Raw genomic sequence first — 143,266 nt, 5'->3', positions numbered from 1 at the left:
TATGCATTGATTACATGATAATAAAAAATCATAAAATTAAGATAGTAACACTTTGTGCTGTCAATAGTGTTAATACATAGCGTTATTGTAAACTAGTAATCTCAGCTAACATCAATATTATTGGCATGTGTTAATATTATGTCTTATGTCACCACATTCCTATTAAAAAAAAATCGGCTCAAATGAATGAATTGGAGCATTTTTATTTCAAGTATCTAAGCTACATTTCCAGAAAGACTTGGACATTTTTTCCTTGCAGAAAGGGTGAAGGGCCAGATGTAGAATACAAAAGAAACTTTGTTCAGAATCGATGATCAGGACAGCCCTAAGTAGAAAGTGCTGAAAAATGCAGGAATAACTTAGAGGCCCAAAGTAGGAAGGCAACTGGAGGGGGCTGCAGTGGATTCCATTTGAGGTTTGCAGTAGCCACAGTCCTTCAGACCTACCAGCTCTGCAAATAATTTCTTCCCTGATTTGGAAACTTGGCCAGCCTGAGCCAGAGGTTGAACGGAAAGGAAGAATCAAAGAGGGGAGAAAGAGAAGCAGAAACGTGGCTAGAAGTACTGGAGTGGAAGGAGCAAGAAAGGGAGGAAGAGAAGGGAACAGAGGAATTGTTAGAAAACCTGCTCCAGGCCAGGCATGGTGGCTCACACCTGTAATCCCACTTTGGGAGGCCGAGGCAGGAAGACCGCTTGAGCCCAGGAGTTTGAGACCAGCATAGGCAACATAGTGAGACCCCAACTCTACAAAAAGTAATTTTATTTATTTATTTATTTTTTTGAGACGGAGTCTTGCTCTGTCACCCAGGCTGGAGTGCAGTGGCGCAATCTCGGCTCACTGCAACCTCTGCCTCCTGGGTTTAAGCAATTATTTGTCTCAGTCTCTCGAGTAGCTGGGACTACAGCCATGCACTACCATGCCCAGCTAATTTTTGTATTTTTAGTAGAGACGGGGTTTCACCGTGTTGGCCAGGATGGTCTCAAGCTCTTGACCTTGTGGTCCACCTGCCTCGGCCTCCCAAATTACTGGGATTACAGGTGTGAGCCACCGCACCCAGACAAAAAGTAATTTTTAAAATGAGCCAGGTGTGCTGGTGTGTGCTTATAGTTCTCACTACTTGGGAGGCTGAGGTGAGAGAATTGCTTGACCCCAGAAGGTCAAGGCTGCAGCGAGCCATAATGGTGCCACTATGTTCCAGCCTGAGCAACAGAGCAAGACTCTATAAGAAAGGAGAGAGAGAGAGAGAGAGAGCGAGCAAGCAAGCAGGAAGGGAGGGATGGAGGGAGGGAGGGAGAAAGATGTGTGCTACTCAGGAGGCTGAGGCAGGAGAATCACTTGAACCCGGGAGGTGAAGTGAGCCAAGATCACACCACTGCACTTGAGCCTGGGTGACAGAGCATGACTCCATCTCAAAAAAAGGAAGGAAGGAAGGAAGGAAGGAAGGAGGAAGGAAAGAAAGAAAGAAAGAAAGAAAGAAAGAAAGAAAGAAAGAAAGAAAGAAAGAAAGAGAAAGAAAGAAAGAAAGAGAAAGAAAGAAAGAAAGAAAGAAAGAAAGAAAGAAAGAAAGAAAGAAAGAAAGGGAAGAGACAGAGAAGGAAGGCAGGAAGGCAGGAAGAAAGGAAGGAGAAAGAGAGAAAGAAAGAAAAGAAAGAAGGAAGGAAACCTGCTCATGGTTTAGAGCGTTCTTTCATGACTTGAAAGGGTTCACCTGGGAGACACGTTGGCACCTGCAACACAAGGTACTGGCTGACACAAGGAGGAAGTTGTTGTCATGAGGGCTGGGGCAACTGGCCAGGCTACAGATGCCCTCCCAAGCCAGGCAGCCAGGTGGTTCTATACATAATGTACTTTTAAAGCAAGTCAAACACAGGTGCAATCAAGGACCGATCTGGAAAGCCAGGTATGTGAATGGCCCCGGAAGTGGATTGAAGAAGAGAGAGCAGCAAATGAGATCCTAGGACCCTGGTTTTGGACTATACAAGGCGTCGATCTAGGGTATAGGAACCCTGGAAAAAATGGCCTATCGTCAGGGTGATTCTCAGCTTAAAAGGAGGGAAGTGGGGACTGAGGATGACTGAACAACCTGGCAGAAATGGAGCATGAAGTCTGTCCTTTAGATTTGACCTATCAAGCCATTTAGGACCAAAGTACAATGTCACAACGTGACTTGGACAGTGTGTCCTGGGAGTGCCTGCCTCCTCCGTCCCTTCTCCAATGGGCTCTCAGAAAGGGGAGGTCAGCCATAGAGCTTCAGTAGCGGAGATATCTTTTTTTTTTTTTTTTTTTTTTTCCAATATGGAGTTTTGCTCTTGTCACCCAGGCTGGAGAGCAATGGCGTGATCTTGGCTCACTGCAACCTCTGCCTCCAGGGTTCAAGAGATTCTTCTGCCTCAGCCTCCCAGTTAGCTGGGATTACAGGCGTGTGCCACCATGCTCAGCTAATTTTTGTAGTTTTAGTAGAGACGGTGAAACCATGTTGGCCAGGCTGGTCTCAAACTCCAGACCTCAGGTGATCTGCCCGCCTAGGCCTCCCAAAGTGTTGGGATTACAGGCATGAGCCTCCGCACCTGGCCCAGATGTCATTTTTCTGAGGCCATCAGGAATACGTGTTCCCTACATTCCTACATTCTCTGGAATATCCTGGGTAGTCTTTATGGCTCCCATTTTAATTCCCAGCACATGTCCTTCCTAAACCAAGCTATAGGCTTTCATGGTGGCTCAGAAGCTCTTCTCTGACTCAGAGGTCACTGTGGAAGGGTCAGGGACTTCCTCCACACTGTCTTCTTTCTCTGGGCATCTTTGGAGCTTATGTCTTGGGTTTACTTATCTCTAGAATTCTTGGGCACTCGGCCAGGACAACATCTGGAAATAGAGCCTCTGAATTTAGGCTTTAACTGCCTCCTTGGGTAATTCTGGGTTCAGTTAGGATTCCTATGAGCCTGCGGTTACCTAGAGCAGGGTTTCTTGACCTCAACACTGTTGACATTTGGGGCCGGGTAATTCTTTGGAGGATGTTTAGCAGCAACTCTGGCCCGTCAGCTGCCAGTAGGATCCCCCCACCCTAGTTGCAACCATTAATAATGGCTCCAGAGATTGCCAAAGGCCTTCTTAGGGGTAAAATTGCCTGCACTTGAGTACACTTGGCAAGTTGGGATTCTAGAAGTTCAATGCTTTTTTTTTTTTTTTTTTTTTTTTTTTTGAGACGGAGTCTCGCTATGTCGCCCAGGGTGGAGTGCAGTGGCCGGATCTCAGCTCACTGCAAGCTCCGCCTCCCGGGTTTTTACGCCATTCTCCTGCCTCAGCCTCCCGAGTAGCCGGGACTACAGGCGCCCACCACCTCGCCCGGCTAGTTTTTTTGTATTTTTTAGTAGAGACGGGGTTTCACCGTGTTAGCCAGGATGGTCTCGAACTCCTGACCTCGTGATCCGCCCGTCTCGGCCTCCCAAAGTGCTGGGATTACAGGCTTGAGCCACCGCGCCCGGCCAAGTTCAATGCTTTTTAAAATCCCAAATGACAATAGGGTGGTCATCACATCCTCTCCTCTCCTCCCACCCCCTCTTCTGACTGACAAGACAATTCCTAGCCCCTCTCATGAAACTCCCAGTATGGGCTGACAGCAGACACTTGAGACTCCTGTCCAGGTACTTTAGTATTGACAACTGGTGTCTGCTGGGCTGTACTCTGGGGATCGGAAATAGGGAGTTTGGGCAATAGATTCCCTAAGACCTTAGGACACCAAGGTGAAACTTCTTCAGAAGGGTTGGGGCACAGACACTGGATTTAGGAGTGCAGTGCTGGGGTCCGGCGCCAGGCCAGCCGGCAAGGTCTGCGTGAGTAGGCATGAAAGCTTGCTCTACTCTGAAATGAGGGCAAGTGTCACCTTTCATCGGTTTCGTACACCCTGCGGAGGCACTGTGTGAGTACTGTCCTGGCCTGGGATGCACAGCTTGTTCTGGCTGAGGGTACCCCGGGTGGCTGAATAGTCAGAATCGGATGTTCCAGAAAGGCTAGAGGCTGGACACAGGAGCACTTGGGCCTTCAGAGGCTCAGGAGAGCCAGAGGTGGTTTGAGTCAGTGCTAAGGACACTGCAGGGCTGGGTTTCCAAGGCCTTCGTGTTTGGGGGGGCAGCCCTAGATCTGTTGGAGAATACCATCAAGTCAGGTGTCGGTGTTTCCAGAAACCTTTGTGTTTCCTTGGAATTCCCTAAACCTTGGTTGCAGCTCTGCAATAGCTATCCCTGAGTTGCCTGGAAAAGCATTTCCTTCTGCCTAGGGCTGCCCATCCTCTAGGTGCCCTCGTTGGAGAATGGCCTCGTGCAGCATAGCCAGCCTTCCCAGGAGGGTAGAAAGTTAAGGCAAAGAATCTCTCTGGCAACCGTGCATTACCATCAAAACCCTCCAGCTTCACACCTGGTCACCTGCTTAGTGATCTCACTCCTAGTTTGGTATTTGCTACATTATCTATCCTTCTAGATTATTCTGAGTTCATTTGTTTGAAATGCAAATCTGACCATGTCTTTTTTTTTTTTTTTCTTTGTTTTGGATACGGAGTCTTGCTCTGTCACCCAGGCTAGAGTGGTGCAGTGGTATAATCTCGGCTCACTGCAACCTCCACCTCCTGGGTTCAAACAATTCTCCTGCTTCAGCCTCCCAAGTAGCTGGGACTACAGGCACACGCCACCATGCCTGGCTAATTTTTTTGTATTTTAGTAGAGATGGGGTTTCACCATGTTGCCCAGGCTGGTCTCGAACTCCTGAGCTCAGGCAATCCACCCGCCTCAGCCTCACGAGTGCTAGGATTACAGGCGTGAGCCACCGCACCTGGCTGACCCTGTCTTTCTTATACTTGAAATCTTTCAATGGCTCCCATTGTTGATAGTAGTTAAAATTGTTGGGCCTGAGAATCTGCGTTTCCAATGGACTTCCAGGTGTTGCTGCTCTGCAGCTAGCTGGCCTTGGGACCACACTTGGAGAACCATAGCCCTCCACGATGAAATCTAGCTCCTGAGCATGATATAAAATATACTCCCTGACGTAACTCCCACCTAGCTCCCCATCGTTTTTTGCCTAGAATTTTATGTTCTAAAAGAGTTGTTCTTATCTTTAATGTGTATCAGAATTACCTCATGTGCTCTACCCTCATCCTTCTGTCCCTAAATCACAGTCTTGGCTCCAAATCAGAAGTGCAGGCAGTTGTCCTCAGGAATTTCCATTTCATTCATGAGTGATTCTAATATGGGTGGGCCATATTAGAAACAGCACCCCCAGCCACATAATATATGATTTTACACCTCTATATTTTTCTCAATCTAAAATACACTTTCTACCATTGTTTTCCTGTGCTATTAATCAATTCTTTTTTTTTTTTTTTTTTTTTTTTAATTGAGACAGAGTCTTGCTCTGTCACCCAGGTTGGAGTGCAGTGGAGTGATCTTAGCTCATTGCAACCTCTGCCTCCCAGGTTCAAGCAATTCTTCTGCCTCAGCCTCCTGAGTAGCTGGGACTACAGGTGCGTGTCACCACGCCTGGCTAATTTTTTTTGTATTTTTAGTAGAGATGGGGTTTCACCATGTTGTCCAGGATGGTCTCAATCTCTTGACCTCGTGATCCACCCGCCTCGGTCTCCCAAAGTGCTGGTGGCTCACAGGCATAAACCATCACACCCGGCCTAATCAATTCTTTTTTTTTTTTTTCTTTCGAGATGGAGTCTCACTCTGTTGCCCAGGCTGGAGTGCAGTGGTGCAATCTCTGCCTCTGCATTCAAGCGATTCTCCTGCCTCAGCCTCCTGAGTAGCTGGGACTACAGGCGTGGGCCACCATACCCGGCCAATTTTTTGTATTTTAGTAGAGACGGGGTTTCACCATGTTGGCCAGGCTGAGCTTGAACTCTTGACCTCAGGTGATCCGCCCGCCTCTGCCTCCCAAAGTGCTGGGAATACAGGCGTGAGCCACTGCACCCGGCCAATCAATTCTTAAAAATTCAGCTCAGCTCAAGTATCTGGTCTTCTGTGAAGCCTTCCTCTTGCAAGCACATGCATGCCCACACATACCTGAACTCTATCATGATCCCTACATTGGAAGCATCTCTTTGCACATACATCTCCCCTACTGCTCTGTAATGTCTTGGAGAGCAGGAATCACATCTTCTTCTTTTTTGTATCCCCAGTATATGGCATGTACTAGCAGACAGTCAATAAATGTTTGTTAAATGCCTGGACTGCCAGTTCACTATGCATGACGGGAGGGGACACAGGCACCCTGGGAAGATGTAAGAGGTGGTTGGGAGCTGCATGGGAGTCCTGAGGCCATATCAGAGAAGTTAGCTGCTGTTTCTGTGGTGTGGCTAGGGTGTGGGCCTTTGTCCTGAGTGCAGTCTGGGGGTGATTGGGGTTGGTAGAAGCACTGTGGTCTGCAGCAGATGGGATTCAGAGGGCTGGAGCCAGGGCCTAGCCTTTTCTTTCTTTCTCTCTTTTAATTTTATTATTTTTTTGAGACAGAGTCTTGCTCTGTTACCCAGGCTGGAGTACAGTGGCATGGTGTCGGCTTACTGCAACCTCCATCTCCTAGGTTCAAGTGATTCTCCTGCCTCAGCCTTCCAGGTAGGTGAGAATACAGGTGTGCACCACCACACCCAGCTAAGTTTGGTATTTTTTTTTTAGTAGAGATGGGGTTTTGCCATGTTGGCCAGGATGGTCTTGAACTCCTGACCTCAGGTGATCCACCTGCCTCAGCCTCCCAAAGTGCTGGGATTACAGGCGTGAGCCACCATGCCCAGCCCCAGCCTTTTATTTCTGAATGCTTCTCTAACTTTCCAGAAAATGCCAGGCTCAGAATAGTCTACCAGAGCCACCACTAATTGAGTTTGTGCCATGTGCCCTATACAGTGTTAAGCACTTTACTTACAGTATTCTTATCCTCATGACTGCTTTCAGACCTCAGTATTATTACAGAATTCTCATTTTACAGATTGGAAAACTGAGGCTGGGGTGTAGTGATTCACACCTGTAATCCAGCACTTTGGGAGGCCAAAGTGGGAAGATCGCTTGAGGCCAGGAGTTTGACACTAACCTGGGCAATATAGTGAGACCCCATTTCTACATATGCCTGTAGTCCCAGTTACTTGGGAGGCTGAAGCGGGAGGATCACTTGAGCCTAGGAGTTCAAGGCTGCAGTGAGCCATGATTGCACTACTGTACTCCAGCAAGACCCTGTCTTACAAAACAAAGAGGCTGGGTGGGGTGCCTCACACCTGTAATCCCAGCACTTTTGTAGGCTGAGGCAGGCAGATTGCTTGAGCTCAGAGGTTTGAGGCCAGCCTGGGTGACATGGTGAAACTCCATCTCTACAAAGAATACAAAAATTAGCCAGGTGTGGTGGCGCATGCCTTTAGTCCCAGCTACTTGGGAGGCTGAGATGGAGGTTGCAGTGAGCTGAGATTACACCACTGCCCTCCAGCCTGGGTGATTGGGTGAGACCCTGTCAAAAAAGAAAGAAAAAGAAGGAAGGAAAGAAGAAAGGAAGCAAAGAAAGAAAAGAAAAGGAAACTGAGTTGCAGAGAGGTCCAAAATCTTGCTCAGGCCAGGCACGGTGGCTCATGCCTGTAATCCTAGCACTTTGGGAGGCCGAGGCAGGTGGATCACCTGAGGTCAGGAGTTCGAGACCAGCTTGGCCAACATGGTGAAACCCCATCTCTACTAAAAATACAAAAATTAACCAGGAGTGGCGGTGGGTGCCTGTAATTCCAGCTACTCGGGAGGCTGAGGCAGGAGAATCACTTGAACCCAGGAGGTGGAGGTTGCAGTGAGCTGAAATCGCATCACTGCACTCCAGCCTGGGTGACAGAGTGAGTCTGTATCTAAAAACAAAACAAAACAAAAAAACAAAAACAAAAAACTTGCTCAGTGTCCACTCGGGTGGAAATTGGTAGAATCCAGATTCGAAGCCAGATTAATCTGATTCTATTGCTCTTTCTTTGCTCTTTTTATTATTCCATAGCTAGGGAATCTTGTTGACTGGTTCATTATGTCCCTAGGTTTTCATCAGTGAAATCCCTGGGCCTGAACAGTGCTTGGATCCCAAGGTAAATAGTAGGGACAGCAGCTGTAGTTTTGCAAATCACAGGCACCAATATCTGTCTCCTCAGCTTATCCCAAGAGGATCACACTGCATGGCCCCTGGTGGCTCCGTTCATCTGGGACTCTGGGAGATCAGATTTGGAATATAGATGTTAGCTGGCAAGGGCAGAATTTGATGGTGGAAGGAGGCTGTGAGGCCGCCATTCTGCATCCCGGATGGATGGCAATCACATGCAGAGGCCATTGGCCAGGGCTAGGCAGCTGGGAGAGCAGGAGGCATCTAAAGCACCCAAACAGCCAGCTGGGTCACAAGCTGAGGTCAGGCTGCTATAGTGCCTGGGAGCAGGAGAGTGGGAGCATCCTGGGCCTCCTGAGCCGCACCTGGGGAAAAAGGCTGATGGACAAGCCTTCACCTGTGGCTGCCACTTTCACAGGCCCAGGCTCTTGTCCCAGGCACTGTTGAATGATGACAACCTCATATTTGTCACTTCACTTCTCTCCACTTCATTTTTCCCGTCTGAAAAAGGAGGGGGTTGAGCGCGAAGTCTGTAATTCTTTATGTCTCTTGCCTCCCACCTAGAAGACTGTTTTGCACTTCAGATTTCAGCCTGCGTGAAAAACGGATGCTCTCTACTGTTTCACATTCAGTTTTGCAGCTTCTATCAACTTATTAATAATTTGTCAATAGCAATATTTGAAACATAATTTAATCTGTATTTTAGTTCTACTTTACAAATGAAAAAAAATTAAATTTATAAGGTTAAGCCAGTTGGCCAAGATGATCCAACTAGCAAGTAATGGCATCAGATTAAAAATCCAGGACTGCCAGATGCCAGATTTCTCTCTTCTGTACCTTTGTTTTTTCCTGCTGTATAAAAGAACTAGTGCCAACGAACTGTCAAATAAGAGAGGTTATCAAAGGGAAAATCAGAAATAGAAGAGGAGAAAAAGGACAGGTTTGAAATAATGCCTGTGGCTGCACACCTTAGAGTAGACCTGAAGGAAAGGGCAGGGGAAGCAAACATGATAATGAGACAAATATTCTAGCGTGCAGTTAATCCGGAACCAAAAGAAAGATTAAACATGGAAAAATGATTTTTTTTTTTTTTTTTTTGAGACAGGGTCTCACTCTGTCACCCAGGCTGCAGTGCAGTGGCGTGATCTCGGCTCACTGCAGCCTTGACTTCCCAGGCTCAAGAGATCCTCCTGCCTTGGCCTCCTAAGTAGCTGGGACCACAGGTGCATGCCACAGTACCCTGACAATTTTTTTGTATTTTTTATAGAGATGAGGTTTAGACTGTTGCCCAGGCTGGTCTCGAACTCCTGAGCTCAATGGATCCGCCTGCCTTGGACTCCCAAAGTGCTGGGATTACAGGTGTGAGCCACCGTGCCTGGCTGAAATACTACTTATAATGGTTTAGCTAATGAGAAAGTGAACATGTGAGAAACACAGGATAGCACAGCAGATAAATGGACAAAGTGAGGAGCTGCCAGGCAGAAACAGGCCATCAAATGCAAGGTGGCACAGGCAGGACCAGTGCCTATAAGCAAGGTTTCTAAAGAGGTCATAAATTACCTTGCAAAGCCTTTCAGAGGTTTGCCAGATAACAAAAGGAAAGTCATTAGCACAAAGTGTACTTATCATATGATTCTATTATAGGTGGAACAGTGAAGCAGCAGGCACACCTGTTAATTTTGTGGGAGAGCTCCAGATTCAAAGGTTCTGTACGATTACCATTGATGTTAGGATCACATGTTCAGATTTTGGTTGTGGAGAAAATAAAATCACTATAATTATATCATGCCTTACTAAAAGGAGATATATAGAATCTTAATCCATGTGTCAAAAAAGATAAACTGCAGACTTTCTGTTAAAATAAAACTTAAAGCTACATTTTGGGGAAAATGTGAAGAAACGAAGCAGAGAAATATGTACCCGGCTGGGCACGGTGGCTCCCGCCTGTAATCCCAGCACTTTGGGAGGCCAAGGTGGGCAGATCACCTGAGGTCAGGAGTTCGAGACCAGCCTGGCCAACATGGTAAAACCCCATCTCTACTAAAAGTACAAAAAAATTAGCCAGGCATGGTGGTGCATGCCTGTAGTCCTAGCTCAGGAGGCTGAGGCAGGAGAATTGCTTTAACCTGGGAGGTGAAGGTTGCATTGAGCCAAGATTGCACCACTGCACTCCAGCCTGGGTGACAGAGTAAAACTCCGTCTCAAAAAAAAAAAAAACAAAAAAACAAAAAAAAAAAAAAAGGAAAAAAGAAAGAAAAAGAAAGAAATATGTACCTGAAGATGGGGGGAAGACAAAATAATGCAAATTGATCTTAAATAATTTCAGAGCCCCTCAAAAGCTGGGTAAACAAGCTACTCCGAAAAAGTTTAGGATGAGTTTCTAAGTGAGAATGACCAACTCAGGATGGGGTTATAGGAGTGGAAGGTCCGCAAGGGTCTGGCAGTAGAACGTACATTAGCAGCAAAAAAACTAAATCCAGAGGGAGCACAGAGAAAAGATGGATTGCTCAGAGTCGATTTGGGAAATACACTCTCCAGAAAGGAATGGAGAAAGTATAAATAGTGAACTTAGGTGCTGGGTCTTATGACAGAGGTGGGGAGGTAGTGGGTAAGGGATAGGGGTGAGACTCGGGGAAGTAGGGGAGGGAGTAAAAGGAAATGTAAAAGAAAGTTTGTCTTTGGGATCCTGATCAGGGCCTTGCTCTTCCTGTTTTAATTCTCCTCAAGTGTCAACCGATAGAGACTTGAAGTGATACTGATGTCTCCACATGGGACTCTGAGCACCTCTCTGGGTTTCCTCCTCAATTTGGAAAGCAGTGTAGCAGACAGGTTAGGAGTCCAGCCTCCAGGAGTCAGCCAGCCTCGGGTCAAACTGCAGCTCTGTCACTTAACTAGCTGTGGAGCCTTGTGAGACCACTAACTGGCCTCTCTGTCTTCATTTTCTACGGGTAAAAAATGGAGACAATAATACGAAACCACAGTTCTAAAATCTAAACGGCTTGGAAAACCAAATGATTTTTTACAAATATTTGGTGGCGGCCGGGCGCAGTGCCTCATGCCTGTAATCCCAGTACTTTGGGAGGCCGAGGCAGGTGGATCACCTGAGGTCAGGATCTCGCGACCAGCCTGGCCAACATGGTGAAACTCTGTCTCTACTAAAAATACAAAAAATTAGCCAGGCGTGGTGGCGGATGCCTGTAATCCCAGCTACTCGAGAGGCTGAAGCAGGAGAATCGCTTGAACCTGGGAGGTGGAGATCGCGCCGAGATCCCGCCATTGCACTCCAACCTGGGAAACAAGAGCGAAACTCTGTCTCAAAAAAAAAAAAAAAAAAAAAAAAAAAAAAAAAGCCAAATATTTGGTGGCAAAACCAGACCAGAATTGACGCAAAGCTATTCGTAGTTTTATTTTTTCCACCTAGTGTGAATATTCATATATTTCATTGCAGAAATATTAATGTGCTTGGTTACAGGGTGCTGCTCCGTACCCTAGTTGGGGTGTCAGTAATACATAGTAAATAAATACACACTTATGACCTTTTTAAAATCTGAAAAATTCCGAACTCCAAAACACATTTGGCTCCAAAGGTTTTTGAATCTATGGTTCCTATTTCATAGGGTTACTATAAGTATTCATACAGCGCACTTAGAGTGCCTGCCACATATTAGTAACTCAATAACTGGTGGTTATTATTATTACTATTTCTGTGTCTTTTCTGAAGGCCCACCTTTTAGAAAGCTGTGAGTACAGGAACTGCCAAAATAATGACAGACACAGCAATTTACTTAGGTGAATGTGAGGGTTGTATTCTCCAGGTTGTGGATATGCCTGGAGGATGGTGATGGTGAAAAGAATGTGTGACAGCGTTCTGGAAACTGAGGAGAAAAAGACCTTCGAAACAAACAAACAAACAAAAATGCATCCTACAAAGAGAATGAAGGGACACAATTTGGTTTGAAGACCATGGGCCTGAGTGACAGGAAGGATTCAGAGTATTGCAGGGTATTTCTGACTTAACACCCCAGATGCCCATGGGCCCCTCCGGAGTCCCAGTGGAACTGAAAGAAAAGAGCAAGTGACAGCTGGTCCTGGGGTTGCAGCATCCAGTTGGGAACCTCTGTAGCTCCAGGATCCAGTCCCCACCATGGCTTCGGCTCTGAGAGAGCAGATCCTCTTGCAGCCAATGTGGGGTAGAACTTTTGGCAGGCACTACTAGCAGCACCTCTAGTGGACGTTATCAGCCTTGCCACCCTTTGGGCATCTACAGTGATCAGAGGGAGCCGAAGGAGTTTGGGAAAGAGCAGTGGAGAGGAGAAGCCAGAGAAATATTATTTAGTGAACCATTTTGTGAGTCTATTTTTACTCCTAGATGGTCATGATTTGGGAAATATAAGCTACAGACAGAAAGTAGCAGAATAAATGAAAGAAATGGAAATAAATCGTTGCGAAAAAGAAAATATGATGTTCGAGTTGTAGTTAAGTTGCTCTCAAATAGGTGCTTTCTGAACCAACAAATGCCTTAGCTCGCACGTCCAAGGGCACAGTGGAGCCTCTACTTGTGCAAGGCAGCTAGTGGTCCCTAGGAAGAGACCTTCAAAATAATAAGGCAAGTGTTAGGAAAAGGCATTTTCCAGTTCATACAAGGGCATTTGTGTTCCTCCCAAGTAAAGTAGATGTCATTTTCAAATGTGCTTCCCTTGACCTTATGTTCTTTTCTTAGCATGATTAAGGGTAGATCAACTCAAATTGCAACACAGACACTTTAACGGTAATGCAGGATTATGTTAACACTCTAAGTACTTAATGATGAATGAGTCATATGTCAGGCTGTGACAAAAGGCTGTGCTCCTTAAGCAGGAGAGGCCTAGTTTTGGCACATTAATTTCTGAAGCTTAAGTCCAGAGTAACTGGATTTAGGAAGTTAATCTCTGTTTTACTGTAATTCCTGCTAATAGATTTTGGCCCCTTCTTTCTCTTCCCTACACTTTACATGTTGTCTGATAGACTTAAAAAAACACACACATAAGAGAAAATCCTTCTTACTTTGGCTAATGAGGAGAAGTTTCTGCAAGAAGACTCTCAATCTCAAGATTTTTCTTTTTTTACCGTAACAGAATTCAGGGAAAAGCCAATACTTTCTGCAAATGGGCGTATTGGGGTGATTTAATCAAGGACGTACCCTAGGAACCTGAATCCTGAGGAGCAAGGGAGGTATGGGAGGGCTGAGTGGGGCTGATGGCATGCAGTAGCAAGGACCCGACTTTTGGAGGGCATAGGAGACTATTCAGGTCTGGTCTGAAACTACACAGAGGACTGGGTTAAAAATGAGGTGGTTGCCAGGGCTGTGAGGCTGAAATTTGGACAGGCGTGAGAGCCTGGCTGGTTTCTGGAGGCAAAAATAACTCCAGACTGAAGTTGGCAGCTGAGCACCTGCCTAGGTGTTCCAGAGGCATATGACAGTGAGGATGGAGGAGGCCATGAAGAGCAGGTAGAGGCGGAAGAGCAGGACGTCCATCACGTGACTGAACTGCACCCACAGCTCCACCGAGTGCTGCTTCTAGGCCTCACGTTCCCACTGGGCCCTTGTCCATTCTGAGCCCCCTGTCAACTCTGCCTCCTCAGGGCCTGGCATCTGCCCTGCTGATAATTCTGGCTCCTTCACACTTATAGAAAGACAGAGACTCAGCCACGGGCTGCAAATGTCACCTATACAGGGAGGGAGACAGGGAAGGAGGCAGGAGCAGAGAAGTGGAGGTGGGGGAAGGGGAAGTGTGACTTCCCTCACCAGGCAGGTGGGTGGGGGTGAGACCCAGGCCCTTATTTCCCTTCTGGGGCGCAGTGGGACAGCATCTCCCTGGGCTGGTGCAGTGGAGCAGCAGGGAGTAGAGCCACCGAGGCAGGGGTGGGAGATGGGTGGTGGCCACGTGCAGCAGGTGGGTGATGAAGATGGTGTCCGGCAGGCTGTCTACCGTCAGGGAGAGGCACAGGGCGAAGTAGACACCTGCAGGCAAGGGGGTCTGCAAGAGGGCCAGAGGCACCACCTAGGATTTCTTGTTTCTTTCCCAGAGGATCTTTTTCTGGGATCCCTTTTCACTTCACCTGGTTCTGCCGGTCCCTCTCCCCATTCAACCCACACCTCGCTTTTGCTCTCTTGATGGAAGAGAGGACGTACTGATGAAGTGCCAGTGGCTGGGAGCAAGTCATTCATCATGAGCAAGAAGACGCTGTAGCCCAGCAGAACAGTCGTCTTGAATGGGGCATAGTTCCTACTTTCCAGTGGCAGGTAGAAACTGAGGATGTCGATGGCAACCAGAATGGCACTGGGCACCAGAAAGTTTACCACGTAGGGGCTGGGCCTGTGCCTGCACCTGATGACCACCTGGTAGGGAGGAGAGGGAGGGGCAAGTGAGGAGTAGGATGGGAGGCTATCAAGACAGGTAATAGCAAGAACTGGAATTTGTCCCAGGCCAAACTGTCTAGTAAGGAAATATTGCCTCCCGTCCCTTTCACCATCCGGTCTCTCCATCCAAAGGCATCTCACAAGGTTAGAGTCTTCCACGCTGCTTACTACTGAAATGTATCTCATTCCTTTTGGCCCAAGGTGTCAACTTTCTCCACTTAAATTTTTATTCCTACCGATGTGCTCTTAGCCAGACTGTGGAACCACCGACTTAGGTGTCACGTGCATTTTATCTTTTCATTTCTAATTGCTGTTCTCATCAAGGTCTAATCTCTAGTGACTTTGCAGGAGGACATTTGAGACCAGTGGGAGGGAAAGCAGAGAGTAGCAGATATTTTGGGGTTATCAGGATTTGGAATCATAATATCCCTAAGACAGTGTTTGCTAACTCTTTCTACCATATCTTTTTAAAAATAACAAAAATTCCTGCCTTCCAAAAAGTTCTGACAGCCACTGGGGAAGGGGGAGCTCACCCTCACTGTGAATCACTGGCATAGAGGCTTTGTTTCTTCCTCAAGGGATGCTTTGTTTAGTAACTATTTACTGAGTACCAGGTATTGTTTCAGTACTGAAGGTTTATCAGTGAAAAAAGTGACAAAAGGCTGGGCACAGTGGCTCATGCCTGTAATCCCAGCACTTTGGGAGGCCGAGGCAGGCAGATACCTGAGTTCAGGACTTCGAGACCTGCTGGCGAATGTGGCGAAACCCCATCTCTACTAAAAATACATAAATTAGCTGGGCATGGTGGCGGGTCCCTGTAATCCCAGCTACTCAGGAGGCTGAAGTAGGAGAATCACTTGAACCCGGGAAGTGGAGGTTGCAGTGAGCCGAGATCACGCCATTGCACTCCAGCCTGGGTGACAAGAACAAAACTCTATCTCAAAAAAACAAGAGTGACAAAGGCCAGGCTCTGTGGTTCACGCCCGTAATCCCAGCACTTTGGGAGGCGGAGGCAGGCGGATCACCTGAGGCCAGGAGTTCAAGACCAGCCTGGCTAACATGGTGAAACCTGGTCTCAGCCCCTGAGCTCACATAGAAGATGGCTTGTTCATACTGGTTAGTGGCCATGGTCACTTTTATTGCTCTTTGGTAGATACCCAGCAGTACGCACTCCCTCCTTGCTCTGAATGAGGTTCTGTGATGTATCTGAAAGCTCCTGGACGTCCTTCTCCATGCCCGGGCCCGTGTTCTCCACTGCAAAGCAGGCCCCGATGACTCAGCCTCCCCAAATGCTCCCAAGTCCCTTGCCCAGACTGTTGGATCCCTCACTCCTTAGCATCCAGGCCCTTTTCAGCAAGATTCCCTCACTGTTTCCAGCTTTCTGTCCTCTTCTCAATCAAAGCCCTCTCTCTGCCTCTCAACAGTCTACTTTAGTGAGCCCCACTAACCTGTGGAGGTGAAAGAGTTGAAGGACAGCGTGCAGCTCTGTTCATGGAAGGGGAAATAGAAGGTGTCCAGTTTACAGATGCTGACCACCCCCATTGGCTTATTGTATTTGATGTGACCTTCACTATTGACATACTAGCCATGAGACCTGCAGGTGTCTGATCCACACTGATGCTGTGTGGGAGAAGGACAGAGAGGTAGGTGCTGTGGGTTTCCCCATCAGACTTGACCTTCTTTCTCTCTCAGGTCATCCCATTCTTGAGCTCCAGTCCCACTCAGATGACTTCTTTCTTCTACCTATAATCATATTCTGGGGGTTTGTAAGTTCTTCAATTCAGACCCGGCTCTTTTCTAAGTTGAGTCTTTGTGTGGCCTTATTGGTAACATCATGTCCTTCCCTGTAGATGTGGTTTCCATTTTGCATTTTTGGCCCTGAGACTCACGACTGCTCGATGAAGACATCTGAAAGCCATAGGTTCTCAGTTGCCATGCCGGACTTCTTGATGCCTCTGCATTCATCTGGGTTCCACTGCACAAATTGATTGTGCCCAGGCCAGGCACGGTGGCTCATGCCTGTAATCCCAGCACTTTGGAAGGTTGAGGTGGGTGGATCACCTGAGGTCAGAAGTTCGAGACCAGCCTGGCCAACATGGTGAAACCCCGTCTCCACTAAAAATACAAAAATTAGCTGGGTGTGGTGGCAGGCCCCTGTAATCCCAGATACTCAGGAGGCTGAGACAGGAGGCAGGGAAATCGCTTGAACCCAGGAGGTGGAGGTTGCAGTGGCCTGAGATTGCACCACTGCACACAAGCCTGGGCAACAGAGTGAGACTCTCTTTCAAAAAAAAAAAAAAATTGATTGTGCTAGATCTGTAGGAAACCATGGCATGAGAAAAACACAGGGAGGGAGCTAGTTTTAGTTTTGCTCTGTCTTCTGCACCTTCCCATTCCCTTTTTTCACCCATTTCTTTACTCTCCCACCACCTATCTACTGACAGCCATCACACTAACAAAGCCTTGTTTGTTTACCTCAGTATTCTCAAGACAGAGCTTGAGCTTGGTTCAGGATTCCCTGAGATGGAGCCACATAAGTATTGGCTCCCGTGGCCTTAGTGTATGCCACCTTCCCCCTGTGCCCCTTCTCTGCCCTCCTATACCAGCAGAATAATCAGAAAGTTTTATATTTTCATTATTGGTCTGATCATTTGACCTTGTCTAATTTATGGATATTTTCAGCTTTATCCAATATACTCTGCAAAACTGGACCTAGCAGTGGAAAAAAGGGAGGTACCCTTTTTTCCAGAAGTACCAGAGTACAGGAAAGGGGAAACTGAGTCTGTCATACCATATTTAGCCACAGGAATGATGTCACCAGTTGAAGATGTGAATCCTGGAAAAGCAGCTTTCATCTAGATGATTAACTCCAGGAAGGCAGGTCCCGTGCCACCACCCCCTCCTTGCTCACTTTCAAGTCTGTTCCATGTAGCAATAATGATTTTTGATCTAAGCCATGGAAATATACAGGTCAAAACAATTCAAAGTACATGGAAAATATAACCAAAAAAACCTAGTAAGAAGGTCTATTGGGAAAATGTTTCTTGACAAGTATTCCAAAAAGAACAGATTTTACCTGCAGTAATGTCATTGCAGCATTTCTTATCATGCCTTTCCACTCCCCAGAATACAGCTCTACTTTTTAAAACACTTTTAAGTGTCATTTTTTCTTTTTTTTTTTGAGGCAGAATCTTGATCTGTCTCCCAGGCTGGAGTGCAGTGGTGCCATCTTGGCTCACTGCAAACTCTGCCTCCTGGGTTCAAGCGATTCTCCTGCCTCCTGCCTCCTGCCTCAGCCTCCCGAGCAGCTGGGATTAGAGGCATGTACCACCATGCCCAGGTAACTTTTTGTATTTTTAGTAGAGATGGGGTTTCGCCATGCTGCCCAGGCTAAAAATAATTTTTTCAATATTTTATTGTGATAAAAATATATAACGTAAAATGTACTCTCTTAACCATTTTAAGTGTACAGTTCAGTGGCATTAAACACATTCACATTGTTGTCCAGCCACCACCCTCCATCACCAGAGATCTTTTCTTCTTGCAAAATGGAAACTCTACACCCATTAAACAGTAATTCCCTTTTTCACCCTCTTTCCAATCCCTGGCAACCGCTATTCTACTTTCTGTCTCTATAAAATTAGACATATACACCATTTGTCCTTTTGTGACTGACTTATTTCACTTAGCATAATATCCTCAAGGCTTGCCCACATTGTGGCAAGTGTTAGAATTTTGTTCCACTTGAAGGCTGCATAATATTCCATTGTAAGTACGTGCCACATTTAATCTGTCCATTCATCTATCAATAGACACTTAGACTGCTTCCGAGTTTTAACTATTGTGAGTAATTCTGCTATGAATGTAAGTGTACAAATATCCTGTTTTCACTTTTTTTTGGGTATTTATCCAGAAGCATAACTATTTGGTTGCATGGTAATACTATTTTTAATATTTTGAGAAATAGCCATACTGTTTTTCCACAGTGGCTACACCATTTTACATCCTCACATGCAGTGCACAAGGGTTCCAATTTCTCCACGTCATCACCAACACTTGTTATTTTCTGTTTTTTTGTTTTGTTTTGTTTTTTTGAGACAGAGTCTTGCTCTGTCTCCCAGGCTGGAGTGCAGTGGCACAATCTTGGCTCTCTGCAACCTCCACCTCCTGGGTTCAAGCAATTCTCCTGTCTCAGCCTCCCTAGTAGCTGGGATTACAGGTACCTGCCACCACACCCAGCTAATTTTTGTATTTTTAGTAGAGACAGGGTTTCACCATGTTGGTCGGGTTGGTCTTGAACTCCTGACCTCAGGTGATCCACCCACCTCAGCCTCCCAAAGTGCTGAGATTACAGGCATGTGCCACCTTGCCCGGCTTCTGTTTGTTTTTAATAGTAGCCCTCCTAATGGGTGTTAGATGGTATCTTATTGTAGTTTTGATCCGCATTTTCTTAACTATTAGTAACATTGAACAAACATCTTTTCTTGTGCTTATTGGCTATTTGTATATCTTCTTTGGAGAAATGTCTTTTCAAGTCCCTTGCCCATTTTTGAATTTGGTTGTTTGATTTTTTTGTTGTAACCAATTTTACAAAATCCAATCAGAGGGCCGGGCATGGTGGCTCATGCCTGTAATCCCAGAACTTTGGGAGACCAAGGCAGGAGGATCACCTGAGGTCACGAATTTGAGACCAGCCTGGCCAACATGGTGAAACCCTGTCTCTACTAAAAATACAAAAATTAGCTGGGTGTGGCGGCACATTCCGGAGGCTGAGGCAGGAGAATCGCTTGAAACTGGGAGGCAGAGGTTGCAATGAGCTGAGATTGCACCACTGCACTCCAGCCTGGGTGACAAGAGCGAGACTCCATCTCAAAAAAATAAAAACAAACAAACAAAAAATCCAATCAGAGGGTCCACTGCTCACCACTAGATGACTGCAGTGTTGGGTGAGGACTTACCACTTCCAGATGGCAGACAGGGTGAAGGTGATGTTGACATGAATGGGGATGCTGTAGTTGGTGACTGGACTGACAGCCTTTCTGTCAAACACTGCTTGAAAGGCAGCAGGGTCCACCCCATGCTGGCCAAAGCCTGAGCAATTGATAATTAAAGTGTTGCCCTTTCCTGTAGTGAGCAGAGACTCTGAGAGAGGAGGGCCAGGGCTGGGGGGCCTGGAGAGTGTTTCTGCATGGAGAGAAAACAGGGGGCACTGGGAGAAGCAAGTGAGCTCCTCCTTCCTGGTCAGGAAGGGTGGGCTGGGCTGGTAGGCAAATGGTGGAAGTTGATGAGGTGAGCTGAGTCAGGGATCCATCCTCAGTGCCACTGTTTTATCCCCATGCAAAACCTGTCCAGATGTGTACGCAAACTCAACCCTAACCACCACTTTACAGTGTCCTGCCACGTCCTTAACAATCTCACTGCAACCTCTCCACCTTCCCCCAGGGTCCTTCTTTTGCTTACCTCCAATGTGGAGCCATGCGAGTGATGTCAGTGACAAATTTTGCACTCACAGTTCTCCGCCTCACTGTATTAATATGTCATAGATGCTAATAAATTAATGATAAGGGAGGTAATCAGGTAGGTAGTGTGAGACATATGAGATCTTCAGAAAACAAATCAATTTCAGTTTTTTCAATTTAATGAGTATTTACTGTGTCTTTACTATGTGCTGTGATTGTTCTAACATTTAGTAGTCTTCATCACTGAGATTATCTTAAATAATTCTCAGGCTGGGCTCAGTGGCTCACACCTGTAATCCCAACACTTTGGGAGGCCGAGGTGGGTGGATCACCTGAGGACAGGAGTTCAAGACCAGCCTGGCCAACATGGTGAAACCCCATCTCTACTAAAAATACAAAAATTAGCCGGGCGTGGTGGCGGGTGCCTGTAATCCCAGCGACTCAGGAGGCTGAGGCACGAGATCGTTTGAACCTGGGAAGTGGAGGTTGCAGTGAGCCGAGATGGTGCCACTGCACTCTAGCCTGGGTAATAGACCAAGACTCCATCTCAAAAAAAAAAGAAAAAAAAAAAAAAAAGAAAGAAAGAAAAAAAAGAAAAGAGTCAACTAAATGTTAGGATCCTAGGAAGAGGTACAAAGTTGTCAATGACATGAGCATCATTTTTACCATAATGAACATCCAATCATTGACTATCTAGGAATAACAAATATTAGCCTGTTTTCTCGGCTTCCCAAGAGTTACATGTCTGCTCAGCTCTTACTCTTATGTTATGGTACCTTGCAGCAGCAGGTGGAGGATGAAGCCGAGGAGGAATCCTTTCCCGTGGAACCAGCCTCTTTCCATCTTCCTCTCTTTGGCACTTCTCTGGGTACTTGATGATGATGTTAACCTTAAAAAAACTCAGACCACACCTTGAGCCCTACCTTTGAATAATACATATATGAGCTGGCATTAGCCACCTCTCTAACAAGACCCCTTGGTGACAAGAGAATGTCACAGAGGAATAACTCACCCGGTGCTTTAACTGGGCCTGAATCTAGCCTCCAAAAGTAATATGGCAAATCAGTTTGGAGAAGAGGAAGAAAAATATGTGGTCACTGGAGCAGTGCTAATGGCTTCCTCATACTTTAAAGTCACTCTGGTGCACAGTGCATCACTGAGAAGGCACGTATGACTACCACTGCCTCAAGGTGCCACATGCACTTGTTAGACCCTGCTGCCACCTTTCTCTCTCTTTCTTTTCTTTCTTTCTCTCTCTCTTTCTTTTTCTTTCTTTCTTTCTTTCTTTCTTTCTTTCTTTCTTTCTTTCTTTCTTTCTTTCTTTCTTTCTTTCTTTTTCTTTCTTTCTTTCTTTCTTTCTTTCTTTCTTTCTTTCTTTCTTTCTTTCTTTCTTTCTTTCTTTCTTTCTTTCTTTCTTTCTCTTTCTCTTTCTTTTCCTTCCTTCCTTCCCCTTCCTTCCTTTCTTCTTTCCTTCCTCTCTCTCTCTTCCTTCCCTCCCTCCCTCCCTTCCTTCCTTCCTTTTTTTTTTTAAGATGGAGTCTCGTTTTGTCTCCCACGCTGGAGTGCAATGGTGCGGTCTTGGCTCACTGCAACCTCCACCTCCTGGGTTCAATTGATTCCTGCCTCAGCCTCCCAAGTAGCTGTGATTACAGGCACCTGCCACCATGCCTAGCTAATTTTTTGTATTTTCAGTAGAGATGAGGTTTTACCATGTTGGCCAGGCTGGCCTCAAACTCCTGACCTCAGGTGATCTGCCCACCTTGGCCTCCCAAAGTGCTGTAATTACAAATGTGAGCCACCACGCCCGACCCCCTGCTGCCATCTTTCAAAAAAGAAAAATGTTGGGGGGGTCCCCATTAATATAAGCAACTTCATACATTGAGGCTTTAAACATGACTTCAGTATAGTTAAGACTTTAAAGTATGAGGAAGCCATTAGCACTGCTCCAGTGACAACACGTTTTTGCTTGCTCTTCTCCAAGCTGATTTGCCATGCCTTTTTAGTGTTTCAAAAGCAATCTGGACCCAGGTCTACCCAAAGAAGGGAGTGATTAGTGGATAGGGGGTGGTGGCAGAGGTAATACTTTTTTTTAAATAAAAGCTGACTTATGATTTTTTTTCTTTTAAAACGGAGTTTCTCTCTTATTGCCCAGGCTGCAGTACAATGGTGCGATCTCGGCCCACCGCAACCTCTGCCTCCCAGGTTCAAGCAATTATCCTGCCTCAGCCTCCCGAGTAGCTGGGATTACAGGCATGCACCACAATGCCCAGCTAATTTTTTTTTCATTTTTAAAAATTATACTTTAAGTTCCAGGGTACATGTGCATAACATGCAGGTTTGTTACATATGTATACATGTGCCATGATGGTGTGCTGCACCCATTAACTCGTTATTTACATTAAGTATATCTTCTAATGCTATCCCTCCCAGATCCCCCCACCCCATGAGAGGCCCCAGTGAGTGATGTTCCCCACTCTGTGTCCAAGTGTTCTCATTGTTCAATTCCCACCTATAAGTGAGAACATGCGGTGTTTGGTTTTCTGTCCTTGCAATAGTTTGCTCAGAATGATGGTTTCCAGCTTCATCCATGCCCCTACAAAGGACACAAACTCATCCTTTTTTATGGCTGCGTAGTATTCCATGGTGTATATGTGCCACATTTTCTTAATCCAGTCTATCATTGATGGACATTTGGGTTGGTTCCAAGTCTTTGCTATTGTGAATAGTGCTGCAATAAACATAAGTGTGCATGTGTCTTTATAGCAGCATGATTTAAAATCCTTTGGGTATATACGCAGTAATGGGATGGCTGATGCCCAGCTAATTTGTGTGTGTGTGTGTGTGTGTGTGTTTTTAGTAGAAACAGGGTTTCTCTGTGTTGGTCAGGCTGGTCTCGAACTCCCAACCTTAGATGACCCGCCCACCTCGGCCTCCCAAAGTGCTGGGATTACAGGCGTGAGCCACCGCACCCGCCTGCTGACTTATGATTTTAAAGAAAAGATCATGAGCTATTAGCCTGAAAGTTTATGTTGTTTTTGGCCCTGCTAGTGTTTTTTTTTTTTTTCTTTCTTTCTTTTTTTAAAGTTAGTTGTGTAACACTTAAACATTGAGAGATTTCATATAAAAACTGTTTCTGGCTTCGTTTGAAAAATAAGATCTAGTAACACGAGGCTCACGTTTCTGCTTGACAACAATCTGCCAAAGCTCAGAAGTGGCAAAACCCTTTGGATGGTTCATATTTGCTCTAGATCACCACAGTCTCCATCTCCCCTCCTGTCTCATTCCTGAGCAGCTTTCCTCATTTATGTTACCTCCTTGGCCTCTGTAGATGTTTGACTTTGGCTTCCAATGTTAAGATTTTCTTGTGTGATTCTTTTTTTAACTTTTTTTTTTTTTTTTTTTTTTTGAGACGGAGTCTCACTCTGTAGCCCAGGATGAAGTGCAGTGGATCTCTGCTCACTGCAAGCTCCACCTCCTGGGTTCACGCCATTCTCCTGCCTCAGCCTCCCGAGTAGCTAGGACTACAGGCGCCCGCCACCACACCTACCTAATTTTTTGTATTTTTAGTAGAGATGGGGTTTCACCATGTTAGCCAGGATGGTCTCAATCTCCTGACCTCGTGATCCACCCGCCTCAGCCTCCCAAAGTGCTGGGATTACAGACGTAAGCCACCGTGCCTGGCCTCTTTTTTTAACTTTTAAGTTCAGGGGTACATGTGCAGGTTTGTTATATAGGTAAACTTGTGTCGTGGGGGTTTGTTGTACAGATTATTTCATCACCCAGTTATTAAGCCTAGTACCCATTAGTTATTTTTCCTGATCCTCTCCCTCCTCCCACCCTCCACCGTCTGATAGGCCTCAGTGTGTGTTGTTCCCCTCTATGTGTCCATGTGTTCTCATCATTTAGTTGGTACTTGTAAGTGAGAACATGCAGTACTTGGTTTTCTGTTCCTGTGTTAGTTTGCTAAGGGTAATGGCCCCCAGTTCCATCCATGGTCCTGCAAAGGACATGAACTCATTCCTTTTTATGGCTGCATAGTATTCCATGGTGTGTGTGTACCACATTTTCTTTATCCAGTCTATCATTGATCATGTTCCATGATCTTTGCTATTCTATGTCTTTTCCATTTGCTATTCCAGGTCAGTTTCATGTCTTTGCTATTGTGAATAGTGCTGCAGTGAACATATGTGTGCATGTGTCTTTATAATAGTGATTCTTAAATAGCCTTGGAAAGTAATTTCAAAATACCATTTCATGCCTAGGTAAGCATAGGTCTTATCAGATTAATGTATGTAATTAATCGGTTCATGATGGAAGCCAGACATGATAAGATTAATTGGGCCAAGGTCATCAGTGGTTTAACCTGTTTTATTCTAGAATTGTTTCTGGAAGGGAAGGCTTTAGGGAAAGTAATAAGTGGCTTACAGAGCGAAGAGAGAGCAGTTGCCTCAATGAAGGTTTACAGATTGAGGTAGCACAACGCAGTAAGAAATGTCTAAGACCAAATCCTTTCTACAAGAATCATGTCACTCTCTCTCAGCCTCAGTTTCCTTATCTCTAAAATTGGGAGGGTAAAATCTATCTTGCAAGAGTCTTATGTGGTTTGAGATAATGTATGTATAGTGCCTTGCCCATCTTAAGCAATTAATAGCAGTAAATTGAAGCAGAAATAACAGTAAAAATGGCAGTAACAGTTATCCTGTTGAACCTAAGATTGCCCAGGTTGCTTCAGCTAAATGGACTATTCGGGACTTAAAATGTCTGGGTTGACTGCAGCAACTCCAGTTCCTGTAAGCATAAGGCCCTTCTCTCTTAGCCTCGCTCAGCTGGATACTGATAGGATTCACCCATCTGCTGTCCTCAGCATCACTCTTTATCCTGGAGAATCCCTGACCCTTTGGGAAGTTTGTTGTAGCTGTTTTTTCTTTTTTTAAAAAGTGACATTATTCTTTTTCGCAACAGGTTTGCCGCCAGAACACAAGTGTCGTGAAAACTACTAAGCCAAATGGGAAAAGAAAAGACTCATATCAACATTAGTGTCATTGGACACGTAGATTCAGGCAAGTCCACCACTACTGGCCATCTGATCTACAAACGCGCGTCATCGACAAAAGAACCATTGAAAAATTTAAGAAGGGGGCTGCTGAGATGGGAAAGGGCTCCTTCAAGTATGCCTGGGTCTTGGATAAACTGAAAGCTCAGCGTGAACATGGTATCACCATTGATATCTCTTTTGTGGAAATCTGAGACTAGCAAGTACTATGTGACTATCGTTGATGCCCCAGGACATAGAGACTTCATCAAAAACATGATTACAGGGACATCTCAGGCTGACTGTGCTGTCCTGATTGTTGCTGCTGGTGTTGGTGAATCTGAAGTTTGGGCAGACCTGAGAACATGCCCTTCTGGCTTACACACTGGGTGTGAAACAACTTATTGTTGGTGTTAACAAAATGGTTACACTGAGCTACCCTACAGTCAGAAGAGATACAAAGAAATCATTAAGGAAGCCAGCACTACATTAAGAAAATTGGCTACAACCCCATCACAGTAGCAGTTGTGCCAATTTCTGCTTGGAATGGTGACAACATGCCGGAGCCAAGTGCTAACACACCTTTAGGTTTAAGGGATGGAAAGTCACCAGTAATGATAGCAATGCCAATGGAGCCACACTGCTTGAGGCTCTGGACTGTGTCCTACCACAAACTGGTCCAACTGACAAGCCCTTGTGCCTGCCCCTCCAAAATGTCTACAAAATTGGTGGTATTGGTACTGTTCCTGTTGGCCAAGTGGCAACTGGTGTTCTCAAACCTGGTATGGTGGTCACCTTTGCTCCAGTCAACGTTACAACTGAAGTAAAGTCTGTCAAAATGCACCATGAAGCTTTGAGTGAAGCTCTTCCTGGTGACAATGTGGGCTTCAGTGTCAAGAATGTATTTGTCAAGGATGTTTGTCATGACAATGTTGCTGGTGACAGCAAAAACGACCCACCAATGGAAGCAGCTGGCTTCACTGCTCAGGTGATTATACGGAACCATTCAGGCCAAATCAGCGCTGGCTATGCCCCTGTACTGGATTGCCAAATGGCTCACATTGCATGCAAGTTTGCTGTGCTGAAGGAAAAAAATTGGTCGCCGTTCTGGTAAAAAACTGGAAGATGGCCCTAAATTCTTGAAGTCTGGTGATGCTGCCATCATTAATATGGTTCCTGGCAAGCCCATGTGTGTTGAGAGCTTCTCAGACTATTCACCTGTGGGTCGCTTTGCTGTCCATGATATGAGACAGACAGTTGCTGTGGGTGTCATCAAAGCAGTGGACAAAAAGGCTGCAGAAGCTGGCAAGGTCACCAAGCCTGCCCAGAAAGCTCAGAAGGCTAAATGAATGTTATCCCTAATACCTGCCACCCTGGTCTTCGTAATCAGTGGTGGAAGAACAGTCTCAGAACTATTTGTTTCAATTGACCATTTAAGTTTAATAGTAAAAGACTGGTTAATGATAACAATGCATCGTAAAATATTCAGAAGGAAAGAAGAATGTTTTGTGGACCACTTTGGTTTTATTTTTTTGCGTGTGGCACTTTTAAATTATTAGTTTTAAAAATCAGTACTTTTTAATGGAAACACTTGACCAAAGATCTGTCACAGAATTTTGAGACCCATTAAAACAAAGTTTAAGTGAGAAAAAAAAAAGTGACTATTTTTTTTTTTTTTTTTTTTTTTTTTTTTGAGTCGGAGTCTAGCTCTGTCGCCCAGGCTGGAGTGCAGTGGCCAGATCTCAGCTCACTGCAAGCTCCGCCTCCCGGGTTTACGCCATTCTCCTGGCTCAGCCTCCCGAGTAGCTGGGACTACAGGCGCCTGCCACCTCGCCCGGCTAGTTTTTTGTATTTTTTAGTAGAGACGGGGTTTCACCGTGTTAACCAGGATGGTCTCGATCTGCTGACCTTGTGATCCGCCCGTCTCGGCCTCCCAAAGTGCTAGGATTACAGGCTTGAGCCACCGCGCCCGGCCAAAAAGTGACTATTTTATTTTATCTTTTGAGACGGAGTTTCACTTGTCGCCCAGGCTGGGGTGCAATGGCGCAATCTCGGTTCACTGCAACCTCCACCTCCCGGTTGGTTTCAAGTGATTATCCTGTCTCAGCCTCCTGAGTAGCTGGGATTACAGGCACCCACCACTATGCCTGGCTAATTTTTTGTATTTTTAGTTGCCATGGGGTTTCACCATGTTGGTCAGGCTGGTCTCGAACTCCTGACCTCAGATGATCCACCCACCTAGGCCTCCAAAGTGCTGGGATTACAGGCGTGAGCCACCACACCTGGCCTAAAAAGTGACTTTAGATAAGCATTTGCTAAAGCATTTTCTGTAAAACACTAATTCCAGAGGGTGTTAAATTCTGTTTCTAAAATAATATTTTTGTTATTTCATGTTTGATATGGTTTGGCTGTGTCCCCATCCAAATCTCATCTTAAATTGTAGCTCCCATAATCCCCATGTGTCATGGGAGGGACCTGATGGGAGGTAATTGAATCATGGAGGTGGGTTTTTCCCCTTACTGGTCTCCTGATAGTGAATAAGTCTCATGAGATCTGATGGCTTAAAAAAAGGCAGTTCCCCTGCACATGCTCTCTTGCCTGCCACCATGTAAGACGTGCCTTTGTCCTTACTTTGCCTTCTACCATGATTGTGAGGCCTCCCCAGCCATGCGGAACTGAGTCCATTAACCTCTTTTTTCTTTATAAGTTACCCAGTCTCAGGTATTTCTTCACAGCACTATGAAAATGGACTGATAAAATATTCAAATAAGTCTGAGAAACGCTGAACTAAACAAGACTAACCAGCTTTCATTGTTGCAGGATTTCTCAGAGTATTTAGCTTATATTATAAATATATATTTATATATTATGTATATTTATATTTACGTATTATATAATATATATTTATATTTATATATTTGAAAAATATATTTTACATATATTAATATATAAAACATATTTTATATAAATATATTAAAACGTATAAATATGCAAATATATATTTACTATATATAATTATATATATATTTACTATATACATAATATATATATATATTTAGATATGGAGTCTCATTATGTTGCCCAGGCTGGCCTTAAACTTCTGGGCTCCTAGCAATCCTCCTGCCTCAGCCTCCCAAAATGCTGAAATTACAGGCATGAGCCACTGCACTTGGCCTAGCTAATATATTAATGTAACTTTTGACTATGATATACACAATTTTCCAAACTTAGTTGATTTTGGAAATTCTCTCTTTTTTTCAGAATGTCTTGCAGGGCTAGTATTTCATGGATTATTTTGTGGAAATACTGTTTTAAGTAAATAGGAATGTAGAAAAAAACTTGAAAAAATTGTCTCAAATGTGCTACGGATACAATATAAAATGCAAAAAGCATATATACAAATAAATGAAGAAATTTTTAAAAACTTGATAAGTATTTTAAAACCTAAAGATTGTTGAGAACTATAAGCTGCAAGCAAGTAGAAAGTAAAATAGACATAAATTTTAATCCCTGAATCCTTGAGCAATTTAAACTTAGACCGACTCAAGGAGGAATCTTTTTTCCCCTTTTCCTTTAGATCAATGACCTGACAGCTGCAGGCCACATGCCATCTGCCTAGATTTAATACTAGGATGAAAGTTTAAAAAGATCCTTTGGTATCATGACTTATCAAATACACCTACATGGCAACTTTAGTTGCTGAAAAACAATGTTGATTTTTTCTCACTGGTGGTCTCCTATAATCAATAAAGTATACAATTTCTGTTTTAAGAATACATATGTTTTCCTCAGGGTCTCAACAATTGAATTGTTTTGATTGAAGGAAACTGCAGCCTGCCGGGTGCAGTGGCTCTTGCCTGTCATCCCAGCATTTTGGGAGCCCGAAGTGGGCAGATCACTTGAGCTCAGGAGTTCGAGAGCAGCCTGGCCAATGTGGCAAAATTCCTGTCTCTACTAAAAATACAAAAATTAGCCAGGCTTGGCGGTGCATGCATGTAATCCCAGCTACTCCAGAGGCTGAGGCAGGAGAATCACTTGAACCCAGGAGGCAGAGGTTGCCGTGAACCGAAAGAGAGAAACAGAGGGGGAGAGGGAGCGAGGGAGGGATCACTAGTGATAACAATCTTTACACCAAAGTTGTTTATCTCTTCTTCTGGTCAAAAGTCCATATTTATCAAGCAAAACGCTTAAGAGAAGTATTGCGGAATGACTGGGATTGACCATTCTGTCTGACAATGCCTGTTTTTTGGAGAAGGCTCTGTTTTGTCTGGACTATTGGTCCTGCTTCTCTGGCTTAGAGGGATCCTATTGATTCCCAGGTGCTCAGTCCATTCTTCACAATATGATGTGGGAGAATTCTCCATATACATCTCGTCATGAGATGTCAGACATATTCTACCATTTTATTCCATTGAGTAAGTAAGTATCTAATTGTCATTCTGGGAGGATTAAAATCCCAAGACCTGCCTATGGGCTGTGATGTATTATTTTAGCTGAGTGGATTTAGAAGGGTGTTCTGGGGAGAGGGAACAGCTAGAGTAAGAACATGGAAATTACGTGGACTTCAGGTTTGACTAGGAGAGTGACAGGAGATGAAGCAGTGTTATTATGAGGGCCAGATCACGGAAGACCTTGTATACCCAGCCAAGGTTTGCTTTAATTTTATAACCCAGTGTTTCCATAACTCAAATAAGGCTCAGACCCCTTTTAAGACAAACAATTCTCTCAAACCCCTGATGTTGACTTCTTATTTACATTATAATATTACTTAAATATATCCATTCATAAAGCTGTGTGCAAAGTCATTATGCTTATAGTTCTTATAGCACTATAAAGTTAAAATGAATTTACAAATATTGTTTTGCTAAAATTAGATAATTGCTGTCAATTTCTTTCCTGTTTTTAAAAAGGAGCTAGTTTTTGAACACCTATCTGTTATTGTTGGGCCAATGAAATCGATAGTGCTCAATGTAATAGTACTTTAAAAAATTTTTAAAGCAGGCCGGGCCTGGTGGCTCATTCCTGTAATCCTAGCATTTTGGGAGGCCGAGGGTGGCAGATCACCTGAAGTCAGGAGTTCGAAACCAGCCTGGCCAACATGGTGAAACCCCATCTGTACTAAAAGTACAAAAATTAGCTGGGCGTTGTGGCATCTGCCTGTAATCCCAGCTACTAGGGAGACCGAGGCAGGGGAATCGCTTGAATCTGGGAGGCGGAGGTTGTAGTGAGTCCAGATCACCCCATTGCACTCCAGCCTGGGCAACAAGAGCGAAACTCCGTCTTAAAAAAAAAAAAAATTAAAAAGCAACTCTTCATACTAACTACTACCCATATTGCTAATGAAGTAATGTAACAATGAAATAACAAGGGAAGTTGTTACCACAAAGGAAATGTGCAATGCTTTCCTTTATAATGATGAATGTGCAATTATGACTGATCATAACATGCCTATACTTCTGTGTACTTTAGGAAGACTTGGCTTCTCTATGAAAATATGTGAACCCTTTGGCTGTAGAACATGCTATCATGTCATCTGGCTTTCATCTGGTATTATTTAAAACTTAAATTCTCTTGTTTTCTGATTTGCCTGAGGCCATTAAAGAGGTGCATTATTCTACATTACACTACATGATTTCCATGATGTCAAATATAAAACGTAGGTTGGGCATGGTGGTTCATGCTTGTAACCCCAGCACTTTGGGAGGCCGAGGCCGGCGGATTGCCTGAGGTTAGGAGTTTGAGACCAGCCTGACCAACATGGTCAAACCCCGTCTCTACTAAAACTACAAAAAATTAGCCGGGCATGGTGGTGGGCACCTGTAATCCCAGCTACTCGGGAGGCTGAGGCCAGAGAATCATCTGAACCTGGGAGGCGGAGGTTGCAGTGAGCCGAGACTGTGCCATTGCACTCCAGCCTGAGTCACAAGAACAAAACACAGTCTCAAAAAACAAACAAACAAAACAAAAAACAAATATAAAACTGATTTATTAACTAACTTTAGAAAAGGTCTTATTCCATGAAAATGCCTTTCATTGAAAAATTGAACTGCAAAGGGAGCTTCTGTCTTGATCACTGTTAGAATAATTCAACATGAGTATCAAAGCAGATATAGGGTGATTGTTAGCATTTGACATTGGCTCTAGACAAGCTAGGTAGAGGAGGGTGTCAGGCTATTGCAGTAGAGCGCTTCTGCCAATGAATAAACCACCGTCTATCCAGTTCCACAACCACCTACGTGTTACCCTTGACATTTCTTTCTCATTCCCCTGTACCTAATCCATCCACATGTTCTGTTGATTTCACCTCTTAAATTTCTCTTGAGTTCACCTTTTTCTCTCCATCTTTTCCATCACAACCTTAATCCAAGCCACCATGATCTCTTTCCTAGATAACAACAGTCGCTCCTAGGTGGCCTCTTCTCTCCCATTCTACTGGTCTCAAATTTTTTCTCGTCTGCCAGCCACAGTGCAGTTTCCAAAAGGTACTTTTTTTTTTTTTTTTTTTTTTCTGTTTTTTGTTTGTTTGTTTTTTGAGACCGAGTCTTGCTCTATCACCCAGGCTGGAGTACAGTGGCCAGATCTTGGTTCACTGCAACCTCTGCCTCCTGGGTTCAAGGGATTCTCGTGCCTCAGCCTCTAGAGCAGCTGGGATTACAGGTGTGTGCCACCACGCCCGGCTAATTTTTGTATTTTTAGTACAGATGGGGTTTCACCATGTTGGCCAAGTTGGTCTCGAACTCCCAACCTCTGGTGATCCACCCACCTCAGCCTCCCAAAGTGCTGGGATTACAGGCCATGAGCTGCCACACCCGGCCCCAAAAGGTAAATTTAATTTCTCAACTCCTAACATATTCACCCTTTTAAAACTTTTCAGTGGTTGCCTTTTGCTCCTGAAGACCTGTAACAATATCTACATGTTTGGAGATGCTCCCTTCCTTCTACCACCACCTGGTCTTCATTGTTTCCTCTACTTCAACTGCTCTCTCTGCTACCTACTTCCACTGTCTTCACTTCACAAACTCCTCCTTCCTTCAGATGAAACACACACCTCCTTTCCTTGCACTTACTACAATTATTTAAATTTTGATTAGTGTTTATTTGGGAGTCTAAGCCCCATGAGGGCTGGAAATGTGTTTGTTTTAGCTCCATTGCATCTCCATCAAATACTTAATGAATATGTTTAGTACATTACACAACATAAATATTATTTAGAAATACCCACAATTCTGGCCGGGCGCGGTGGCTCACGCCTATAATCCCAGCACTTTGGGAGGCTGAGGCGGGTGGATCACTTGAGCTCAGGAGTTCGAGACCAGCCTGGCCAATATGGTGAAATCCTGTCTCTATTAAAATTACAAAAATTAGCCGGGTGTGGTGGGACACGCCTGTGATCCCAGCTGCTCCGGAGGCTGAGGCAGGAGAATCAGAATCACTTGAACCCTGGAGGTGGAGGCTGCAGTGAGCCAAGATCTAAAAAAAAAAGAAGACAAGACAAGACATACACACAATTTTACGCTGCAACATAGATTCTCTAGCCCTGTTGCCTGAGGTCCGGGAAATATCGCCCCTCTAAACATTTCACAATACAAACATTTTGAGGGGGTAATTTTGTAAGTATAATTCTTTCACTCAGACTATACTTGGACAGACCAAGACAGTACTACAGTGTATTGAAGCCTGCCACCAGGGCTGTCTGGTGTCCATCTATTCTTTTTCAATAAAAAACAAACTATAATCAACATATAGGAAGTATTTCAGGGGGATTTAGAAGCTTTTTTAAAAATATGACCATATCAGATCTGCAGTTTTGGGTGTTACAGTGTTTGAGGCATTGTTGGAAGGTACTAGAATCTTTGGTGAGATGGTATCTCATTACTATTTTAATTTACATTTCTGGACCAGGCATGGTCTCACACCTGTACAGGGGTCACGTCTGTAATCCCAGCACTGTGGGGGGCCGAGGTGGTCAGATCACAAGGTCAGGAGTTCAAGACCAGCCTGGCCAATATGGTGAAACCCTATCTCTACTAAAAATACAAAAATTAGCTGGGCGTGGTGGCGGGCGTCTGTAATCCCAGCTACTCCAGAGGCTGAGGCAGGAGAATTACTTGAACTCTGGAGGCGGAGGTTGCAGTGAGCCGAGGTCGTACCACTACACTCCAGCCTGAAGGACAGAGAAAGACTCTGTCTCAAAAAAAAAAAAAAAAAAAAAAAAAAGAAAAGAAAAAAAATTTTCCATTTCCCTATTAACGAGATTGGGTGTCTTTTCATATTTGAGTGGCTGCTCAAGTTTCCTATTCTGTGAGCTGTCTGTTCAGGTTATTTACCTATTTTCCTACTGGGTTATCTGCCATTTCTTACTGAACTTAGACATTATTTTGAGTATTTTTTATTCAAAAACTTTGTCAGTTATAACTTGTGGTTTATCTTTTCAATTTATGCCATCTTATACAGAGGTATTACTTTTAATATATGAAAAATTATCAACCTTTCTTCCTTTATTTTTTGTTTCTTGTTTAAAAAGTTATTTCCTACTCCCAAGTTCATAAAGATATTTCCTGCCTTCTTCTAAAAGTTTTTAAGTTTTCCCTTTCACATGTAAGCGTTTGAGCTACCTGAAATGGGTTTTTTTCTGTGCAGTATGAAGCGGTAATCCCTGATTGTTTTTTCATATGTATAAACAATTGTTCCAGTACTATTTATTGACTGTTCTTCCTTTCCCACAGATTTGTAAGGTTTTCTGTCACAGATCAAGTTACATGTATGCAACAGTCTGTTTGGGGGCTCTTTATTCTATTGCATTGGTCTATCAATCCGTGTGCAAAAATACACTGCTTTATGATACAGTAGTGTCTTCATACTAGCTAACTAGCTAGTTGTTATAAAGATGGACAAATCACTTTACCACCTTCTTCTTCTCCTTCTTCTTCTTTTTTTCTTCCTCCTCCTCCTCCTCCTTCTCCTTTGAATTAACAAAAAATACGGCAGGGTGCGGTGGCTCACCCCTGTAATCCCAGCACTTTTGGGAAGCAGATTACCTGAGGTCGGGAGTTCGAGACCAGCCTGGCCAATATGGCGAAACCCTTCTCTACTAAAAAAATACGAAAATTAGCCGGGCGTGGTGGTGGACGCCTGTAATCCCAGCTACTCGGGAGACTGAGGCAAGGAGAATTGCTTGAACCCGGGAGGCGGAGGCTGCAGTGACCCGAGATCGCGCCATTGCGCTACAGCCTGGGCAACAGAGCGAAACTCCTTCTTAAAAAAACAAACAAACACAACCTCATAATACCTACTCATAGGGCGGTAATGGAGATTAAAGGAAACAAGAATGGTATGTAAAGCATCGGATACAGGGTAGGGAAGAACTCAACAGTGGCTTTTATTTAATGATGCTGAAGGTACCGATGAAACAGGGATCGATCTTTGATAAAGGGATCAATCTTACCGGGAGCCTCAGATTCATTTATAAAAAGAAGAGGATGAGTTAGCATACCATTTCTGTCTCTTGCCACTTCTAAGACTGTGATCCTGGCATTTTTATTATCTAGAGACCAGGCAGCGCGACATTGATGGGCAGTTGGTGTTAAAGTGAGAAAGGCGGTATCTGCGCAGAATGCAGGGTCGAACCATGAGCAAGCAATCATATCTGCCACAACAGATAAGAACTGGGGCTGGCCGGCCTGACGACTCTCAACGGGTTAGACGCGGGCTACGATGACCTTCACGATCTTTTCTGGCAGCTGCACGGCCACGCAGGGTCGGGACTGCCCTGCCTACGAACAGCACTGTGTGCGAACACAGGGCCACGGTTAAGCCTCCCGACTGACTCCCCCAGGGAACAGGACCCCGGAGAAGATTCCAGACAGGCTCGCAGAGGCACGGGCAAGGATGGAACGGAGCCGGGAGCTCAGTGGGAAGAGGGGCAGCCCGCACCGCCCCCGGGATGTCACCGGCGCTTCTGGGAAATGTAGTTCTTAGCCGCATCCGCAGCCCCGGGCTCTCGGAAGGCGGACTACAGTTCCCTTCAGCCTTGGGAATGCTTTGTGCAGCGCGCTTGCGCGGTGTGGCGGCCGATGCCGCTATAAAGGCTTGTTTTCCTGGGGGGCTCATGCTCGGGAGTGTGGTTGAGCGGCTGGCGCGGCTGTCCTGGAGCAGGGGCGCAGGTAGGTGATGGCTGCTGCCGCACCCCTGCCCTCCAGCTCGGTTGTCACGGGGATCACCGCTTTGCATTTCCTCGGGGCGTGGCGGGATGTGGCCAGGGCTACGAGCAGTTCGGGGGACACTGGAGACTTGGGGAACGGGGTATGGCCTCCCCTTGGTCTCCTGCCGCCGCCTCCTAGGCCTGTGAGCCCGGGGTCTGGTGACGGGGTCGTGTGCTGGAAGACAGGCAGGTAGGGTTGGGATGAGCGGGCAGGGACGCGGGCTACGTCTCTGGCCGCAGCCGCCAGGGGGCGCTGCGCCCGTGGGCCGTGGGTGTGGGTCGCGCTCGCCTGGCCAGGCCGGAGCGGGCTGTGGGAACGCCCTAGGGCCCGGGCATCCCAGGCGAAGCCCGTCTGAGAGAAGCGCCCACCCGGGAGGCTGTGCAGTGGGCGGCTCAGGGCACCATGCTCAACCCGCAGCGGAGCCGCCAGCGACCTTCGAAGTAAGTCATCCCCTTCGTTTTTGCAAGCGGGTAAATGGAGGTACGTGACATAAGCACGCGCAGCAAACCCGTGGCTGAGCCGGGAACGCAGCCCAGATCTCTCCACGGTCATCCAGTGCTCTTTTTCACTTCTGCCACGCAGAGCTGCGGGTGGCTTTGTGTTTATCACACAGGGGTCATTTGGTTTCTGCACAGACGGAGAGGCTGGAGGCAGGTGGGCACAGGAACGACCGGGAAAGTTTCAGGAGGTCTTGGAGGAGGAGATGGCTAGGTTTTACTGGGGTCTGCAGCGTGCATGAAAGGTGAGGCTGCTTGGAGACGCAACAAGTGGATTACAGTGGGTGTGGTAAATACGTATCCCTTTAGCGTGGTGTCTTCCTTGTGTAGCTTGAGGGCCTGGCGGTGATGGAAACTTACTCAAGAGTGTTGGGATGACTGCAGCTTGCACACACCAGTCTGGCTAGGCAACAGTTCGTGTAGTCCCGTGCAACTCTCCTGCTGCCATGCAGTTGAATCAGTATCATTGTGTAGGGAGACTGTCTACACTTTAATCAGTGGAAAGAGAATCTTGGTAAAAAAAAAAAAAAAAAAGGGCAGCTAAGTGGCCTCAACCCTGTTGGGACTTCTTTGGGGTTCTCCCACTTTGATTATTCTGCTTCTACCATTGTACAGATCTGGACAACAGGTTTGTTTTCTACAAACAAAAATCCCTTCTCTTTCTTCCTCTCTTGATAGCTGAGGCAAGCGAGCATTTAAAAAAAGATTTTCCAACAACTTCAAAGGAGAACACGAGAAGATAGGGAAATATAAATAGTATCAATAAAAAGGCTGACCTGGGGATCTATCCTTGCTTGCTTGCTTCAGACTGGGGCTTTGTTTCTTTCCAAACCTGTCAGGATTCCCAGCTCTTCGCCGGCCTCCACGTGGGGTGCCCTCTTTTATGTTCCAGATACACAGACGATGGTGTCCTTATGTTCAAGGCCATAGACAGTAACTTTGTGCCTACTTTGGGCCTGCCTGCTCTCTTGATTGTGCCTCTTTTTCCAGGAAAGTAGAGATGAGTGTGTTAGAGATAATGGAACACTGTTCCCCACACCCTTCATACATAGAATAACTTAGTCCCTTAGGATAGTTTAGCAGTGTCTACCACAGCAGTCACTCTGGGCACAAAACGGTCATTATTTGTGTCATAACAGGGAAGTCGTTTTGTCCCTGCCTCTCTCTGCTCCTGTGCTCCACTGATTCTGCCTTATCCTTTGAAATAAAAGTGGTTGAAAGAATCTTTGGTTATCATGGGTGCTTAGATAATTGAGATGATGTTCGTGTTCTTCTTGACATGGCATTTCGTATAGTGGATGAGTTCCAGTGACCACCTCTCTTTCAAACCGCTCACCGCCCCAACCCCCACCTTTAAAAAAGGTAGCACTAATCTTTTCCTTTTCCAGATAATCAGCTAAGCTAGGGAACCCTTGAAGGGGAAGGTTAGACTTCCGTGATTCTCGTAACAAGAAGGTTACACTGATCTACAGCTACAGCTCAACACTGGGGACACTGGCAGATGCCAGGTCTGTTTATAGTTTAGCCTTAATGAGGTCTCAATGACGTGATTGCTGCGCTCTGGCTTGGTGAGCCGCTGTTCTTTATGGTGTAGTTTGTCATTGGACAAGGTGACTTTTTTTTTTTTTAAAGATAAGTAACAGCTATAACAACTTAGGGTACTTGAACCAGAATTCTGAAAGGCAAGAAGTCAAGCTTTCTTTGGACTGGAAACCTGTCTTTGCGGAGGAGATTTAGTCTTTTTTATTTAGAGGATTACTAAGTGTTCTCTTTTTATCTGACACCCTAAAAAATGCATTATAATGGTTAGAATTTTGTGCTGCAGAAGTAGTACTTTTAAGTCACAGCGATAGCTAGGGATTTATGGAATCCAGAAAGCAACACGGCTACACGTCTTTAATTTCCTTTGGAGGCTAGTCTGAAAGGTGTTTTCTCAGCTTGTCTCTGGGGGGCTGTGACCCTTCTTAGAGGGGGGAAACATTTTAGAGAAGTATGTATGTGTTTTTTGTTTTTAAGTGACCTGAGTTGACACAGGATCTTGATTAGACTTAGCCAGGCAAGCAGTGGTTTAGAACAGAGTTTCAGGTAAAAACTAGGTAAGACTTAGTAATACAGGGTGGGGAATTTGTTTTTGTTATTGTTTTTTAATAACAGCTTTATTGCCGTAGGATTTATATGCCATGAAATTCACTCTTCTAAAGTATACAATTCAGTGGTTTTTTTTCAGTGTATTCACTGCATTGTGCAACCATTAGCACTATCTAGTTTTAGAACATTTTCAGTACCCAGGGAATTTGTGTTTGAAGTTAAGTTATAATATTGTTTTAACTGTGTAACTTCATGGAGCTTTAAAATAACACCAGCTAACCCATTAGTTAATTATAAAAAGGCAGAGATGGAATATATCATTGGTAGAATAAGTGTTCGGTAAGTTTTTATTTAGTAAAATTTAGTGGGAGAAATGATGTCCACTTTAAAATTGTGGAGTTTTTAATACTTGGGACAAACTGAAATTGTTTCTATGAAGTCTTTAAAAAAAAAACGAACCTATCTATATGCTGTATACACTGGATTTGAGCTTAGTTGAAGAGAGTGGGTGTCTCTTTACTAGTGTGTTTACTTTTTCTAAATTTTTTTCCCTTAGAAGTGGGAGAAGGTAATTTTTCTTGATTCTCTTATACTGAATCTTTTTCTTTAAAAAAAAAATGAAACGAAAATCTTTGAACATTTTTTGAAAATTAATTTTTGTAGCTATAACAGTAGAAAGTTTTAGTACTTTTGCCTTTTCTCCCCCCCCCCCCCCCCGTATTTTAAGGCACTTGAACATATGGTTAAGTACTGTTTAGGAAATAATCTATTTCTTGATGAATTTTTAATTTCAGGAATTCTGATGTGAAACTAAGAGTCTATGAGCCCTGGAACCTCCACTCAGAGAAGATGAAGGATATTGACATAGGAAAAGAGTATATCATCCCCAGTCCTGGGTACAGAAGTGTGAGGGAGAGAACCAGCACTTCTGGGCCGCACAGAGACCGCGAAGATTCTAAGTTCAGGAGAACTCGACCGGTCAGTTTCCTTTCCTAAGAGTCTCTTATCTGCTTATTGTACTAAAACACGTCTTGTTTTTTTCATATAATGCGTAATTTAGAAACTTATTTTTTGGCCGGGCATGGTGGCTCATGCCTATAAACCCAGCAGTTTGGGAGGCCGAGGTGGGTGGATCACCTGAGGTCAGGAGTTCGAGACCAGCCTGGCCAGCGTGGTAAAACCCTGTCTCTATCAAAAGTACAAAAATACCAGGCATGGTGGCAGGCGCCTGTAATCCCAGATACTTGGGAGGCTAAGGCACAAGAATCGCTTGAACCCGGGAGGCAGAGGTTGCAGTGAGCTGAGATCATGTCACTGCACTCCAGTCTGGGTGATAGAGTGAGACTCAGTCTCCAAAAAAAAAAAAAAAGTATTTTTCTTTATTGACTTTAGGTTACTGTTAAAAATTTATGGTTATTTATGAGTCTCTGGTCCATAGTAAGCACTCAATACGTGGAAGAGAGGCTGACTTTCAGCCTCCCACCTGATCTGTGCTGAGCATTCTCCTCTTTTTCGCTTTTACTCTATGTTGGTGCCTTCTGAAAAGGCTGTGCTTAAGAGAAGACAACTTATTGAGGAGGAGGGGGTCGTGGGGGCGACGACAGAGAATATAAAGCCAATTAAGCTTCATTCATGTACCTAAACAAACTTGGTGTTTTCTTCTACTTTCTGTCATCCGTGTTTAAAATGTGAATCTGGCCAGGTGCAGTGGCTCACGCTTGTAATCCCAGCACTTTGGGAGGTTGAGGTGGGTGGATCACTTGAGGTCAGAAGTTTGAGACCAGCCTGGCCAACATGCTGAAACCCTGTCTCTGCTAAAAATACAAAAATTAGCTAGGTGTGGTGGCAGGCACCTGTACTCCCAGCTACTCAGGAGGCTGAGGCAGGAGAATCACTTGAACCCAGGAGGTGGAGGTTGCAGTGAGCTGAGATCACGCCACTGCCCTCCAGCCTGGGCAACAGGTGAGACTCTGTCTCCAAAAAAAATGAAAAATAAAATAAAATGTGAATCCTTTGGAGAGACTCAGATTTCAGAACAATTCTAGATAGTTGTGGGATACTCAGTATGATTTTCAAGCGAATTCATAAGTTAAGCAGTCTTTAGATAATAATCTAGTTTCCTCCAAGGGAAATAATGAAGATGCATTTTCACCTGGAGAAAATATTCTTTTTCCTGCGGAAAAAAAATATATCTTTTCTTAGAAAAGTACCTAATAAAGCAGAATGGACTAGGTTTAGGAAGTTGAGGTTTATGTTGGTGTATTTGTTATGAGAAAATTTGAGAAAGGTACAGACTTTGCAGCTGGCACTGACCTTTCTTTAGCCTGATACTATGTTTCCCTCTTTGGTTGTGTTAAAGCCATTGCTTTATTAATTAACATTTTCTTGCTAATGAGTCTTCTCTGTACCCTACTGTGTATTATCGAATGCTTTTCCGTTCAGGTTTAACTTCAAAGAAACAGGCTCAATGTAATCAGTGTCAAATACTTCTCGTGGTGCCAGTTTTATAACTTCCTCATGTCCTTTTGTCTAGACCTTATGTTGATTAAACATCTGTCGAATACCCTCTGAGTGCTAGACACAGTTAGTGTAACAGTTAAGTCTAGAAAATGTCAGAAGGTAACATTGGGGCAGGGCCTTAAAGGGCAATTAGGTGGGGAGGCTTTTTAGGCAGTACAAGTATAGACCCAAAGGTATGGAAAGAGCATATGGCATGTTGGGACTTTGGATAAGCTACTTACGTCATTTGTATATAAAATGGTGTTGACAGTAGTACCTGACTCATGGGATCACTGAGGAGTAAGTGAGATAATACATATAAAATGTTTAAAATGGTACCTGGCACATGGCCAGTGCCCAATAAATGTTAGCTCTTAGAACTAGTTGTTTAGGGTGTAGGATGTATAAAGGGATTATAGGTTGGGGGAAATTCTGCATGCCATGCTAAGAAATATTTCACTGTAGGCATTGGGGAACTATTGGAAGTTAATGAGATTAAAAAAAAAAAAACCTTCTTATTTTGAGCTAACTGTAGATTTATATGTAATTATAAAAAATAATATAGAGATCCTGTATATCCTTCATTCAGTTTCCCCCAGTGGTAACATCTTGTATAACTATAGTCCAATAAATATCACAACAGGATATCAATGATTGACATTGATATCAATGACATTGATTGACATTGGATATCAATGATTGACCTTGATACAATCCATTGACTTTAGGATTTCACCAGTTTTATATGCACCCTTTTTTGTGTTTGTGTGTGTGTGTTCTATGCATTTATTTAAAGGTGTAAATTTGTATGACCGCTTCCACAGTCAGGATGCAAAGATTCCATCACAAGGATCTCTCGTTACCCTTTTATAGCCACAGCCATGTCCCCTCAACCTCAGTCTCTGGCAACTGCTAATCTTTTCTCCATCTCTGTAATTTTGTCATTTTAAGAATGCTATATACATTGAATCATATAGTATATAATCTTTCGAGATTGCTTTTTTCACTCAGCTGAATTCCCTTGAGAGCCACCTAATTTTGTTGTGTGCATCAATAGTTCTTTCCTTTGTATTGCTAAGTAGCATTCCATGTTATAGATGTACCATAGCTTCTTTAACCATTCATCTGTTGAAAGACATACGGGTCATTTCCAGTTAATGGCAATTATAAATAAAGGTACTCTGAACCTTCAGTTACGGGATTTTGTGTGAACATAGCTTTTATTTCTCTGGATTAATGCCCAGGACTGCGATTGCTGGGTCATATGGTAAGTGCATATTTCGTTTTGTAAGAAACTGCAGTACTCTTTCCCAGAGTATCTGTGCCATTTTACATTGCCACCAGCAATGATCCAGTTTTTCCACATTGTTGCCAGTACTCAATGTTATCATAATGTTTATTTAAGCCATTATTATAGATGAGCCTGGTATCTGATTGTGGTTTTAATTTGTAGTTCCCTAATGGCTACTGATGTTTGAGAGTAGATTTTTATCTTAGATTAGTCTTGAAGCAATGCAGAAAAAACCTGTATAGGAGAAAGAGATCAAATATAGGGAGCAGTCAGGAAGCGGCTCTGCCCATCCATGTCAGAGAGGCCAGGCTTCTGTTGTAAAGCATAAAAGTGAGGATGGAGGAAAGGCATTTCTAGAAGATAGGGAGGCATTGGGGTGTCTGGGATTGATGGTAAGGATTTAAACCTATTCATGGACATAAGGGAAGAAAAGGAGATTAGGGAGATACTAAGAATGAGTTTGGGCTGGGCACGTTGGCTCACGCCCATAATCCTAGCACTTTGGAAGGCTGAGGCTGGTGGATTGCCTGAGCTCAGGAGTTTGAGACCAGCCTGGGCAACACAGTGAAACCTCATCTACTTGGGAGGCTGAGGCAAGAGAATCTCTTGAACCCAGGAGGCGGAGGTTGCAGTGAGCTGAGGTCTCACCATTGCATTCCAGCCTGGGCAACAGAGTGAGACTCTGTCTCAAAAAGAAAAAAAAAAAAAAAAAAAGAATGATTTTGAGTTTGAAGATGTTGAATTTGAAGTGCATACAGGTAAAATTATCAGTAGGTAGAGCATAGACAAGAAGTAGGGTAGGAAAAAACATTTAGAGCCTTTAGTGTGTCCATGTAGGTGAAGCTGTGAGAGTGAGCAGGCTTACCCAAGGATGGCTTGCAGAGCAGAAGGCGGAGGCTGTGGAGCTGGTGTGTGGTCCTGTGAAATTTCTGGGGACAGTGTCCCCAGCTTGTTAGAGTAGAGTTGACATCAGGGTATGCAGTGGCAGCAGTGAGCTTTTCTTCTACAAAGTGGAGAAGAACAGCAGTTAGGCACCGCTGGGCCTTGCGTACCCTAAAGGATACAGAGTCAGTCATCACTGTAGCAGGTTTTCAACATGCCACTGAAGCCTTATCTCAGAGAAATACGAAGGCTAATACCACTTTTATAAAATTTCAGGAATCCACATGAATTTTATTTTTATTACTCTTTCATGTTTCCTAAACTTTTTTTTTTTTTTTGAGACGAACTCTCCCTCTGTCGCCCAGGCTGGAATGCAGTGTTCTGATCTCGGTTCACTGCAACCTCCGCCTCCCGGGCTCAAGCAATTCTCCTGCTTCAGCCTCCTGAACAGCAGGTGCCTACCTGCTGTTCTCTGTTACCATGTTGGCCAGGCTGGTGTCAAACTCCTGAGCTCAAGTGATCCGCCTGCCTTGGCCTCCCAAAGTGCTGGGATTACAGGCGTCAGCCACCACATTGGCCATGAACTTTTATTTTTTATTAAATTTTTTTGTTTTTTTTTTGTAGAGACAGTCTCACTGTTGGCCAGGCTGTTCCTGAACTCCCAGCTTCAAGCAAGCCTCCCGCCTCAGCCTCCCAAAATGCTGGGATTACAGGCATGTGGCACCACACCCTGCTCCTAAACTTTGAAATTTGAGTACTGTTTTCCTGATTTTACTGTATCCTTGTAATCTCTGAACTTTTAAAAAAGATTTCTTTTATTCTACTCTCTTTCTGTTACTTAGCCTAGACCTAGCAAAACAACAACAATAAGCCCATAGGTTTATTCAATCTATTTTTGTATATACATTAAAATGAATGCATAGCTACTACGTATTTTTGTAAGTTCAGACACCATTACCTGCTTGACCATTACCTGTCAAAAAACAAAATTTCTCAGTATTTATCTTTAACTTGTCTCATGATACAAGTTTGCTGACAGGGGGAACCGGCAAGATGACAAAAAATTTTCTGGCCTGAGATGGTATAAAAATGGATAACGTAAGTAGTTGGGAAGCAGAATTCCTATATAAGCATATAGTTTTGTTTTTTAAAGTAAGCAGTTAATTGGGCAGAGATTGCAATTTCATGTCACATCATGATAACCATCATTTTTGTATTAGTTGTTAGAGACGAAATCTGGGACAGGATCTCCCAGGATGCCAGGTATGCCTACTACCCGTCAGAAATTTAAAACAAACAAAAAAATGCCTCTAAGTAACAAAAGATAAGGATACATCTGTGGCTCTTATGTGGAAAGCAAGGTTTCATTCACCACTATTAGCCTTTGATATGTCCAGTTAACCGGGAAGCAGGAGACCTGTGCTGCTGGTGTCTCATGCCTGTAATCTCAGCACTGTGGGAGGCCAAGGGAGAAGACTCACTTGAGTCCAGGAGTTCACAACCAACCTGGGCATCACAGTGAGACCTGTCTCTACAAAATATAAAAATAAATTAGCTGGGCATGGGGGTTTGTGCCTGTAGTCCCAGCTACTTGGGAGGCTGAGGTGGGAGGATCACTTGAACCCAGCAGCTGTGATTGTGCCACTGCACTCCATCCTGGGTGATAGAGTGAGACCCTGTCTCGCCAAAAAAAAAAAAAATAAAGAAAGAAAGAAAGAAAGAAAAGAAATGGTGTCAAACAGAAGTCAGAAGCAAAGTACCAAAGAATAAGTTCTGACTTTAAGCAGGCCAGTGCTTTTTTCTTCAAGGTGTGAAGAAGTGAAGATGCAGATTACATGGTTTGCCCATTTCTTAGTATTGTGACCAAATCATTCTCTTGGAATATCATTTGGAAAAATTGCTCTAATAGTTACATCTTCAAATATTTGTAATTTCTCACATATGCTTAGGGTTGAAATAAAGCATTCACACACCTACGCACTTTCTTTGGGACTATAATGTTAATACTTGTGATACAATTTGAGGCTTAGCAGGCATCCTTTAATCCTGAAGTGTTAATAAAGTGGTGGCTTCTGTTGCTGTTAGTTCTTTGAGCCTGAGTACTAACTTTGGCTGGCATTAGGCTGGCGTTATTTCAGCTAACATGAAGATTTATACCTAGGCTACTCCTAAACACTGTTCCTGTGCCTGAGGCATGATTATTCAGGCCTAGGTATTCCTTTTTTTATCCTATTTGTGTATGCACATGTAACTCATATGACTGCACAAGCCCTGATTTTTTTTTTTTTAAGATGCAGTGTTTATTCATTTTTTTAATTTAGCAAATATTTGAACACTCTTCAAGATGCATGCACAGCACTGAACCAAGTGGTCTGGTACAGATAAAGATAAATTGGTGCTGGGCCTGCCTGTTCACCAATAGAAGCTTAAACTCACAAACACGTACTCTACACAGATGACTATAATTTAGGTGCTGGGGGAATTAGTAAAACGAGAAAGTGCTTCTCAGGGAACACTTTAGGAGGAGGTATCATTTGACTGGAAACTTGAGGAATGGGTAGAATTTGGAGAAATGAAGAACTTGCCAGGCAAAAGAAAGAGTTGTGGGTTTTAGGGATACCTAGTCCCTGTTGGTATTGAGCATAAAATGTATGAAGTCTTAGCTATAGTACAATACCTCAGTGAATTTCACATTATGTGTGTTTTTTGTTTTGTTTTTTATTTTTGTTTTTTTGAGGTTGAGTCTCCCTCTGTAGCCCAGGCTAGAGGGCAGTGGCGCGATCTTGGCTCACTGCAACCTCCGCTTCCCGAGTTCAAGCGATTCTCCTTTCTCAGCCTCCTGAGTAGCTGGGATTATAGGCAAATGCAACCACACCCAGCTGATTTTTTGTATTTTTAGTAGAGATGGGGTTTCACCGTGTTAGCCAGGCTGGTCTCGAACTCCTGACCTCAGGTGATCCCTCCACCCTGGCCTCTCAAAGTGCTGGGGTTACAGGTATGAGCCATCACGCCTGGCCATGTGTGTTCTTGAATAACAAGCCAAGGAGTTTGGATTTTAATTGCTTTAATATTTAAGCAAAAGCAAGACAAAGCTTGTCAAATGCTTTTATGAGCTTTATCTTATTGGGGTGGTGGTTTGTTTTCTTAGTGCTCTCAGGCAAAGCTAAGGGTGCCTTGTTTTTCATTAGCATGTCTAATCTGGGAAAGGAGGAAGAATGGAAAAATAAGCAGAAGTGGGCCAGGCGCGGTGACTCACACCTGTAATCCCAGCACTTTGGGAGGCCAAGGTGGGTGGATCACGAGGTCAGGAGATCGAGACCATCCTGGCTAACACGATGAAACCCTGTCTCTACTGAAAATACAAAAAATTAGCTGGGCGTGGTGGCATGCGCCTGTAGTCCCAGCTACTTGGGGGGAGGCTGAGGCAGGAGAATCGCTTGACTCTGGGAGCCGGAGTTTGCAGTGAGCTGAGAGTACGCCAGTGCACTCCAGCCTGGGTGACAGAGCAAGACTCTGTCTCAAAAAAAAAAAAAAAAAAAGCAGAAGTAAACTAAAGTTCATGTACCCTTATTACTGGCACATGATCTTTAGTTATTTTTCCCCTTCTCTCAAAAATGTGTCATTGGTGGGATTTTCTTCCTACCAAATTAGAATGTTCTGTGTCTAGGAAAGGTAACAAAGCAAGTATTCATAAAATCCAGGGCTCTTACTTAGTATTTCCTTAGTTCTGTGGTAGGCTGACCCTTTAACCTTGGTTGGAGTTTTCATAATTAGTGATTTGAAATATTTTGGTGAGCTCAAGTTATATCTTAGGAATCAAAGATGTGGGTCTAATCTCTTACCAGAAATGATTCGAAGATGTATTGTTAGGAAAGAAATATGGGCTCATTATAGAAAATGTACAAAGTGTGTAAAGTTATGGAAAAAAAGTAACCACCCTTAATTCCTCTACCCAGAGACAACCATTGTTTTCATAAAATAGTTTTGTCTAGTACATTGTACTTTTAGAGTTTGCTCCTGAAAGCTTTTCTTTACAGACTAAGGATGTGTGAATTTGTTTATGCCCTTGTGTTTTCCGAGTCAACAGTATTACCTGTGAGTCGGCTTGCTGTCAGGAAGGAGAGCAGGAGGAAGGAGATTAGCATTTTGCAGCTCTGCATTATTTTTCTCTTGATTGATATTCAGTGACTCAGCAGATTTTCTGGACAGGGTTAAGATGAGTAAGAATACCTGCATTTTTTTTTTCTCTCCCTGTAGGCATCCATAAAGCTTTATGAGGCTCAGTAGTCTCTTAGGCACTGCTGGGTGTGACACCGTATCTGGTCTGGTGCCAGGTGTTGGTTTCCAATAGCAGCCCAGAGCTCTCCGGCTGAGATAACAACAGTGCTGCGATTGGTGCAGAGCCCAGATGGCTCTCATGCTTGGTAACTGCATGGACAGCTCGCTGGGGCTCTTGAGGTTGGGCTGCTGCCGGGATCATGAGCTCTCTTATGCTGTCTGCTGCAAGATTGCCGCGGCTTTCCTAGGAAGTGCTGCTTAAGGGAAATAAATATAGCCTGTTGGCATGAGTTAAAGGAGCTTTCTGTCAAAGGCGAAGAAAAGTGTTGGAATTAGCTTCCCGGGTTATTTTGTTTGTTTGTTTTTTAAGTACCTAAATCTTTGTTAAGATGACTTGGAAGTTACAAATGGTTAATGGAAACTTTTTCAATGAAATCTTGTTTCCACCGTTAGGTAGGTTTCTGTTAATGCTTTCTTTAATGTCTTATCATTTTTCCCCCTCTCTTAGTCAAAAATAAAAAGGTCAACGCAAGAAACAGGGCCTCCGGAAGGGTTTGCAACTGTCATTGTTAAGCTTACAGACTAAAGTGAAGTTAATTTGGTGCACTGAAGTCCACTAATGAGCAGAATTAAATTTATCCTTTCCCTCCCTGCCCCCCTTTTAAGGAGTTAGCCAATTTAGATGATTAGATGTTATATGTGTTTTAACTGCTTAAGATTATTTTCTGAATTAGCTGTTCAAAGAATCAATTGTTATTAGATATCAGATGAGAACTTCCACTTACCAAAGCCTGCTCGTGGAGGCAGAAAGCAAGACTGACATGTGTACTTTAAAAGATGGATGGAACCTCAAAGGCCATCCTGCCCAGTCCCCATTTAGCCTCACCTCTCTGTAGGTGAGGCCCAGGAGAGACACTTACTTGGCAGACTATGCTGGGGCTGGGTGAGCTTCCAGGGATGTTCTTTCTGGAATCCAGTGGCTCAGAACACAGTACTTGGCTCCTCTTTGAAGCATGATGGCTCTGTTGCCTGTCTCTGGCCCAGTGTGCTGGGCTGCCAAAAAGAGCATGGAACCAGCCAGGAGATGCCACGACACTGACAGCTGTACCTGACCTTAGAGTTCAGGGTATGTTTTCAAAAGCAAATCTCAGGCCGGGTGCGGTGGCTCAAGCCTGTAATCCCAGCACTTTGGGAGGCCGAGATGGGCGGATCACGAGTTCAGGAGATCGAGATCATCCTGGCTAACACGGTGAAACCCCGTCTCTACTAAAATACAAAAAAAATTAGCCGGGCGAGGTGGCGGGCGCCTGTACTCCCAGCTACTCGGAAGGCTGAGGCAGGAGAATGGCGTGAACCCGGGAGGCGGGGCTTGCAGTGAGCTGAGATCCGGCCACTGCACTCCAGCCTGGGCAACAGAGCTAGACTCCGTCTCAAAAAAAAAAAAAAAAAAAAAAAAAAAAAAAAAAAAAAGCAAATCTCACTAAAAAGGATTTATATGTTATTATGAAATCTGTATTTATGTGGTGGAAATAGACACACTCAGGCTTTTAGAGATAAATAAACTACACAGAATGGGTTCCAATAAATGGCTATAGTTGTTTGACTTTTTTAAGAATCCTGTGAACTTGACAACCTTCTGTTTACTTTTTTTTTTTTTTTTTTTTTTTTTTGAGACGGAGTCTCACGCTGTTGCCCAGGCTGGAGTGCAGTGGCGCGATCTCGGCTCACTGCAAGCTCCGCCTCCCGGGTTCCCGCCATTCTCCTGCCTCAGCCTCCTGAGTAGCTGGGACTACAGGCGCCCGCCACCGCGCCCGGCTAATTTTTTTTTTTTTGTATTTTTAGTAGAGACGGGGTTTCACTGTGGTCTCGATCTCCTGACCTTGTGATCCGCCCGCCTCGGCCTCCCAAAGTGCTGGGATTACAGGCTTGAGCCACCGCGCCCGGCCCTGTTTACTTTTAATTGGTATTATGCAGGTATGATGTTGAGCAGTCACTTAGTTTTCTTCAATGTTGTGTCTCCCAGTAGAAAAATAGCCAAACCGCTCAGCCCCTAACCTTTGTGTTTGCTTCTCACCGTGGTCAGCAGTTCTGGCCGGCTCTGCAGTACGGCGGTCACATGATGGAACCCTGAAAGCCTTGTACTACGCATTTAACACACATTGTGTTAGGCACTGGAGGAAGTTTTATTTACAAATTATATTTTGGCCTTTGTGTGTGTGTTTTTTTTTTTTTTTTTGAGATGGAGTCTCTCTCTGTCACCCAGGCTGGAGTGCAGTGGCACGATCTCAGTTCACTGCAACCTCTGCCTTCTGGGTTCAAGCAATTCTCCTGCCCTCAGTCTCCCAAGTACCTGGGATTACAGGTGTGCACCACCACACCTGGCTAATTTTTACATTTTTAGTAGAGACAGGATTTCACCATATTGGCCAGGCTGGTCTCGAACTCCTGACCTCAAGTGATCCACCTGCCTCAGCCTCCCAGAGTGCAGGGGTTACAGGTGTGAGCCACCGCATTGGACCTTTTTTTTTTTTTTTTTTTTTTTTTTTTTTTTTTTTTTTTAGCTAAAGCCTGAAAAATCTTGTTGAAGGGATTTTTGTCAAATGCAAAAGAACAATATTCACAACTCTCTAAATCAATCGTTTTTAAGCCAGGCTGAATGTTAAAATCACTTGAAGAATGTTCCACAAATACGAATGTTGGGGTCCTATTCCAGACCAATTAAATCAGTCTCTGGGATAGAACCCAGGCATCGGTATTGTTTTAAAACTCCCCTGGTGATTCTAGTAGGTAGGCAGTGCTGAGAATCTCTAGTCTGGATCTCATGGAATAAAGTCTATTCTCTCCCCCCACCCATTGGCTCCAAGTGTTTCCAGTAAATCCCCCTTTACCCCTGTGATTCATTTTCAGTTTAATCCTTTGAAACTTTACCATGGTATTAACAAAGTTAATCTTAGACCCAACGTAATAGGAACTTTGAATAAGTTCCTTGGAATTTAGCTTATGAAACAACTGAAAACCCTCAAATTCCTGCTGATTATGGAGTAATGCTAGATTATCAACTGCAGACAAATACCTTGTTTTACCGTGGTGGTGGAGGGATGCTTGTGAATTGTATTGCTAGCTGATCAACGTAACAGCACAGTTATTCAGAGTAACAGCACCGCTACAGGTAAGTGAGCTGATGCTCAAGTTAATTCTTTTCTCCGTGTAGCATAGCTGCTGGTGATGGGACTGAGTTTAGCAGCTTCCCTGACTTAGATTAATAGCTCTTTCTTTTGTATTCTGCTTCTTCCCCATATAGGTTGGGTTCTAGAATTTTGCTGATCCTCTTGACTGAAATGGCTACTATTTGGAAGTTCTTAAGGGAAGAGCTTAAGATGGTCAGGGTCATGTTAACAGCCCACTGGGGAGTAAGGATGTGGTGGGAATTAGGAGAGGAAACGTGCTTGGTAGGTTTCTTTAACTTGTTGGAGATTAGGAAGGGCGGGAAAGCCTGAAGTCAGCTAGTCTTGGGAGGACATCAGTTTTTGATATTTTTTAATTTAAAAGTGAATTTTAATTCACTTTTAAATTTAATTTCTAATATTCTGAGTCCCTTAAGAACTGTATCTGGTGGCACAACAGTTCCCTTTAAAAGTTTGTCTTTCTAGATGTGTGTCATAAAGGCTGCATAGGCCTGGGACATCTGTAGAAATGCTTTTCTTGGCCAGAAGGATGTATTAGAAGAGGCGCCTGTTCTCTTTGTTTGTCTTAAGGTCTTGTGAATGAGGAGAGGAGAGGAAGACAGTGTTGTGAGATCTGAGGCCTGTTGATTCCAATTGTGCCCCAGATACCACTTTCTTTGAGGGGTGTGCCAGACAGGAGCAGGCAGCCTTTAACCCCCCTTGGAAACCGAGGTGCCTCTGTGTTGCCAGTTGATACCTGCAGTCTCTGCCTTCAGGAAGAACTTGGTTGAATCCTCAGCCTGAGGCTTATTAGGAAGGCTACCCTGCTGTCGTCTGGCCGTCAGGAAGGGATTGGATTGCTCAGATGGGGAATGATTTCTGGCCCCTGGTATCTGTCCCAGTGGCCTCCGTGCAGGGGAAAAGCCCTTGGTTGTACTGTCAGCAGGCATTCACTCTGGCAGCCTGTTAAAATGAGATGGGACAGCTGGAGAAGTGGCGGTCATGGGGTGTGATAGGTGTGCTGATTATCTGAGGCCTGAGGATGGTTTTAGGGCCTGCAGAGGCGTCTTTTGCAAGAGCAGATCTGTCTGCTTATGGATCGAATGTTACTTGTTTTTCGTACCAGAGGTGTTTATGAATATGTATTTCCATGACCTTTGTTTGAACCTTGACAGAATCTGAATTGCTTTTTGGTTTTGTTGTTGTTGTTGTTGTTGTTTTTATTTCTCTCTCTCTCTCTCCTTTTTTTTTTTTTTTTGAGACAGAGTCTGGCTCTGTTGCCCAGACTGGAGTGCAGTGGTGCAGTCTTGGCTCACTGCACCCTCTGCCTCCTTGGTTCAAGTGATTCTCCTGCCTCAGCCTCCCGAGTAGCTGGGATTACAGGCATGCACCACCATGCCCAGCTAATTTTTGTATTTTTAGTAGAGATGGGGATTTCACCATATTGGCCAGGCTGGTCTTGAACTCCCGACCTCAGGTGATCCTCCCACCTTGGCCTCCCAAAATGCTGGGATTACAAGCATGAGCCACCCCACCTGGCAGAATCTGAACTTCATTGTCCCTTTTTAGCTTCCCTGTGACCCCGCTCCTGCCCCATTGCCATTACCTTGGTAGGAAAAATGCTGAGTCTCCTGGTCACATAGTCATGGGAAAGATATAAATGGCAATCATACTTCCTCGTTTAATATTTTTCTCAGCTCCTAGATCTGCCAGTATTTTTCCCTTTGAGACAAAGCAGCTGGTGTAGATGCCTTTCTGTGTGGTCGGGCCGTCGGGCCACTGACAGCCTTTCAGTGTGCCGTGCTCCTTAAGATAAATAAGAGAAATGGGTCCCCTCATCTTTTTTCAGGGGAAGCTTTAAAAAGTTACTTGTAAAAGGGATTGAAAGCATCATAACAAAAAACAAATGGCCTCATAAAATACATTCCCCTAGGTCAGCCTATATCAGTACCAGCTGTTTATCTATCTAGGGTTACCTTAGTACTATTGACATTTTGGGCCATATAATTCTTTATTGTGGGGGCTATCCTGTGCATTGTAGATGTTAAACAGCATCCCTGACCTTTACCCACTAGAGCTAGTAGCACCCCTCCAGTGGGGACAATCAAAAACGTCTCCAGCTGTTGCCAAATGTCCTCTGGGCAAGCAAAACACCCTCACTTGTGAATTCCTGGGCTGCACCATGCGACATAGTACTATTGTGGCTATTGAGCTTTTGACCTATGGCCAGTCTGAACTGAGATGTGCTGTAAGCATAAAATACCTGATTTCAGAGACTTAGTACAAAAAAAGAAATACTTAATTTGTAAAATACCTAATAATTTTTCACATTGATTATATGTTAAAAAAGATATAATACTTTTTATTGGGTTAAATGAAATACATTATTTAAATTAATCCACCTTTTACTTTTTATTTTTAGAGTCAGAGTCTCACTCCATCACCCAGACTGTAGTGCGGTGGCATGATCATGACTCACTGCAGTGTCAAACACCTGGGCTCATGGGATCCTCCTGCCTTATCCTCCTGAGTAGCTAGGACTACAATCTCGTGCCACTATGCCCAGCTAATTTTTAAATTTTTTGTAGTGATGGGGTCTTGGAGGGTTACACAGGCTGGTCTCAAATTCCTGGCCTGAAGCCATCCTCCCACCTCAGCCTCCCAAAGTGTTGTGATTACAGGCGTGAGCCACTGCACCCTGCCTACTTTTTACTTTTTAAATATGGCTACTAGAAAAATTTAAGTTACATTATGTGGCTTACATTTGCAGCTTGCGTTATATTTCTGTTGGACAGTGCTGAGCTAGAGTGTTGATCTACTGTAGGTTAGCCATTGATTTTGTATTAGGCATTTAGATCCCTATAAACTGTTGGGTTTAATGGTTTTTTCCTTTGGAAGATTTTCCTTTATGCAGTAAAGTTATGGAGACCCAGAGTATGTAGTATTACATATTACCAGTTTGCTCTCCTGAATTCCTGCTGGTAGCATATTAAAAATCAGTTTAATGTTCAGACCGTGTATGTTTGTCTATATTTCCCTCCTTTCCATATTGCATTTTCTTTTCCATATTGGATTTTGTCTCTTTTAAGGCATATATGGTTGTATCTTAAATTTAATTTGTGTTTCTCGATTGGTGACATTGGGTCTGTGTGTTCTCTCCTGTATCTAGAACAGTGCCTGGCACATAGCAGGCTCTCAGTAAGGACTAGTTGAATGAATGGATGAAAAAAATACTGTATTTTACTTTTTCAGTAAAAGTCCGCTACTTGAAATATATTATTCTGTTAGTTACTTGGTTACTTCTTATTTTTATTTATTTATTTATTTAGAGACAGAGTCTCACTCTGTCACCCAGGCTGGAGTGCAGTGGCATGATCTTGGCTCACTGCAGCCCGATGGCCCCGGCTCAGGCCATCCTCCCACCTCAGCTTCATAAGTAGCTAGGGCTAATAGCGTACCTTTTTTGTATTTTTTTGTACAGGCGGGGTTTCATCTTGTTGCCCAGGCTGGTCTCAAGCTCCTGGGCTCAAGCAGTCTGCCCGCCTCAGCCTCCCAAAGTGCTCGGATTATAGGTGCGAGCCACCACACCCCACCACTTGGTCACTTCTTTAGCTTTATCTTCCCTTCTCTTAATGCTAATTTCCTTATGCAAAAAAGTTTCCTTCTCATGTTCGAACCTCTCTTCCCTTTGATACATTTCTGATTGTTGGGGGTAAATGGAGGCTGTCCCCCATCATAGCTGGACTAAGTATGCTATGTAATTTATGTCGTCATTTTTAATGTAATTTTTGGGAGGTTAATTCCAGATGGATTAATGTATGATATGAAACCTGGATCTCAATTAATTCATCTCCAATCTGGTTAGTTGTTAGGAAGGTAGGTAGGTAGGATGTGAGTGACCGTCTCACTGTGTCACACAGGCTGGAGTGCAGAGGTGCAGTCATGGCTCACTGCACCCTCGACCTGCCACGATCAAGCGATCCTCCCACCTTAGCCTCTCATGTAGCTGGACCATAGGTGTGCACCACCATGCCCGGCTAGTTTTAAAAAATGTTGTATATAGACAGGTTCTCACTTTGTTGCCCAGGCTGGTCTCGAACTCCTGGGCTCAAGTGATCCTCCCACTTTGGCCTCCCAATGCTGAGATTACAGGTGTGAACCACTGCACCTGGCACAATGTGGTATTTATTTGTTTCAACAATATTCACTGACTCATGATTCCCTACCTTATTATATTATTTATGCTTTTGTATAGTAAGCCCTTAAAGCTTGAATATATTAAGTCTTTTCTCTTGGTTCGTTGCCATTTTCTATGCATTCAACCTTAGAATGTTGATAACTCACTTCATGGAATGTTAACTGTGGTAGAAAATATTTATTTTTACCTTGAAATAGACATACTTTTTTTTTTTTTTCCTGGCATGCTCGGGCATGTGAGCTTTTTTGGGAAGCCTAGAGAGGAAGAGAAGTTAGACGTCCAAGCATATAGTTAGTTACATGTGGGAGACATCTGTGCAGTTACTGGCAGGTTAGTATAAAGATGCTGTTATGTGTCCTTTTTTTTTTTTTTTTTTTTTGAGACACAGTCTCCCTCTGTCACCCAGGCTGGGGTACAGTGGCGCAATCTCAGCTCACTGCAACCTGCACCTCCCAGGTTCTGGTGATTCTTCTGCTTCACCCTTCCGAGTAGCTGGAACTACAGGCATGTGCCACCATGCCTGGCTAAGTTTTGTATTTTTAGTAGAGACGGGGGTTTCACCATATTGGCCAGGCTGGTCTGGAACTCCTGACCTCAGGTGATCCGCCCACCTCAGCCTCCCAAAATGCTGGGATTACAGGCGTGAGCCACTGTGCCTGGCCCTGAGTCATTGTTTATCTTAATCTGATATTCACCCGGGGAATAGAGAAGAGCCGTTTATGAGGTACACCTGGGATAATTTTGTACAGTTATGGTTTATTTGCTTGTTTTTGTTTTTTTGTTTGTTTTGTTTTTTTCTTGACAGGCACATAGCAGAGTGATGAAGAGCCTTAGCTCAAGGCTGGATTGAAATCCCTGCTGTGACCTAACATTGGTGTGCTTCGGTTTCCTTAGCTGTGAAATGGTGATACTAGTACCTACCTCAAAGGGCTATTATGAGGATTACATTAGTTAATATCTGTAAACCATTTAAAACAGTGTCTGTTGGTTTGTTATAAATTTGTATACATTTTCTGAATTACCTTTAAGTGAAAAGCTTGCCTTTATAAATGCATACTAGTCATGAGATTTGGCTGTACACAAGGAAGATTGCTATAGCTTCCTTTATTTCTTGCTGATGTCAAGACAACCTGAGGTCCACAAAATAGAAGTGAAAGTACTAAAGTTAATAGCAATTCTCTTTTGCAATAATCCTGGAGCACATATCCTGTAATAAAGTTAATTGGAGCAAACTGGGTAGAAGTCTAATTGCTAGGACCTACATTTTTTAAATCCTGTAACCCCAATGATAGAATTTATCCTAAGTAATCCAGAAGGAGAAAAATAAAACTATAATTGTATGTTATACTATTAATAATAAGCAAAAGCTGGGTGTGGTAGCTCACACCTGTAATCCCAGCACTTTGGGAGGCCAAGAATGGAGGATTGATTGCCTGAGCCCAGGACCTCAAGACCAGCCTTGGCAACATATTAAGAAGCCGTCTCTACAAAAATAAAAAAATTAGCCAGACATGGTGGTAGTGCATGCCTGTAGTGCCCAGCTACTCTAGAGGCTGAGGTAGGAGGATTGCTTGAGCCGGGGAGGTCAGAGCCGCAGTGAGCTATGATTGTGCCACTGCATTCCAGCCTGGGTGACAGCAAAATCCTGTTTCAGACAAAAATAATAATAAGCAAAACAGCTAGAGAATCTAAACAGAAGTGGAATGGGTAAGATTGCCTCAGTGGTATATCATGTAGCATTAATTGATGATATGTAGAATGTAAGGTAAAGAAGGTATTTTGAAGGTATTTTCGTTGACATGTGAATACTAGGTGCCAAACTCTCTACTATGCCAGAGGCCAGGGATACAAACAAGAGGAAGACAGCTTGCCCTCTAGGACCTCTTACCAGAAGCATCCTGCTGTGGTGGTATAGGTGCAGGGAAGACATAGGAGGAAGGAAATGAATGCCCCCACCTTGAAAGAGAGAAAACTAAAGGAAAGAAGAAATAGTTGAGATAGACCCTAAGATCTATTGGCTAGCTAAATTGGGGTAATATAGCTAACATGTATTGAATGTTTATTATATACCCAGTATTTTGCTAAGCACTTTTAATTATCCCATTAATTCCTCTCATCCCTATGTGGTAGGTGCATGTACCACTGTAAAAATGAGTAAACAAACTTAAATCTGTATCTGTCTTCTAAAATTCATGTTTGAAATTACTATGGCCCCCAACTGTGGGAAGATTCTGCCTATGGAGGTCTTCATACTTTAAGGCCATAAGAAAGAAATAGTTTTGTTGGAGTAAGAGAATTCTTTTCTCTTGTTATTATTATTTATTTATTTATTTTTCATGTTAACATTTGAGAGTTCTTGCCAACAGCTGAATGTCTGTTGCTTATTGTTTTGAGAGACCTGTCTCTGAAGGAGCTAGGTGCAGATACGGAGTGGGACAGTGGTTTCTTCAAAGGAGAAGATCCTGTATCATACCTGTGTTTCCATCAGATAGTTCATTTTCCTGACTTGGTTAATGTGTAAAGATATGACAACAAGATTGACAGTTTGGGAAAACGTTTAAGAAAGAATAGCAGGGTCAGGATGCGACTTGGAAAGTTCGTTGCTTAGAGTAGCAAGGTTTGATTCTTTTAGATCAACAATATAGACTTTTCCATACTCTTACTGTGAGAATTTCTACTCCATGCTTTGTTACATGAGAATTCTGAGATTAGTGCTATTTCAGCCACTCTTAGGGGGTTTGTCAGGATAAAACTGCACCGAGTGCATTGTTCTAAAACCAAAGGCAGCAGGAGAGCGCTGAGTGTCTGCCATCAGTAGTGCCACTACAGTATTCATGAGAAACCTGGGAAATGAAGGCTTGCCTGGCAGCTTTCATTTGAATCTTTTAAAAAAGAGCCTTTGAATTTGATGTTTTCCAATATAGGAAGTAACTTACTACCTCGGTGGTGGTGAAACATGACATAGTTATATATAGTAAAAGCAACAAAAACCATGCAATCAGAGGATTTAAAAAGAATTATTAAGTCCATTTACTTTTCTATGAATAGGTTTTAGTGAAAACTGTCACTAGGCATTTTAGAAATGAAGAAAATGAAATTAGTGTGTTATACACATAGGAATTGGCATTTGTTTTGCTCCCACCATCTGGAATAGTCTTACAGGAGGAGGCACTTGGTAAGTTATTTGTTGAAAGAATGGATGAAAGATGTGAAGATTCTGGTTTCCTATTAATGCTAATATGCCATGCTCCTGTAAACATACTGATGGATTGCATGCCAAGTTTTCCTCTTCTGATGCTTCTCAAATGTCAAATGATGTTTATAAAACCCTTCTAACTCTTGAACTTGGTTCACCTGAAAAAGCAGAAGAAATAGAATAGCTAAAACAAATTTGAAAAGGAAGGATAAAGTTGAAGGCATCACACTATCCTATTTTAAGACTTAGTTGATAGCTACAGTAATCAAGTCAGTAGTTATCAGTGGAGGGATAGACAAATAGATCAATGAAATAGAGTCTAGAAATAGACTCAGACAGGCATGGCCAACTTTTTGACATAAGTGCAGAGCACCTTACTGGAGAAATGGTAATCTTTTCAACACATGATATTGGAACAGTTGGACATCTGTAGGTAGCAAAGTGAACCTTTGCCGAAACCTTACACTTTATACAGAAATTAACTAAAGATGAACCATAGAATTAAATGTAAAATGTAAAACTATAAAACTTTTAAGAGAGCACATAGGAGAAAATCTTCATGACCTGGGGGTTGGAAGAAGAGTTCTTAGGCATGACACTAAAAGCACAATTGTGAAAGAAAAAAATTGGTAAATTAGACTTCAAAATTACAAACTTTTGCTGCATGAATGGCCCTAATTAGGATGTAACATGGCCATAAAATGGAAGAAAATATTTGCAAATCATATGACAAGGAACTTTAATCCAGAATATGTAAGGAACTTGCTAAACTCAACACTAAAAAAAAATTCGCTTAGAAAATAAATTGTAATTTCAGCACTTTGAGAGGTCAAGGTGGGAGGATCACTTGAGCCCGGGAGTTCAAGACCAGCCTGAGCAACACAGTGCTGTCTCTGCAAAATAAAAATAATTAGCTGGGTGTGGTGGTGTGTGCCCGCAGTCCCAGCTCATTGGGAGGTGGGAGGATCACTTGAGCCCAGGAGTTTGCGGCTGCAATGAGCCATGATCATGCCATTGCACTCCCAGCCTGGGCAACAGAGCAAGACTTTGTCTTAAAAAAAAAAAAAAGAAAGAAAAAAAAAACATAGAAAATGCGCAAAAGACTTGAACAGACACTTCAGCAAAAAGAATGTGGGGGTGACATATAAGTACAGATAGATGTTAAACATTATTCATTCACCATTAGGGTAGTGCAGATTAAAACCACAATAAGATTCCATACCACACCTACTAGAATGGCTAAAATAAAATATAATGCCAATACTGGCCAGGCACAGTGGCTTACGCCTGTAATCCCAACACTTTGGGAGGCCAAGGCAGGTGGATCACAATGTCAGGAGTTCGAGACCAACCTGACCAACGTGGTAAAACCCCGTCTCTACTAAAAATAGAAAAATTAGCTGGGCATGGTGGCAGGCATCTGTAATCCCAGCAATTCAGAAGGCTGAGGCAGGAGAATTGCTTGAACCTGGGAGGCGGAGGTTGCAGTGAGCCGAGATTGCACCACTGCACTCCAGCCTGGGCGACAGAACAAGACTCTGTCTTGGGGAGAAAAAAAAAAAAAAAAAAAAGCCAATACCAAGCACTGGTGAGGATGTGAGGAAACTAGATTTCGCATCCATTGGTAGTGGGAATGTAAAATGGTACTGTGGTCAAGTAATTTCAATGACAACTAATATTTGAATCATAAATAATGTCAAGCTGCTTTATATACTTCTTGTGCTGTCAAAAGTTAAACAAGAAGTGAGATCTCCACTCGAAGTCAGGAGTTTGAGACCAGCCTGGGCAAAATGACATCTCTACTAAAAATACAAAAATTAGTCAGGCGTGGTGGTGGGTACTTGTAATCATAGCTACTTGGGAGGCTGAGGCAAGAGAATTGCTGGAACCTGGGAGGCGGAGCTTGCAGTGAGCCAAGATTGCACCACTGCACTCCAGCCTGGGTGATAGCAAAACGCCGTCTCAAAAAAAACAAAAAACAAAAACCAGTGAGCTCTCCGTTCCAATACAAATTTATAGTGGATGTATTTTTCAAACCGCAGTTATAGTTCTAGCAGTGATTTTTAAACCTCAATGATATACGAAGCCAATTTCCATATTTCAAGATCTATGTATTTTGGAATTAGTGGCAATGATTGTATAGTATTGGGAATATAATTAATGCCTCTGAATTCTATACACTTAAAAATGTCTAAAATGCCAAATTTTATGTTATATATATATTTTACCACGTAGAAATAATCCATTTAACTGCGGCATTTAGTAGCTTCCACATAACTTTCCATTGAAAGTGATTAATCTGCAGTGTAATAACATGATAAAGGTAAATGTCAAGAGAGGACTCTAATAGAATTCTATAATGTCTTCCATGAGATAAAAGGCTCAATTAAAAGTGTATATTCCTGGATTTAGCTCAGTATTTGGCAGTTCCTTTTTTTTTTTTTTTTGAGACAGGGTCTTGTTCTGTTGCCCAGGCTGGAGTGCAGTGGCACAATCTTAACTCACTACAATCTCTGCCTCCGTGGTTCAAGAGATCCTCCTACCTTAGCTTCTCGAGTATCTGGGACTATAGGTGTGTGCCACCACGCCCTGCTAATTTTTGTATTTTTAGTAGAGATGGGGATTCACCATGTTGACCAGGCTGGTCTCAGACTCCTGACCTAAGGAGTCTGCCCACCTTGGCATCCCAAAGTGCTGGGCTTACAGGTGTGAGCCACTGCACCCAGCCCGGCAGTGTACCTTCATGAAGACATTTGCAAAAGTGGAATTGTAGAATCTCATTGCAAATCAGTATTCATAGATGAATATTTGCAATCAATTTTGATGAAAGGGAAAACTATTTTAAACCCCAGTTAAGTGAAATGTTATTCCCCCATAAAAGAATTTCATTCTTCTCATCAGTAGTTGTGTATTATAAAAAATTGTACTCAATTATTATAATCTGAATTGTGTCAACATTTTGTGGAGATTTGTTTTCTCTTGTAATAGGAGTACCTACTTAATATCTTTGATTTTGCCTCTTAGCCCACAAAACTTAAAATATTTACCTCTGGCCTTTTACAGAAATGTTCGTCAACCCCTAGCTTAAAACATTAATTTTTCTCTTTTTCTTCTTTTCTGATATATGCTTTAAAGGCGATGAAAATCTCACTCTATTCTCCGTTTTAACTGCATCCCAGAGATGCTGATGTATTGCAGTTTCATACTGTTTAGTACAGAATATATTCTGGTTTCCGTTTAACGCATTCTTTTTATTTATTTATTTAAAGAGAGTCTTGTTCTGTTGCCCAGTCTGGAGTGTAGTGGCGAGATCATAGCTCACTGCAGCCTCAAACTCCTGAGCTCAAGCAATCCTCCCACCTCAGCCTCCTGAGAAGTTGAGATTATATAGGTACAAATTGTCATGCCTGTTTGATGTCTTCTTTCACTTACATATTACTTAGAAGTATATTGCATAATTTCTGAACATTCGGAGATTTAAAAAATCTTTCTTACTGATCTCTAATTAAATCCTAAAGTGGTCAGAGTGCATGTATACATGATGTCAGTCTTGAGATTTGTTGAGGTTTACTTTATAGCCCAGCGTATAGCCCATTTTGGCAGATACCCAATGTATATTTGAAGTGACATTTTTCAGATCTTTTGTCGTCTTCTGAAGCTTTGGATATCCAAATAAGGTTGGTCCCTGTAACATTCTGTACCTACTCTGTACAGATTCCCAGTTTCTACTCACTTAAAATAGGTGTGCTTGTATTTTTAGTGTATCTTTCTGCTTTCTCAACCCAGGAGTTTTTTTCTTTCCTCTTGTGGTTATATGCAGCTTATAGGTAAGAAAAACCTTTGTAATGTACTTGAATCTCAGCAGTCCTCAGTTCATTATCAAGTGCCATAGTCCCTAACCATTAAATTAAGTGTTGACCTTATACATAAGGACTTCGTATAAGAATGAGTTCGTTTCTTGTTGACTCCTGTCATGTTGTACCATTGTTCTCTTCACATTGGTCTGACTTGCCTTTGACAAAAGGAAGGGAGTGTGCTTTGCAGGGCTGTGTGCTTTCCTAATACCAAGAAGTTATCTAAAGATACTTAACTGTGCTGTGAACTAAAGCTATTGTGTTTGATCTGCCCAGCCATCCAGCTGACCCCTGTATACAAAATTCTACCTGTTCAGTTCTGTTAATGTTTAAGTTGCCTCTGTTCTTTGGTGGGAAAAGAGGTGATGTATAAAAATTGACTGCTTTGTATAAGGCTTGGTATGTTAGGTGCTAAATCACTTAACTTTTTCTTGATTTGGGGATCTATTCTCCTTGTTTTTGTTTTTTGTTTTTTGTTTGTTTGTTTGTTTTTTCCCTTCTTTTAGAGACAGAGTCTTGCCCTGTCACCCAGGCTGGAGTGCAGTGGTGTGATCATAGCTCATTGCAGCCTCCAACTCCTGGGCTCAAGTGATCCTGCTGCCTCCACCTCCCAAGTAGCTGGTGCTACAGGCACACATCACCATGCCCGGCTGATTTTTTTACTTTTTGTAGAGACGGTGTGTTGCTGTGTTGCCCAGGGTGGTCTTGAATTCCTGAGCTCAACCGATCCTCCTGCTGTGGCCTTCCAAAGTGTCAGGATTATAGGTGTGAGCCACCATGCCCAGCTGAGATCTGTTTTTTACTATTTCACAATAATTGCTGGAAATATTTGTAATAATGTGACTTTCACTGCTTAGACAGAAAAGGAAGACAAGGAAATTGAGGAAAATGAAGCTTCTGCTTCTATAACAGGAAAGCATAAACTTTTGAGTTACTTTTAGAGTAAACTAGGATAAGCATGTCTAGATTCTTGACCCACCCTCTTCTGCCACAGTCAGACTTAGAATGCACTTTTGCATGCTCTTTTGTTAGTCTAATTAATGATCATTTATGTGCTTTCTAGTTAGTCAATACGTGTAACTTTATATTTCAGCTCATGAGAGCTTCTGCCCCATGCTACAGGGAAGTGTATAGCTCTTCAGCTGTGCAGCCAGGATGAGAACTCATGTTCTGTTCTTCCTGCTACTGATGAGACAGGGGAGGCACATGTACATCCAGGCTCTTTCTGCATGGCAGGGCTGTTTAATCAGGGCTGATGGAAGTTTTTGTCATAGAAAATGGGCAATCAGATTTGCAGTTAGTAGTGAAATAATTGACTCTCAATCCATATTGGGAAACAGAAGATAAAACGTTGGTAATAAAAATGTAAATTTTAGAACATAGAACACAAAGAGTGGACCATAATCCCAACACTTTGGGAGGCCGAGGCAGGCGGATCATGAGGTCGAGAGATCAAGACTGTCCTGGCCATGTGGTGAAACTCCATCTCTACTAAAAATACAAAAATTAGCTGGGTGTGGTGGTGAATGCCTCTAACCCCCCTACTCGGAGACTGAGTCATGAGAATTGCTTGAACTGGGGAGGCTGAGATTGCAGTGATCCAAGATCACGCCACCGCACTCCAGCCTGGGCAACAGAGCGAGACTCCATCTCAAAAGAAAAAAACAAAAACAAAAACAGGGCCGGGCACGGTGGGTCATGCCTGTAATCCCAGCACTTTGGGAGGCTGAGGCAGGCAGATCACAGGGTTAGGAGTTCGAAACCAGCCTGACCAACATGGTGAAACCCCACCTCTACTAAAAATACAAAAATTTGCCAGGCTGGTGGCACATGCCTGTAATCCCAGCTACTCAGGAGGCTGAGGTAGGAGAATTGCTTGAACGTGGGAGTTGGAGGTTGCAGTGAGCTGAGATTGTGCCACTGCACTCTAGCCTGGGTGACAGAGCGAGACTCTATCTCAAAAAAACCCAAAAAAAACAAGAGTGGACCCTAATGTAACCTATGGAACTTCAGTTAATAATGAATCTGTATTGGCTCATCAATTGTAACAAAGGTACCACACTAATGGAAGATGTTAATAATAGGAAAAACAGATGGGGAGGATGGGGGAGGTACAGAGGTATATGGGAACACTCTGTACTATCTGATCAGTTTTTCTGTAGAACCTAAGAGGCCAAAAAAAAGAAAACTGTTTAAAATTTTTAAATATCTAGCTTACTGTTCCCCAGTGGGTTCAAATCATACAAAGTTAGTGTTTAACCTCCTGACCCTTGCTTGGGATTTCTCAGTTAAGATGGGTCCAGTTTGCAGTTTGAGCCCGTTTCATCAGTTCTGTTTGCCTCTTGCCTGTGTGTTAACTGTGCTCTTGCCTTTCTCCCTATCTGCTGGAATAGTTGGAATGCCAAGATGCCTTGGAAACAGCCGCCCGAGCCGAGGGCCTCTCTCTGGATGTCTCCATGCATTCTCAGCTCAGAATCCTGGACGAGGAGCATCCCAAGGGAAAGTACCACCATGGCTTGAGTGCTCTGAAGCCCATCCGGACTACTTCCAAGTAAGACGCCCTGCCGGCTGATGACATGAAGCATCAAAGGCATTTTTTTTTTTTTTTTTTTTTTTTTTTTGAAACGGAGTCTTGCTCTGTCGCCAGGCTGGAGTGCAATGGTACGGTCTCGGCCCACTGCAATCTCCGCCTCCTGGGTTCAAGTGATTCTCCTGCCTCAGCCTCCTGAGTATCTGGGACTACAGGCACCACCAAGCCCAGCTAATTTTTTTGTATTTTTAGTAGAGATGAGGTTTCACCATATTGGCCAGGAAGGGCTTCAATCTCCTGACCTCATGATCCACCCGCCTTGGCCTCCCAAAGTGCTGGGATTACAGGTGTGAGCCACCACACCCGGCCCATCAAAGCCGTTTTAGAACATTCAGGCCAAGATTAGATCAGCTGAGGAGACCTGTCTTTAGTTAAGAGCTCTGTTCACTAAACTCTGTCTTTTAAACACGGGCTGCCCTCTTCGTGCGTGTTGATAGCTTTGTGATTTCGGTTTTCTCTCCTTAGACACCAGCACCCAGTGGACAATGCTGGGCTTTTTTCCTGTATGACTTTTTCGTGGCTTTCTTCTCTGGCCCGTGTGGCCCACAAGAAGGGGGAACTCTCAATGGAAGACGTGTGGTCTCTGTCCAAGCACGAGTCTTCTGACGTGAACTGCAGAAGGTAGGCGCCTCTGGTCCACCCTCATCTCCCCCATGCTGGGTGGGCAGGGCCTGAGCTAGGAGTGTGAAGTCCACAGCTCTGTGTCTTTAAAGAGCCAAGCTGTCCAGTGGAGGGTGGGCGGCCTGGGGATGACTTTCTCTTTGCTCTTTTGCTTTATCTCCTATTTCACCTTTGATCCTGTTTTAACCACGGGCTTTCTCTCTCTCTCTCAGCCCCGCTTCTCTTCCTGAGTCTGCAGGGAGATTATGTTGCTGCCTTGTGACAGAATACATTTTTGTGGTAGCTGATTGTCATGATTAAAATCTAGTTTACAACTTCACATTTTACCACAGGAACCTTCAGAAAGGGTCGGGGGCCCCTGAAAAAGGAAGTTCTTATTCACAAATTGCATTCAGGGATCATTTCCTGGGTGGAAAGAAAGGCTTTTGCTCTCATCATTTTCTGTATCCTGGGAGGCTCCCTATACAGGGTAAATATGTAGTTCCCCAGGAAGGGTATTTTTTCCCAGAAGGTGAAGACTATGTACATAATTTTAAAGGAGAGACTTATGTGAGTGGTAGCAAAACCTGGAGACAAAAAGTGGTGGCAGGCGGGGAGCTAGGTGTGCCTTTCCCCCGGGGAGATGTGTAACGAGGACGTGTGCCCTTATTAAGACTAGAGAGACTGTGGCAAGAAGAACTGAATGAAGTTGGGCCAGACGCTGCTTCCCTGCGAAGGGTTGTGTGGATCTTCTGCCGCACCAGGCTCATCCTGTCCATCGTGTGCCTGATGATCACGCAGCTGGCTGGCTTCAGTGGACCAGTAAGTTCTAACCATCCTTTCCGACAGTCTCCAGGGGCCCGGCCACGGCCAGCTCTAACACTCTTATTCTGTTCCAGGGGTTGTGCTCAGCTTTGGGCTAGGTAGCAGTCTTAGAGATGCCTTCAGGACTGTTGAAAGGGGTCGATGGATTTTGGAGTGAATGGTGGCTTGGCAACAGCTGGAAGGATGAAAGGGCAGTGTTGCCAGAGAAGAAATGGAACTGGCTTGATTTCTGGGCGGGGGTAAAATGGAACTGATTCCAGTTCTGCACAGGACTGTGCTTCTCGGTTGTGTGTTGACATGAAATGATAGTCGGTGCAGGCAGATGTGTCTTGCAGTGCTGTGAGTGGGTGAGAGCACATTATGTGGCCTGGGCTGGTGAGCCAGCGCTGGGGACATGCCGAGTGCCTGGAGGCAGAGTTATCACATGTTTGGCGGGTCCATGGCAAATAAGCCCTGAGAAAACTAGAGGACTGTCGAGGATTTTAGAGTCTGACCTGGAGTCCATTTAAGTTTGACTTATAGTGTAACTGTGTGGCAAGCGTTGGGGTGGCAGCCGTGGTTTTCCCCAGTCTGTACTGATGCAGAGTAGACAAGAGAGCCTTTGACGTTCACTCTGTTTCCTGGGCACCTGTTTCTTACACTTGCTGTGCTGCCTTACACTTGAGACCTTGATTAAATCTATTCTCTACACATTTGCCTTGAGGCATCGGAGCAGTAGTACTGCTTGTACTGTGCGTTTTCCGTGTGTGGGTAAAGCTGGAGGTTCATGGTTTCGGTAAGTATGTGCCTCAGATGCATGGTGATTAGGTAAAACTAATTTGCAGTTTTGTTTTTGTTTTTGTTTTTTTAATGTTTGATGCCTCTTGTTAAAGTTTTGATCTCTTTTCTGAAGCAGAGAACACTACTTTTCTGGTATTGGGTTTCTATATTATTAATAATTGACCAACTAACATACTTTATATAAAAGTTTTAAGTAAGAAGGACCATGTAACTGAAATGTTGTGTTATGTAATTTACCAAAATGGCAAACACTTTCATAGAGCCAGCTTCCCCCAAGAAGAGCTTCTGTCATTGTTTCACTACAGGGCTGGTGGCTGCTCTTACCTCATAGAATTCATTCCTCTGGGTAGCACCCTATGCAGGCTTTCCGAATAAAGTGATCATGGGCTTTCTTGATTCCATTTGGCCAATGCAAGAACTTCATTGACTCCCCTCTAAAAAAAAATTCCATGGATTGTTGGGATTTTTATTTTTATTTTTTGAAAAAAAAGTTACCTATCCATATTCAGCTTGGTGGCTTCACGGTCACTCCTCCTGAACATTCGTATATTCCGTAATCTCTCATTTATGGTGCAGAACACTGGGATACTAACCTCTAGGAAACTGTTCTAGCTGCCAGGGAAAGCTAAGAGCCCTCCTTTCACAGGAAAGCAGCAGCGTGCTTTTTCTTCTCTCTGCCCTTTCAGGGAAGAGCATCTTAAGGCCAGTGTTATTTCATGGGATTCTGTCCTGGAACTGAGAAAGCAATGGACTCATCCATAGTGTCTTATACATTTAAAAGTGTAAATAATACACACTTCATTTTTTGGAACTCCAATTCTAATATGTTTCTTTTCCATTGGAAATTGAAAAACCAGGCTGGTTTTGAGATTAGTACTAGCAGTGAGTAAACCTCCTCTCTGTGGCCTTAAATCCTTTTGAGGAACATTCGTTTTAGATTTTTGCAAGTTTCCTAATCTGGCACGACTTTCAAACTAGCTTAATCTGTCCTTACAGAAACCTGTATAAGGACAGACTGCCCACATACGGGCTCCCCAAATAAAATGGCATTTTTATTTCTTGTCCCTGCTCGGGTTTCACCGAACCTTGGTAGCCATACACAGAACAAATGAAACACAATCAAGTTGTTGTGCTGTGTTTGTTTTTACCTACTGGCCAGCTGATGCTGACATTTATACACCAAGATGATCCAAGGCTTTGGTGATGCCAGTGGACTAGCGCCATATGTGCAGGGTGCCTGGGGGTCATAATAATATTCACGGAGTACCAGACTCTCTAACAGTATGGTCCTGTGTAGCCACATTGCTACACTTACAGAGATGCTTTGGGGCCTTTTTGGATTAAGACAATTCTAAAAGACCAGGCCTCACCTGTGATCTGTGTATAAAGAATTAGCATCGCACCTAGATCTGCAAGAGAAGGCCGCCTCCTGCAGTGCTATCTCTTGGTGAATGCTAACTCTGCCCGAGGGCCTTTTGGGGAAAGGACAGTGTAAAACCCTTAGAGAGGTAAGTTTCCTACCCTTCCAACCTCTCTCCACCTGCAGCTTGCTTGGTGCTGTCAGGATCTGGATTTGGGGGGAGTCTCTCTGTAGTGGAACCAGTGACAGAAGCTGTTCTTTAGAATTTTCAGGATGGCTGTATTCTGCGGTCAGAATGAGAGTCAAGCTGGGCAGAATCTCTCGCCAAGAGTTCAGGTAAGGTAATGTTTATTCACTGGGAATGCTTTCCACAGCCAGACAGCTATGCTAACAGTCTCAAGTTTTCTTCCAGTTTGTTTAGATTTAAATGATACATTTGTAACTTTTTAAAAACTAAATTTTGGTTGGATTTTTCGTGGAAATCTCTTTTTTCTTTATCCCCTAAAAAATGGTTTGAAATGTCATTGTTATTTAAAAACCCGATGTGTTGGAACTTCTTTAATCTGCTGTTTCCTCTTTTTCCCCCCCCTTTGAAAGTTTCGCATAGTATAAACATTCACTATGTCTTTTACCTTCCCTGCTCCTCCCCTCTGGGAGGCGCTGATGCTATTACCTGGTGCTGAAAAATGGCACTCTAAAGGTATGGGAAGGAAGGAGCCCAAGGCAACCACCTGCTGTCCTTTCAGCCTTCCTTTGGAGACTGCTCCATCAGTGCTGAGGTGTGTGGGAACAGGCGTCACTGCACCGCCATCTTACTGAGTTGCTTCACGTGAGGAAAAGGGGGCTTTGGCCCTGTGACTCAGTTCCACATTTTGGATTGCATACTGGAAAAGAAGCCAATCTTCTTGCTAGTAAACCAGCAACCCGGCTGTATACAGTGGTGACCCAAGCAATGGATATAAATCTAAAAGTCTGAGGGAGGGGAGAGGTGGAATACAGTAGTTCTTGGAATCTGAAGTCTCCTATTTGATCAGGTTATTTCCTGGGACTTGGCAAAAATCTGATTGGTGGGGATCTCCTAGGACCTAGTGGACATCTGGTATTAATTTAATCTCAGGAAAAACAAGAAATTAACCCAGAGAGATTCTGGGTTCTGGAATTCAGCATAGCTACCTCCGGACCGTGGTGTCTGGCCTCCATTTTTGTCTGTCATTCAGCTCTGACTTACAGCTGCAGTCACCTTTGCTATAAGGAACCTGGGTATAGGGGTGGATGGGCTTCACGTTAATTTTTTTCTTCCTTTAGGGTGGGGGATTGGTTTGGCTTTCTTTTGTTGTTGTTTTTTGTTTTATTTTTGTCAATCAAGATTGATTTTTAGATGCAAGGACTTGAAAAGACCCAGAAGGATGCCACCAGTTTTTCCTTGAGGCCTAGGATTTTTTTTTCTGTCCCGAGCAGAGGTAATTCCTCACAGCTTAGTGCACCCGTGGCACCAGCCATTTTGAGCAGAGCACCTCTTTGGGGAGCTTTTCGTTTTGTTTTGTTTTTAATTCTCTTTCCTTAGCAGCAAGGTCTTTTTTCCTAGAGAATCTACTCCATTGCAGAATCATTGCAACCTCAGGAGCCCTCACTGATTGAGTGCTGTCAGCCTGATATACTACTTTGGACTCTGGAAACAGATATGGGTTCTATTCTCTATTTCTACTGTGTGTCGTTAAACAACCGTCGGAGGCCAGATGACCTGTTAGATGGCTAGTCCTGTATAATTTGACTCTGTATGTTTCAATGTATGTTACTGCAATGCTTCACCTGCTGTACAGTGTTTGTGAGATGCTCTTTGAAGATGGTACTTTTATATTTTTTCATTTTCAATAAAAGTACATTCCTTCCCACTTCCTGGTATTTAATACTGTTGCTGAATGTGCCTTGTGTGAGTGTGTGCTCCGGCGTTGCAGGACCTCAGCTGGAGGTGGCACTCGGTGGTTCTTGGGGGCTGGCCGCCTTCCCTCTGCAGGTGGTGTTAGACATATACTGCCTGAGGTAACATGTTTTCATTTTTGGGAGGGAGTTGGGAGTGGGGTGGGCCCATGGGAGGGTCTCTGGAGTTTTGATAGCCTGCTTTGTTTGCTCTCTTCTGTACTATTAAACTGCTGATGTTTATTTTCAGGAATGTTTTGCAAATGCACTTCTCACTCTTCCCCAGTACAACTGTAGGTACACTGTTCCTTTTTATCAAATAAGCACGTTTGAAATGATCCAAAAAAAGGTCTTAATTTCATGTAAAGAAATGTATCCATGTGTGGAGATACTGGAATAAGGTCAAAGTTGTACTTTTGAATGACCATGTGTTTAGAGTTAACTTCAGCTCATTGATAGGTTTATGTTACATTAGAAAGAGTAATGGTTTTGATGGTGTCCTGTAAGGAAGAAAGTTTTCAATTAGACCTAGCTCCTGCAGAATGCCCTGAGGAAATTACTGCAGGCAGCTTGTAATAACTGGGTCCTCCAAAGTTTTGTTTTGCTTGCACACTGGTCCCTGAGTGGAGCTGCCTACTCTTTCTAACTTAACATAAAACTATGGCATTGTGTGTGAGTGCCGTGGAGATGTTGACATTGGTGTGTATCTCTCCCTGTAGGCCTTCATGGTGAAACACCTCTTGGAGTATACCCAGGCAACAGAGTCTAACCTGCAGTACAGCTTGTTGTTAGTCCTGGGCCTCCTTCTGACAGAAATCGTGCGGTCTTGGTCGCTTGCACTGACTTGGGCATTGAATTACCGAACCGGTGTCCGCTTGCGGGGGGCCATCCTAACCATGGCATTTAAGAAGATCCTTAAGTTGAAGAACATTAAAGAGAAATCCCTGGGTGAGGTGAGTGAGGGGTGTTTGCTTCACAGCAGAGGGCAACTTCCTAGCTTGAGGTTTGTTCCTCTAGGGCCCTGCCTCCTGAGATGAATGAACCATGTCCTTGCAGGGCTCCCTCACTACTCTTTGTATCTTACAGCTCATCAACATTTGCTCCAATGATGGGCAGAGGATGTTTGAGGCAGCAGCCGTTGGCAGCCTGCTGGCTGGAGGACCCGTTGTTGCCATCTTAGGCATGATTTATAATGTAATTATTCTGGGACCAACAGGCTTCCTGGGATCAGCTGTTTTTATCCTCTTTTACCCAGCAATGGTGAGTAAGCCTCCCAGCTGAATCTTGGCAGTTTCTCCTTAGGAAATGAGTTACTTCCATTGGGTTATAGTAGGCATTGCTGAGGTGTCACATCTCTGATTGGAAATTTCCTCAAAGCAGATTAAATCTAGAGCTAGATAGCGCTTGCTCCGTTGGGACAGAATTTTGACTTGAGGTAAGGTGTCACTTGCATGAAAAAGAGTCTGAATGAGAAGGCCAGCCAGTGAGCCCTGTCTCACTTGACGTAGGAGTGTTTGAGTCACTGCGCTGGAGTTGGTGCTAAGTGATAGGGCCCTCCTGCCTCCCCTTTGGAAACACGCAGTATCTGTGGTCACTATTGAGAATAGATACTTACTTGTCTTCATTGCCTTACAAAGAGATAAGAATTCAGTAATGTTTTATTACAGTTCAATAGGTCACTTTTATTAAAGACAGTACAGCTACATAACATCCTAGGAAACAGGATTATGTGCTCATTTTATTGAGAATGACCTTCAGCAGATTAGGTAGTTCTCAAGTTTGAATGAGCTTTAATTTGGTGTGGCATCGCTTTTCCTTTCAGATGTTTGCATCACGGCTCACAGCATATTTCAGGAGAAAATGCGTGGCTGCCACGGATGAACGTGTCCAGAAGATGAATGAAGTTCTTACCTACATTAAATTTATTAAAATGTATGCCTGGGTCAAAGCATTTTCTCAAAGTGTTCAAAGTGAGTTTAAAGATTTCGTATGTGCATGTGATAGAAGGACTTTGGATTCTTTGGGTCTTATTCACACACTTGGCTTTCTGAACACATTACATACTAGGACTAGTGTCTAGTATATCGTAGGACATAATATCATAGAATCTTTGTGTTCAAAAGGGATCTTAGAGGTTTGAACCCATAACCTCATCTCACTGATGAGGAAATTGAGACCTGGGAAAATGGATTTTTCCCAGTTAATACACAGCTAGTTAGGAATAATTCAGTTTCAAAGTCCCCTGTGTATATTCTCATTCTGCCCATGATTTCCCAGCCTGGTCATGAGGCTTTGAGGTAAGCTGGGAGTCAGGATGGCTGGATGCTGGTCCTAGCTCTGTCAAATATGTAAGTGCCAATAAAGCTAGGAGAAAGAGCACAGATGGGGCATTCAGAAAGATCTCCACACGAGTTGAACCAGTGTGCCTTAAAACGGATGAAATTGAAGCAGGAGATACTTAAAACCAAATGCATAGATACTTAATTTAAATAAAAGAGATGAGGCTATTGGTGGACCATAACCTCATTAGGAGCTGAGTCCAATGCTGTAAAACAGTCAATACATTATAGGTGGAGTAGAAATACAGTGTTCAGGTCGGGCGCCAGTGGCGCACACCTGTAATCCCAGCACTTTGGGAGGCTGAGGGAGGAGGATCACCTGAGGTCAGGAGTTAAAGACCAGCCCGGCCAATATGGTGAAACCCCATCTGTACTAAAAATACAAAAATTAGCTGGGTGTGGTGGCATGTTCCTGTAATTCCAGCTACTTGGGAGACAGAGACAGGAGAATGAATCGCTTGAACCCAGGAGGCAGAGGTTGCAGTGAGCTGAGATCACGCCATTGCACTCCAGCCTGGGTGTTGCAGTGAGACTCTGTCTCAAAAAAAAAAAAAAGAAAAAGAAAAAGTGTTCAGAGCAAGGCAGCTGTTTTCCTTTCATTGAGTAACCTTCAGGAACATGATGTCCAGTTCTGGAATCTGCATTTGATTTATGAGGGCTGTTAAGCTAAGAAGCATCCAGAGGAGGTGACCACTCAAGAGGTGCCCCCCAGTGGATGGGGCTGCCTTGTTAAACAGTGAGTTTGTTTCTACTGGAGTGGAACAAATGGTTTCTGAATGGACAGCTGCCAGCAGGTTGATGGGAGGATGGCTGCCAGTGGTCCTTCTGGCTCTCTGATTCTATAGTTTTATGGTCTTTTTTCTGAGATTCCCCTCATCCATCAGCCCCTGACTGGTATCTTTACCTGTAGGTATTAATTTGAAAAGAGTGTTCTTACTCATTATAGACATGGCCAAGGTGTATAATAAATGTTAAAGTAAGGAGTTCAGTGTTTTTATGTGACTTACAAACTAGCTGTGAAGATAGTTCCCCAATGCCTTAGGCAGTGGTAACACCTTTAAGGTCAGTGCATAGCCTCTTAGAAGAATTAAGTATTTGCCAGGTGTGGTGTTGCATGCCTGTAATCCCAGCACTTTGGGGGGCTGAGGCGGGTGGATCACCTGAGATCAGGAGTTCAAGAGCAGCCTGGCCAACATGACAAAACCCCTTCTCTACTGAAAATACAAAAATTAGCCAGGCGTGATGGCACAGCCTGTAATCCCAGCTACCCAAGAGGCCAAGGCAGGAGGATCAGTTGAACCCGGGAGGCAGATGTTGCAGTGAGCTGAGATCACACCACTGCACTCAAACCTGGGCAACAGAGTGAGACTCCATCTTAAAAAAAAAAAAAAAAAAAAGTATTGTTCGGGTGAGGTGGCTTATGCCTTTAGTCTCGACGCTTTGGAAGGAGAGACAGGATCACTAGAGCCCAGGAGTTCGAGACCAGCCTGGGCAGCGTAGTGAGACCTCATCTCTACAAAAAATAAAACTTAACTGGGCATGGTAGTGCACATCTGTGGTCCCAGCTACTTGGGAAGCTAAGGTGGAAGGATTACTTGAGCCATGGAGGTTGAGGTTTCAGTGAGCCATGATTGTGCCACTGCACTCCAGCCTGAGCAACAGAGTGAGACCTCGTCTGAAAAAAAGAAAAGTATCTTATTGTTCTGCTTCCTGCTCCATGGTCTTCAGTGCTGTATGGTTGCTTTGCTAATAAGGGGGTTGATTTTGCAAATATTTAAGAAAAATCATTCTGCCTATAGAAATTATATTTCACCTATCTTCCAGTTGTCGTTACTGCATTTTTGTATGGAAGCTTCTATGCCACTGCCAACATACAGCAGGCACTCTACGAAATCTTAGTTACCTCCCCACCGCCTTTCTTTTTTTTTCCTTTTGAAACAAAGTCTGGCTTTGTCACCCAGACTGGAATACAGTGGTGCAATCTTGGCACACTGCAACCTCCACCTCCCGGGTTCAAGCGATTCTCTGGCCTCAGCCTCCCAAGTAGCTGGGATCACAGGCGTGTACTAACACACCCAGCTAATTTTTGTATTTTTAGCGGGACGGGGTTTCGCCATGTTGGCCAGGACGGTCTCGAACTCCTGACCTCAGGTGATTCCCCCTGCTTTGACCTCCCAAAGTGCTGGGATTATAGGCGTGAGCCACCACGCCCGACCTCTTAGTCCCTTTTTAATTCTCCAGTGTCATTGTGTTGTCTTTCGTATTAATTCCTTAGGCAAAAATTAAACAACAACCAGGTAAGCCAACGCATTTGCCAATTACAGATACAATTAATGTGTTCATTCTTTCTAAACCTAAGAAACTGACAAGAAAAATCAGAAAAAGGTATCATAGAAGATGATCATTGTGTTCATGTATAGTGATTGCTTTCTGTTAGATTCATTCCTGTCACTTGATCCATTTCAAACCTCAGCCTTTTATACCAGCTGTAGTGGTAAAGTTGATAGTCATAAGTGTTGAAGAGTGGCTGGAGACCTATGGAGTCTTGTTTGGAGGTGGAGGAACAACATCCCTAGGCTGCTTTTAACTTGCTTTGAAATTGGCTTGCTTTTTCATAGAAATCCGTGAGGAGGAGCGTCGGATATTGGAAAAAGCCGGGTACTTCCAGAGCATCACTGTGGGTGTGGCTCCCATTGTGGTGGTGATCGCCAGCGTAGTGACCTTCTCTGTTCATATGACCTTGGGCTTCGATCTGACAGCAGCACAGGTCAGGCAACCCTCAGGGATGGGGAACATTTTAGAAATACCACATTTGCTGGAGGCTGAGGCAGGAAAATCGCTTGAACCCAGGAAGCAGAGGTTATGGTCAACCGAGATTGCGCCACTGCACTCCAGCATGGATGACAGAGCGAGACTCCATCTCAAAAAAAAAAAAAAATACCGCCTATGGAGATGATGCTCTGATCTTCTTCTTACTGGACCTGGAGGTTTCCCCAAGAATTAGTAGATATTTTTTCATTCATGGGATTAAGCTGAGAAGCAGAAGAGTGGGGAGCCGGCCCTTATGCACAAATAGTGTATGAGTTGTTTTTAGTCAACCTAAATTTGAGTTTAATTCTGAAATTACAGATCATCCTGTGCTTCATATTTACTGGCAATTTCAATTGAAGGTCTCAAAAACTCTACTTAAAAAAAAATGTGGCCGGGCATGGTGGCTCACACCTGTAATCCCAGCACTTTGGGAGGCCAAGGCAGGCGGGTCACTTGAGGTCAGGAGTTTGAGACCAGCCTGGCAAACATGGTGAAACCCCATCTCTACTAAAAATGCAAAAAATTAGCCAGGCGTGGTGGTGAGCGCCTGTAGTCCCAGCTACTCGGGAGGCTGAGGCAGGAGAATTGCTTGAACCTGGGAGGTGGAAGTTGCAGTGAGCCGAGATTGTGTCACTGTACTCCAGCCTGGGCGACAAAGCGAGACTCCGTCTCAAAAAAAAAAAAAAAAAAAAGTAATTGACTTGTAATAACATCTGACAGCCAAGCTGCAGCCTTCCTAGCACCTGAGAGGAAATTGATGGTGTCAGGTTACTTTAGTTGCATAGCATAATTAGGCACAGTTTCTTCTCTTCTCCTATTTTCAGGCTTTCACGGTGGTGACAGTCTTCAATTCCATGACTTTTGCTTTGAAAGTAACACCATTTTCAGTAAAGTCCCTCTCAGAAGCCTCGGTGGCTGTTGACAGATTTAAGGTAAGTGGCTCCTTTCCCTGCCCCAGTGTCAGGAGCCCTCCCCACACAACTAACTGCTGGCTCTGTTCAAGGGGCCGCACAGGCTGGCCTCACTGGATTTAAGCTTGGCTTTGGCCTTTTGGCAAGTCGGTAAGAAAAATGGGGCAGTGGAGGAGACTGAATTGAGGGACGAGACTTACCACCTTTTTAAATTAATGTGAATTTTTACCTTTTGTGGATGTCCATGAGCTGAGCTCCCAGGATTGCAGAGTTCCCCTTTAGAGCTAGCCCCTTCCACCTAGTCCTGACATGGATGTGTCGCAACTCACTGGGCCTTGAAGTGGCTTAAACCTAGCAGACCAGCACTGTGGGGCATCTTCCCCTTGATCTTTGTTACTGTCACTTTGATTGGTTGACACGCTGAATCCTTTTTGATACTTTCTTTTTCCTGCCCTGTGGTTGCTACTCACGATGCAGGGAAAGCAGTGACATGGAAATAGTTGTAAAACTAGATCATGTTGAGAAGTGCAGTTAAGTAAGTATCAGCTTCTTTTTTTGCAGGTGGTTAGTTGATCATACCTTGGCTGTGTTCCTTGTTCCTTCAGGATAATACACATACATGATATGAAAGGGAGTATATTTGGGAGGGTGGAGAGAAATAGATATTTGACAGTGGTTAATACTAAACAAAAAAAAGGGGACGCCATGTGGGCTGGAATTCTTTGACATTGTCACTGCATAGATTAGCTCCTATGTCTCTGCTTGTGTTTATTGGCTGGTGAGAGGAATACGAAAGCAATTTTGGTGATGTGAAGGCTTGAAGCTCACACGTTTGAGGAATGGATATAATCATCTTGGAGGTTCAGGAGAAAACAAATTGGATTTTCTTCTTAAGAAATGTGGAAACTCAGTTCCTGGGATTTGTTTATATTCTACTTGTTTACAGTTGACCAGGTGACTTTTATTTGGTCAAGAAAGCCAGTCCTGGCCAGGCATGGTGGCTCGTGCCTGTAATCCTAGCTCTTTGGGAGGCTGAGGCAGGTGGATCACTTGAGCCCAGGAGTTCAAGACCAGCCTGGGCAACACAGCAAGACCCCGTCTCTACAAAAAAATAAAAAAATAGCCAGGCGCAGTGGCATGCACCCATAGTCCTAGCTACTCGGGAGGCTGAGGTGGGAAGATTGCTTGAGCCCAGGAGGTTGAGGCTGCAGTGAGCTATGATCATGGCACTGCACTCCAGCCTGGACAACAGAGTGAAACTCTTACCTTTTTTTAAAAAAAAAAAAAAAAGAAGAAAGAAAAAGGAAGGAAGGGAGGGAGGGGAGAGAGAGAAGGAAGGAAGGAGAGGGAGAGCGAGGGGGAGGGGGAGAGGGAGGGGAAGAAAGCTAGTCTTCGAATGTGCCCCTCCCCGACCCCAGCGTGGCCACTTAGAAAACCAAGAGCCAGAGTCTATGAAAAAAAATGGCCTAATGGGACTCTGAGCTTTATTTTGCTGAATCCGCAATAACCAGTCGTGGATGAAAGGCAAATGTTTGACCATAAGTTCTCCCTGCTGTTCATTTCTATATTCTTGTTAGTGAATGGATTTGGTAGCACTTTGAATAAAGTAAGGGCCTATAGTGTAGGTTGGTCCTCCCCTTGTTTTTCGAGGACTCTCATCTCCTGCTTAGTAATGAGGACTTGGATTAGCAGGTGGCTTTCACATCATAGGTCCCTCCTCTCTCCAGGAAGCTTCAGAGTTAATAATAGAAGCAGCACCACCCACAGCTCTATTTGATGCCCCATGAGACTTTAGACCCCTGCTATTTTATTCCTCTTGGCGGTCTCAGTCTCTTTTTTTCCTTCTTATTCTTTTTTTAATTAGATGCTTGGCACAAGATAGCAAGTATTTATGGCCAGGCTTGATGGCTAACACCTATAATCCCAGCACTTTGGGAGGCTGAGGTGGGTGGATCACTTGAGGTCAGGAGTTCAAGACCAGCGTGGCCAACACGGTAAAACCCCATCTCTACTAAAAATCCGAAAAATTAGCCAGGCGTGGTGGCGTGCGCCTGTAGTCCCAGCTGCTCAGTAGGCTGAGGCAGGAGAATCACTTGAACCTGGGAGGTGGGGGTTGCCATGAGCCGAGATGACGCCACTGCACTCCAGCCTGGGCAACACAGAGAGACTCTGTCTCAGGAAAAAAAAAAAAAAAAAAAAAGAAGATAACAAGTATTTATTACTTAATTCCTCCCCAACTCTAAGCCGGTTCTTTCTTCTTCTTATCTTCAGATGTTTATTAATTAGAATTACGTTGACTTTATGAGGGTTGGAGGGCTGTTTTTTAGGTGTAAGGCAACTGTTTATTATGTTTCTGAGTACATTAAAGGAAGTCTGCCACAATTGGGGGCCCATCTAAGGCAGCCTTTTGAAAACAACAAAACTGTTCCTGGGATTGTATCTCCCCAAAAGCATCTGCCCTCCCATCATTTTTAGAAGATGGAATATAGAATAACAAGGATGGGACTTGCTTCTTTGATTCATTTTACAGACCTTGAAACTCATTAATGATGTTACAGAGCCCTGCTTTTCACCCTGTGTCTTGTTTTACATCATTTTCTTTCTTTCTTTTTAAAATTGGAGTTGGAGATCTGATAGATTGGCAAGTATAGTGTTTTCTCTATTTCACCTACCCTGCAAGTGCATCTTGCAGGAGAACTTGTTGCTTCCTGTTGGGTAGTACGCATAAAGAATAGGAAAAGAGATATAAAATTTATTTATGTAACCTGTAATTTATAGATTTGATGACCTGTAGAAAGGCAGTGCGAAGCTGCACTGATTGTCACCAGTGGAATAGGGTGGCTTGTTCTAGCAAATACAGACACAGGACGCCCAGTGAAATACTGCATGGAATATACTTATACTGAAAAATTATTATTGTTTTTCTGGAATCTAAATTTGACTGGGGCCGGGCATGGTGGCTCATGCCTGTAATCCTAGCACTTTGGGAGGCTGAGTGGGTGGATCACTTGAGGCCAGGAGTTCGAGACCAGCCTGGCCAACTTGGTGAAACCCCATCTCTACTAAAAATACAAAAATTAGCTGGGCGTGGTGGTGGGTACCTGTAATCCCAGCTACTCGGGAGGGCTGAGACAGGAGAATGGCATGAATCTGGGAGGCAGAGGTTGCAGTGAGCCGAGATTGCACCCCTGCACTCCAGCCTGGGTGACAGAGTGAGACCCTGTCTCAAAAAAATAATTAATTAATTTAATTGGGCATCTTATATTTATCTGGCAACCCTGTGAGTAGTCTCCTCTTCTGCTCTCAACAGATTCATTCTGATTTGATTCTTCTAGTGAATAAATAGTGTTTTCATGGTCAGTGTCCTATGATAAAGTTGAGGCTTATGGTTTATAGGTTTATATGGTTATAGGTTTACGTTATATCTAAGATTCTGTTGTTCTGACAGGTGCAAATTCAAGTAGATACAAGTTCAAGTATGGGGAGGCCCTTGTCTGCCTCTTAGCACATCAGGACAGAGTGACCTGAAGCCAAAACTCTCCTGGTAGGAGGGGGAGGGTAAGGTTGCGGGGAGTAGGAAGGAAACATGGGGCTGGAGCTGTGAAAACCAGTAGGTACTGGCATGTTACTTAATAGTTCATTGAGGCCTAAAAGACCTTTGTCCTTTGAATAACTCTTTAGGGGAGAGAAATGATGGAAATTCTGTTGTCATGTGGTTTTACTCTGTGAAGGTGATCAAAATGTTTGGCATGTTACTCTTAGCTCAGTCTCTCAGGCAGGCTTTGAACAAATGAAACCAGCAGCCGTTTCAGCAAGCAGGGGCTACACCTAAGGTTATTCAAGAGTGAAGATTATCTCAGAAGTTTAGAATCATGACACTGCGGGGAAGACAGGGTCAGGGATGAATGGGAGATGGGGGCTTAAGGGAGAGCTTAGAAGTTTAGAATCCAAGAGAGAAAGGGTTTGTTCTTGGGGAGAGGGATTATGTATGATATTTTATAGCACCTGCAAAATTTAAGATAGCTGCGGGGTTCTCAGTAATTAAGCAGAGTCCTGACCCTAAAAGCTATCTTTTCTCTAAAGATTTTGTGATGTTTAAAAATTTTTTAAATTAAGATAAATATGTTTTAAATCATACTGTGAATCCAACTGGTATAGCAATCTGTAGAGAAGATCACTGGCTTAAGACAATTGTTAGAAGTGAATTCGAAGTCTTATGGGAACATCCTGGGCTGCGATATATTATGATCAGTGTTTTACATCTTAATTTCAGAAACATTTCCCTCTTCAAGAATTCATTCTTCAGCCGGGTGCAGTGGCTCACACCTGTAATCCCAGCACTTCGGGAGGCTGAGGCAGGCAGATCACTTGAGTCCAGGAGCTCAAGACCAGCCTGGCCAACATGGCGAAACCCCATCTCTACAAAAAAATACAAAAATTAGCCGGCATGGTGGCGCATGCCTGTAATTTCAGCTACTTGGGAGGCTGAGGCATGAGAATCTCTTGAACCTGGGAGGTGGAGGTTGCAGTGAGTCGAGATTGTGCCACTGCACTCCTGTCTGGGCAACAGAGCAAGACTCCGTCTCAAAAAAAAAAAAAAAAAAAATTGTTTCTTTTAATGTAACTCAGGGGTCTCTGGGAATGAGTGGGAGGAAAGTGTCTTGTTCTCTTCCCAAGGGATGTTTCTCAGGGAGATACCCTTCACTTCCATGCAAGCCCGTTCATTTGGTTGTTAAACTCTCAAGTTCCAAGGCAAGGCTTTGAAGACATGAGAGTTTCTTGGCAAGAAGATGTTCTCTGTGGTAGATGAAACTTTTAGATACTGTTTTCTGACGGTAGCAATGTAAGCCTGTGACAGTCTGTACTCCTAGATACGTGCAGCGCTGTGAGTGTGGGAAGTGGGCAGGCTTTGGGATTCTGCAGGAGGGGTCTGGAAGGAAAACACATAGTGAGCATCTGTACTGGAGATCAGCATGCCCTTTGCTTTTCCTACCTGCTTTTTACTACTCCTTAGAACAAGGGGCTACATGCCAGTCAGTTAAATGTCATTAGGTCCGCGTTAGGCTGGCTGAGGGGGAGAGGCAGTTTAGCATGTAATTTGTCATGTAGAATACTGGGTCATTGACAAGGCCCCTGGACCTCTTGAGGTTGCCCCACACTCCCGTGACCCCTTGATGGGCCTGAGACTGGCTGCACTAATGAGCTACCTTTTGCCCTTCAGCTTCCTTCCACTGTATAGCCTGATGTGTTTTGCTACGTGAGTGTGCGCCCTAGGCTTGTCTCCCTGGTCTTGATCCAGTGTCTCATCTTTGCACCTCTCTCACAACTCCTATCAGAGTTTGTTTCTAATGGAAGAGGTTCACATGATAAAGAACAAACCAGCCAGTCCTCACATCAAGATAGAGATGAAAAATGCCACCTTGGCATGGGACTCCTCCCACTCCAGTATCCAGAACTCGCCCAAGCTGACCCCCAAAATGAAAAAAGACAAGAGGGCTTCCAGGGGCAAGAAAGAGAAGGTGAGGCAGCTGCAGCGCACTGAGCATCAGGCGGTGCTGGCAGAGCAGAAAGGCCACCTCCTCCTGGACAGTGACGAGCGGCCCAGTCCTGAGGAGGAAGAAGGCAAGCACATCCACCTGGGCCACCTGCGCTTACAGAGGACGCTGCACAGCATCGACCTGGAGATCCAAGAGGTAAGCGGCCCGCCCCCTGCCTCCCCACCCGCACCCCGCCACCCCGTGCTGATCTGCCACCAATAGGCGGCTGCTGTTCCTTTTTACAAAGTGCTTTGTGGCTAGGAGTGATTTTGAACTAAAGAGCAAATTAGACCAGCTCTAACTCTAAAAAAAACCAATTAAGCATTTTGCAGCAGAATTGAATAACAACTGATCTTATGAGGTGATAGTTTTATAAGCAAGGAAATGAAACATTCAAGAGGATTTTCCAGGATTTTCCCCTAAAGAGGATTCAGTTTTAGTTGTATGTGAGCTGTGACAACTATTTCTGATTGTTACCACTCTGTGAGGGTCCTTGTGCAGGAGGCTGTGCATCATACCTGGCGCGTCATAGGTAGTCTCAGGGCTACTGTGACAACAATCGTGTTGTAATTATTTATTCTTAATATAAGTTAAGGATTGTTACAGTAGATGATGTCACAGCCCAGGTAGCATAAGATTAGTCTCAGAGGGCCTCCTATAGGGAATGGTGGAACAGAGATGCCAGGTTCAAGGATTTTAAAATATAGACTATGTATTTCGGAACCAGCACCATGTTCACAGGTCTGTGTCATTAGAGGGCCCCAGATATGTGTGTATTCATTCATTCAACAGCCATTTTATGAGTATCAAATTCCATGCCAGATGCTGTGGTAGGGCTGGGCATAGAGCTACAAAAACCCAAACAGACAAAAATCCCGTCCTTCGTGGAGTTTACATTCTAGCAGGCACAGACAGGTCGTGAGCAAATAAAATATATTACATATCAGATGGTGATAAGGGCTATGACAGAAGGGGACAGAGGCTGGGCATGGTGGCTCATGCCTGTAATCCCAGCACTTTGGGAGGTCAAGGTGGGCAGATCGCTTCAGCCCAGGAGTTCAAGACCAGCCTGGCCAACATGTTGAAACCCTGTCTCTACAAAAAATAGAAAAATTAGCCGGCTGTACGCCTATAGTCCCAGCTACCTGGGAGGCTGAGGCAGGAGAATTGCTTGAGCCCAGGAGGTGTAGGTTACAGTGAGCTGAGATCGTGACAGAGTGAGAGACTCAGTGAGACTCAGAGTGAGTCTCAAAAAAAAAAAAAAAAAAAAAAAAAATGGTGGGCAGGGAGAGAGTGTGCTGGGGCAGGGAGCAGGTGTGGTTACGACTTGAATAGCTGCCTGAGGGAAGGCGTCATTTAAAAAGTAGTATTTGGGCAAAGATCAAAGGAGATGAGGGAGAGAGCTACCTGGGTATGGGATGGGTGGGTAAGAACATTCCAGGCCAAAGGAACAGAAACACAGAGACCGCAAGTGGTGAGTGTGCCTGTTATTGGAGTGGAATGAGCGTGGGAGAGAGTAGTGGATGCCAAGGGCAGAGGTGGTGCCTGCCAGAGCCTCTGGTGAGACTTCGACTTTACTCCAAGTGGGAAGAGGAGCCTTTGGAGGATTCACAGCAGAATGACATGATCAGACTTATGTATGAAGAGGATCATTCTGGTTGCTGCAGGGGGAGACAAGGAAGCAAGGAGAACAGTCAAGGCTCTGTTACCACAGTAACCAGGAGAAAGATGAGGATGTCTTAGATCAAGGTTGCTGGTGGGAGGTGGTAAGAAATGTTTGTCCATGTAACTGGAAGTAGGGAGGAGGAGGTTTGAATGCAGTGTTTATCAAAATCAGCAACTGACCAGAGGCATGGTAAGCCGATCCAGAACTAGACTGAGAAGAGAACAAAAAGCTTCCAGCTTTTGAAAACTATGAGCAAGAAGGGAAGACAGTCTTTAGCGACACCACTTGAAACTATTAGTGTCATTGAAGGGCATGCAAGTCAGTTTTTTTACGTCAGTTAACTCTTTTTTTTTTTTTTGAGATGGAGTCTGCCTCTGTCGCCCAGGCTAGAGTGCAGTAGCATGATCTCGCCTCACTGCAACCTCTGCCTCCCGGGTTTAAGTGATTCTCCTGCCTCAGCCTCCCGAGTAGCTGGGATTGTAGGCATGTGCCACTGTGCCTGGTTAATTTTTGTATTTTTAGTAGAGACAGGGTTTCACCATGTTGGCCAGGCTTGTCTCGAACTCCTGACCTCAGGTAGTCCACCTGCCTCAACCTTTCAAAGTGCAGGGATTACAGGCGTGAGCCACTGCACCTGGCCTTACTTCAATTAACGCCTAACAGGCTTTTTATTTAGTAACTATTAGCTTGATTATTGAGGCAGCTCTAATACATTGCTAATCAGCTCTATTAGAAAATGATTCCACACGTGCAGCTAAAATGTATTCTTTTACTTTGTACGTTGACCCTCATTCTGCCCTTCAGAGCCCACAGACACATGGGAGACCTTTAGCCATTTGAAGAGAAATCCCTTAATTCTCCCTGGGCCTTCTTTTTAGGGAAGGGAAGGGGAGGTGATGTTTGCCAAGTGTCTTCTGTGCACCAGGCATTTTTCTCATTTTTGGTGTCTCATTTAGTCTTCATTTAGTCATCAGAATAGCATTTTTCTCACATAAACCTAACTGGCCTGAGCAGAGGTTGATCCTGTAAGTTGACCTCCTTGTTGCCACCAGGCAGTAAACCATTCAGTACTCCTGGACCACGTCAAAAACTATTTGTTCAACTATCAGACACTGTACTTAGTTTTACAAGGATACTGCCTTTCCTCAAGGTGCTCAGAGTCCAAAGAAGGAGACAGACACAGTATTAGGTTAAGTCACGGGGCCTAGATCACACAGTTAGCAAGTGCTGGTGAAATTGGGATTCAGATAAAGACCCATCTGCCTCCAGAATCCATGCTCCGTCCATACCACCACTCTCCCTTCCTTCCTGGGGATGCTTGAACCAGCACAGGGCTGTAAACAAGTGACCCTTTTGAAGTCATCTGTCTGTCCCTTGAAAACTTTCAACGCGACTTTGAGAACTCGGTGTCTTGCCTAAGGATACTCATTTAGTCATAGACTTGGTTTTCTACTTTTGTGTGGGATTGATGATATAAATAGTCCTCAGATTTTTGGAAATGTTTTGCAGAAAAATGGAAGCAACAGTGTCCATGGTTTTTATTGAAAATACACGATGTATACACCTTAGAGAAAAATCATAATAAAATGATTTTTTAAGAGTCCTGCCCTCTCTTCTGGAAAACAACAAAAACAAGTAAATAAAGAATATGGGTGGCCAGGTGCGGTGGCTCATGCCTGTAATCCCAGCACTTTGGGAGGCCAAGGCGGGCGGATCATTTGAGGCCAGGAGTTTGAGACCAGCCTGGCCCGGAATGCGAGAATGATGGTGGGCTACCGGAATGTGAGAATGATGGTGGGATACTGGAGTGGGTGGCGTGTTTACTTTCCCCAAAGGGCTTCCATTCCTGTTATCTCAGGTGTCTCCGCAGAAACCCATGAGATAGGCAGCTAATGAGTGAGAAAACAGGTAAGTGGCCTGCTGAGTTATCAGGGTGACAGTTTTATATGCGTAGACTACAGTTAATGTGTTTTTTCCTCAAGTCCTTCGAGATGAGTGGTTAGTAGTATCTCAATGACCCTCCTCTCTGTGTACCTTGTCCAGGGGAAACTGGTTGGAATCTGCGGCAGTGTAGGAAGTGGAAAAACCTCTCTCATTTCAGCCATTTTAGGCCAGGTAAGATTTTTGTTATTGTCCTTTTCTGCTTCTTTGTCTGATTCGCAAGAGTCTCAGGAAAAAATGAACAAATTTCCTGAAGAGAGTCAGGAAAGGTGGAAACAAATGAACCCTCAGCCTGCATTGTACTCCCCCAATTCCCCCCAGTTCCACCCCTTCACAGCCTTCTGCCTGGAAGGAGGCTTGGTGGGCGCCTGATGGATGACTGACTGTTGCCTCAGCTGGAGCCGTTTGGTTTCATGCCGTCTTTCATTCAGCGTGTATCTGTTGAATGCCACAGGTACGCCTGTGTGTTGAAAATGGCAGAGATAAGAGATGAACAGACACCCTACACTGCAGTGCTGCCAACAGAGATAACCTATAAAGAAGCAGGGCTGACAGCACTCCCAGCCTGTCAGACAGGACTGTCAGGGTTTGATCTAGAAGCAAAGCCCCTCTGTTTTCTGCCTAATCCCTGAAAGAGTCATGCCCTTGGGGAGTTCATGGTCCAGTGGGGAGCAAGGCCTTGAGGACACACAAGCACATCTCCAGGCAGGGAGTGAACAGCACGCAGGGCCCAGCACACGGTGGCCAGTACTGAGAGTGAGGGACAGGATGGGGCTGGAGTCATACCGCTGAGACCCACTATCATTGCTGTGTTTTAGAACCAAATAATCCAGACCAGAAAAAACAAACAAACAAAAAAACAAGGCGCCCACATGCTTTTAAACTAGAATTAAATTAACTTGACTTAGATGGTTGAGATGAGCGTAAACTTACGATTATCTCTACATCCTGATGGATATGCTTTTGTAGTCTCGTGCTTTCTTGTCTTGTTTGGCATCAGCTGTCACAGTTGGTGAGTTGTGGTCCTCCTTGAGGGTGGTGGGGCCTGGGGCCGTCTGAGTTCAGATCATGGCGGGCAGGGCCGCACCTTCTGCTTTATGACACTCTCCAGTGGTGAGGCCCAGCCTTTGGTCTTGTAAAAAGCACCAAACTTCCTAGGTGATTTCTGATGACCAACCAGATTTGGAGGGCCAGTGAGGAAAGACAGAGATGGTGGGAGGGGGAGCAGGAAAGAAAAGGTCAATTCGTAAGTGCTGCTCTGCCATCTACCAATGTGCTCCGTTTTCCAGGGTTGATTAGGCAGTGGTTAGGTTGAAAACCAAGTCAGGCTTTGCTTCTGGACAAATCCTGGCAGCCCTGTCTCTGGCAGGGAAACGGGTTGTGCTGGTCAGCCCTACTTTAACTGTAGTTTACCTCCATTGATAGTGCTGCAGTGTGGGGTGTTTGTGCAGCAGTCGGAAGTGCCAGCTTTCCACAGTAGACCCTCTGAGGGCTTCTGAACCCTTTGAAGTGCACATCAGAGTGCTACCAGTTTGTGGTGTACGTAGGTACACCTGTGTGTGTACACGCTGTGTGAGGGTGTTTGAGAAGACCAGCTTATATGAACAAGTACTGCACAGGCTGGTTAGTGAAACTTTGCTTCAAAGCTGTAGCATCCCTAAACCAAGACAAATGTCTACTATCAGTCTCAAACGAAAGAAATCATGGAAGAGGGTAAAATGGATAAATCAATTCATATCAACCATTGCAACTGAACACAAAATTCAAAGCACATGGCTCATCACTGCTTGTGGGCAGGGAGGGTCCATCATTGGTAAATGGACACTGTGCAAATATTATAAATACTAGGTGATGTCTAACCTGGACTTTTTTTTCCTCTTGGTCCTCATTTCATAGAAGCAACTGGTCTAGCCAGCATCCTAGATAATTGCCGTGGATGAGTTGGCCTACCCCCATGTTGAGGCAGGGATTAGCTGGAAACCCCTACAGCATCCTCTCCAGGAGAATTCTGCAAGAACCTCTTGCTTGTGCTTTTCCTAATTTAAACAGTTTGCACACAGCAAATGGCTGCAGAGGGAAGTGTTTGCTCCTTCAAGTTACGGGTTATGCTGGGCTCCCGTCACACATAAACAAGGAGAACTTTGATTTTTTTTGCTTCTGTAGCTGTCTTTGGAATAAAGGTGGGATCTGGATTTGGGTCCAAAAAGCATCCAGGGAAATTACCAGAGCTAGATTCCACTGTGGAAGGTGGGAGTTCTGTTGGCATGGGGTGATGGTTTTGAGTTGTGATGTCATTGGATGATGTCTCTCTCCCTAGATGACACTTCTAGAGGGCAGCATTGCCATCAGTGGAACCTTCGCTTATGTGGCCCAGCAGGCCTGGATCCTCAACGCTACTCTGAGAGACAACATCCTGTTTGGGAAGGAATATGATGAAGAAAGGCAAGGAATGTTTGGCTTCTGTCATGCTTTCCATCTTGGCCATGTGAGATGCAAGGCAGCCCTAGTCAGCAGGCTCTGCTCCCACCGTGTCCCTGACGCTGTCTCTTTGTGTCCTCCAGGTACAATTCTGTGCTGAACAGCTGCTGCCTGAGGCCTGACCTGGCCATTCTTCCTAGCAGCGACCTGACGGAGGTACAGGCCTTCTGCCCCTGACCAGGCATTTAGCAGAGTGGCGGAGCTGGGCCAGAGCTGCTCCTGGGAGTGCATCTGAAGTACTTGGGAGAAGAGCCTCACAGGGGGTTAGGCTGTCATTAGGCCTTTGTGTTAGGAAAGCATCTGTTAGGGCAGGGATGTTAACACTGCTTGTTTTAAGGTTGTAAGCATTTTCTATGTCTTGGGGATTTTAAACAAAATCCCATTGTTGACACAGAGTTGTTTTTTACTCTATCCAGATATTTTTAAAACTACAAGTAAGCATGTGCATGTTGAGCTTCTTCCTTAAACTTGATTTTGTCAATCTCCTTAACTCAGATAGTTTGTAGAGAGCCCTTTTCTATTAGAAAGAGCCCTTAGAACAAATCCACATTTCTTTGGGTCTCTGTCCTGCAGCAGTTTCCAGAGGCGTGTCTTTGGAACTAATTTGTGCTCTTCAGTGTTAAAACTTGTCTCCCATGAATTGCCCTGAAGGTCTCTGGGATTGGCACCTTTATTTAGCTGACTTCAGTTAAATCCTTCAAACCAGATTTGGTGAATGGTTTAATTACTTTAGAGATCCTTAAATCCATGTCCCCAGATCAGCAGCATCAGCATCAGCATCACCTGGGAACTTGTTAGAAACACAAATTCTTAGGCTGTTCTCCAGACCTACTGAGTCAGAAACTCTAGGGGTGGAGCGCAAAGGTCTGTTTTAACAAACCCTGCAGGTAATTCTGATGCAACGTCCAGTTTGAAAACCTCTGAATTAATTGAATATTTGACAACTGATTCATTCATTTGATCATTTAGTAACATTTATTAGGTGCTTATTATGAGCCAGTGACATGTGCAGACACTGTTTGGCACTAAGAATTTAAAGGAATAAGACAATAATCTGCATGTAAAGAAGTGTATAGTTAAGAGGATGAGATACCCAAACAAACAGGCACAAAATAATCTGTTGGAAAAGAGCCCCATCTCTTTGGGGTACTAGCGGGAAGGAGGTTAGGAGAGATTTCAGAGGAGATGATGCCAGAACTGAGCAGACAAAGTAGAGGCAAGCACATGACATTGTCGTGTTCATAATATACACATAATTTCAAATGGCTTAGGTCCCAGGATGTGGAAGGGGGATTGTGCACTGGAGGCTGAGAATTGCTGGGGAACTGGGTGGCAAAGGGTCTGGTTTGTATGCCATGTTTGGATAGTCGGGGTTTATCCTTTGGGGCTCTTGAAGAATTTTAAGCAGGGGTGGGAGATGGTCAGCTTTGTGTTCTGGAAAGCTCTTCCTGCCATGTGGAGAATGGATTGGAGGGGGGGCATCCGGGTGGAGTGGCAAGACCAGATGTAAGATTTATTGGTACCCAGATGGCAGTGGTAGAGGAACAGGCATCTGGGCCAACTCCCCCCTTCCTGGAAGGATCAGCGTGGCAGTTCATCTGCGGGGAATTGAGAGAAGGAGCTGGTCTGGGTGGGAAAGAAGAGAAGTGACTGGGTGACCCCTACGCGCTGTTCTGGACTGACTTGCGCTGGAGGCTTCACCACACTTCTGGGCTCTTGTAGATTGGAGAGCGAGGAGCCAACCTGAGCGGTGGGCAGCGCCAGAGGATCAGCCTTGCCCGGGCCTTGTATAGTGACAGGAGCATCTACATCCTGGACGACCCCCTCAGTGCCTTAGATGCCCATGTGGGCAACCACATCTTCAATAGTGCTATCCGGAAACATCTCAAGTCCAAGACAGTTCTGTTTGTTACCCACCAGTTACAGGTATGGTGCTTTCTTCCCTCGGCTGCCTACCTGACTTTGGGAAATCAGAAACAGGGAGGTAGGTTTGCTCCAGGTATCCTTGTGTTATAACTAGAAATTCCTGGAATCAAGGTTTCATTTTCTTGGCAAATTAGCCCCCTGTACCAGTAAAGCTCACTGTACCAGTGTAACAGATGGCCATCTAAATCAGAGATCCTTGGAGCATATCAGCTTCTGCATATAGATCAGCAAGCAAAAGGGCTGAGAGGAGCGGGCCAAAAATGGAGTTTGGGTATAAGATAGTTTGGAAAGCATTGTGTTAACATCTCTATGCAAGTGGGAACTGTTTTGGGAAAACAAGCTTTTCTCCCTCTGTCATTCCATGATAAGTAGCCACTTTGGAGAGCAGCTCAAAGATGTTGCCATCTGGTTCACATATGTTGTCACGTTTGGGGGACAAACCCTCCATTCTGCCAAAGAAAGTCATAATTTTGTGTATTTGTGAGTGCAGTGAAAGGGTGTAAATTTAATGCAGGGCTCATGTGGCTCCATCAGCAGATTCATGTGAAAAACTGGAGGAACTCGGCCAGGCGTGGTGGCTCACGCCTGTAATTCCTGCACTTTGGAAGGCCAAGGCTGGCGGATCACCTGAGGTCAGGAGTTCAAGACCAACTGGTGAAACCCCATCTCTACTAAAAATACAAAAATTATCCCGGCGTGGTGGCACATGCCTGCAATCCCAGCTACTCAGGAAGCCGAGGCAGGAGAATCCCTTGAACCCAGGAGGTGGAGGTTATAGTGAGCTGAGATTGTACCATTGTACTCCAGCCTGGGCAACAAGAGTGAGACTCCATCTCAAAAAAAAAAAAGAAAAAGAAAAACTGGAGAAACTGCTCCTTATACTATGTCACGAGGCACAATACACTAAAGTGGGGTTCTCAGTGTTGGCACCACTGACATTTTGGACCAGATAGTCCATTGTTGTGCGGGGCTGCTTTGTGCACCCCTGGCCTCTAGCCGCTAGATACCAGTACAGACGGTCGCTGGCTTATAGTTCAACTTACAGTTTTTTGACTTTATGATGGTTCCCATATAACCATTCTGTTTTTCACTTTCAGTGTAGTATTAAAAAAAATTACATGAGATATTGAACACTTTATTATAAAATAGGCTTTGTGTTAGATGATTTTGCCCAACTCTAAGCTAATGTAAGAGTTCTGAGCATGTTTAAGGTAGGCTAGGCTAAGCTCTGATATTTTCAATTTACGTTGGGTTTATCAGGATGTAAGCCCATCGTAAATTGAGGAGCATCTGTGTACCTCTCCCCCGAGTTGTGACAACCAAAAATGTCTCCAGCTGGGCACGGTGGCTCAGACCTGTAATCCCAGCACTTTGGGAGGCCGAGATGGGTGGATTACCTGCATGGCAAAACGCCGTCTCTACTAAAAATACAAAAACTTAGGCAGGCATGGTGGTGCGTGCCGAGGCAGGAGAATCGCTTGAACCTAGGAGGCAGAGGTTGCAGTGAATGGAGATTGCGCCACTGCGCTCCAGCCTGAGGTACAGAGCAAGACTCTGTCTCAAAAAAAAACGTCTTGAGATACTGCCAAATGTCTTCTGGGAGGTTAACTCGCCTCCTGTAGAGAACTACTGAACTAAGGTATGGATGTTTGAATGTATTTGCACAAATAGCGTATTGTATTGTCTCTGCCTTTGCCTTCAGTACCTGGTTGATTGTGACGAAGTGATCTTCATGAAAGAGGGTTGTATTACGGAAAGAGGCACCCATGAGGAACTGATGAATTTAAATGGTGACTATGCTACCATTTTTAATAACCTGTTGCTGGGAGATACACCGCCAGTTGAGGTAAGATCTGATGGTGTTTACGTGTGTCCCGTTCTCTCGCTGCAAGGGAAACACAGCCGGAGTGAGTGATGGAGAGATCTCAGCTGAATCCAGTGTCTGTGTCTTATTGGCAGGGGCTCTGTTTTCTGGTGAACAGATTGCTGTGCCTTAGTTCACATACTGATTCTGCTCTAGGAGAGCAGGATTGTAGGGCTGGTGAGTTGAGGTCTTCTGTCACTAAGAACTTATTAATATGACAATGGCAGGGAGAAGGATATGGGCTCAGTGAGGGCAGAGAAGATGTGTGCTGCTGTTCAGTCACAGTTTCATAAGCTCCATCCCCCTGATTGAAGCATTATGAAGCTCTTTTTAAATAAACAAGTGAATAAAGTGCCAAGGTGGGGAAATTAAATATTGCGTACGTTTAAAAGCACTCAGATTGGGCGCTGTGACTCTTGCCTATAATCCCAGCATTTTTGGAGGCTGAGGTGGACAGATTGCTTGAGCCCACAAATTTGACACCAGCTTGAGCAATGCACATGGAGAAACCCTGTCTTGACAAAAAAAAAAAAAATACAAAAATTAGCTGGGCGTGATGGCGGGCACCTGTAATCCCAGCTACTTGGGAGGGTGAGGCAGGAGAATCACTTGAACCCAGGAGGCGGAGGTTGCAGTGAGCTGAGACTGCTCAGAGAGCGATCCCATCTCAAGAAAAAAAAAAAACAAAAAAAAACATAAGAGAAACTTGGAAAGGGGAGCACTAAGTAGTTTCTGTTGTCTCAGGTAGAACCTGAGGCTGTTTATTGAGTCCCTGTGTGCCCTGTTACAGGCAGTTCTCAGGGGTAGGGCCTGTGTAGGTTGTCACCATGTGAGAGACATCATCTCTGTCCTTGAGGGACTCACAGTGTTCTAGGGAAGACCAATGTGTTTATGCTCTTACAAGCACTTACAGATGTGGCTTAGAACAACATATCACATGTATAGCACTAATGGAGTGCTAACGGCAAATGGGAGGGTGAGCTTTCCCGGGAGTGTTGCCTCATGAAGAATGGAAGACTTGAATCTCTCTGAATGGGGACAACTGTGACTGTGATTGGGAGAAGGGGAGGGGCATTCCAAGTGGAGGAACAAGTGTGGACAAAGGTAGAGAAACGGGATATTGCAATGTGGTGTAAAGAATGGTGTGAAGTCCAGTGTGGCTTGAGAGTAGGGGCCGTGGACACCAGTGAGATGGGAGAGGAGCTTGCAGGATTAGGGTAGGGCCAGAATATGGAGGTCCTACAGAACCAGACGGAAAAGCTTATGTTTGTCGTGTGGTAGCGGTGGGAAATGATCAGATCTATAGATTTGATTTAGTGATGTGGGGGCTCAGAGATAGTAGGAATAGAAATGACCCCACCCCTAAGACCCTGCCCCTAATACTTTGAACAACTTGGAATGGACAAGAACAGAATATAAAAGTTACTGTGTTTGGAGTTTAGTGGCTGGGGAGAGCAAATGTCAGTGGACTAAATTTTAAATCTTAAAAATTTAAGAAGATGAGGAAGTACAAGAAATGAGTATAGGTGACCCTTTTAAAAAGTTGGATGTATCTTTCTTCAGTAATAGCAGCTTGATTGATGATTTCCTAATGTGTATCCTGTGGACATTCATCTGGATGGCTAACGTGACTGGAGACTTTTTTTTTTTTTTAAATATTATTAGATCAACTCAAAAAAGGAAACCAGTGGTTCACAGAAGAAGTCACAAGACAAGGGTCCTAAAACAGGATCAGTAAAGAAGGAGAAAGCAGTAAAGCCAGAGGAAGGTAATGGCTTTTTTGAAATTTTTAGATTTGTCATCAAAGTTTATCAGAAATTACTTGTGTGGTAAGTAATCCATGATGTTTGATAGCAGTATGTGTACAGTAGAAATACCTGGTCTTACATTTCTGGAAAATAAAGTTCTTATATAATACTGGGAGACCACGAGGCACCTTCTGTTTGCTTAAACAGACCAGGGCAGTAAGAGTCACCTTCAGACCCATGCCTTCTCCTCCTGTGCAGGATGGGGTCAGGTTTAGGTAATTAGAACTGAGTCATCCTGAGTAAGGAAAAATCGAATGGTGGGTACAGGTTCACCATTCCATCCAGTGATTCACCTCTGCTCATGGAAAGTCCCAACCAGAGCAGAGGTGTTCTGGCTCTAAGAATACCCGTGTCCTCAGAAGTGCCCGTGTTAGGACAGTAGACTCATCACCTTGTCCTGACAATATAGCACCAGGATTATGAGTAAGAGTGACAGAGAGGGGTTTTTCCTACTTGGCGTTTCCTGTCCAGAGCCCTTGATCCTGCTTCTTAAGCCCTTTATGTTATCAACAGTAACAAATCTTGAGAGTTAAGGGAAGCTATTTGCAATAATGTGGGCATTTTCACCTTTGAATTTTAAGTTGCATGTCAATTTAAATGCACACACACTATATGTGTGTGTGTGTGTGTGTGTGTGTGTGTGTGTGTTTACTGTAGAGATGTAGATATGTGTGGTCTTGTTTTAATCTCTCTGTTACTTCACCTCCTCACCTCACTGTTTTGAATCCAGGGACTTTCTTGGGTTTGCCATTGCTTTGGAGACAGGGCCTGTTGCCACTTCCTTATCCTTAAAACTGCAGGAGGTCAGGCATAGGTGGCTTACACCTGTAGTCCCAGTACTTTGGGAGGCTGAGGTGGGAAGATTGCTTGGGCCCAGGAGTTCAGGACCAGCCTGGACAACATGGCGAGCCCCACTTCTCTACAAAAAATATAAAAATTAGCCAAGCGTAGTGGTGCATACCTGTAGTCCCACCTACTTGGGAGGCCAAGATGAGCCACCGCACTCCAGCGTGGGGGCCAGGTGAGATCCTGACGAAAAAAAAAAAGGAAACTGCAGGAGATATTTGGTATCGGGAGTTGATCATTTTGACTTACTGCCTCTTTTATTTCTTTTTTTAAAAGGTATGGGATTTTGAATTCAGATGTGGTTTATGATACCTTATTGACACACCCCAAAAAACAAACAGCACAGAAGGCTGAGACATTTGTTAGTTTTTACCATAGGCAGTAAAAATCAGAATATCATTAGCAAACATTTGTTCTTCTCTACATAGTCACTAACCTGGCTACTCACAACTCTTAAAGTGCTCGAGGCATGTGTGAGGGAGGCTTATTCCAAGATTTGTAAACATTATTTGGGTAAAGAGGGAAAAGCCGGATACTATGCTTAGTACCTGGGTGAGAGGATCATTAGTAACCCAGACCTCAGCGTCACGCAATATGCATACAGATCTGCATGTAACAGATGTAACATACACACAGATCTGCATGTAACAGATGTGATATACACACAGATCTGCATGAAACTGATGTGATATACACGTGGATCTGCATGTAACCGATGTGATTTACACACGAATCTGCATGTAACCGATGTGATATACACACAGATCTGCATGTAACTGATGTGATATACACATGGATCTGCATGTAACAGATGTGATATACACACAGATCTGCATGTAACAAATGTGATACACGGATCTGCATGAAACCGATGTGATTTACACACGGATCTGCATGTAACTGGTGTGATATACACACGGATCTGCATGTAACAGATGTGATATAAACACAGATCTGCATGTAACAAATGTGATACATGGATCTGCATGAAACCGATGTGATTTACACACGGATCTGCATGAAACCGATGTGATTTACACATGGATCTGCATGAAACCGATGTGATTTACACACGGATCTGCATGAAACCGATGTGATTTACACACGGATCTGCATGAAACTGATGTGATTTGCACACGGATCTGCATGTAATGTGATATGCACATGGATCTGCATGTAACAGATGTGATACACACACGGATCTGCATGAAACTGATTTGATATACACATGGATCTGCATGTAACAGATGTGATATACACACGGATCTGCATGTAACAAATGTGATATACACATGGATCTGCATGAAACTTATGTGATATACACACGGATCTGCATGTAACATGATATACACACGGATCTGCATGCAACAGATGTGATATACACACGGATCTGCATGTAACGTGATACGCACACGGATCTGCATGTAACGTGATATGCACACGGATCTGCATGTAACAGATGTGATATACACACAGATCTGCATGTAACTGATGTGATATACACACGGATCTGCATGTAACTGATGTGATATACACACGGATCTGCATGTAACTGATGTGATATACACACGGATCTGCATGTAACGTGATATGTACACGGATCTGTATGTAACAAGTGTGATACACACACGGATCTGCATGAAACCGATGTGATTTACACGCAGGTCTGCATGTAACAGATGTGATTTACACACGGATCAGCATGTAACTGATTTGATATACACACAGATCTGTATGTAACCGATGTGATATACACATGGATCTGCATGTAACAGATGTGATATACACACGGATCTGCATGTAACAGTTCTGCAGATGTACTCCCTAAATCTAAAATGAAAGTTCAAAAACAAAACAGAGAAAAGCTTACTGTATAGCTGTTTCTCTTGCAAATGAAAAATTAAATTCTGTGCCCTGTAACTAACTGAATAAACTCTCCTCTAGGCCAACGGTACCCAATGGAACCTGAAAATCTGTTCAGACCATGAAGGGAAGACAATGTTGGATGTGCCTTATTATACTCCCCTGCCTTTAGAGTTCAGGCACACAACTGACCAACATTAACATTTATACAGAGATCCTAAGATGCATTAACATTTATATAGAGATCCTAAGACTGACAGAACAGTCTCTTTGTAGCTATAAGATACCTAATTCCAACCTGACTCTGTTAAAATAATAGAGCATCACATGACAGATAGCAGGGCCCTGGAAGAAATGCATATTTTGAAATGTCCCTGTAAAGCTGTCTGTTGAAGGGGAAATTCTGCATTCTGTAGAGAATCTCTTTCCTTTACTAGGTCTCTCCAGAGGGTCTGACACCTTTGATAGGAGACATTCACATCTATTCTCTCTGAAGTCTGCTACTGGGAGGCTTCATCTACATGACAAGAGCCTTGGCGTCCACACCCTGTCCCCCACCACTCCCTGACTTACTTACCTCAAGCTAATTTCAACTCTTTAGGCCGAGCTTAGCCCTTTCAACCAATTGCCAATCAGAAAAAAATCTTTGAATTAACCTTTGACCTGTAAGCTGCACCTCCCTGCCCCATGTTGCCCCACCTTTCTGGATCAAACCAATGATTACCCCACTTACATTGATTGATGTCTCATGTCTCCCTAAAATATAAAACCAAGTTGTAATCCAACTGCCTTGGGCCTGTTCTCAGGACCTTCTGAGGCTGCTTCACTGGTCATGATCCTTAACCTTGGCAAAACTAGCTCTTAAATTGATTGAGACCCATCTCAAGATACTTGGCTGGTTTACACTCTGTATTCTCATATTAGCGTCAGGAATCTGACTGCGCCAGGGAAATCCTCAGGAATATATTTGAACCTTTTCTGTCCTCCAGCAGCCAGCCAGTTACTATGTCCTACTGAATTTACTCTCAAAACTCCATCCCACAACCCTAGTTCAGGCCTTTATCATCTCGTATATACAGTGTTACAGCTGCCTCCTTTTAAACTTGTCTTCCACGCTGTCAGCTGCGAGATCTAGTTAAAAACATGAGACCAGCTGGGTGCGGTGGCTCACTCCTATAATCCCAGCACTTTGGGTGGCTGAGGCAGGTGGATCGCCTGAGGTCAGGAGTTCGAGACCAGCCTGGCCAACATGGTGAAACCCTGTCTCTACTAAAAATACAAAAATTAGCCAGGCGTGGTGGCAGGCACCTGTAATCCCAGCTACTTGGGAGGCTGAGGCAGGAGAATTGCTTGAACCTGGGAAGGTGGAGGTTTCAGTGAGCCAAGATCACGCCACTGCACTCCAGCCTGGGTGACAGAGTGAGACTCCATCTCAAAAAAACAAAAACAAAAACAAAAAACCGAAAAAACAAAAACCATGAGACCAACCAACTTTTCTGCATGGAGTCTTTCAGTAACCTTCCATTTTCAAAGCTACATTTTCTAATCTTTTTCCTGATAGGGCACACATAGAAAAGGCTCTTTGTGTGGAACACGGGAGGCATGAAAGAGGCTGCTCGCTCCCAGAGTCAGCTGCTCTGGCAATATCGGCCATCCCAGGTCCATCCTAGCCCAACGGAAGTCAGACAAACCTGTCACCCTTTCTCTTGAGAAGTTCTTTGTGGGGCCAAAATTCAAAGCCTTCTGTGACCACAGCCTGCTTAGTCGGCCTCATCTCTTGCCACTCTTTAAGTACACATCTGTTCCAGCTGTGCCGAATCACTGTGGTTGTGTGTTTTGCTACCCCTGTGCCTGTGCTCATGTTGTTCTCTCTGCCTGCTATCTCTCATCTCCCCACCTGGTCACCTGTGGGTTACCTTTTGAGAAGCAATACAGAAAGTATTACCTGAAACGTGTCTGCCAACCACCCCACCTAAGCCAAATAGGTCAAGTATACCTCCCAGGGTTTCCCATGCTGCCCTGCATATAGCTCTTATCATCACATTGAGCACATTTTACTATAATTATGTGATTATTGATCTGCCTATCCTACCAGTCTGTGGTAGGTTCCTCAGCCAGGTCCCTAGGGGTGGGGACCTGGTCTTCATCCTCTTTGCTGCTCCTGGACTTCATCCTGGGCCTGGTTCATGGTAGGTGCTCAGTAAATGTTAAATAGATGAATGAATGCTTCTGACAAAGAGGAAATTGAATCTAGAGCCCTGTGAAGCTGCAGGCTCTCCGATTTTGCTGCTCTGCAGGTGACTTAGTTTTGTGGAAATAGTTCTTCCCTTCTGAGTCCATGTTTCTTTTTTCCTTACCTAGGACAGCTCGTGCAGCTGGAAGAGAAAGGGCAGGGTTCAGTGCCCTGGTCAGTATATGGTGTCTACATCCAGGCTGCTGGAGGCCCCTTGGCATTCCTGGTTATTATGGCCCTTTTCATGCTGAATGTAGGCAGCACTGCCTTCAGCACCTGGTGGCTGAGTTACTGGATCAAGCAAGGAAGTGGGGTAAGGTTACTCATAAATGGGAAAGTTCTGTGTCTAAGAATGTGGCTATTTCTCCCTATTCCCTGGCTATTCTTAGGGAAACTGTTCTAGTTTTCACTTAAAAGCCATGAAGAGAGATTTTTCCAGGATGAAAAGATGAGTCCCTAATGTAGCCTCACCATAAAGAAAAAAACCCTGACCAACCCACAGGGCAGTAGGGCATGTCAGTAGGACACCTGCAGGCTATCTGCTCTCATCCATTAGATATTAGTCCATTTTTGCACTGCCATAAAGAAATACCCAAGAGTGGGTAATTGATAAAGGAAAGAGGGTTAATTGACTCACAGTTCCACATAACTGGGGAGGCCCCAGGAAACTTACAATCATGGTGGAAGGCAAAGGAGAAGCAGGCACCTTCTTCACAAGGTGGCAGGAGAGAGAGAAGAGAGCATGTGTGTGCAGGAGGACATCTTAAACACTTCTAAAACCGTCAGGTCTCGTGAGAACTCACTGTCACGACGAGAACAGCATGGGGAAACCACCCCATGATCCAGTCACCTCCCACCAGGTCCCTTCCTCAACACCTGGGGATTACAATTCAAGATGAGCTTTGGGTGGTGACACAAAGCCTAACCATATCACATTAGAATGGTGAGAAAGAGGGCTAGGTGTGGTGGCTCATGCCTGTAATCCCAGCACTTTGGGAGGCCAAGGCAGGCGGATCACTTGGGGCTAGGAGTTCGAGACAAGCATGGCCAACATGGCAAACCCCCGTCTGTACTAAAAATACAAAAATTAGCTGGGCATGGTGGTGTACACCTGTAATCCCAGGTACTTGGGAGGCTGAGGCACGAGAATTGCTTAAACTTAGGAGGCAGAGGGTGCAGTGAGCCATGATTGCGCCTCTGCACTCCAGCCTGGGTGACAGAGCGAGACACTGTCTCAAAAAAAAAAAAAAAGAGATAAAGAGGTGGACAAAGCCATGGCCAGGTCTCAGGGTCATTATCCTGTACCCTGCCCTGCCCTTGAGCTGAGAATGGCGCTGAGCAGGGGCTCTTGGCAGTCTTTAGGAGTCTTGCCTCATAGAGCTTTGGCTCCAAACAGAACACCACTGTGACTCGAGGGAATGAGACCTCGGTGAGTGACAGCATGAAGGACAATCCTCGTATGCAGTACTATGCCAGCATCTACGCCCTCTCCATGGCAGTCATGCTGATCCTGAAAGCCATTCGAGGAGTTGTCTTTGTCAAGGTACGCAGTGGTGGGTGGTGTCTGCCCTCCTCCCTGGTGACCTGTGGTCAGGCTTCGGTGTGGCATCCCTCAATTCATGCTGAGTAGGGGAGCTCCCTTAAGCAGGATGGCCCTGGCTGAGATGACTCATATTCCGTTAGCCTTTGCCTTTTCTCACTTGCCACCCGTCCCTCCTGACCCCTCGCGCCTCCCCGCTTTGGGAGAGGATGTGCTGTGGAGCGGTTCTCTGGACCAGTAGGAACAGAGCTGTCCTGGGCCCTGACCACTCTGTGCTCTGCTCCTCAGGGCACACTGCGAGCTTCCTCCCGGCTGCATGATGAGCTTTTCCGAAGGATCCTTCGAAGCCCTATGAAGTTTTTTGACACAACCCCCACAGGGAGGATTCTCAACAGGTTTTCCAAAGACATGGATGAAGGTATTTCTCACTGAGCCTTTTTTTTAATGCTCTGGAGCTCACTGTGCTTCCAGCCTTCTAGATGATTCTCCAAATGTGCAGATCTGTCTGTCTGTAGATCCTGAGAGCACGGTAGCTGCTGGTGTTTTCACCAGGAACATTGCATCTGCGTTTTCTGTCTTGTTTGACCTGAAAACAAATTCAATGGTTTGAGTTAGCAGAAAGGCTTTGGACAGACGCATCTGAGATTCTGAAACACACACAGATGTTAAAGCAATGCATTGGTTTCTGGATGTCTACAACCTGGCAGGTTTTCTGGCTGTTGTATGGGCTGTGCCTGCACCAGAACTGAAATACTGTACCCTCACAGTTCAGAGTAACAGTAAAGCCCCTGACATTGATGGAGGGCTTCCTGTGCAGCAAGCAGCGTGCTCAGTGTTTTATGCATGTTATCTTAATCCCTGCAGCAGCCCTGTCTAGTGGGTGTTGTTTCACTCCTTGAATACATGAGAAAGCTGCTATCTGGAAAGGTCAAGGAACTGGTCCAAGATCTACAGCTATTGAGTAACAAAGCTGGAAATTGAGCCCAGATCTTTTGACCCCAAAGCTAATGTTTTTAATTGCTGCACTATAGCTGCCTTCATAGAAGGAGTGTGTTTCAGGCATTGATAGGCCATTGTAAACCCATGGCCAGAGGTAACAAGGAATCAGAACTATCCCTGATATTCGAACTGATGCATAACATGTTCCCATTTCTGCTAAACACACATATGCGTGCTCACACATGAATGGAAAAAAGAAAAAAAGTAAATAATAGCAGCATATCTGGGATTTGCATGAAAATACTTCAGCCAAAAGAAAAAAGGGGGTGTGGTGGGGAGATAGCCAAAAAGAGATCAAAGTTGATTAACTGTTGAAGGGTCTGTGCTCTTCCTTTAACTTTTGTGTATCTTTAAAAATTTTGCAAGACAAAAAATGTCTTAAATGTTAATGGCAGTTCATTGGTATTGGTAAGAATATAGTTTTTGTTTTCTTCTTCACATATTTATATTCCAAATTTTTAAAACAAGCATATGTTACTTTGTAAAGGGGGAAAATGTTTAAAGCCATGGGGCAAGTGAACCAAGAAAAAGGAGTGGAGTAAGAGGATTTTCTTGAGACCAAAAAAAAAAAAAAAAAAAAAAAATCAGAGCATCCAGGTTTCTAAATTTTTCTTTGATCAGACTGTTTAAAGACAACACAAACTTCAGATAGAGATTTTGTGGAACCTCTTTTTGTTTTTTTCCATTTTCAGTTCCATTTTTCCAAACTGTCTGACACTTGCTGCTTTATTGGTTTCTGCAGTTGATGTGCGGCTGCCGTTCCAGGCTGAGATGTTCATCCAGAACGTTATCCTGGTGTTCTTCTGCGTGGGAATGATCGCAGGAGTCTTCCCGTGGTTCCTTGTGGCAGTGGGGCCCCTCGTCATCCTCTTTTCAGTCCTGCACATTGTCTCCAGGTAAATAGGAAGCATTCATGTCTGCTGGGGTCACGGAGAAGCCTGAGTTGCTGGGCAGCTGCTGTGACACAGAGCTCATTCTCTCTCCAGGGTCCTGATTCGGGAGCTAAAGCGTCTGGACAATATCACGCAGTCACCTTTCCTCTCCCACATCACGTCCAGCATACAGGGCCTTGCCACCATCCACGCCTACAATAAAGGGCAGGAGTTTCTGCACAGGTTTGTCCTGATGGGGGCTAGAGGCCTCAAAAGGGAGTCAGCATCCCAGCATTTGATACATGTCTGGGAGGCTCTTCAAGGCCAGAGATGGGGATTATAAAGCTCATTACCAAGGGTATTCATGATTTAATGGAATAATCTCTTATTAAAATCCAATTGTTTGGTGGGATTCCTTTCTGAGCTAGTGAGAAAACGAAAATACAGATTTGGGCCGCGTGTGGTATCACGTGCCTATAGTCAGCTACTCAGGAGGCTGACGCTGGAGGATGGCTTGAGCCCAGGTGTTCAAGTCCAGCCTGGGCAATATAGTGGACCCCATCCCAAAACAAAATACAAAGAAAAAACCCCACAGATTAGGAGTCTATTGGCCTTTGGTCCTGAAAAGCTATATTTCATAGAGTTTTGCTTTTTCTTTTAAGTAGTAAAAGGTAGTCATTGACATTTGAGTAGATTTTATTTAAGCATAGAGTATTGTTTATTTGTGAAACTTATATACATTTCATTGTGGAGCTTTGTATTAATAAGAGATTGGAACTAACTTAAATGTTCTTCAATATAAGACAGGTTGAATAAGCTATGGTATATCCAGAGTACTGTGTGGCCCTTAAAAAGAATGAGGCAGCTCTATAGGTACTGATAGGGAATGAATATCAGACTGGGTACAGTGGCTCACGCCTGTAATCCCAGCACTTTGGGAGGCTGAGGTTGGTGGATCACCTGAGGTCGGGAGTTTGAGACCAGCCTGGCCAACATGGTGGAACCTTGTCTTTACCAAAAATATGAAAAAATTAACCAGGCGTGGTGGCAGGCGCCTGTAATCCCAGCTCCTTGGGAGGCTGAGGCAGGAGACTCACTTGAATCTGGGAGGCAGAGGTTTCAGTGAGACCAGACGTCGCCACTGCACTCCAGCCTGGGCGACAAGAGCGAGACTCTGTCTCAAAAAAATAAAAATAAAAATTTAGAATATCTCTGAAAGGATTTAAAAAAACCTGTTAGTTGCCACTGCAAGGGAGAACTGGGTAGCTGGAAGATGGGAAGGAGACAGACTTGACTTTTCATGATAAACCTTTTGTAACTTTTAAATTTTCTATTCTGTATATATGTCGCCTATTGCAAAAGCTAGGTAACTATTTTTAGAGAGAAAATTTGGAAAGTTTAGAAAAAAAATTTTCAAAATGTTAAATGACTCAGAAAAATAATTCCTAAACTTTAAGCGGAAAGGAAAGTGAAATGTACTAAATACATACATGTGTATATACCTACACACAGTAAATGTAAGTGCATTGAAAAAAACTGCTGGGAGGAAATGCAGCAGAATATCAACTCTGGTTTTAACAAGGTGATGAGATTATTGGAATTTTACATCTTCCTATTTTTATTGCATTTTCTAAATTTTCTCTGAAGATTACACATTTTATTGGAAAGAGGAAAAGTGATTTTTCAAAGCAAAGCACATCTGCGCAGCAGAACTTCCTGCTCTGGAGTTCTAGTTGTACATCGTGCACTGAGCCTTCAGAGGGGTCTGGTCTGCTCTCTGGGACCCCTACTGATGGCCGTGCCATGCTCCTTCAGTAGCAGTCAAGGTTGCCTGAGTCCCTTTTGCTGTGGTTTAGCTCGCTTCTCCTGGTGCTTGGCTCCACAGCTGGGGAACAAGTGCCATTCTGCACAGTGGCAGTGTGTACACACACACTTACGGTGTTCCCATATTCCCTCTGAGTTTCTTTTCCCTTTTCTTGAACCATTTCTGCTGTTGGCGTTTGTAACCTTTCTTTCTTTCAGAAAATGCCCTCTCACCTAAGACATTTTTCTAAACTGTGACACAAGCCTCTTTATTCAGTCTTTTCCCATGCTTACTCTGTGCTGAGGTAGATGTTTTTCCCTAACATCTTTAATAGGTTTTTTTTTTTTAAAGAGTAACTAAGATTAGAAAAACTTAATGTCCTCCTGTGCATGTGGCCCAGAATACCTCCAGAATTCCTAGAGTACCCTCCTTGAGTTTCCAGGGCATTCTCTCAGTTAGCAATAGGACGTATGTAAACATGTGCCCTCCATCCTGTGATCACTGAAGCTTTGACCGTGTGCGGGGTTGTGTGGTACTTTCTTTGCTCATTAGGTGTTGTCTTTCTCACAGGTACCAGGAGCTGCTGGATGACAACCAGGCTCCTTTTTTCTTGTTTACGTGTGCGATGCGGTGGCTGGCTGTGCGGCTGGACCTCATCAGCATCGCCCTCATCACCACCACGGGGCTGATGATCGTTCTCATGCATGGGCAGATTCCCCCAGCCTATGCGGGTCTTGCCATCTCTTATGCTGTCCAGGTCAGTCTCTGGGATAGGAGCGTCATCTTTGCTTGTTTGAGTCCTTCCTGTGCTGACGTAAAAGAGGCATGATTGGTGGAGGCTCCACCCTGAGCCGTTATTTCACCTCTGGACCCCTAGAGTTGCTTGTGGTCTGATTTGACAGTAACAATCTGGATTTGACTGGGGCAGGTAGGGATAGGAGAGAGGTAAGTGTGGAATCCAGGAATAAAGGAATTGAACTCTGTTGCATGTGTGTAAGAAATAGTTGCTATTTTCTTCAAAAAGAAATATGATCTTGAAAATATTTTCTTACTTGTGGGTTTCTGTGTTCACCACCATTTTCATATCTGGCCTCTTTCTAGTCTTCTAAGAAATATTATAGACTCAATGTGCTTCTTATATGCATTTTCTTTTCAGGGACCTGATTTTCCCAATACATACATAAACCCTTCTGGCCCCTAGGGATGATTGAGGGTCTTCAAATAGCTCAGAGAATAGTTGAGAACTTGAGCACTGACTAGATATTTTAAGATGTTGAGTAATTATTATTACTCTCTAATGATACTGGAATTGTGTTTTTAAGGAGTCTATATTTTAGAGAGGTACAAGCTGAAATATTTGTGGATGAAATAAGCTATCTGCGATTTGCTTCCAAATAATATGGGGGGTGGGGGTAGGAATGGAAGGGAATACAGATGAAACAATATTGGCTGTAAGTTGATCATTTTTACAGCAAAGTTTTGATACCTGGGAGTTCATTATACTACTCTTTCTACTCTTGTGTGTTTGACATTTTTCTGTGTCGAAAATATAAAAATAAGTAAGTAGTAAAAGGAACCCCAGAGATATATGTCTTCACAGATACCCCAAGATGTCCAGCCACATTTTGCAATTTATTTGACAATTGGTTGGGGAAGACAGTGCGTTATATAGACTGTTTTAGACTCCCCAGTCTGTGGAGCACGGGGGCTCCAGATTCACTCATTTGCCAGCATTATGTATCTGATTTGACTTTCCTGGAAGCATTCTTACTAGTTGCTCATAGGCTGATATCTCCATTTGTTGTGACTCCCACAAACGGGCTCAGATACAAGTAGGAAGTCCGGAAGTGAATCAGCTGCAGATATGTGTTACCGGAAATGTAAAGATGAATAGAAAGCCTTTGGGTACAAGAAAGTGGTTCCAGCAGCACCATAATACTGCCCGCATTCACTGAGCATTGCAGTTGATGGGGTAACAGGTATGTCTTCAAAGCTAAGAGAACGACTAGGTCCCTAAGACCAGCTGCTGCATGTGCTCAGTTCTTAGTGATCCTATAGATGAAGGAAGTTCTCCAGCATTGGCCTGGCATGTATTGAAAATGAATTATCTCTTTGATTGTTGTTTTCCATTATCAGTTAACGGGGCTGTTCCAGTTTACGGTCAGACTGGCATCCGAGACAGAAGCTCGATTCACCTCGGTGGAGAGGATCAATCACTACATTAAGGTCAGAGTCAGACTGCTGTAGGCCTTTTACCATGATCTGACTCCTCCTGGAGTCGGTTTACCCTTTGCTACCTCAGCTGGGTGTACAAGGAGGAGGCTTGTGTTCTCTGCGTATCTAATCCCGCAGAATCTCCAGCAGTCTCTCCACCGTGCTTGGAATAGGGAAGAGATTACCGTTAGAGTTTCTAAGTATATTTGTAATTTATGTCGAGTTGAGAACTTCATTGGCTAATTTCCAGAACGTTCAGAATCTTGTCAGTTCAGCTTAACTGACTAATGGAGCATTTTCCTTGCACTGTTTAAAACCATGTATTGTTTTAATTCTTACTGTAGTCCAATTGTTCTTAATCAGGATGGCCATCAGGATCCCTGAGCTTTTGACAGGACAAACGTGGCCTCAACTCTGGATTCTGTTGCAGTGAATTGGGGTAGGACCCAGGCTTCTATAGTTTGAAAAACTCTAGCTAATTCTAAACTGCTCTCCCAGCTTACAAACAAGTAAATTTAATTGATACTGAGAGTATCCAGCTCTTCCCACTTTTCCCCAGGAATCCCTTCTGTCTCGCCGTGGGTGGCAGGCATCTTGCTGCTGCCCTAATTGGAACTCTTAAAGCAATTTCCTACAGGGGTGTCTTAGTCCATTTCACACTGCTATAAAGAACTACCTGAGACTGGGTAATTTATGAAGAAAAGAGGTTTAAGTCACTCACAGTTCCGCAGGCTTAACAGGAAGCATGGCTGGGAGGCCTCAGGAAACTTACAATCATAGCGAAAAGTGAAGGGGAAACAAGCATATCTTCCCATGGCAAAGCAGGAGAGAGAGAGAGAAGGTGGAAGTGCTGCACACTTTCAAACAACCAGATCTCCTGAGAACTCATTATCATGAGAACAGCAAGGGGGAAATCCGCCCCCCGATTCAGTCATCTGCCACCAGGCCCCTCCCCTGACACATGAGGATATTATACAATTCAAGATGAGATTTAGGTGGGGACACAGAGCCAAACCATATCAAGGGGTGTCCAATCATTTGGCTTCCCAGGGTCACACTGGAAGAAGACTTGTCTTAGGCCACACATAAAATAATACTGATGATAGCTGATGAGCTTTAAAAAAAAAATTGCAAAAAAAGTCTCATAATGTGTTAAGAAAGTTTACACATTTGTGTTAGGCCACACTCAAAGATGTCCTGGGCTACGTGTAGCCCAAGGGCTGCAGACTAGACAAATTTGCTTATAAAGAAGCAGCATTGTAAGTAGTTAGATTCTCAAATTGAACTCAATTCTTAAGAGTTATCTATTTTATTGAACTGCTGTGAGACTTTACAAGCATCTGTGTCATTGTTTATATGTGAAGAGTATATTCTGAGTTCCCAACACTTGACTTTGAAACATAGTTTTGAAAAATTAACTTTTTTCTTTTTTTCCTTTTTTTTTTTTTTTTTTTTTTTTTTTTTTTTTTTTTTGAGAGAGGGTCTTATTTTGTCGCTCAGGCTTGAGTGCAGTGGCGTGAATACGGCTCAGTCCAGCCTCTATCTCCCAGACTCAAGTGATCCTCCCACCTCAGCCCCCTAAGTAGCTGGGACTACAGGCATGCACCGCTAGGCCCAGCTCATTTTTGTATTTTTTTTAGAGATGGGTTTCGCCACGTTGCCCAGGCTGGTCTCAAACTCCTGGGCTCAAGCGATCTGCCTCTGCCTCCACCTCCCAAAATGCTGGGATTATAGACAGGAGCCACAGTGTCTGGCCTGAAAAATTACTCTTTCACTTGGGAACTGAGTGTATGTAAACTGAATTTTCTAATAGAGATGTGTTTCACTGATTTGCTTTGACAGTGAACCTCCTTAGTGGTGGAATATTTCTTAAGCTTACAAATGAGTAACTTTCTTATTCTCAGAAAGGATGGCAGGTGGCTGCCCAGTGTATCTAGTAATAGCTCTTCTTTAATATTTAGAAATTAGCCTCTTTGCACACTGTCGTGGTATGTCGATGACCCATGTATGTACATATGTGCAGTGTTTGAGTTAAATGTTATGGCTGGTGAGAGCCTCATGCTGGAGAGGTCAGGATTACGGTCAGTGGTGGTACAAAGTGGACTCTGCTGAAACCGGTCACATTTCAGAGGCCTGCCCTCCCACTGACTGTCCCAACACAGAGTCCTTCCAGCTTGGAGTTTTGGACTTCAGGCTTAAGCCCCCAGAGTGCTACAGTCTTTGACCCTTACTTCCCCCATAAGGCTATATACTCCATGGACAATTGCCAGAGAGTTTTAAAAGATCATGAAATACGATTGTTGATGACAAAAATTACCCAAGCAGTTATATCACAGCATTTTGAGCTGGAATAGATTCTCAAGATCATCTAATCCAGTCTCCACAATTTGCAGAGAAGAAACTAAGATGCAGGAGAAGTGGTGATCTGTCCAAGTCACACAGTGGCAAAATTAGAATTAGAGTCTGTGTCTCCTGGATTGACCAAGATGTGCCAGAATGCCAGGATCCAATTAGATGTTCAGTAAATATTAGTTTTCTTCCACCGGATTTAAGCCAATGGTTATCAAATGGTAGAATCCTATCTCAAAGAATTTCAGTAAAAACTGCTATGGTGGAGTGGCGGAAGGCCTCGTGTCTGCCTGTGTCGGTTTTCCCTTGGCCCCCAAGGCAGCTTTGTGGAAGAATTCCTTGAGACAAAAGGTAGTCCAAACACCACTCCCCTCCCCAGGCTGCTGCTAGTAGCCATAACACTTAGTAGCCATTGTGCTCTGTCTCTGTCTGGTTTAGTGATAATAAGCATTTACTGCCAAGGGATTCTTTCCTAGCAAGGTGACAGGGTGGCAGCTACCTCGGTGTGGCTACTATGGTTGTCCTGGTTTTATTTCTCTGTGACAAAGCCTGCAGCTTCCCAAGAATCTGTGGTCAGTCTGAACCGGCCACTCCTGTCTCCCCAGACTCTCTCCTTGGAAGCACCTGCCAGAATTAAGAACAAGGCTCCCTCCCCTGACTGGCCCCAGGAGGGAGAGGTGACCTTCGAGAATGCAGAGATGAGGTACCGAGAAAACCTCCCTCTCGTCCTGAAGAAAGTATCCTTCACGATCAAACCTAAAGAGAAGATTGGCATTGTGGGGCGGACAGGATCCGGTAAGGATGTGCAAAGCCTTCTTTGAATCCATTGGAACGTAGCAGTTTATGAAATACCACTTTCATCCCTTTAAACCAGATTCTTGTTTGTTTGATAAGCGATTAGTGTCTCAGCCCCCACTGAAACCAATTTTCTAGGTTTATTGTTGACCCCGCTTTGTTAACATTGAGTGCTGTTCCCAGTCATAAATGTGCACATTCTCAATGCAGAACATTGGGGCACACAGCCAAGTACGAAAGAGGAGCAGCACCCACAACTCTGCCACCCAGAGAGAAGCACTGGTAACATTTTGGTAGCTATCTTGTTAGGCTTCCTCTAGTAATATGTAGGTTTACAAAAATGAGGTCATTGACACATGCTGTTTCATGACCTTCTTTTAAAACTGTCAGTAGGCCAGGTGCAGTGGCTTACGCCTGTAATCCCAGCACTTTGGAAAGGCGAGGTGGGTGGCTCACCTGAGGAGTTCAACACCAGCCAGAACAACATGGTGAAACCCTGTCTCTACTAAAAGTCCAAAATTAGTCAGGTGTGGTGGCGCATGCCTGTAATCCCAGCTATTCAAGAGGCTGAGGTAGGAGATTGCTTGAACCCGGGAGGCAGAGGTTGCAGTGAGCCAAGATCATGCCACTACACTCCAGCCTGGATGACAGAGCGAGACTCCGTCCTAAAAAAAAAAAAAAAAAAAAGGAAAAGAAATGTGTAAATGTAGATCCTCTAGATTTCTAGGGTCGGGACTTGAGTAATTTACTTCTTTTTTTTTTTGAGACGAAGTCTCACTCTGTCACTAGGCTGGAGTGCAGTGGAGCGATCTCGGCTCACTGCAACCTCCACCTCCCAGGTTCAAGCGATTTTCTTGTCTCAACCTCTCGAGTAGCTGGGACTACAGGCACACCAGCTAATTTTTTTGTATTTTTAGTAGAGACGGGGTTTCACCATGTTGACCAGGATGATCTCGATCTCCTGACCTCATGATCCACCCGCCTTGGCCTCCCAAAGTGCTGGGATTACAGGTGTGAGCCATCGCACCTGGCCCCTTTTTTCTCACTTTCATTCCTGAATAGCATTTCAAAGATTGAACTTGTCTTCTTTTACTGCCTTTTTATCCTTGTGTAAGAGGTCTTTGATTCAGTTTTCATTAACTTTCTAGGCTGTATGCTTCTTTGGCATCAAAACTCTTCTAGCTTTTTACCTTGCCATTAAAAAAAAAAAAAGAAAAGAAATAAAAACGCTTTTATCTTTTCTGGCCAATTTATTTTAAAGAACTTTCTAAGGAAGAAAAGAAAAAAGCCATTTCCTCCTCTCTGTTTGAGGGAATGACTTCATGTCAAAACAAGACATTGCTCCAGGTCTTTCATGCTGGAAGGGAATCTTCAGCCAAGCAGAGTGGCTGTCCCCAAGCCTTTTTACTGTTCTCTGCCTTGAGCCCCTCTGCTGCATTGGTCCCCAGGGGTACATGGCTCCCCTGAAAGCTGACCGATGTCCCTTGTTGTGATTTCCCTTTAACACAGGTGAGACAGGCAAAACAGGCACCACAACTTCATTAAACAGTAGTTAGTGTCAGAAAAGAAATAAACAAGAAAAAGAACATAGCAGCCAGGTGTGGTGGTTCACACCTGTAATCCTAGCCCTCTGGGAGGCCAAGGTGGGTGGATCACCTGAGGTGTCAGGAGTTTAAGACCAACCTGGCCAACATGGTGAAACCCCATCTCTACTAAACATACAAAAAGTTAGCCGGGCGTGGTGGACACCTGTAATTCTAGCTACTCGGGAGGCTGAAGCAGGAGAATCTCTTGAACCTGGGAGGTAGAGGTTGCAGTGAGCCGACATTGCACCACTGCCCTCCAGCCTGGGCAACAAGAGTGAAACTCCATCTCAAAAAAAAGCCTGATTTACACTCTGTCTTAACAGAGCTTCTTCCAAGTTTCACGCTTCTTCCAAGTTTCCAGAAACTGGAAACTCTTCTGTGGTCATTCATGTCAGTCGAGGACTTCACTGCCTTTCTTACCAGCACATTCCATCAATGCAAAGATGGTCAGATTCAGAGGACTCTGAAGTCTTCCAGTCCAGGTGGTCCAAATCTACGTGCCTTTGTTAAAGTGGAACAACTTGACCCATTGCTTCAAGCACCATTCCTTCCTTGGCTTAGATTTTTTTTTTTTTAATTATTTATTTATTTAGAGACGGAGTTTCACTCTTGTCTTGTTGCCCAGGCTGGAGCGCAGTGGCGTGATCTTGGCTCACTGCAACCTCTGCCTCCTGGGTTCAAGTGATTCTCCTGCCTCAGCCTCCCTAGTAGCTGGGATTACAGGTGCCCGCCACCACGCCCAGCTAATTTTTTGTATTTTTAGTAGAGACAGAGTTTCACTATGCTGGCCAGGCTGGTCTCAAACTCCTGACCTCAGATGATCCACCCACCTCGACCTCCCAAAGTGCTGGGATTACAGGCGTGAGCCACTGCACCTGGCTCCCTTAGCTTAGCTCTTAAAGCACTGCCTTGGCCCAGAGGGGGTGTCTCCCTCCCCTTCTTCTATCTGGGAAAGGGGCCAGGAACTGAGTCCCCCAACTCTGAACAGAGTCATTCATTTCTTTTCTTTTCTTTTTTTTTTTTTTTTTTTTTTTTTTGAGAGACAGAGTCTCGCTCTGTCGCCCAGGCTAGAGTGCAGTGGTGTGATCTCGGCTCTGGAGTCACTGGGATTACAGGCACATGCCACCATGCCCAGCTAATTTTTTTTTTTTTTTAAAGTAGAGACCGGGTTTTGCCAAGTTTGCCGGGCTAGTCTCAAACTCCTGGCCTCAAGTGATCCATCCACCTTGGCCTCCCAAAGTGCTGGGATTACAGTGAACCACTGTGCCCACCGGCCTGGAGTCATTCATTTCTAGGAGAAGAACTATGCTGCTAAACAAACCAGGTTTCCTAACTTGTTTCTGGTAGAAGCATGTGGGGATTATTGCATTAGGAAGATGGGTCCTAATACACTCTCCTAATAGAGCTTTTTCCAAGTTCCTGGGCGTTACTTCTTCCAAGCTTTATGGGTGTTTTCAGGTTCCCATTAGGCTGTAAGACAGAGGTATGCCCAGGGGACAGATCCTGACAGTGGGGTTGTGGCTGTAGACACTGGGGCAAGGTGGGCTGTTTGTGCCCTCCATGAGTGCTGAAGAGACAGCGTCATGGTGATCTCGATGAGGCCCTCATGAGAGGTCTTTTACGACACGGAGGCAAAAGAAGGGTAGGAGGGTCAAGAACCAGGCATTCGGCCAAGGAAAATGATTCAACAGCTAAAACACTGTAGTTCTAAATCTAAGCCATGGAACCAAGTTGCAGAAAGGTAGACAGGACTATGGCAAACTTATTTTCTTTTTGGCACTATAGAGAGAGCACCTTTTAAATGTTTATATCCTTTGACATAGTAGTTTCAGTTCTAAGATTCTTTCCCAAGGAAATCGTCTGAGGTAGCAGTGAAGTTTCAGCACTAAGATATAGGACACAACGTTATTGTAAGTTTTACATAAACTAAATGTTCACCCTAAGAGGGCTGATTGATCAAGAATACGTCCACATGATGGAATATTGCAACCACTAAAATTGTATCTTGAAAATGTTTTTTAAAATGGTTGACTGCCTGTTATACAATGCTTTTGTTTTGTTTTGTTTTGTTTGAAACAGAGTCTCATTCTGTTGCCCAGGCTGGAGTGCAATGATGTGATCTCGGCTCACTGCGACCTCCACCTCCCAGGTTCAAGCGATTCTCCTGCCTCAGCTTCCTGAGTAGCTGGGATTACAGGCACCTGCCACCATGCCTGGCTAATTTTTGTATTTATAGTAGAGATAGGGTTTCGCCATGTTGGCCAGGCTGGTCTCGAACTCCTGACCTCAGGTGATCCGCCCGCCTCAGCCTCCCAAAGTGCTGGATGGCGTGAGCCACCATGCCTGGCCAATAGAGTGTTAAGTGAAAAAAAGCAATTATAATATTGCATTTCTGATATGATCTCAACTCTGAGGAAAGACTGAAAGGAAGTGTGCCCAAAATGATAGAAGTAAGATTATGAGAGCTTGATGATGTCATCTCATATTACTTATGTAAAACTTTTCAAATGAAGATTCGGTTAACCGATTCTGCTGACCACTGTAATAACACTGGTCCCCTAAACCTGTTCTCTGCCATAGTTTCCTGTCACAGTAGAGCCATTGACAGCCACTCATTGAGTCGAGGCAAAACCTCCTTCCCGTGCGTGTTTGTTTATCCCTGGAACTTCTTCCATTCCCCAGCTGCTGCCGTGGCAACAAGAGGCCTTGTCTTAGTCTCTCTCTCAGCTGTAATGAGGGGATAGGGAGAGAAAAGGCATCTTGTCCTCTGGTTTGCCCCTCAACTGCTTGCTGTAAGATCTCTGTTCTCCTGACTTTGCCTAAGGAGCATTCAGCTCTGTGCACCTGTTCCTAAGGTAACCAGGAGGCATTTTTCCATTTTACTTTCATGAAAATGGAATGGTTGGCCAGGCACAGTGGCTCATGCCTGTAATTCCAGCACTTTGGGAGGCCGAGGTGGGCGGATCACAAGGTAGGAAGTTTGAGACCAACCTGGCCAATATGGTGAAACCCCATCTCTACTAAAAATACAAAAATTATTTGGGCGTGGTGGTGCGCGCCTGTAGTCCCAGCTACTCGAGAGGCTGAGACAGAAGAATCACTTGAACCTAGGAGGTGGAGGTTGCAGTGAGCCGAGATCGTGCCACTGCACTCCAGCCTGGGCAACAGAGCGAGACTCCATCTCAAAAAAAAATGAAAATGGAATGGTCCCTTCCCCTCCTTCTCAGGCTGAAGCTGTGTAATTTGAAGGTGTCTGCCTTGTATCTCAGGAAAATTAATCACTTTTTTCTATCATTTTATACATTATCTCAGTTAATCAGTTGAAATAACAACTGACTAGAAATAGAAAAACAGGCCGGGCGCGGTGGCTCAAGCCTGTAATCCCAGCACTTTGGGAGGCCGAGACGGGCGGATCACGAGGTCAGGAGATCGAGACCATCCTGGCTAGCACGGTGAAACCCCGTCTCTACTAAAAAATACAAAAAAAAACTAGCCAGGCGAGGTGGCGGGCGCCTGTAGTCCCAGCTACTCGGGAGGCTGAGGCAGGAGAATGGCGTGAACCCGGGAGGCGGAGCTTGCAGTGAGCTGAGATCCGGCCACTGCACTCCAGCCTGGGCGACAGAGCGAGACTCCGTCTCAAAAAAAAAAAAAAAAAAGAAATAGAAAAACAGTTGGCATTGCCCTGAGGCTAAACCAGCATTGTCCTCACAGAATTTGCTAACAGCTCCTCTCTCGCATGTCTTCTGACTCATCAGGGAAGTCCTCGCTGGGGATGGCCCTCTTCCGTCTGGTGGAGTTATCTGGAGGCTGCATCAAGATTGATGGAGTGAGAATCAGTGATATTGGCCTTGCCGACCTCCGAAGCAAACTCTCCATCATTCCTCAAGAGCCGGTGCTGTTTAGTGGCACTGTCAGGTGAGGACTTGAGCACGTGCATGCCTCGTGCCTCGCTTAGAGGCTGGGTGGGCACGTGGGACCACACGATGCTAGCACTACACCCTGGGACCATGAGTTCGCCATCTCTAGTCTGGTGCTTTTCCCACTACACCATGTGCTTGCTGGTGCAGAAGGGAGAGGCAGCCCCACTGCACACGCCACTTGGTTGACTAAAGGGGACAGGAAGGCCTGTAGCACAGCGCTGAAGAGGCCAGAGAGATCTGGGCTCAGAGCTCTGCTCCGTGACTTCGGACAAGTTATTTAACCACTCTTGTGCCTGTTTCCTTGCCCATAAGATGGGGATGCTTTAAAGATCTGTTGCTGTGAAGGTTGAGTAAGTTCATGTACATTATATAAGCACAGGGCCTGGCAAATGGTAAGCATTCGGCAAATGGTGGCTGCTGTCATCAGCCCCAACATCATCATCCTCACCTGCCTCCCACTCCATTCTGTCATCTCTCCTAGGTGCGCTAAAAGTTGCAGTTTTTGTTTTTTTTTTGAGTTGGTGTCTCACTCTGTTGCCCAAGCTGAAGTACAGTGGCACGATCTTGGCTCAAAGCAACCTTCGCCTCCTGGGTTCAAGTGATTTCTCCTGCCACAGCCTCCCGAGTAGCTTGGATTACAGGCGCCCCCCGCCACGCCCAGCTAATTTTTGTATTTTTAGTAGAGATGAGGTTTCACTATGTTGGCCAGGCTGGTCTTAAACTCCTGACCTCAAGTGATCCATCCGCCTCGGCCTCCCAAAGAGCTAGGATTACAGGCGTGAGCCACTGTACCCGGCCAAAAGTTCCAGTTCCAATGGTGGCTTTCAGGCGTTATTAGTCCTCGTGTTATTTCGTTTTCTAGTGTCTTCTTTGATACTCTGGAATTATGTCACTTTCTGAAATCTGCCAAGATGCCAGAGATAAAATCCCTCTTCTTGGCCTATTAAAACAGACCAAGGAGAAAGCATCACATTATCTTTCCTAAGCTTACCTGATCCTACCTTTACCCTTAAGCTTCTCCCTCCTAAAAACAGTGGATTTCCATCATTTGTGTTCCTATTAAAAAATCATTCTAAAAGTAATTTTTAGCAGTTTTCAGAAAAATTGGTACCAACCTGATTTCAAATAATCATAGGCAGTGTTCAGACTTGTTTTAAAACTATCCCCTCTACCTTTGGAAATGGCATTTGAACTCAAGGAACTTTGGTAGATACCTTAGTCTGCTCAGGCTGCTGTATATAACAACATACCATAGACTGGATGGCTTAAACAACAGAAATTTATTTCTGTCAGTTCTGGAGGCTGGGAAGGCCGGGATGGGTGTCTGCTGAAGGCCCTCTTCCTGGTTTGCAGATGGCTGTCTTGTTCTGTCCTCATGTGGCCTTTCCTCGGTGTGTGCCTGTGGTGTGTGCCCTCGGAAAGGAGAGCTCTTGTGTCTCCTCTTCTTGAGGCCCCACCCTCATGATCTCATCTAAACCATCATCTCATCTAAACCCCTCCTTACAGCCCCACCTCCAGATACCATCACATTGGGGTCAGTGTTTCAACAATTTAATTCTAGGGGCACACAAACCTGTAGTCCATAGTAGTAAATCAGCAGAATTCTCACCTGTGTTTGTGTAGAGTCAACACCCTAGGGTATGTTTATTTTGGTATTTCTGTAGTTGAATCTGGACAGCATGCACTGTATCTGTGGTTGATAATAAACCATTCTCTTTGGGTATTGAGGTAATAAGGTCAGACAAGCGATATCAGAAGAAAAGTAGAGTTTATTGGCTAGGCGTGGTGGCTCATGCCTGTAATCCCAGCACTTTGGGAGGCTGAGGCAGGTGGATCACCTGAGGTCGGAAATTTGAGACCATCCTGACCAACATGGAGAAACCCCTCTCTACTGAAAATACAGAATTATCCAGGCGTGGTGGCACATGCCTGTAATCCCAGCTACTTGGGAGGCTGAGACAGGAGAATCACTTGAACCCGGGAGGCGGAGGTTGTATTAAGCTGAGATCGTGCCATTGCACTCCAGCCTGGGTAACAAGAGTGAAACTCCATCTCTAAATAAATAAATAAATAAGGAAAATGTTGCCTAATTGGCTTTTCCCATAAATCTCTCTATATTTAAATGCCACAGGAACACCTTGAAAAAAAAATTGGCCTTACGATACTTGTTTTTGGCCATAAGAACTATTTTTTTTAATCATCATTTGGAAGAGAATTAAGAAATAAAGCATGTTAAATTTGAGAAAATGCTGCCACCAAGAAGCCTCAGTTTTAATTTAAAAATTTTATAGCATTTCATTTGGGTTTGTGAATTGGGAGCTTCTAGAGTTAGTGGTTAAGAATTGACCATGATGCCGGGCGCAGTGGCTCATGCCTGTAATCCTAGCACTTTGGGAGGCCGAGGCAGGAGCATCACTTAAGCTCAGGAGTTTGAGACCAGCCTGGGCAACATAGTGAGACCACGTCTCTGCTTTTTAAAATAATATAAAATGTTTAAAGAAAAAGAATTGATCGTGGGCACGTGCAGCTGCTGTGGGTAGAACATCATAGACCTGTAGCTTTAGTGGAATTGGAATCATTTATCTCCAGAGAAAGAAATGTTGGCTGCTTTGTGGCTAACTCAGTAGTTGGTATACTGCTGTCCTGGGTTTGTAGCTACTGAGCTTAGAGTGCAGCTTAGGAAGTCAGCTGTGCAAAGTGAGAAAATCGTTTCAGTTAAATTTTCTGCCAGCTCTAATTTTGGCTTTTTAGTCAGTAGTAGACACTGAGGAAAAATTAAATGCCAGACTTGTCCTTTATCCCCTAAGGTTTCCTTTTATCCTGTGAGGGTTCTTATGGATCCCAGAAAATGTTCAGCTCTTGGTATTCTTTTGTTTTTGAGACAGTCTCGCTCTGTCACCCAGGCTGGAGTTTCAGCTCACTGCAACCTCTGCCTCCTGGGTTCAAGTGATTTGCGTGCCTCAGCCTCCTGAGTCGCTGGGACCACAGGCATGGGCCACCATGCCCAGCTAGTAGAGATGGGGTTTCACCATGTTGGCCAGGCTGATCTCGAATATCTGACCTCAGGTGATCTGCCCACCTCAGCCTCCCAAAGTGCTGGAATTACAGGTGTGAACCACCACACCCGGCCGGTATTCTTTTGCTTTTCTTAGAAGACAGAAAGCCTATGATGAGTTTCCCAAGGCAAAGGCAGGATACATGAGCTGTTTCCTCAACTACCTCCTAGAGACTCTGAATCTGGAAACTGCGCCTCCACCACCATTAGCCAGTATTGAGGGTGGGTACCTCTTCTTGAGACACCTGCAAACAATTAAAACTTGAAAGGAACTCTTAGGGGAAAAGCAAGGTAAAACCAAAATCAAACCAACAAAACTCAGAAAGTCACAAGATATAAATTTCTGAGTTGTTCTGTGTACAAATATAATTAATCTAAATCATAGGCCAGATCATGTGGGACCACACCCCTTCCTAGATTAGCCAGAGTGCTGATCCATTCTAGTACCTGCATCCCAGCCCTCCCTTACCTGCCCGTGTGGGCCTGAGTTCTCCGGCCTGTGTTTCTGCAGATCTCTATTGTTTTGCCCTCATGACTGGCTCCAAGAAGAGAGGCCCCTTTTCATCCAGGCCTTAAAACACTTTTGCTGGCCTCTGTCTCATGGCCCTAGCTTTCCCCACCTTCTCCCAGAGCTCCCTGTGCTTCCTGGACCCAGGAAACCCAGCCCTGGCCTCTGTCCTGTCCCCCGCAGCTGGAGTGTTTTTCATCCTGAGGACTGACCGGAGCCTGGCTAGGCTGACGATGAGCTGTCCCCAGCTGTCACTCTGGTCTCTCTTGAGTCTTGGTCCCCTGTGAGTGACGGGTACCTTGTCTACTCGGAGCACTTCTGCCTGGTGCCCATTCATTAGCAAGAAACAGTGTTCGCATTTCTTCTTCTTCAGGTGCCCTCTCCTTTTGATCTGCTCATTAATTTTTTTTTTTTTTTTGAAGCGGAGTCTCACTTTGTCACCCAGGTTGGAGTGCAGTGACATGATCTCTGCTCACTGCAGCCTCCACCTCCTAGGTTCAAGCAGTTCTCCCCAGTAGCTGGGATTACAGGCACCCGCCACCATGCCTGGCTAATTTCTGTATTTTTAGTAGAGATGGGGTTTCACATTGTTGGCCAGTCTGGTCTTGAACTCCTGACCTCAGGTGATCTGCCCACCTTGGCCTTCCAAAGTGCTGGGATTAGCCATGAGCCACCGTGTCCCACCTGTCATAACCATCTTAATTGTATTTAACAAATGCTCAAAACTTCATGAGACAGACACCATTGTTAGGCATATTTTATTTTACCAAATAGTGAGGTTTCACTGTGTTGCCGAGGCTAGTCTTAAACTCCTGAACTCAAGAGATTCTCCCACCTCTGCCTCCCGAAGTGCTGGGATTATAGGCGTGAGACACCGCCCTTGGCCTTTATGCCTATTTTATATAGATGATGAAACTGAAATCCAGAGAGTGAGAGTAATTTGCCCAAAGACATACAGCTTAAAGTGGTAGAGCTAGGATTTGAACCCAGGCTGACTGGCTGGCTCTCCTCACTTCACTCACTGCGTTGCCTCCTGAAGCATGTGTCACGACCCCACTATTAACCACAACCTTGATATTCCATCTCTCCAAAAAACAGACTTGCCTCTTTATGGATCTTGACCTTTAGTTACATTTCTTTTCCCAGCATCTTCAAAGTCTCATCTGCCTTCCTCATCTCAAAAACGAAAAAAGAAAGTCACCCAATCTATGCCTTTCTCTTGTCTTTTTTATTTGCTCTACTTTTGCTCTTAACTTTTTTCACCTAATCTGACTCTTAGCAACTAAAAGCCACAATCAGTCCACATTTCTGCTTACCTCAAAATAGGGTTTCCTTTAGTTTCCTGATAGAAGAAGGTACGTGAGTCCCAAAATCTCCTGCTCTGAAGACTGAGGCTGCTAGAAGCACCCAGCACAGATGACAGGGCAGCGTGGTTTACTACAGTGTTTTCTACTATATCCAGGGTGAATTGCTGTATTGTCTCACACTTTGGGAGATATTCTTGGCTTCATTTAGCAGTGGTCAGTGTTGACTATTGCTAAAAATAAAATATAAAGAACCAAAGATGAAAATGTACTTTTGGCAAGATAGGACTCCAGGGGTTCTGATTGTTAAAAATAACTGCCCTCATGTTCAGACACTTTTCTATCCAATCACTTAACTGAAACCGTTTGATTAAGTGGATGCATAACTTTGCTTTCATTTCTGTCTGTGGGTCAGACCCAGGACCATCTGGCTTCTCTAATGAGGGAAGATATTTTTCCACTCCTGATTAAGCTCCCTGTTGAGGTGGGTCTGGTCTGCCTTACTGTGTACCACCTACCAGTGTATGCAAACATTCCTTTTCTCTCTGGAACCCATTGTTTAGTGGTCTGAAGCTCCTTCAGCTGGTGTGATGGACCTGGATGAATTGAATGTTAAGCCTGGGCTGGGCACAATGGCTCACACCTGTAATCCCAACACTTTGGGAAGCCAAGGCAGATGGATCACCTGAGATCTGGAGTTCGAGACCAGCCTGGCCAACATGGGGAAACCGTGTCTACCAAAAAATAAAAGTTAGCCAGGTGTGGTGGTGCACACCTGTAGTCCCTGCTTCTTGGGAGGCTGAGGCACAAAAATTGCTTGAACCTGGGGGGTGGGGCAGAGGTTGCAGTGAGCTGAGATGCTACTGCACTCGAGCCTGGGTGACAGAGTAAGACTCTGGCTCAAAAAATAAGAATGTTATGCTTGTTGTCATATTCACCCATAGAAAATCTGATAGGGCCAGCTACTCAGTGGGCAGGAGACTGCACTTTTGTGTACAGCAGTTCCTGCTTCTCTGTGGTTTCACTTTCTGCAGTTTCAGTTACCCATGATCAAGCGGGGTCCAAAAATATTACATACTATATTTTGTGAGAGACAGACCACAGTCAATCATGTTCATTACAGCATATTGTTATGATTATTTGATTTCATTATTGTTAATCTCTTACTGTGCCTAATTTATAAATTAAACTTTATCATAGGTATGTATATATAGGGAAAAAAAACTTGGCATTTATAGAGTTCAGTACTATTTGTGGTTTGAGGCATCTACCAGGGCTCCCTGAAGCATACCCTTGTGGATGACGGGGGACTCCATGCCTGCTGTTTCATCCAGCGGCATCTGATGGACTTACTCGCTGTATTTGTATCCTGGGGCTGTCACAAACAGTTTAAGCCACAAACTAGATGGTTTCAAACAACAGAAATTTACTATCTCACAGTTCCGGGGGCTGGAAGTCTAAAATCAAAGTGTCAGTTGGGCCATGCTGCCAGTGAAACCTGTAGGGGAGGACCCTTCCTTGCCTCTTCCAGCTTCTGGTAGTTGAGGCCATCTTTGGCATTCCTTGGCTTGCGGATGCACCCTCTGGCCTCTGCCTCCATTGTCACATGATGCCCTCCCAATGTTTCTCTGCCTTCACATGGCCATCTCTCATAAGGACCAGTCATATGAGATTAAGGGCCCACCCTTCTCTATTACTGTGGTATGACCTCATCTCAACTAATTACATCTGCAAATTACCCTATTTCCAAATAAGGTCACATTCTTAGGTACTTAGGTGTCTCTTGGGGAGACACAGTTCAACCCATTAAACTGTACAGTATTAAACAACACTTCCTAGGCCAGGGGTAGTGAGAAGTGAGCATGTTCCAAGCGGGAAAAATGCTGTGCAAAGGGCAAGAGGCACTGGAGAGCAGGGCGGGTCAGAATCTCCCAGGAGATCGAGAGACGCCCAAAAAGCAGAAATGAGGCAGTGCCGGCCTGCTCTCCCCCTCTCACCAGAGGTCTGTGATAATGACGTGATTGTATTTGCATGCCTGTAATTAGTAACCCCAGGTACGGAGACAGGTGTGTGGCATAGAGCAAAAGTCCATGTTTCTCCCAGAGATTTTCCTGTTTCCCACATGCCAGGCATAATTTTATGAGCAAAGCAAATTATTCTTAATACTTTTCAGATTATTAGACCTCCAAATGTTATGTGTAGATCAAGACAAGACATCCACAATTACTGTAACATCCCAGTTTTCCACCAAATACCTGTTCCACCACCAGCTCTCCACCCTCATCCTCAGTGGCAAAGATAATTTTTTCCTGTCCTAAACATTTCTAGTCCTGGCCGGGCACAGTGGCTCATGCCTGTAATCCCAGCATTTTGGGAGGCCAAGGTAGGCTAATCGCTTGAGCTTGAGCGCTGAAATTTGAGACCAGCCTGGGCAACATAGCAGAACCCATCTCTACAAAAAAATACAAAAATAACATGGTGTGCGCCTGTAGTCCCAGCTACTCAAGAGGCTTAGGTGGGAGGATAGCTGGATCTCAGGAGGAAGACGTTGCAGTGAACCGAGATTATACCACTGCACTCCAGTCTGGGTTACAGAGACTAAAAAAAAAAAAATCTAGTCTCGTTCTTTTGGTATCACCTCTGATTTCCTTGAGGTAGATACTGTTGGCACAGTAAGCAAAAATGGCCCCCAAACTGGTCTTCTGTGCCAGGAAATTTCCTTTTTCTTGACTTGTCCTTTATTCTCTCTCTCCTTCTTCCTCCACCCTTCTACTGGATCAATTTCTTTTCCTGGTCAGGCCAGCTGTCGTGGAGCCCCATGCTCAATGACAGGGCTGTGAACCAGGTAGACCAAGAGAAAGAGGGTGCTTTTCTAAGTTTGTATGTACGGAGAGATGTATTTTATTTTATTTTATTTTATTTTATTTTATTTTATTTTATTTATTGAGATGGAGTCTCACTCTGTCGCCCAGGCTGGAGGGCAGCGGTGTGATCTTGGCACACTGCAACCTCTGCCTCCCAGGTTAAAGCAATTCTCCTGCCTCAGCCTCCCAAGTAGCTGGGATTACAGGCGCCCACCACCACGCCTGGCTAATTTTTGTATTTTTAGTGGAGACAAGGTTTCACCATGTTGGCCAGGCTGGTCTTGACCTCCTGACCTCTAGTAATCCACCTGCCTTGGCCTCCCAAAGTTCTGGGATTACAAGCACGAGCCATCGCACCCACCTGAAAGATTTATTTTAACAAATACATGCACAGGAAAAAATCTAGAAGGATATTTGGCAATATTTGCATTTATAAATTGTTCTATAACTGGTATTATTTACATAGTAAAAATAATAAAAGAATAAATCAAGTTTTATGGAGATGAGGAGGTGGCCCATTGTGCAGTCAGAGCTCCCATCTGGCTGGTTGGGGAATGAGCCGTCTGTGATTGTCAAGGTTTGGAGTCTTCTCTCCCTGTGCATGTGTGTTAAACATCTTCCACAGACAGCCTTTGCCAGTAGGTCGCTTCAGGGCGGGACCACTGAGAAATTCCTGTGTTTCTCCCTAGATCAAATTTGGACCCCTTCAACCAGTACACTGAAGACCAGATTTGGGATGCCCTGGAGAGGACACACATGAAAGAATGTGTAAGTGAAGAGCCTGGGGGAGCCGTGCTGCGATGGTGAGGGTGGAAGCACGGCAGTGCCATTGCCACACCCTGTCTGATCTGGCTGTGCTACCAGGATGCCTGTGGATGAAGCCTTCGTGGCAGGGCTCTCCAGGTCTTTCAGATACCTAGGAAAAGCTGATCTTTCCCAGTCCCACCTCCCACACTGCCCACGGTCATTTTGGCCTTGCACTATCCATTGATTGAAGATAGTAATGACAACTACTTAGAATTAAGTGATGCTTTTAATTTGTTTTATTAGTCATGACAGTGTAACATACTTTGAAGCATCCACATGTATGCAAAAGATGCATAACGTGGCCAGGTGCAGTGGCTCACACCTGTAATCCCAGCACTTTGGGAGGCCGAGGCAGGTGGATCATCTGAGGTCAGGAGTTCGAGACCAGCCTGACCAATATGATGAAACCCTGTCTCTACTAAAAATACAAAAATTAGCTTGGTATGGTGGTATGCACATGTAATCCCAGCTACTCAGGAGGCTGAGACAGGAGAATCGCTTGAACCCAGGAGGCAGAGGTTGCAGTGAGCTGAGATTGCACCACTGCACTCCAGCCTGGGCAACAAGAGCAAAACTCTGTCTCAAAAAAAAAAAAAAAAAAAAAAAGATACATAACGGATTGAGTCTGCATAAAGCACACAGTGTGCATAAGGGCCACAGACCTTTTGGGATAACTCAGTAGGCCCGCACGAGCAGCTGTAGTGTACAGATTGATACCCCTGGCCTGGGGTGAGGTTTCTGGTGTGCCTGGGTTGAGTCAGGCCTGGGATCCCCTGCCCTAATTCAACTATTAGTAGATGAGCTCTGTTTTTTCCTTTCCTCTACCGGGATTCCTCTCATTTGAAGAGTAAGTTCTGCAGCTTACAATAAATGTTTCACAGTCACGGGCCTACAGCTTTGGACTTCAAAAGGAGAGTACTTTTCCTTACTCTATTTCCTATTGCATGACCATATTTTCAGAACCAAAACTTAAGGTCCACTATCTAACTCAATTTTGGGGACATGAAATCATTGGAATTTCTGGGATGTTTTAATGGTATAAAGCTAACAGAATAGTCTATTGGAATCATGGACTGCCCTGGAAGTGGGTCCTAGTGCGCATGATCAGTACACCTGCACCTTCGTTCCAGATGAGGCAGGTTCTTGGCTAATAGTTGTTTCATCTGTTTCAGAATAATTTCTTGTTGTCCTTGGATTTTCAGGAAATTCAGCTTAGTTTCTTACCCCTCCGATCTCTACTTTCCTTTTCCCTAGATTGCTCAGCTACCTCTGAAACTTGAATCTGAAGTGATGGAGAACGGGGATAACTTCTCAGTGGGGGAACGGCAGCTTTTGTGCATAGCAAGAGCCCTGCTCCGCCACTGTAAGGTAAGGCAGTTCGTGGTTGGCAGGGAAGGGGTAGCAGCAGAGAATGGCAACGTTTTAGTGCAGCCTTTCCCTGATGCAGTGGGGTCCAAAGGTATTCCTGGCTGTGAACCCTGTTGGCACTTTCTAAGAGCATGGCCAGTGAGAACTCTAACCCTGACACAGTTTGGGTATATCGGGTTCGGGTATGTTGGGTTTGGGTATGTCAGGGTCGGGTTCGGGTGTGTGGGGTTCGGGTGTGTGGGGTTCGGGTGTGTCAGGTTCGGGTGTGTCGGTTTTGGGGTATATCGGTTTGGGTATATCGAGTTTGGGTATATTGGTTCTGGGTATATCGGGTTTGGGTATATCGGGTTTTGGGGAGGGAGAACAGGGGTTGCTTTGTTTTTAACTTCATCCAAGACTGACTTTTGTTTCTGGCCATTGAGTAGTTTTGTACAACTGCAAACCATAGACATAGTATTTTTTTTTTTTTAAATTTTGAGACGGAGTCTTGCTTTGTCCCCAGGCTGGAGTGCAGTGGCACAATCTCGGCTCACTGCAACCTCCACCTCCCGGGTTCAAGCGATTCTCCTGCCTCAGCCTCTGGAGTAGCTGGGATTACAGGTGCCCACCACCATGCCAGACTAATTTTTGTATTTTTAGTAGAGATGGGGTTTCACCATGTTGACCAGGCTGGTCTTGAACTCCTGACCGCATGACCCGCCTGCTTTGGCCTCCCAAAGTGCTGGGATTACAGGCATGAGCCACGGAGCCCGGCCGATATAGATTTTAAAACTGCAAGAGACTTTAAGGTCATCAAATCCAACCCCTTCATTTACAAACAGGAAAAGGAATGTCCAGAAAGATTAATGTTACCAGCCATACTGGATTCAAGGGAAAAAAAGGATTAATTGCACATACTCACTGTCACAGAGCATGTAGGGGCAAGTATTTGATTAGTTTGGTTTGGTTTTGTTTTGTTTTGTTTTTGAGACAGAGTCTTGCTCTGTCGCCCACGCTGGAGTGCAGTGGTGTGATCTTGGCTCACTGCAACCTCCACCTCCTGGATTCAAGCGATTGTCTTGCCTCCGCCTCCCGAGTAACTGGGACTACAGGTGTGTACCACCACACCTGGCTAATTTTTGTATTTTTAGTAGAGACAGGGTTTCACCATATTGGCCAGGATGGTCTCGATCTCTTGACCTCGTGATCTGCCTGCCTCGGCCTCCCAAAGTGCTGGGATTACAGGCATGAGCCCAGCCTAGATCAGTATTATATAAATATGCTGTTATGGAAATCAAGGCAAACATGGTTTTGAAGTTGTATCACTTCTAAGTAAAAGGATATTTTTACATATATGTGTGCTTACTTAAAAAAAAAACAGTAGATGGTATAAAACTTAATAATCAAATACATTTTGGTAAAATCTAGATTAACCAGAATGCTTAAGGAATTTAATCGAGTTTCTTTCTCCTCTGCTTCTCTGGCAGATTCTGATTTTAGATGAAGCCACAGCTGCCATGGACACAGAGACAGACTTACTGATTCAAGAGACCATCAGAGAAGCATTTGCAGACTGTACCATGCTGACCATTGCCCATCGCCTGCACACGGTTCTAGGCTCCGATAGGATTATGGTGCTGGCCCAGGGACAGGTACCGAGTCCTTCAGGGACTTTGGCTTGGCATATCTGGGAGGAAACTGGCTCCTGGCAGGGATGGACTGATTGCCATCTTTGTAGCGTTCTGGGCATTCAGATAAGCACTTGCAGCAACTCTATTTAGTTGCTATTGGGAGGGATGCAGCCTCCTAATCACAAGATTACTCAGGCACACTCTGATGGGGTTCTCATTTTACTTTACTATTTGTCCTTTTGTTGCTTGTGAGTAGTGACACTTTGACTTAAGTCAGAGAGTACATGTACTTAGTGATTCATTCACATCCACAGTGATCACCCCTGGCATACTTGGGCCAGAGATTATAGATACTTAGTGATTCATTCACATACACAATTATCCCTGGTACATGTACTCAGTGACTCATTCACATCCACAATGATCACCCCTGGCATACTTGGGCCAGAGAGTATAGATACTCAGTGACTCATTCACATCCACAGTGATCACCCCCACAGAGGCCTATTGAGACCAGCCAGCACATGTTTGCTTTTTTGCAATCACGTAGCAGCGCCAAACTTCTTACCCTGTTGTTTCAGGCGTTCCCACAGCCTGGCCCTAGCCTTGCCTTCTTCATTTTCCACTCTTCCCTTACAGGCGCCATTGGCTATGGACATCTTGCATTCTCCAAGCTTTTTATTTGTCTTTACTCAGACAGTTCCATCTACCTAAAAGGCCCTTTGCCCTTCTCTCCCCGATATCCACCTGCTCACAACTTGCCTGTCCCTGAAGAATGACATGGCCCAGATGCCAAAGCCTCCATGAAACCCCCTGGCTGCCTCAGCTGCCCTAGGCTGTATCGGTACCTCTCTTGTAGCTCTTCTGCCTCAGCTGATAGGAATTGTGCAATGCCCTGTCTCCCTAGAAAACTCCCTGAATGCTCTCTGAGGGCAGAGTCACCGCTCATTCATCTTTAGGGCCCAGCAGTGTTTAGCACTACAGTTCTTTGCACAGGTGATGTTAAGTACATTTATGTTAGACAAATACCTCCTTTGTGTGCCCCTAGGATAAAAGTAAATTAATAATTTGGAGGAAATAGCAAGACATTTATAATGGGTAACATGTCTTCTATTGTAGAAGCTACCACAGCAACAGCTACTATAATGGCTACTTCTATTGAATGTTTACTGTGTATCAGGCACTGTGCTTAGTGCTTTACATATAATCTCTCAAAATTCAATCAGTCATCACAACAACCTAGAGAGAGACATAGCGTGAATTCTACTTTACAGATGAGGAGACAAAGTCTCAGGGAAAGTCCATAGGAAGTGGAGTAGGCCGGGTGCAGTGGCTCACGCCTGTAATCCCAGCAGTTTGGGAGGCCGAGGTGGACAGATTGCCTGAGCTCAGGTGTTCGAGAGCAGCCTGGGCAACATGGCGAAACCCCGTCTCTACCAAAAATACAAAAAATTAGCCAGGCATGGTGGCACACACCTGTAATCCTAGCTACTAAGGAATTTGAGGTGGAAGGATCATTTAACCCTGGGAGGCAGCGGAGGTTGCAGTGATTCGAGATAGTGCCACTGCACTGCAGCCTGGGTGACAGAGTGAGACCATCTCCAAAAAAAAAAAAAAAGCAAACAATAAAAATTGGTGGGATTTTAAAAAAGGAAGTGAAGGAGATGGGACAGGACTCAGGCCAGCAACCCCACTGCCAGCACACTGTCTAAATTGTGGAGAAATATGGAGAAAAGTGTTAAATAGGGCAGGTTCAGCCTGGGCTTCAAAGCTGAATTGAGAGAACTTGGGGGCTAAGGATTTTTCTCCTCATCTTGAAATTATTTTCACACTAGTGTTTTTTGTGACTATCTTTGTTTGCCTTAAACTAAGTGTTTACTGAGATTCTGTCATACATAAGATATATTGAGCTACTACTTTGTACATAAGTATTAAAATAGAGCCTAGTAAGGTATAATAGATGGGACCAAGAACATCTTCTGGGAAATTCTTTTTTTTGAGCCAGAGTCTCGCTCTGTCGCCCAGGCTGAAGTATAGTGATGCAATCTTGACTCACTGCAGCCTCCGCCTCCAGGGTTCAAGTGATCCTCCTACCTCAATCTCCCGAGCAGCTGGGATCACAGGCACGTGCCACCATGCTTGGCTAATTTTTGTATTTTTAGTAGAGACAGGATTTCACCATGTTGGCCAGGATGGTCTTGAGCTCCTGACCTCAGGTGATCCACCCACCTCGGCCTCCCAAAGTGCTGGAATTACAGGCACAAGCCACTGTGCCCAGCCAGATATTCTTTCTTAAGGACACAAATTGAGATCCCTTTCTTTCTATAGTTGGCTTGATGTTTTGGAGTGGGGAGCCGATTCACTCTTTATGAGAGACTCTATCCTTCTCTTTCCATAATTTTTTTCTTGCTAATTAAAATTTCCTTGTAATTTTGGGAAAGCCTAAAAAAAAAAAAACCAAAAAAAACACACACCAAAAAAGCATAAAGGCAAAAACAGGATGGTAAGCCATTTGCCCCCAGAGATGAGCCTTGTAATAACACTGACTTACCCCATGTTTTTCATGCATCTGCACACACAGACTCCAACAGATGGGATGCTCTCTGCCGTAGACACAAAATACCAGACTAAAAGGGGTTTGGAGGATGGGATTTTGTTATCCCACATGGCAAACGGGAGGGCAGAGGGTTGGTTTTTGTGCCGCCCAGCAGTGTGGGGCTCTGCGTCACTCTCAACCAGTACTCACCTTCCCCTGCTGGTACAGGATGCCTGCTCAAGCCCCCAACCAAAGGAAGGACATGTGTCCAAAGAAAGGACACGTTCACGTTCTCCTCGTGGCCTGTCCACTGGGCAGGACACCCTCTCCTAGAAGCACCAAGGAGACTTCCTCTTACATCTCCTTAACCAAGGTTATGTTCCATGCCTTTGCCCTGTGGCGGGGGAGGCTGAGATAGTTGGGTATATGCATTTCAGCCTCTGCCACAGGAGGTGGCTTCTGCCAGCATATCATTCAGGGTTCTGCTGCCACGTGATTTTCCGTGGCTGCATAGATGTCCATCATAGGAATGGCCACTTGACTAAGTCACTCCCTGACTTCCTTTTTTTTCCCTGACAACTAGACATTCTGAGCTCTTCCATTTCCCTCTATAGGGTTAGATCAGCTTGTATAACAAAATGACATTTGTCTGGTGTGCCCTTGACTTCAGCTGCAACTTCTCTCCCCTGCAGTTTATTTTATTTTATTTTATTTTATTTATTTATTTATTTATTTATTTATTTATTTATTTTTGAGACTGAGTTTCGCTCTTGTTGCCCAGGCTTAAATGCAATGGCACGATCTCTGCTCACTGCAACCTCCACCTCCCAGGTTCAAGCAATTCTCCTGCCTCACACTCCCCAGTAGCTGGGATTACAGGCATGCGCCACCACGCCCAGCTGATTTTTGTATTTTTACTAGAGACAGGGTTTCACCATGTTGGTCAGGCTGGTCTCGAACTCCTGACCTCAGGTGATGCGCCTGCCTCGGCCTCCCAAAGTGCTGGTATTACAGGCATGAGCCACCGCACCCAACCTGTTGTTTTTTATTTTATTTTGTTTTACTTTTTTGAGATAGTCTCATTTTGTTGCCCAGATTAGCGTGCAGCGGTGCAGTCTCAGCTCACTGCAACCTCTACCTCCTGCGTTCAAGCGATTCTCCTGCCTCAGCCTCCCAAGTCGCTGGGATTATAGGCGCCCACCACCATGCCAGGATAATTTTTGAATATTTAGTGGAGACAGGGTTTCACCATATTAGCCAGGCTGGTCTTGAACTCCTGACCTCAGGCGATCCGCCTGCCTCAGCCTCCCAAAGTGATGAGATTACAGGTGTGAGCCACCAGCTTCCTGCAGTTTATAGACCTGGTTGGTTGGTTCCTTCACTCCCAAGGCTGAAGGAATTTGGATTTATGTGAAGGAGGTCTGGAAGTCGTTTTCTCTCTCTCTCTTTTTTTTTTTTTTTTTTTTGCTATGAGAATACTTTATTGGGCAAAACCGCATACTGTAAAAATGCTGGAAGTCGTTTTCTCTGTCCTTTCCCTTACACCCTGGATAGTTAAAAATAAAAAAATAAGGGGGCAGGTGCACTCAGGGCTTGTTGAATTGTCCCCAGATTCTACCCTCAGGGGGCATTGGGACTTCCCTCCCTTCCTGAGCAGTGAATCCTCTGAATCACCCTGCATGACCCAGAGCTGCGTCCTGACGGCGTCTCCTTCTTTTGCAGGTGGTGGAGTTTGACACCCCATCGGTCCTTCTGTCCAACGACAGTTCCCGATTCTATGCCATGTTTGCTGCTGCAGAGAACAAGGTCGCTGTCAAGGGCTGACTCCTCCCTGTTGACGAAGTCTCTTTTCTTTAGAGCATTGCCATTCCCTGCCTGGGGCGGGCCCCTCATCGCGTCCTCCTACGGAAACCTTGCCTTTCTCGATTTTATCTTTCGCACAGCAGTTCCGGATTGGCTTGTGTGTTTCACTTTTAGGGAGAGTCATATTTTGATTATTGTATTTATTCCATATTCATGTAAACAAAATTTAGTTTTTGTTCTTAATTGCACTCTAAAAGGTTCAGGGAACCGTTATTATAATTGTATCAGAGGCCTATAATGAAGCTTTATACGTGTAGCTATATCTATATATAATTCTGTACATAGCCTATATTTACAGTGAAAATGTAAGCTGTTTATTTTATATTAAAATAAGCACTGTGCTAATAACAGTGCATATTCCTTTCTATCATTTTTGTACAGTTTGCTGTACTAGAGATCTGGTTTTGCTATTAGACTGTAGGAAGGGTAGCACTTCATTCTTCTCTAGCTGGTGGTTTCACGGTGCCAGGTTTTCTGGGTGTCCAAAGGAAGACGTGTGGCAACAGTGGGCCCTCCGACAGCCCCCTCTGCCACCTCCCCATGGCCACTCCAGGGGTGGGTGGAGCGGGGTGGGCAGCTGGAGACCATGCAGAGCGCCGTGAGTTCTCAGGGCTCCTGCCTTCTGTCCTGGTGTCACTTACTGTTTCTGTCAGGAGAGCAGCGGGGCGAAGCCCGGGCCCCTTTTCACTCCCTCCATTGGGAATGGGAATCACAGAGACATTCCTCCGAGCCAGGGAGTTTCTTTCCTGCCTTCTTCTTTTTGCTGTTGTTTCTAAACAAGAATCAGTCTATCCACAGAGAGTCCCACTGCCTCAGGTTCCTACAGCTGGCCACTGCACAGAGCTCTCCAGCTCCAAGACCTGTTGGTTCCAAGCCCCGGAGCCAACTGCTGCTTTTTGAGGTGGCACTTTTTCATTTGCCTCTTCCCACACCTCCACAGTTCAGTGGCAGGGCTCAGGATTCCGTGGGTCTGTTTTCCTTTCTCACCGCAGTTGTCGCACAGTCTCTCTCTCTCTCCCCCCAAAGTCTGCAACTTGAAGCAGCTCTTGCTAATCAGTGTCTCACACTGGCGTAGAAGTTTTTGTACTGTAAAGAGACCTACCTCAGGTTGCTGGTTGCTGTGTGGTTTGGTGTGTTCCCGCAAACCCCCTTTGTGCTGTGGGGCTGGTAGCTCAGGTGGGCGTGGTCACTGCTGTCATCAGTTGAGTGGTCAGCGTTGCATGTCGTGACCAACTAGACATTCTGTCGCCTTAGCATGTTTGCTGAACACCTTGTGGAAGCAAAAATCTGAAAATGTGAATAAAATTATTTTGGATTTTGTAAAACTCTTCGTGTATCAAACAGTTCTCTGGGAAGGGAGTGAGATATCCTGGAATGGCTTTGGGACCTGGATATCCAGCGATGGAGTTGCATCTGGGAAGGGCTGGTAGCAAAGCTGGTTGGTTGCAAGGGCCACGGGGCCCTGAACGCCTGGAATCATCTCTGTGGGCCTTAGTCCCGCTGCCTGTGTTCCTGGGCATGGTCCCCAAATAAAGCTCCTTGGCTGCCCATAAGAGGGTGGTGAGTGGAAAGGTGAGTGGTTGTGGTGAGGTGAGTGGTTGTGGTGAGATGTATTTAAAATGAATAGTTTGTCAAGGATTCTTAGCAATTCAAACAATATAATTACCCTTTCAGCCAATTCATTCAGATTCACCCACTGAAAATTAGTAACCCCGTCTCTACTCAAAATACAAAAATTAGCTGGGTGTGGTGGTGGGCGCCTGTAGTCCTGGCTACTCGGAAGGCTGAGGCAGGAGAATCACTTGAACTCAGGAGGTGGAGGTTGCAGTGAGCTGAGATCGCGGCGTTGCATACTAGCCTGGGCAACAGAGTGAGACTCTGTCTCAAAAAAAAAAAAGGCCAGACGCAGTGGCTCACGCCTGTAATCCCAGCACTTTGGGAGGCCGAGGCGGGCGGATCACAAGGTCAGGAGATCAAGACCATCCTGGCTAACGTGGTGAAACCCCCTCTCTACTGAAAACACAAAAAATTAGCCGGGCATGGTGGTGGGCGCCTATAGTCCCAGCTACTCAGGAGGCTGAGGCAGGAGAATGGCGTGAACCCAAGAGGCGAAGCTTGCAGTGAGCCGAGATGGCACCACTGCACTGCAGCCTGGGCGACAGAGCGAGACTCCATCTCAAAAAAAAAAAAAAAAAAGGTACGCATTCTAAAATTTCTGACTATATTGTGTTGAATGCAGCCAAGAAAGCTTTTAAACTGGTATTAGTTCATTGACCATCAGTAGAAATTATACAAATTTTTCTAAAGTACCTGTGCTGGCATGAGAACCCAGGGGCTTGACCCTAAAGTTAAACATCTGGTTCCTCGGGTGTCACCTTTCAGGCACTTAGTAGCTGTATGTGACCTGTACAACATAGTAATATACAGTGCAGATACATAGGACGTGTCTATCATTGCAGGAAGTTCTGTTGGGCAGCACCAATCTAAACGGTAACCACTTTTACTGAGGCACTAGATTTATCTTCCAAGAACGTAACAAGGTCAGCAGAACGAGACCCTTCAAAGTGCTGGGATTACAGGCATGAGCCACTATGCCCAGCCTAAATTGAATTTTTAAAAGCAATTTCCATATCGCCATTTTGTGCTTTCCCAGCTCATAATTCTCTGTTGCCAAGTAGAGTAGGCTAACAGCTGTAAGAAACAAGCCCAGACTTTCAGCAGTTTACCACAGTCACCAAACTCCTGTAGCAAAGCAGTGTGGTCTGTGGAGGGGTGAATGAAGGTTCTGCCTGTGCGTTCAGGAACCCAGGCTCCCTCCCTCCTCGTCACCCCGCAAACCTCTTCTAGATTTGAGCTTCTCTGCTGGATCCACTGTGCTGATCAGAGAAGAGAGCACAGAATGTTGAGCAGAAAGGGTTATGAGCCAGGTCTGAAAACAGTAGACATTGCTTCTGTATTCGTTTTCTTGGCTAGAACTCAGGGTCAGGGGCACCTGTATGCTAAGCACTGTACGAGGTACTTTTAGCATATGGGCCTTACTTGATTTTCTCAGCCACTTTACAAGGTAGCTATAATTAAGCACATTTTGCTGATGAGGAAAGGCTCATGAAGATTTAAGTTGTCTCAAGCCAATATGCAGTATGAAGTGAGTCACACAGAATTCAAACCCAAACAGCATGCTCCCGGAGTTCAAGCTGTTCCTCATCTCATGACCTGAGCTTCAATTTCATCAGCAAATTCAGTTTCATCAAATGCATGTGCTAGATTAGATGGCCTCTAAGGTTTCTTCCAGCTCTAACTCCATGACTAGTGTGAGTCCGTAAATAGGACCTGAAAAACCTGGATCCTGCTCACCTCATTTGGGACATGGCTCTAGAACTCTGCCTCTTGCTCTTTGCCTCCACGAGGGAGGTGGTGTGTACTGGGAGCAGATTTCCTCTTTTCCTGGAATCTTCTCTCTGTCCTGTTTCTTTCTGCCTGTGGCCTGAATTCAGCATTCTTCCTTGGCTCAGGGAAGCTCCCTTCTACCCGCTCAGGTGGACCCAGGTTAGCAGGACTAAGCTGGTTGCTGTCCAAGTGAGAACCATCAGAGCTAGTACTTGGTCTCCCACAGGCCTGGCACAGCCCTGTTCTCAAAGGGGAGCTCCATACCCAGCTAGGACTGACCAGTGCCAGGCAGGTAGGACCATGGGCACACACCTGTTGGAGCAGAGACACTGACACTGCCTGGAATGGTTGGTTCACAGGGCTAGGGGCTGGGGGAGACTTCTCTGACTCATTTTTTGTGTCCTTGACAAATCTGGTGGGCTGCAGTCCTGGGGCCATTCTGACCACTGGTGAGAAAAAAGCTGCCATGAGGCCCACTCTGGGAGTCTCCCCCTGATGTCATTCCCATGGGCCTCTGAGAGTGACCTGCCCTCCGGAAACTTTAGCTCCACACTTCTCCTTCCAGACTTACTGATCCAACCGCCTCTTCCCTCACAGCCTCCCAATACCTGGACTGCAGCCCCCTCGGGCTCTTTTCCCAAAAACGATTTATTGAACATTCACTAGGTCCCATGCCTTCTGCTGGGCACAGGAGACCAGAAACAGACACAGGGAGCTTATAGTCCAAATGAGAAGATAAACTTTAAGTAACTTGCTCACTTTTTCTCACCCTTTCTCCTCCTCTGAGTTTCTCAGTCATGACCTAGGAGTTCAGGGACGGCACCTGGCCAGTTCTGCCCTGGGTCATTCAGAGACACCCTTTCCCTCTTGTCCTTGGTATTCCCTACCTCCAATCTCCCTTCCTTACCTAGAATGTGGTAAGATCTAAAGGGCCATTGTAATAAGGATGTGGACCCGGGGCTGGTACCAAGGAAGTTTCTGGGCCTTGGGCCACTTCTCCAGCCACAGGAGTCCTCAGGCACCAGACTCTCCGGACTAGCCCACCACGCTGCCTCACGGCGCCAAAGGTGTGAAGTCATCAACAGAAGGGTTTTTTAGAGCGGCCTCTGTGTATATTTCCTCTGGGATCCTGTCAGCTGATCAAAAATACAAAAATACAGCCACCGACCATTTGATACCATCACTGGCATTCATACTTAGATAAGCAAAACAATGTTTGGCTAAGAGAAGTGACACCTTGGGAACATACATGCCATCCCTCCATGCCTACGTATGGTCGGGTTCTACCCCTCAATCCCCACCGAGCCATGTAGTACTCGAAGAAAGACTACCACTCCTTCAGTTTCAATACCCTTGGTGAGTCCTGGAATAACTCTCAGAAATGGGCACACGAAAAAAGCTGCTTCTTCATCTTCCATAAAATCTCTGTTGGCAGGCCGGGCGCGGTGGCTCACGCCTGTAATCCTAGCACTTTGGGAGGCCAAGGTGGGCAGATCACGAAGTCAGGAGTTCGAGACCAGCCTGGCCAACATGGTGAAACTCTGTCTCTACTAAATACAAAAATTAGCTGGGCGTGGTAGCAGGCACCTCTAATCCCAGCTATTCAGGAGGCTGAGGCAGGAAAATCACCGGAAAATAGAGGTTGCAGTGAGCCAATTGCACCACTGCACTTCAGCCTGGGCAACAAGAGTGAAACTCTGTCTCCAAAAAAAAAAAAAAAAAAAAAGAATCTCTGTTGGCATATGTGTCCACACAAGAAATCCCTTTCAGAATCTGATCTCGGGGCCGGGCACAGTGGCTCACGCCTGTAATCCCAGCACTTTGGGAGGCCGAGCTGGGCGGATCACGAAGTCAGGAGCTCGAGACCACTGTGAAACCCCATCTCTACTAAAAAACAAACAAAAAAATTAGCCAGGCCTGGTGGCGGTGCCTGTAGTCCCAGCTACCCGGGAGGCTGAGGCAGGGGAATCGCGTGAACCTGGGAGGTGGAGCTTGCAGTGAGCCGAGATCGCGCCACTGCACTCCAGCCCAGGCGACAGAGCGAGACCCTGTCTCAAAATAAAAAAACAAAAAACAAAAACAAAAACCAGAATCTGACCTAGGGAAAATTCTCTGCTTCTCGGTGAGGATTCTAGAACACATTGTTCCCCTCTTCTTATTTTAGCTGACAGGAAGCTCAGGGCCCTGTATGTTTATCTCAGCTTGTTTTCCTCATCCTTCGTAACATTTTGATCTTTCCTTTTGACTGTCTTGAATATTTTTTATTTATTTATATTTTGAAACGGAGTCTCGCTCTGTCACCCAGGCTGGAGTGCAGTGGCACGATCCCAGCTCACTGCAACCTCCGCCTCCCAGGTTCAAGCAATTCTGCCTCAGCCTCCAGTGTAGCTGGGATTACAGGCACATGCCACCACACCTGGCTAATTTCCGTATCTTTAGTAGAGATGGAATGTCGCCATGTTGGCCAGGCTGGTCTCGAACTCCTGACCTCAGGTGATCCACCTGCCTTGGCCTCCCAAAGTGCTGGGATTACAGGCATGAGTCACCGTGCCCAGCCTTGAATATTTTTATTATTTTAAATAATAGCTGCCATGAATCATTCTCAGATAAGATGAATATCCTGGGAGCATTAAAGGCATCATTCTGGTTGGATGGCTAATTCTACAGCCCTTGATGGGGTGAGGATGTGGGTGTGTGTGTTGGGGGCAGGGAGGGGGAGGATGTTGGCTGCCCTTTGCCACACTCTTCGGACACGAAGCCTCTCCTGCGCCCCCATCCTGACTGGAGCACAGCATGGCAGTGGCGCGTCTCACTGCCCTTCTCCCCTTACTCAAAGCTGGGCTTGAAGGAAAGCAGCTCCCCGTGGGAACTCCACTGGAGTACTCCGCAAAATTCTAGATGCTGAGTTCATTGCAAACTGTCAGCCATCACGTCATCCTTTCCTCATCTACGAAACCTGGGCAGAGCCACTGGTCATAGAGTCACACCGAGAGTGAAAGAAGGAACTATTGATAATAAAATATGCAAAGCAGGGCTATGTCCTCTAGCACTGGCCCGTGCTCTGGCTGCCTGGAAGTGGTCCCTGAGTCTGCCCCTCCTTCAGTTAGGGGATTCCTGGGTCTCCCAGCCCTCCCCAGAAATAGCTCCTGTCCTTTGGGGACTTCACGTAATGTCTAGAGACAGGCAGGCCCCCTGTATTTGTTCCCATTCACTCCCATGGGCACTGGGGCACATTGGACAAGTTAAACACAAACACAAGAAATGGAATTCTCCTTCTGTGTTCGGGTGTATGGAGGTAACTGGGGGGGTCTCTTCTGCTTCAGTTCTCATTTCTTCCATCTCTAGTGGTCTCTGTAGCTCCTTATTTTTATCTACTCCCCTTCCTAGTCAGGGGGAAGTAGGGGGTGGGCCTGCCTTGCTGGAGTGGGGGTGTGGGATGGAGCAACTTTCAGGCACTGAGCGTGGAGTGGGTGCTGGGTTTGGGTTGCTCTAGAAGGGGAGAGGAGTGTCCTTTTGTTCTGAGATCTATCCATAGGAGAGGGTGTTGCGGGATCTACAATAAGGGTCGGCTATGGGAAACGGCCCCTGCTTGGGTACAGGCCCTTGGCTGAAGCTGTCCATTCAGCATTCCTTAGCCACTGTTTCTCCAAGGGCCATGGAAGGGGCTCTCCCCTGGACGCGGTATGCAGACAGACAAGGGAGAAGAAAGAGTACACCAGTTCTGAGACCCTGGGGGCAGCCTCAGGCGAGAAGCACACGCCAGGCCTGGGGGCAGCCCAAGCCACAAGGAGGCCTCTGAGTCCAGGCCGGAACCTCTGGAAGTGTGACTAGCTCTGGTTCCTCGTGTGTGTTCTCTTAGCCTATAGGAACCTTCCTTGTGAGAATGCCAACCTGTCCCAGCTGGGAGGCAGCTGTGGAAAGAGAACACTGAACTTGGAGACTGAAGGCCTGCGTAGAATTGTGGCCCTCCCACTTCCTCGAGCAAATCACTCCACCTGCTGAGCCTTGCCTTCATCTGCGAGGGGATGAAGCCTTTACATAACAGCCTTCACCGTGTTGCAGAGGGGCGGGTTTAGAAATTTGGTGTGGAAATACCTCATACAGGGAAGGGGCGCAGCTGCATCATCTGTCATCTTAGTTGAATTGAGTTTTTTTGGTTTGGTTTGTTTTTTTTTTTCTTTTTTTCTTTTTTTTTTTTTTTGAGACGGAGTCTCACTCTGTCACCCAGGCTGGAGTGCAGTGGCGTGATCTCGGGTCACTGCAACCTCCGTCTCCCAGGTTCAAGTGACTCTCCTGCCTCAGCCTCCCAAGTAGCTGAGATTATAGGTGCCCACCACGCCCAGCTAATTTTTGTGTTTTCAGTAGAGACGGGATTTCACCATGTTTGCCAGGCTGGTCTCGAACTCCTGATTTCAGGTGATCTGCCCCACTCAGCCTCCCAAAGTGTTGGGATTACAGGCGTGATCCGCTGCGCCTAGCCTGAGTTGTTCTTAGAGGAACGGAGGAGCAGAGGCTGAGTGTTGTCCATTCTTGGCCTAGAATTCAAACAAGGAAACAGAGAGGCCCATGGCCTGGGGGATAGGCATGGCTGGACTCATAGGGATACCACTGAGGGGAAAGGTGCAACTTGGACAGGGGCTGCCACAGGGTCCGCCACTCTGCATGGGGACTCCTGTAAAAGGGACTGTGTGGCCCACCTCCACCTGCTTACTGAGGAGGCCGCAGCTCACAATCAGACATGGAGGGCCTTGGCTGGGTTGATAGAGGGGCTGGTCACCCAGGGCCTCCGCTCCAAATCTGTGTTCCTGTGACCTGCCACCCTAGAATCTGGTCGCATCCTGGCCCAGTGTGCTGGGTGTGTCTCTGCTCCCAGTACCACGTCCCAGCCTTAGCTGCCAGCGTGCTATCACCCTTGGGCACGGAGGGAGGGGAGCAAGTTTGTCAAAGTTCAACACACTTGGAAATGTTGAGCAGGTAAATCTCCCTTTGGGATGATAAACTGTAAGAAAAGGCTACAGGCCAGGTGCTGTGGCTCACGCCTGTAATCCCAGCACTTTGGGATGCCGAGACGGGTGGATCACTTGAGATTAGGAGTTCGAGACCAGCCTGGCCAACATGGTGAAACCCTGTCTCCACTAAAAACACAAAAATTAACCAGACGTGGTGGCCTGTGCCCGTAATCCCAGTTATTTGGAAGGCTGAGGCAGAATTGCTTGAACCCAGGAGGTGGAGGTTGCAGTGAGTCGAGATCACACCATTGCACTCCGCCTGGGTGACAGAGGGAGACTCCGACTCAAAAAAAAAAAAAAAAAAAAAGAGAAAGGAAAAAAAAGGCTTCAAATACACTATCTGATTTTAAGGAGGCTCTGAGAAACATTCCCAGCCAAGATAACCAGATAACAGCTGCAGCCCAAATGGAGTGTGATCACTGGGTCACAAGGCAGATGACAGATCCATATTTCTGTCCTAGCTCCATCTCCAAAACCATAGTTACCATCACAGCCAGTGCCTGACTACCTTCATCCATGCTAAAGCCTCTACTAGAACCTCAGTGTCTTCGAGCACCACCCATCACAGCCACCCTCCAAATTACCAAAATCATCGGAATTAAATTGATCCCTGAAACAGTACACTAGATTACATGCAAGATATTCTGTTGAGAAGGGTCCCTGGCCTAAAGTAGTTCTCACTGCAGTGGAGAGAGGAGGAGGTCAAATAATGGCCTGGTCATGTATGAAGGCAGCATAAGGAGCCATCATAAACGGCTCACTGGTGGCTCACACAGAGGAGTGCTAAGCACCATGGGACAGGGACTTGGGGACCACCAGGTCCTTCTATCAGTGAGTCACAACACTCAATGGCAACTCCAGGCTCCAAGCAATCGCTGACACTGTTAGAGAAACCCAAAGAAAGGGAGAACCGGCACCTGCCCTTGAACTGCTCATGCTATATGATCAAGATGGGGCAAATGCAGTGATAATAGAGCCAGTCTCAGCCCAGAACAAAGCAAGGACCACTGTGGGAGACGGTTGGTGTGTTTGGAGGTAGCAGAGATTGGTGGAGTGAAGCTTTCAGAGGCCTGCAGTCTCTTCAGCAGTATTTTGAGGAGGGGGAACATGATTTGTTGGAAACAGAAGGCAGGAGTTTGCGGAAATTGCAGCAGTATTACTATTTGCACAAGCATAGTACAAATAGCACTTCCATAGCACAATCCATAGCACTTTCACACCACACCAGCTCAGCTTATCCCCCAACAGCCCTGTGGGGTAAGCATTGTTATCATCACATCAACTTGAGATAAGGTAGGTAGAAATTCTAGAGATGGAGATGCAGGGGTGAGGCGCTCTGAGCAGAGGGAACTGCATACGCTTGTCAACAACCTCTCCACCCGGGTAGGGGCTCCCGACCTCTGATATCTCTGTCCCTTGACTTTTTAAAAATTTAGTAAAATAGATGCAACACAAATTTTACCATTTTGACCATTTTTAAATGAACAGTTCAGTGGGATTAAGTACATTCACACTGTTGTGCAATCATCACGACCATCCACCTCCAGAAAACTTTTTCATCTTTGCAAACGGAAACTCTGAACCCATCGAACACTGTCCCTTGCCTGTCTAAGCCTCAAGTGGAAATGGGTCTCCCTCGTGATTGGCATTATGCCTGTGGATTCCCTAACACACCTTTGCAAACAGCCTTTTTTTTTTTTTCTTTTTGAGGTGTAGTCTCGCTCTGTCACCCAGGCTGGAACACAGTGGCGCGATCTCGGCTCACTGCAACCTCTGCCTCCCGGGTTCAAGCGATTCTCCTGCCTCGGCCTCCTGCGTAGCTGGGACTACAGGCACCTGCCACCACACCTGGCTAATTTTTGTATTTTTAGTAGAGACGGGGTTTCACCATGTTGGCCAGGCTGGTCTCGATCTCCTGACCTCATGATCTGCCCACCTCCGCTTCCCAAAGTGCTGAGATTACAGGCGTGAGCCACTGTGCCAGGCCTGCAAACAGTCTCTTAATTAAACTATCCTCAGTGTACCCAACTGGACTGTGACATCTTTCTCTTGTTGGGCACCAGTACAGTAGTTCTATGAGGCTATTTGCTAAAATGATCTTATCTCCATTGTACAAATGAGAAGCTGAGGCAAGAGGAGGCTAAATAATTGCCTAAGGTCACAAAACCAGTAAGAGGTAGAACTGGGATTTAAACTCCAGCAGTCTTGTTCCAAGATAGTTGAAACCTAAGAGAAGACTACATAGTTGAATATGGTGGTGCCGCTGTAGTCCCAGAGACTCAGGAGGCTGTGGCAGGACAATTGGTTGAGCCCAGGAATTTGAGGTTACAGTGAGCTATGATCATGCCACTGCACTGCAGCCTGGGTGACACAGTGAGATACTGTTGAAAGAAAGAAAGTAAGAAAGAGAGAGAGAGAGACAGAGAGAAAGAAAGAAAGAAAGAAAGAAAGAAAGAAAGAAAGAAAGAAAGAAAGAAAGAAAGAAAGAGAAAGAAAGAAAGAAAGAAAGAAAGGAAAGAAAGAGAGAGAGAAAGAGAGAGAGAAAAAAAGAAAGGAAAGAAAGAGAAAGAAAGAAAGAAAGAAAGAAAGAAAGAAAGAAAGAAAGAAAGAAAGAGAAAGAAAGAAAGAAAGAAAGAAAGGAAAGAAAGAGAGAGAGAAAGAGAGAGAGAAAAAAAGAAAGGAAAGAAAGAGAAAGAAAGAAAGAAAGAAAGAAAGAAAGAAAGAAAGAAAGAAAGAAAGAAAGAAAGAAAGGCAGAGAGAGAGAGAAAGAGAAGGAGAGAAAGAAAGAAAAGAAAGGAGAAAGAAAGAGGCCAGGCATGGTGGCTCACGCCTATAATCCCAGCACTTTGGGAGGCTGAGGTGGGCGGATCACCTGAGTTCAGGAGTTCAAAAGCAGCCTGGCCAACATGGTGAAACTCCATCTCTATTAAAACTACAAAAATTAGCTGGTCGTGGTGGTGGGCGCCAGTAATCTCAGCTACTCGGTACTCGGGAGGCTGAGGCAGGAGAAAGAACCGAGAAAGAGAGAGAGGGGAGAGAGAGAGAGGGCAGGGGCGCGAGAGGAGAGAGAGAGAGAGAGAGATGGCTACAGAACTGACCACTGAGGAACATGGGGATTCAGTGCAAGCTGAAGAGACCTCAGGAAGGCTGCTGTGCATCTGGGCGGAGGAGAGCAGGAGTAGGAGCCCAGCCTCAGGCGCGCTGAGGCGGAAGAGAATGTCCTGATGGGAGACACTGCCACTGCTAGTGGCTGCCTGCCCCTTGTCCCTCCTGAGCTGAGCCATGCAGTTAGCTGACCCTGCCAGGAAGAGGCTGAGAAGAGCCTCACCAGGGATGAGCTGCGAGGGCCAGAGGTGAGGATGATGCTGACATAGGAGTGAAGGTGTCCCACCCTGTTCCAGGCCACAGCCCTGCCACCTGAGTGGCTTGGCCCAGGTGTGACTGGTGTGACCAAATGGATTTACTCCACTGGGGAAGGGCTCCTGGGTTTGCCTCCCTCCACGACGCTGCCAGGCAGCACCGCCATAAAAGCCTGGCCAGGCGCCTGGGAGAGCCGGGACCGAGAAGCAAAAGTGAGAAGAGGAGACACAGGACCAAGGAGATGCTCTCCCTGCTCAGTGGGCTGGCTTTACTTGCCATTTCCTTCCTGCTCCTGAAACTTGGCACCTTCTGCTGGGACAGGAACCGCCTTCCTCCTGGCCCATTCCCCTTCCCCATCCTTGGAAACCTGTGGCAGCTACGATTTCAGCTGCACCCAGAGACACTGCTCCAGGTAGGAAGCCTGTGCGAAAGCTGGAGGCCCTAAAGCAGTGGACAGATGAACCCCTCCTCTCTCTCAGCCCAGTGGCACTGGAGACAGAAAGAAGGAACGGGTCAGACACGTGTGGGGTGAATCCTAGTCTTGCCATTCATTAGCTGGGAGGCTTTGAGCCTCAATTTCCTCACCTGTCAAATGCAGGGTGGTAGGGGGATTGCAAAAATTGTGGACTTTGTGCAGAATCTAAGAAGTCTAATCTAAGAAATTCTGAGCGCAGTAGAAGTCCACTGCCAATGGAACAGGATGGCAAAAACCACTGAACAGAATTCGACTCCAGGAGAGCACTGTGTGTGGCTGGAAGAAGTTTTCTGAAAAGTCACTTGAGATGGGAGTTGGGGAAATGGGACCCCACAAGGGCACATTCAAGTGATGTTACTCAAGGAATCGCTGCACAAAGTCACTGCCAGGGTAGTTGGAGCCTCAGCTGAAGGGCGCTGTTGGATTGAGTGGGTGGAGCTGGGTTGCTGCTGAGAACGATGGCGGGCAGGACACTGTGTTTCCTGAGGCCATGCTCAGCCCTCTTCTTTATCACACTCAACAAAATTTTTTAAAACATCTGGTTGGCGCTGTCAGACAATTATGATCCTCAGGCTTCCCACGCAGTGGAAAGAGCACTGTACTGGGAGTCAGGAGACCTGGGTTCAAGGTCCTCATCTTTTACTGTCTTTTTTGGCCTCTGTTTTTTGGGGTTTTGTTTGTTGGTTGGTTGGTTGGTTTTGAAATGGAGTCTCGCTCTGTTGCCCAGGCTGGAGTACAATGGCACAATCTCAACTCACTGCAACCTCCGCCTCCCAGGTTCAACCGATTCTCCTGCCTCAGCCTCCCGAGTAGCTGGGATTACAGACCTGCACCACCATGCCCTGCTAATTTTTGTATTTTTAGTAGAGACGGGGTTTCACCATGTGGGCCAGGCTGGTCTCAAACTCCTGACCTCAGGTGATCCACCCGCCTTGGCCTCCCAAGTGCTGGGATTACAGGCGTAAGCCACTGCGCCCAGTCTGGCCTCTGTTTTTTAACATGGAGATAAAGAGCCTACCTGCACACTTATACCGAGGGTGGACTCAAATAAAATATGTAAAGCCCACGTGGGACACCAAGTCCTGGAGAAACTGGTTATTTACTATCATCTGTAACATGGGTAGAACATTCCCACCTCCCAGGATTAATGGGGTGAAAGTGCTGGGCCCTGACTATTCCAAGTGCACGGGGTGGGCCTGTGACCCAGGGCTTGGCTTGGCTCCCCTGGGGAACAGGGCTGGAGTCACTCTGAGAAGGTGTTCCTGCGGTAAGTGTCACCCCGTCTCTCCACAGCTGGCACAGACCCACGGCAGTGTGTTTGTTCACAGTGTGGGTGAGCCCGATCCCCATCGTGGTGCTGAGTGGCTTCCGGGCGGTGAAGGAAGCGCTGGTCTCCAACTCGGAGCAGTTCTCCGGCAGGCCCCTCACCTCGCTCTTCCAGGACCTGTTTGGAGAACAAGGCAGGGCTGCCCCTCCTGCTGGGGAGGAGGAGGCGGCTAGATGGTCACTACACTCAGGGAGTCGGGGCTAGCCCAGAGCTGTTAACAGAGAGGGGACTGCCAGGAGGACTTGTGTGAGGGGAGGGGGTGGTATGAAAGGAACCAGCTCTGGGGGT

General features: G+C 45.0%; 1 protein-coding gene and 2 pseudogenes across 14 annotated transcripts; 2 read left to right on the top strand and 1 right to left on the bottom strand.

Moving 5' to 3' along the window:
* HTR3D (5-hydroxytryptamine receptor 3D pseudogene) lies at positions 13,526-20,793 on the bottom strand (annotated as a pseudogene).
* LOC102128885 (putative elongation factor 1-alpha-like 3) lies at positions 24,897-26,520 on the top strand (annotated as a pseudogene).
* An 8,570-nt stretch (positions 26,521-35,090) lies between these two features.
* ABCC5 (ATP binding cassette subfamily C member 5) lies at positions 35,091-130,745 on the top strand. Of its 14 annotated transcripts, XR_012430908.1 has the most exons (31): positions 35,454-35,624; positions 38,564-38,747; positions 63,525-63,682; positions 64,187-64,342; positions 64,996-65,143; positions 69,923-70,156; positions 70,290-70,463; positions 71,026-71,173; positions 74,161-74,309; positions 75,178-75,285; positions 80,601-80,957; positions 84,511-84,582; positions 86,726-86,850; positions 86,970-87,042; positions 88,609-88,812; positions 90,515-90,658; positions 92,342-92,444; positions 97,555-97,739; positions 98,823-98,969; positions 99,255-99,384; positions 100,708-100,861; positions 100,952-101,080; positions 103,212-103,398; positions 104,778-104,867; positions 105,219-105,294; positions 107,810-107,999; positions 113,341-113,500; positions 121,926-122,004; positions 123,298-123,411; positions 124,878-125,042; positions 129,280-130,745. XR_012430908.1 is itself a non-coding variant. In XM_005546513.4 (30 exons), exons 2-30 carry the CDS (start codon positions 38,619-38,621, stop codon positions 129,379-129,381), a joined length of 4,314 nt encoding a protein of 1,437 aa, XP_005546570.1. In that variant the 5' UTR covers positions 35,091-35,145; positions 38,564-38,618; the 3' UTR covers positions 129,382-130,745. The 14 variants fall into 14 exon arrangements, 13 of the variants coding, with proteins under 13 accessions (XP_005546570.1, XP_065396352.1, XP_073887610.1 ...); XM_005546513.4 differs by lacking the exons at positions 35,454-35,624; positions 105,219-105,294 and adding an exon at positions 35,091-35,145; XM_045386532.3 differs by lacking the exons at positions 35,454-35,624; positions 105,219-105,294 and adding an exon at positions 35,209-35,373.
* The last annotated feature ends 12,521 nt before the right edge of the window (positions 130,746-143,266 follow it).

Source organism: Macaca fascicularis, chromosome 2 (genome assembly GCF_037993035.2).
Source record: "Macaca fascicularis isolate 582-1 chromosome 2, T2T-MFA8v1.1".
In the NCBI taxonomy this organism is placed as follows: Eukaryota; Metazoa; Chordata; class Mammalia; order Primates; family Cercopithecidae; genus Macaca; species Macaca fascicularis.
The sequence above is the reverse complement of the archived record's forward strand: the minus strand, read 5'-3'. Positions and strand labels throughout refer to the sequence as shown.

Bases quoted from the DNA above. Each gene is read 5' to 3' on its own strand.
- ABCC5 (XM_005546512.4), top strand. From the start codon at position 35,587: ATGCTCAACCCGCAGCGGAGCCGCCAGCGACCTTCGAA. The intron at 90,659-92,341 runs GTAAGATCTGAT...AAATATTATTAG, and splicing joins GAGATACACCGCCAGTTGAG to ATCAACTCAAAAAAGGAAAC. The intron at 100,862-100,951 runs GTAAATAGGAAG...TTCTCTCTCCAG, and splicing joins GTCCTGCACATTGTCTCCAG to GGTCCTGATTCGGGAGCTAA.